Source organism: Phacochoerus africanus, chromosome 4 (genome assembly GCF_016906955.1).
Source record: "Phacochoerus africanus isolate WHEZ1 chromosome 4, ROS_Pafr_v1, whole genome shotgun sequence".
Taxonomy (NCBI): domain Eukaryota; kingdom Metazoa; phylum Chordata; class Mammalia; order Artiodactyla; family Suidae; genus Phacochoerus; species Phacochoerus africanus.
In genome coordinates, this window is record NC_062547.1 from 126,974,241 (window position 1) to 127,118,419 (window position 144,179).

A 144,179-nucleotide genomic window follows, 5' to 3' on the forward strand; every position below is an offset into this window, starting at 1 on the left:
TACCAAGGTTACCTGACAATTTTAATTTATAGGAGTTTCTAGGTCAAATTTTAATTAAAAAAATATCTTCGTTGAAGGGTTTGAAAACATAAACATTTATTCTTGTCCATATATAATTTAAAAATGTGATTTGATGGGAGTTTCCTTTGTGGCTCAGTGGGTTACAAACATGACTAGCATCTATGAGAGTACCAGTTTGATCCCTGGCCTCACTCGGTGGGTTAAGGATCTGGCGTTGCCATGAAATGAGATGTAGGTCATAGAGGCAGCTCAGATCCAGTGTTGCTGTGGCTGTGGTGTAGGCCAGCAGCTGCAGCTCTGACTTGACCCCTAGCCTGGGAACTTCCATATGCCACAGGTGTGGCCCTAAAAAGAAAAAAAAATGTGATTTGATGATCTATTTATATACTTGTATTCTTAAACATTTATCTGAACTTTGAGGAGTCAGTGGAGATGTTCTTGATCTAAATTGAGTTTTTTGAGGCAGAGAATGTAACATGGCTTGTTGTTTGTTGATGACAACACTTGGAGTTCCCTCTATGGCGTTTCTTCTCCATGTAGAGAGGCAGGGTTAACTTTGTTTCTTGTCTAGTATTGGGTTTTTGGATATATCAGAAATGTTGAGATGTAGTATTTATTAGCCAAATTATTCCCAAGTCTGGGCACGCATAAATCTTAGTTGCTTTTGAGTCTCTAACCATAGTGTCATAAACACATGAGTGCTCTTAATACCACTACTCCTCTTAAGATTGGTGATATCAGCCACTTCATAACCTCCAGTTTGAGAAAGCTTGTGAGGCAAAAAAAAAGGCAGTGTTGTACTATGTAAACAAAAACGGCATCTCTTCATACTAACTACCCTTCTGAAGATACACACTGACCTTATCACACCCATCTGGCTAAGGTAAAAAGGGCGAACAAGATGAAATCTCAATTACTTTAAAGTGCATTCATTTCATTGGAGCCTTTTGGGTTTTTCGCGTGTGAGAGGGAGAAATTGAGAGAGAGGGAGAGGACTTTTTTGATACAATGAGTGTATCAACATATCAAAACTTTTTTTTGTCTTTTTTGTTGTTGTTGCTATTTCTTGGGCTGCTCCCGCGGCATATGGAGGTTCCCAGGCTAGGGGTCTAATCGGAGCTGTAGCCACCGGCCTACGCCAGAGCCACAGCAACGCGGGATCCGAGCCGCGTCTGCAACCTACACCACAGCTCATGGCAGCGCCGGATCCTTAACCCACTGAGCAAGGGCAGGGACCGAACCCGAAACCTCATGGTTCCTAGTCGGATTCGTTAACCACTGCGCCACGACGGGAACTCCCCTCAAAACTTTTGATAAATTTTTAGCATAGCACGAGGTCGTGATTTTTCTTCATGCACGCCTTAATTTCTGACTCTTGAAAACCATTTATTCAACAATTTAAAAAAATTATAGTTCGAGTCCTCTACAATGCCTTCATGGTGGATAGATTTCAATTGACGTTTTCCACTGTAACATATCTTCATCCCAGATAACCAGAAGAGAAAGAATGTAAATCTGCAACTAGAGAGTGGAGTCAGAAGACATTTGTTCCAGTTTGTGTTTTACAACTTTGATGTCTTGAGTGATGTCTGGCATCTAGGAACTTCAGGAGGTTCATCAGAAAAATTGAGACAGTAAGTTCCACCTTACTATAAAGAGAGAGGATTGCCTAAGATCACAATGTTCTCTATAGACAGCAAATAGAATGCAAACGTGAGCTACAATTTCGATTTCAATTTCTGTTTACAGGCAGCTGAATCACTTATATACCATTGAGATATAAAAAAGCAGGGAAAATGTCAATCCAGGGATGTCGCTTCATCAAGCCAGGCCCTAAAATTCTTTGGCACCTGGAGGGCTGTGCTGGGCACACAATGGAAAACCTCAGCACCCTGACTTGGCACAATGGCGCCCTTAGGTTCTCCGCTCATTGGAGCAGTGGGGAACTTTTCATAGCTCATATAAACCATGCGAGCTTTTTCTTCCAATTTTCTCCAGAGACCTCGCCAAGCTTCTACCCGCAAGGCCTCACCCAGTAAAACAAACGCGTATCCACGACTACTCCACAAGCCCCCTACACGAAAGGCTCGTGCGGAGGTGGGGAGGGGGGCGTGGCTTGGCCTTATAGGCCTTGCCAGCCAATGAGCGCAATGTGTTTCTTCCGGTCGGCGAGCCGACCAATAGGAGCAAGTCGGTGTAACCTTCGGCTCTACTCGGCTCTTTTCGCTGATGCGGGCAGCTTTTAGGGCCGCTGCTGGTAGAGAGACGCTTGCTTTCCTTTTTAATTTTTTTCCCAAGCGTTCACTTCCGGGTCCGGCGCCGATCCGGATGCCTGAGGCAAAAGGATGTTTGACCTCCGGATAAGCGAGGCGCCGCTGTGCATTCATTCCCGGCTGCATCAGTGGCTACAGCAGCGGCCCAGGCGGCGACTCTCCGGCCAGAGGCGGCGGTAGGACGCACCGGCAGTAGTGCGGGAACCGAGTGCGAGCCGAGCTGCGTTCCCTCCCTCGCTTGTTCCTTCCCCCCTGCCTCCCTCGCTCCCTCCCTGCGTGGCTCGCTTTCCTCCTCTGGCCGCCGGCGGGTGCGATGTGCCGCCGCCGCTGCCCCCATCGCCGCTGACTGACTGACCGGGGGGCTCCGCCCGCGCCCGGGACAGACCTCGCTGCTCGCGGCCGCGCCTCTGAGGTAAAGCCCCCGCCGCGTTAGGGACCGGGCGGGCGGCCCCGGCCCGGCGGCCGCCTCGGCGTGATCGTGGCTCCCTCCTGCCCGGGTGGGGCTGGGCGGACTGGGGTCCCGGGCGGGGTAGGGTGGGGTGCGGCGGGGGCGGCGGCGCCGCCGCCGGCCGGGGCCTCGGGGAGAGGTGGGCGAGGACCTGAGCAGGCGGCGCCGAGGCGCGGGCGGGAGGGGGCCTCAGCTGGGGGGCGAGGGCGCAGAGGGCTTGCTGGGCAGGGAGGGGGCCGAGGGCGGCCGGACGGGCTGGCTGCAGAAGTTGCCCGAGTGGTGCGGCGGGAGTGGGGACAGGGGGGAGGTGGGCGAGCTTGGAAAAGGCTGGGGCTTTTGGGGGAGGGTCTGGAGGTCGCGAGCGCAGCCCTCGGGGCTCCTCAATAGTGTCCAGACAATTACCTTTGGAGTGGGGATTTTAGGCAGCAGGGAGGGAGCCATCGGTCGGCTGGAAGGAGGTGTCGGGGGCCGCATTCGTTTCAGGGGGAAACTTCCCGATGGGGTGTTTGTTTTACGGGGGGCAGGGATTTACCTATTTGATAGAGCTTTTGACTTAGCTCAAAACTTAACCGAGGCATTAGTCGGGGAAACCAAATTACTCCGATTGTTACTGTTAGGGTGCTCATTTGTTTGTTTATCCCACTTGCATGGGGAAGTGGCACAGAGAAGCGTTGGCTTAGTCCACAGCCCCCACTTTTCTTTTTTGTGGGGTAGTGATGGAAATGTGTGTTTGCTCCTGGGATGGGGGTGGTTAGGCCTCTGTTACGATCGTTCCATTTCTCCCAAGGAAGGAGGAAAAGTTAATGGGTGGGAGAGAGAGTCTGTGTGGGAGATGGCTACTGTTGCTACACTGTGCGAATTAGTTTTAACTCTGTCGTAATGAGTACCAAGGCTGGTCAGCAAGTGACCCCTTTCTAACCTTTGGTTTTTAGAACATTGATTTTAATTGGAAAATTAAACACCTACTGATTTTTAATAAGTTAAAATAAGTCAATACTTATTTCTTGTACGTTTGCAACTACTTCTTGTAATAGGAATGGCACTTGCCCACAGATAGTAAAAGAGGTTAAACTGTATCTAAGTTGGAAGACTTTTTAAAATTAAAAATATCGAATTAGTAAAGGATATTTGTTTTCCCTATAAAGAAACAGATTGTGAAAGAAAAATATCACAAAAGTTATAAGATGCGAGGCCAGTTTCAGAAAACATTTCCCACCAAAAATCAGGTTTGGTTTGTGACATTCTTAATATGTTTTTTGGGGGAGGGGGTTGGAGAGAGATGTGCTTAGTGTATTATATAATTACTCCTAAACTGTGCTCCAATTATATTCGGAGCTGAGATAAATTATCTGCATATTTTATATACATTAGCCTTTATAATTCCACAAAGGATGAAAATTGTATTTATGGGCATTGGAAGAAAGGTGTATAATAAATTGCATGGCTTTGGCATAGGTTCCCAGCAGAGTGTATAGACACTTGTGCATTCAGGGAGCTTGCATTTCTGGATATGCCTCAGGTATAAGTAATTCTTACCAGAATGGGGGACAGAAAGGTTAATTTTAATGTTGATACATGTAAGACTTGGGGAAATCTTGGAAAAAGATTATTTTTACTGATGATTTATTGTGCTCATTGACCTCTTCTGCCATTCATCAGCTTAAAAATTGATGCATTATGTAATTATTGACATTTTCATAAGTAAATTTGCAACATTAATTGTTGACACAGTCTTCAACATATGAAAATCATTTATTCCTTCAAAGAAAAGAAGTAGCATTAGAACAAAGGGGTGGTTTAGTTCAACCTGAACCTTTACGCAAGAAACTTACAGTACGTGTTAAGGAAAGAAGAGTGGGTAGAAACATGAAGAGGAATAAGACCCAGGAGCTACCTTGAAGGGAGAAGCAGACTTGCACAGAAATAATTGCAACACAGGACTCCTGTGGGATTTATTAGAGATGCATGGAAACATGGTGTGTGTGTATGTGTGTGTGAGAGAGAGAGAGATACTAATTTTTGACTGAGGAATTATGATTGAGTTTAGAGCTGTAATACGCCATTTGGGCCTTAAAATATTTTAATGGTCAACTTCGCTCTGGCTGTGTGGGAGTTAGTTCTGTAGGTGAAGGGAACAGCGTGAGCACAGGCATGTTGGTTGGGTATGATGAGGCTTGTTAGGCTGGATGTAAGGCTGCTGTGCCTGAAGGTATTTGTGGGAGATAAAGCTGTAAAATTCGGTGGAGAATGTCCACGGATGTCTAGAATGCCTTGTATTTAAAAATGTCAGTTTGAGGTGTGCACGTCCAAGTGTATTTATTGTGTGCCGATAGGGAGTAGGTAGTCAAATAAGGCTAGTAAGTTTAAAGGAAAAAAATTATAACACAATAGTGAATTTGTTATCATGCATGCTAATAGAGGAAAACAGAAGAGTTTATAATCTAAAACAGTTCATATGGGGCTTTATCGTATTTTTTTGTTTGCATTTGGATGTGAGTGTGTGGCGTTGTAATTGGTTTTATGTGAAATAAATCTAGACTATAAACACGTGATTCGAGAGGAAATGGGAAGCTTTCCATTTTCTTCTCTAAGTCCTCTCTGTAATCCCCTCCATGCTGAGAATAGACCATCATTCTCATGTATTTATTGATGCAGATTTTTTCAGAATAGAACAAGTGATTGTTTAGTAGTTTCCAAGGGCTTCCCAAAAGGATGTATCAAACTAAATAGAGGGAATACTGTAATATTAAATTACAAAATACAGGTCTCTGGATAGTGATATTATTGTTAATACATTTTGATGTGAAATTTGCTATGGATAAAGTGAAATGTGAAGTATCTACATGGGAAGAAAATTGACTGTAACAGTAAGATGACAACATGAGACTTCCATAGTTCCAGATAACTCTGTATAAGGTCTTTATTCCTCTTATGTATTGGTGAACCTAAAAAAAAAAAAAATTAACCCAGAACTTAATCATTATCAGACGAGTCTTTAGAGAAATATCACCCTTACAGCATGTGTACTACATGTTTCATCATGTAGTCCTGTTACAGGGAAGATTGTTTGGTAGCTTTTTACTGTTGTTTCTTAGAATTCAGTAAGGGCTTGTTATAACTAAATTTGTATCTTGAACCTTCCAATAAAAATCATACTTTGTTATAGCTGATTAAGTGTCTGCTTTGCCTACGGACCATAAATGATACTGTTAGGACAACTCAATGAGTTCGGTGGTATAACTCTTGCTTTTGACAGTAGGAAACAGAATCTTCTAGAATATAAGCAACCTGTTTAAGATATATACCTTGGAGTTCCTGTCGTGGCTCAGTGGAAACGAATCCAACTAGGAACCATGAGGTTGTGGGTTCGGTCCCTGGCCTTGCTGCTCAGTGGGTTAAGGATCTGGCGTTGCCATGAGCTGTGGTGTAGGGTGCAGATGCAGCTTGGATCTGGCATTGTTGTGGCTCTGGCATAGGCCGGCAGCAACAGCTCTGATTAGACCCCTAGCCTGGGAACCTCCATATGCCGCGGGTGTGGCCCTATAAAGACAAAAGACAAAAAACCCCCCAAAAAACCATATGCTGCCAGCGCGGCCCTAAAAAGACAAAAGACCAAAAAAAAAAAAAAAGATACCTTGGAAATCAGAGTGCATATTTAAATGTATTTTTCTGACGTCACATTAATCTTTGTCTTTTCTTACAGAGTTGGCACTTAGTAGTATTGATTGGTGTGGTTAATATGTGTTTGGGTATTGGTTCTCCAAGAGGTAATTTCTTTGGAAATGGTGGTTTTGGGGTATCTGTAAGATCTGTAATTGTAGAGAACTTCTAGGAGGAGATGATACTGTTCTAGCCATAGAACCATAAGCTACCTTGGAGTATCACTTTTGTGCTGATCTGTAGCAAAGAACCATTCTCAGGATCATTAATGTGTAGAAATCAAGTGTGTATTGTCTGTTAATGTGAAGTGACTTTGGAGAGCCTCTGAACTACTCAGAAAATGTGGAATGAGACAGATATGTAGGGGCGGATAAGTTTATAGACATAGTGGAGACTGCTGTTAGCCATGTTTTTTTCCAGCTTCCTTCTCAAAGCCGAGATTTAGGAACAATAAATATTTGGGTTTCCTCCTATTATGGGACCTAAGGAAGGTATGTAGTGATTTGCTCTTAAACTATATTAAGTGACTGATTATATTCTCTCCTTCCACTCTCTGTCATTTCAGTTCTGAGAAAGAATTTTTTTTTTTTTTTTTTTTAGGGCCATACTGGCGGCATATGGAGGTTCCATAAGACAGGGATCCAATCGGAGCTACAGCTGCCGGCCTACGCCACAGCCACAGCAATGCAGGATCCGAGCCGCATCTGCAACCTACACCACAGCTCAGGGCAGTACCGGATCCTTAACCCACTGAGTGAGGCCGGGGATCGAACTCGCAGCATCATGGTTCCCAGTTGCATTCGTTTCTGCTGTGCCACAGTGGGAACTCCTTGAGAATGAATTCTTAACAGTGAACATGAAGTGTTTATGTACCAGATAAGACACTAATCATTTTCTTTACTAATCATGTATCACATAGTTATAATTTAATGAAAATCTTTTTTTTTTTTGTCTTTTTGCTATTTCTTGGGCCGCTCCTGCGGCATATGGAGGTTCCCAGGCTGGGGGTCTAATCGGGGCTGTAGCCACCGGCCTACGCCAGAGCCACAGCAACGCAGGATCCGAGCCGCGTCTGCAACCTATACCACAGCTCACGGCAACGCCGGATTGTTTAACCCACTGAGCAAGGCCAGGGACCGAACCCGCAACCTCATGGTTCCTAGTCGGATTCGTTAACCACCGTGCCACGACGGGAACTCCTGAAAATCTATAGCTGAGTTAGGTCCACATGACTAAATCACATCCACTTTGATTTATGGCTTTTACTGTAATTGGGTAAAATCTCATGATAGATACTCTTTTTTCTTAAACACAAATTTCTAATGCTTTTTTATTTAGGAAGGTAATGTCAGACTTTTAGTTGTATTCAAATTTGTTACATGTTAGCAGACTCTGCGTTGAACTCCTTTCCTTAGCTGAATAGCTATATTTGAAAAAAAAAGGCAGGAGGGAGAGAGAGTTCATCTGCCATTGTGCTCTTCATCAATACTGAGAAAATTCACATAAAATGCCAAGATGCGAGGCATGGCATATAGTAGGCACTGTGTAAATCTTCTCTTACATTAAGAAGTTGCTGAGAGATGTGAGTTGTTAGAGGGTTGATTGGTGCATGGAATAAGTGAAGGACTTGAGGATAGCCTATTGACAGGAGACTCTGAACTCACCTGTCCTTAATCCACTCAAAAGCTTTAAGATTTACTCTTTAGTGACTGCTTGATGCCCCTGCCAAGTTTAAATGACAGTAGACTAACCTCTAGTTTGTTTTTGAACTTTTATTCCCACCGGTTATTGTATATTTACCAAAAATCATTCGTGTTTGTACCCAACAAATTGTTAATGGTAGTTAGTTGTACTTGATGTTGTAATTACACAGTTTAATGAAACAGTATTCAGTGAACTGTGAAGGCCGAAAGGTGTTTATATGAGAACCAGTGGTTACTTTGAAAACAGGTGAGTAGTTAAAATCAATTATAGTTGAAATAGGTATGGGTGAAATAACTTTAAATGATTAGGGGGAAAAACCCTAAAAATTTAAAAAGATTCTTTAGTAAAATTGCTTTTAAGTGTTTTAAGTCTTTCCATGTTGAAGAAACAAACAGGAAATCACAGGTGATGTACTATGGGTATGGTTTTTGCAAGAAAGATAAAATAGAATTACAGTTCATAGACTCAGGCCCTGCACTCAGAGACTGTCTTGTGAATGTACATTTTTATGTTTTAGTTGCATTAAAATGTTTAAGGCATGTAGTTTTTTTATGATTCCTCTTTTTAACTAACTTAGGAACTGTTGGTTTATCATAATTTATTAAAGGGGGTATTTACTTCTAAAACATCACCTGGTTTATACTCTCTCACAGAGGTTTATTTAACAGCATCCCCTTTTTTAAAAAGAAAGAAATACTGGTATTCCTGAACCTGTAGTCATTCATATTTTAGGGAGCATCGTTTAATTATCAAGTCAGATGATCAGTCTGTGATTCTAACATATTTCCTGATAGAGTCTCTTTGCTGATGTTATATGTTACTTTTCAGCTTTTACATAGCATCCCAGGGTTGGAGAGCAGCCTTCTTATAAATATTACCATCTCCTCAACCTGAGTAGAAACTGTGGGAGTGAATTGGTGGAGGAAGTTGTCCTTTGGAGGAGGAAATGCCATACCCTTGATGTATACCAGGAACACTCGAGCTTCGTGCAAAGCGCGTTGGTCCAACAGTCTGCAGCTTGCCTTTCTTGCCTAGTTCAGGCTAGGTGGAAAGGAGAACCATTAGGTGTACCCGAAGGAGGTCTAGTTTGGAGAAGGAAAGGTAGACGGGGTATACTTTTTATCTTGGTGTCGCCACATTACAGTGCCTGAAATGCAAACAGCTCCTGAAATGAAACACTGAAAGATGGAAGAAGAGCTCGTTTTGTTAGAGTTTTGGTTAGCCTCTGTGTAATTTGCTTGGCTCTGCTTTCCTCTCTGTGTAGAATTCATCTTTAGTCTAGTAGCAAGATCACATCTAGATTTGCCCTGACCAGGACATCTTTGGCCCAAGCCTGCTAGCATACTTGCCCTTCATGTTTTATTGACCAGAATTAGGTCACGTACATTTCCAAACCACTTATGACTAGGGGAACAGGGTGATAATGGTTCTTTTCTACTAATAAGGATATATCCTCTGCAGTTGGGGTCACATTTCCTGGAGTTACGTTGTGGAGGGAGGATAGTCTTAAAAAAAAAAAAATTGTGGGAAGGAATAATACAGTGGACATAGATGTTAGACAATCACTAGTGGCCACCACATCATGTATTTTCATGTGTGAATATATATAATGCATATAAAGGCACTTTGAACTTTAAAGTGTTGTGCAAAGGTAATATTTGAAAGATTAGAAAGCTGCTTCTATATTACTATCTTAAATATGCTCAGGTATGAATATTTTAGGAGCTGAAAAGGCTGCTAGTTTTCTTACTGACTTTGACTCAATAAAATCAGTTATCTAAGTTGTAAGATTATACTTTTTTTTGTGGAACTCATAAAACTATTTTAACTGTAAATTAAAATTTTGTACCTGTTAACTTAAATTTTTTTCTGGGTCGCTGCCCTCTTTCCTCGACAGTACTCGCCCACATCTTTATCTCATCAGATTTCTTTGTCACACCTAGAGGAGAATAAGTACATTGAGGAAATGGGAATTTGTTAGTCAGAGAAATGGTTTATTTTGAATCAGGGGAATCCCAGCGAGATAGGAGGATACATATCTTGAGTGCAGAAAAAAGAAAAAAATGGCAGGATGGGGAGGCGGGGGAGAGGTGGCCACAATCACAGACTTTTAGAATTGAACTGAATCATGGGAAGGTTGAGTGAAGTACTTAAATTATAGACCTGGTTGGTGGAACTCTCCTAGCCTCACCGATAGTGTGGTGCTCTTTCTGATCAAAAGGTGGGAGGCCATGAAAAGATATGTCTACTTGGCAGTTTTGCTCAGGACTGTGGGTTAGTTACGTGCAGCCATTTAGCCAACTGCTTTTAATGCAGATATTTGTGCTGTCAGGGTTTGGAAAATTGTAGCCAGAGTTGGTCTCTGTCTTTGTGTATGTGTGTTTAAGTAAAACCAGCAGACAAATCTTTTAATCTTTGCAAGGAGTTGACAACAAAGCACATATATATAAACACACCACACATATACACACTAACCTTCAGGTTGGACTTGCTGAAATGAAAATGCAGAAGCAGAATGAGTGCTTGGAATAATTTATGTACTTTTATTTTCAAGAAAGTTGTTTTCTTAAAGATTTGTTTTCAGTATACGTAAAAGAGTTTTTGTATGTGTATGTGTGTGTATATATATATATGGAGATATATATGGAGATACAGGTATGTATAAATACAGAGTTAATATACAGAATTAGTTGTAATTCTTGTATTTGTTACAGTTGTAAATATACAGAATAAATCATCCATTTTCTGGAATGATATTTGCATTAATGATAATTATTTATAAATAGAATGATTTTTATTTTTACACTTCATGCTTCTCTGTATTGTTCGGATTTTCACCTGTGATTATGCATTATTTTTACCATTGAAAAAAAATAGTAATTTTCTTTTTTGAGGGAAGAAAATAAAATCCTGGGATAGGATGTTTTCTGCCAACCTAGATTAACATATAATTCTGCTTTCATTGAACTGTACATTTTTTTCTTTTTTCTTTTTTTCTGTTGAGCCCTTGGCATGCAGAAGTTCCTGGGCCAGGGATCGAACCCACGCCCCAGCAATGACAATGCCAGATCCTTAACCTGCTGCACTGCAAAACTATTTTTTATTTCTTTGAATAGTGTGCCTTGAATGCACTGATACTTTGTAATAGTATTTATTTTTTAAATTGGGCTTGCTAAAATTATTCATCTTAAAATTTTAGGTTGCGGGGGGAGTTCCTGTCGTGGCTCAGTGGTTAACGAATCCAACTAGGAACCATGAGGTTTCAGGTTCGATCCCTGGCCTTGCTCAGTGAGTTAGGGATCCAGCCTTGCCATGAGCTGTGGTGTAGGTTGTAGACGTGGCTTGGATCCCACATTGCTGAGGCTGTGGCACAGGCTGGTGGCTATAACTCCAATTCGACCCCTAGCCTGGGAACCTCCATATGCTGCGGGAGCGGCTCCAGAAAAGGCAAACAGACAAAAATAATAATAATAATAAAAGAATTTTAGGTTGCAATTGGCCATATGATACCTTTCAATACGTGTGTGTGTGTGTGTGTGTATTTATATTTATTTATTTATTTAGTCTTTTTGCCATTTCTTGTGCTGCTCCCGCGGCATATGGAGGTTCCCAGGCTAGGGGTCTAATTGGAGCTGTAGCCGCAGGCCTTCGCCAGAGCCACAGCAACTCGGGATTGGAGCCGCGTCTGCAACCTACACCACAGCTCACGGCAAGGCCGGATCTTTAACACACTGAGCAAGGCCAGGGATCGAACCTGAAACCTCATGGTTCCTAGTCGGATTCGTTAACCGTTGAGCCGCTACAGCAACTCCTGAATACAAGTTTGTTTTATAACAGTAGTTGACTTCATGATATTTTGTAAATATTTTATTATCTTTTTTTAATTTCTTTGGTTGTAACCTCAGGTGGTATACTTGGTAGGGTATCAGAGTATGATATATTGGAGTCAGAGGTATAGTCAGAGTTTCTTTTAGTGAAAAGGGAAGTGAAAATGTTTTTTCCCTTATGGCTAGTCTGTGTCATGTATATTTTTTATTTAAGTGAGATATTTATATTCTAGCAGTGAATGCTTTAAAATACTAGGCAAATGTAGTAGGTAATGTTATAGGGAGAGAAGAGAAAAAAATTCCTAATGTTCCACTAGTCTTATGGTGTGCAAATACATGGCTGTAAGGCCTTTTAATAAAAACCCTAATTTGTCATGCAAAAATAGCTTTGTATTGTGTTGGAGGTGAAACTAGTAGGTATCAGTTGTTGGTGACATTGGAAAAAAAAACAAACCCTGGGGACTTCCCATTATGGCTCATTGGAAACAAATCCAACTAGTATCCATGAGGATATGGATTTGATCCCTGGCCTCCCTCAGTGTGTGGGGGATTGGTTATTGCCCTGAGCTGTGGGTAGAGGTTGAAGGCATGGCTCATATGGCAAGTTGCTGTGGCTGTGGTGTAGGCTGGCACCTGCAGCTCTGATTTGACCCCTAGCCTGGGAACCTCCATATGCCACAGGTGGGGCCCTAAAAAGTAAAAACAAAACAAAGCAAAAAAACAATACTGTGAAGTAGTAGGCAAATGTAGTAGGTAATGTTATAGGGAAAGAGGAGAAAAAAATTCCTAATGTTCCACTAATCTTATAGTGTGCAAATATAGGGCTGTAAGGTCTTTTAATAAAATCCTAATTTGGCATGCAAAAATAGCCTTGTATTGTTTTGGAGGTGAAACTAGTAGGTATCAGTTGTTGGTGACATTGAAAAAAAAAAAAACAAAACCCTGAGTTCCCATGTGGCCCAGTGGGTTAAGAACCTGACTGGTATTCACGAGGATTCACTTCGATCCCTGGCCTCCATCACTGAGGTTAAGAATCTGGTGTTGCAGCAGGCTGTGGCATAGGTCCCAGATGTAACTCGGATTTGGTGTTGCTGTGGTGTAGGCTGGCAGCTGCAGCTCCGATTCCACCCCTAGCTTGGGAACTTCCATATGACGCAGGTGTGGCCCCCCAAAAAAACAACCCCAAAGCACATAACCCCCGCATCCTGATATTTGTAGATGCATATTTGTATAAAACATTTTATTTTCTCCTTTTATTCCAGGGTTCTGAAAACATTATGACTCCCCTCCCCCCAAAGAGTAAATCTTGAAGATGTAGAATCTTGTAATGCCAGTTTTTATTTTAAAAAATGGTAGAGTGTTTACTGAGTTCTTTTTCTATCGTAAGACTGAGGACATATCGTGGCTAATATTTCTTTATATATTTGAGGTTCTGAAAATATTTGTAGTTAAAATGTCAAATGTAATCCACTCTTTAAACCTGTTCTTTTGAGTATTTTCTGATAATTCGTTGAATATTGACAACTGGAATGTGTGTTGTGTGTTTATTGTATGCTATTAATCTAAATACTAATGAAGGTTGTTTTCTGAAAACCGCCTGGAAGAATGAAATCCTGAGCATTGGGAATGAAAACATCAAATAAAATAAATGTTACTATATCCCCTTTAAAAAAGTCTTCCAACTGAAAATTGGTAAATTTTTCTCTGTGAGAGAGTAAATGAGAGAAGACAAATTGGACAATTTTAAAGACAGTGCTTTCAGTCCTGGCCGTAGGACTGGGTGTGCTAACACCTACTAGTAGATGAGAGACAAGGGTTTGTGGAGAAGGCAGCTTGTCTCCGTGGTTCTCAGCCCTGGCTTCTCATTAACATTTTCTGGGGAGGTTTAAAAAATGACAGATACTGTGATTCTGCCCATGCTAATTTGTGTTTGAACCAGAGCGTTGATTGATATTAGGATTTCTACAGGTGATTCCAGTGTGCCTCAAGGTCGAAAATGACTGATTTCTGCTTCTCTTTGTACACATCTCTTAGTTCTTGTTGAAAAAAGTACTCCCTTTTACTTTCAAGCCCCCTTCCCCCCTTTTTTGTTGTTGGCTGCGCCCAAGGCATGTGGAAGTTCCCAGCCTGGATCAAACCCGTGCTGCAGCAGAGACCTGAGCCACTGCAGTGAAAACACTGCCGTCTCCTTTCTTAACCTGCTTTGCCACAGGGGAATTCCTCAAGTTTTTTTTCCCTTCCTTTCTCTCTTTTTCTTTTTCTGGCTGCACCAATGGTAAATGGAAGTTTCCAGGTGGGGAGCAAACCAATGCTGGATTATTACCTGCTGCGCTACATCAGGAACTCCCTCAGGTTCTCTTTTTAATTGGGGATGGGGATATGTAAATGAGACCAGAAATGCATAGAAAATATGTGTAAGAGGACCAGGTTAATGAAGTGACTTCTCTTCATAGTTTCATACTCAGAATCCTTAGTGAGGCCACTATATTTATTGTTCATTAGCAGCTTTTTAAAACTGTAGCACTAAAATTAAAGGAGTTGTGAAGTTTGGAAGATTTGTTAAAGGGAAGCTTATCAAGAATAAATTAAGGCACCAGTTCAGATACCACCAGTTCACTTACTTCCTAAGAAATGTAAGTGATAAAAGCAGTCATATCTTTAAAGTTAGTATAAGTTGCTCATTGAAATTTGATTAGTTTTATCTTATATTTCTCTTAATTACAATATCATTGAGTTGTATTTTTCATGAAATGTAAGGATGGAAGGGGCCTTAATGGTTATTTAGTATAACTGGACTTTTACCATTCTTTTTTAGCATTGTTGATGAGGAATTGTCTCTGTTTCTCCCCTCAGTTGAAATAGTTTGGTATTTCACTTATAGTGTATTGTGTATATATTATATTGTTTGTATTGTATAGACTCAGTAAATGCATACATATGAATATACTATGATAACAGGGATTTATGGTTATTGTGTCTTGTCATTTATGGCTATTCAGGGTCCAAGGTGACTCATTTGCCAATACTTCCTAGGTCAGGAACACGCTTAGTCGTTACAGCATTTTTCTTGTGACACATTTTAAATGAGAGCAAGTGATTTTAAGATGAGTTCAATATACTAAATTCCATTCCATGAGCATTTTTTTTTTTTTTGCTTGGTGGCAAAATTTGATTTAGCATTTCTTTTATAAATTTCAAGGATTAGCTTTCTGTAAACTACCCTGGTAGAGTTTCTGGTAGAGAAATTTAAGGGTATATAGAGTGTAGAGGACATATTATGTGTGAACCTATGGAAGGCTTTTAGAATTATTTTGAGTTTATCAGAATACCACAACAAAAGCAGCACACAATGAAGAGGTTACCAGTTACATTTTGCATATATAATTTGTACGAGGATAATGGTACTATTCCATAGGACCATAATTCCTTATCAGCAATTCTGACATCCAAAATGCTCTGAAAACCAAAAGTTTTTTTCTTGTGTATTTGGCACAAAGTGATTTCCTTCATAAAACATGTTGTGAACAGTGTGTCTTTATTTCATTTATTTGTAGGTTTCACCACAGAAATAGTGTTTAATCACAGGGTGTTGTCTTAGACTCCTCTGTCCCATTCTAGCTTTCTCTATGGTTGTTATAAAATAAATATAAATGTATAAACTATATGGTATAGGAGTTCCCTTTGTGGCTCAGCGAAAACGAATCTGACCAGCATCCATGAGGACCCACGTTCGATCCCTGGCATTGCTCAGTGGGTTAAGTAAGGATCCAGCGTTGCTGTGAGTTTGGTGTGGGTCAGATCCTGTGTGGCTGTGGCTGTGGTGTAGGCTGGCAGCTGCAGCTCTGATTTGACCTCTAGCTTCTTGGGAACCTCCATGTGCTGCGGGTGTGCCCTAAAAGGACAAAAACAAAACAAAAACAAAAAACAAAAAACAAAAAAAACCCCCTGGTGTTCACACTATATCACCTGTCAGAAATGCTCTAAAATTCTGAATTCCAAACTTGTTTACTTACAAGAACTCTGGAAAAGGAACTGCGGAATTGCATTAATTTGCTTTTGCCATTTATTTCTTGATAGAAGTTACACAGCATTTTACTCCTCTGTGGTGGAGTTTGAGTAAGATGCCTATAAATTTCTTTTGCTTTTTACTCTTGTAAATATGTTTACACCAAGAGGCACTTTATTTTAATTTGTGTTTATTTCTTCAGTAGCTGTTGAAAGCTTTTCTGGTTTTTTTTTGACACTGAGTTTTTGACACCCCATAACTCTGGTCTAATGGGGTTCACAGTGGTCCCAGAAACGTTGTGTGATTAGGATGCTTGAGATGGAAAATGTTTCGAGTAACTTTGGCATAGCTGAGTATTCATCACACTCTCTCCAGTCCTGGGGGGTTATATAATTTTACCTCTGTACATTGTAACTTCATGTCAAAGCACCTGCAGACAGCCCTCTTTTTACATATCTTGGCTTCCTTTTTCATAACCGAAAGAAGAAGGGGTGCGGTTGCAGTGCCTCTATTTTAGTTTCTTTAAACTTCCTTAATTTGTTTTTAAAGAGTTCACTGCAAAAGCCTTTCTACCTCTCTGGCTTCTTTTCTCCCTTATCCTGTCTGTTTTTGTTTTTTCTTTTCTCTTCTTTATTATTTACCTGCCTCTCCGCACCCCACCCCTCACCTCGTGAAAGTAATATTCCTCAGCAAAGAGCAGTTCGTACTTACTGAATTCTATATCAGAAAAATGATGACCGAAAAAGTGAGAGAAGTAAATCTGCATATTGTAATAGTTTCCTAAAGAGAACTTGCCTATAGAGGAGTGATCATTGCACTCTTTGTGTAGGGACAGTGTCCTGTGTATATGATCTTTGCTTTCTTTCCATCCTTAAATAGTGAGGGGCAGTGAGGTGATAAGCATGTGTTTTTGTGTTTACCCAGATACCAGGCACTTTAAGGTATAGATCCTAATGGGAGATTTAGACCTTGCATTGTTAGCTTATGTGCACTTGCTTTGTGCTCTGAAAGCACTGTAATTCTCTTGTAGGGGCAGATTATGCCTCATATTATTGTTTGGTTAAGCTGTGTGATGTCAGGGACTGTGACGGTCTTATTTGCCATTTGTATTTCCTGTGTTTGGTACATAATAGGCCTCTAATGATCACTTATTTGTTGAGTGAATAGATTAATCATTTTCATCTTCTTTATCAGGGAGAATTTTTAACATGGGTAACCTTGATTAAATGCCTCCTGAGGCACCGTGCTCATCCCAAACCAATTAAGTTTGCATCATCGCAGTTATATGAGACAAATTTCAAACAAATAAATTGGGTCTAATTTAAATAAAATAATACACATAAGCCTCTGGCTTATTGACTCAAGCATAAATGTAGAGAAAGGCATTATAGAAAGATAATGCATTTTTTTACAGTGACAAGTTGAAACTAAATGTATTTCATGAACAAGTCAGAAAATTTAATTAAAGGAAATATTCTGGTTTTTTTGAGCATTTCAGTTAATTATTTTGTTGTAAGACTTTTTTTATGTGTTTGATAAAGTTCTGTCTTTTTAAAATTTTCACACAGCAGAATCGAGTCTCCCTCACAATAGAAATTCAAAACAATTTCGTCATCATCAAATATTGTCTCATGCTGCCCCTCCCCCCCCTTTCTTTTTTAGGGCCACACCCTCGGCATATGGAGGTTCCCTGTCTAGGGGTCACATTGGAGCTACAGCTGCTGGTCTGTGCCATAGCCACAGCAACGTGGGATCCAAGCCGAGTCTGCAACCTACACCATAGCTCTTGGCAATGCCGGATCCTTAACCCACTGAGTGAGGCCAGGTATTGAACCTGCATCCTCATGGATTCTAGTCAGGTTCGTTAAATGCTGAGCCATGAAGGGAACTCTCCTTATGCTGTCCCTTTGTTGTCAACCCCTTCTCCCACTTGTAGCCCCTAGCAAGCACTGCTCTATTCCTATAACTTTGCTAGGTATCATAAAAATTGAATCATGTGGTATGTAGCTTTTTGAATCCGTCTTCTTCTACGTTGCGGAATGTATTTGAGATTCATCCATGTTGTAGTGTGTATCAGTAGTTTCTTTTTGTTGCTGAGCAATATTCCATCTTATGGATGCTCCTAAGCGTGTTTGTGCACTGACCACTTGAAGTACTATTTCAGGTTTCTGTGATCGTGAATAAAGTTACCACAAGACTTTGTGTGCAGCTTTTTATTTGTTTGTTGTTTCTTTTTGTGAATCTGAGTTTTCATTTCTGTTGGGTAAATTTCTAGTGGAATTGTTAAGTCATATGTCCAGTGTATGTTTAACTTTATAGGAAGCTGTTTTCCAGAGCAGCTATATAATTTTGCATTCCCACCAGTAATGTAGAAGTGTTCCAGTAATAAGCCATTCAAAAATTTAAATTGGCTTCATTGAATTATTTTTTAGTAATTTGTCAGTTTGATTGTACAACAGACTATTTTGACAGTAACATTAATTCTGAACATGACGTTTTTATTGCTGTAGGTCTCTCGGACAGAGAGTGTGATTTAGGCGAGCCTGACTTTCCAGTGAGTGAATACGATTTTCAGTATGCTTTGGAACTATTCTTTCTTGCTAAGATAATGCAAGAAAAACTAGGACTTAACCCTTTTGCTCATACTGGGGACTAAGGTACCTTTGGATCAATTATGTGTCTCTACCTTCAGGCTGCAGCATTTACTTTGGGGATGGATTCTTTTGGTTTGAACTGGGCAGAGGGAAATCCTTTGGTTAAGTGGTTATACTTTCGGCTTGTTTCTGTCACCTGTTGATGTTTCATTCCACAGTTTTGTAGTTTTCAGCTAGGTTATTTATGATTTACTGTCAGTTATGCTATTAAGTCCTTTCTGTGATGAGAGCTGAAAGTATTAGCTTCATAATTGAATTTTTGAAATGCTAGTACCCTTGAATGACTTTCTATTTTTTAAAAATTTTATTGAATTATACTTGCAATGTTGTTAGTGTCAGGTATACAGCAAATCACTTAGATGTATATCCATTCTTTCTCAGATTCTTTTCCCATACAGGTTATTACAGAATGTTAAGTATAGTTCCCTGTGCTATACAGTCGGTACTTTTTAGTTATCTATTTTATATATGGTAGTGTGTATATATTAATCCCAAACTCCTCATTTATCCCTCCGCCTCATGTTGCCCCTTTGGTAACCATAAATTTGATTTTGAAATCTGTGAGTCTGTTTCTATTTTGCAAATAATTTCTTTTGTATCACTTTTTATTAGATTCCACATATAGGTAGGTCATATGATATTTGTCTTTTTCTATCTGATTTACTTCAGTTGGTATGATCATCTCTAGGTCTATCCATATTGCTACAAATGACATTATTTCATGCTTTTTAATGGCTGAGTAATATTCCATTATATAAATGTACCATATCTTCTTTATCCATTGAATGGTTAAAATCTGTGGCTTTTGCCTTACCCAGATTGTTGTTTATAATTGTATATTTTTATAAATTAGGAAGTAAGCACTGTAGTTAAGAGGAAAGAATGTAACTTTCTTAGGAGAAGCATGCATGCAATAGCTACTGACTTTCCTCAACTACTTTCTCATTTATTTGGCATTATTAGGGAATGACCTATTAGATAAATTAGAAAATTGAGTTCATGCTAAAATATTTTCTAATTTAAATTTGTTCGTACTGAAAATGATAAACTTTACATGGTAGTACGATTTTTACAGTGTTTTCTAAGCCCAGTCAGGTTTTTTTTCTTTCTGATTAGGGCTCTCTTTCTGAACATCAGTTATAAGGTATTGTTATGTGTAGATGTCTATGAACTTATTGGGGCATATGAGGTGTTTTCTTCCTGTTCTCTCTTGTTTTTATTGTCACCTCAAAGTTTCTACTTTAAGTTTGATTTGTGTAAACTTATTAGAATTAAATTGAAATTAAATTGGCATATAGGGGATCTTATTGTTTAATGAACAGAATATAAATTTTGTGACTTCCATTGGTGAATTTTTTTTTTTCTGATGCGTAGCTATGTTTTGGAAACCTGAAAAGTTTAAATGACCTTTGGTTTGTGAGGTGTTATTCCACTTGCTTGTAATATCTCTCAGAGCTGTAAATTGCCTGCCTACCCATAGCTTTTGCTTTCCTCCTTTATTTGGAAAGGGGATGATCATGTAATTATTTATTTGTTTGTTTATTCATTTATTGACCATACCTGTGGCATGTGGAAGTTGCTGGGCCAGGGATCAAACCTGAATCACAGAGGCCTGAGCTGCTTCAGTGACAATGCTGGATCCTTAACTCACTGCGCCGCAAGGGATCTCCAAAATTAACATTCTTAAACTTCTAAGACACAGCTCATTTGTTCATTCATTGCTCATTTCTTCAACAAACTTGTAACAAATGTCTGCCGTTTGTTATATATTATAATAGATAATAGGGAGACAAAGTCAAATGAATTATGATCCCTGCCCTTGAGGACATCAGATTAAAAAACGGACTATCTTAAAATTAAGGAGTAAAAAAGCATTGTCCTCTGTCTTTCCTGTAAATTGCTTGTGAGATGTAGAGATTTGATCAGATTCCATTTCATTCTTTCTTCCATTAGAAAGATCAAAGGTTGTTTTCTTTTTGTAATGTTAGTGAAAATTGATGATCCTTGCCTAGTCCCATTAATTCACTAGGAGTTGCATAATGATGATATTTGAATTTTATTGTGTTTTACTCACTTATTGTACTGGAATACCTTTAAAGAGAAAAATTTCCTTCATTAATTAGCATTGATCCTCATTATTCCCAGATTCCTTACTTGCAGATTTGTCTGCTTGCTAAAATTTATCTGTAGCCCCCAAATGAATATCTGTGGTGCTTTGCCGTTCATTAAAGGACGTGTGCTTGTGTAGAGTGGCAAAAATTTTGAGTCGCCCGAGGGGCATGTTCCCAGCTAAAGTCAAACTAGCTGCTCTGCCTTCTTGATTTGCTTTTTAAGGCCTATTTTTTGTTTTCAGGTTGATTTTACTGTTTAAATTTGCTCCCAGTTGTAGTGCTACAGTGCTGTCTAGCGTTCCTAAACTCAGAAAGGCTGTGACGTGCTTTATGGAGAAAATAACATTAGATAAGCGTAGTTTAGGCATGAATCACTGTGGTGTTGGCAGCGCGTTCAGTGTTAATGACTCAACAGTATAGTTGACCCTTGAACAATAGGGGTGTGAACCATATGAGTCCACTTATATTGGAATTTTTTTAGTAATAATACCTCAGTACTATGCAGTGTGTAGCTGGTTGAATCTGCAGATGGAGCACCATGGATCGGGTGAGGGAGGGACAGCGTATATGGAAGGCCACTCGTAAATGATATGTGAATTTTCAGCTGCGAGGTTTAGGCACTTCAACTCCTGCATTGTTCAAGGGTCACCTATGTTTTAAAAAAAGATGTCTTTAAATAGAAACACACATAAAACAAGTATATGTATTGATCAGTTGATGAAAATGTGACCAGGGGATTATAGGAACCTAACCACGTATTTTTTCTATGACAGTGCTTCAGTGTTTGCAACAACTTTAAAAACGTAACTCTTGTGGAGTTTCCGTTGTGGCTCACTGGAAACAAATTTGACTAGGATCCATGAGGATGCAGGTTTGATCCATAGACTTGCTCAGTGAGTTAAGGACCTAGTGTTGCTGTGAGCTGTGGTGTAGGTCGCAGATGTGGCTCGGACCTGGTGTTGCTGTTGCTGTGGCATAGGCCGGCAGCTACAGCTCCACTTCGACCCCAAGCCTGGGAACCTCCATATGCTGTGGGTGCTGCCCCCCCCACCCCCAAAAAAGCAAAAAATAAAATAAACATAGCTATTGTATATCAACTGTTTTTGGTTTTGCTGAGGTTCAGGAGAATATCCTTTTTAACTGATACACTACAGAAAGTAGGGAGTCATGAAAGTGGAGAGTCATTAAGAGCCTTGGTGAGACCTTTGCTGGGAAAATTGTTTCCTGGTTCATTTCTCTGCCTGGTACATGGTATATACTTAGTAAATATTTGTTGAATGAAAGTAAATGCCCCCAGATGGAACATGATTTTCCTTGATGGCTTGGAATTTAAATATAATATCATTCCTGTGATTGGGATTTGCCTTCAAGTATCTGCTTAGAGATAGTGAGATGACCTGGTCATAGAGATTGATGTTGGGAATATTTTATCAGTATAAATTTATTATAATGCCGGCTTGATTTTTGATTTCCATCATGATAGGAGATGAGGGTGATCTATGCTTCTTTGGGTGTATATGTAGTAAGTGCCTCGGGGGCTGGACATTTTCCAATTAAACAGTCCCTCCTAACTCTTAAATTGGAAATGTGAAATTGAAATGAGGAGGTGCAAAAAGACATCTTGAGGACCGATGAAATAGTTATATTCTAGTTACTAGAGAACAGTCAGACCTGGATAATTAGAAAATTAGAAAAAAATTAGTTAGACTTTAACTAATATTTGTGTATATTAAGAAAGTTTATATTATAATAAAATTTCACATTTAAAATTGACTTAGTTGTAACTAATTCAGTATAGTATATTTTGCTACTCCTTTGCTATTATATATTGTAAAATAGCTTTCAGACTTAGAAATACTTTGGACCACAACTCATAGAAATATATTTAGCACAGCTTAACACAAGTATATTTTACATTGTGACTTAGTGATACATATGTATTCATGTAAAGAACCAAAACAAAATCTTATTGAACAAAACTATTCTTATTGCATTTGTGCACCCCTTTTTCTTTCTTTCATTTTTTGATACTATTTTGTTTAAAAACTACTGCTTGAGATCCATTAAATTGGTTTATTCATGCAATGATGGATCATGATCCACAGTTTGGAGAACACTGCTCCCTAATAGAACTGGTAACAAGTTTTAAAGGCTTGAATTTTCTGGATCTTAATAGGAATATTCAAGGGGTATTATTGAAATCAGTTTTCAAAATGGGGAGTATTGCAGATGATAGTTACTAAACATTTGAGATAAAATAAGTTTCACTAGTATGTAATTAGAGAAATTGATCTCCATTTTTGACGTTACAGTTAGTGATTTAGCTTGTAAAAATAAGTGTTTAGTCTTTTCATAGACAACCACAGTTGAGCTCATGCCAGGGACCAGTAACTGGGACACTTGCTGCTAATAGAAGCATGTGATGTAACCGCCATCACATCACAAATATCCTTACTCATTTAAATTTTGGAGAAGCTTGGAGCCATGTATTGTAATTTTTATAGAGCCTGAATAAGGCATTTGAAACACTGAATGAAATGGCTCATTTCATATACTAAATAGGGACTTTTTCATTTAAGGTAACAAAACTGTGAGAAATCAGTGCTGTGACAAGTAACTTGTAAAAAAATTTAATTGTAAAATTTCTATTTCTTGTGATTCTGTATATGCAAAGGACATTGACTAAGGTGCTGAACATGAAAAGATACCTGTGTAAATGTAAAATTTTTTTTTGCCTTTTCTTTTTCTTTTTTGTCTTTTCAGGGCCACACCCACAGCACATGGAGGTTCCCAGGCTAGGGCTGGGTCTAATTGGAGCTGAGGCCGATGGCCTACACCACAGCCACAGCAATGCCAGATCCGAGCCACGTCTGTGACCTACACCACAGCTCATGGCAACACCGGATCCTTAACCCACTGAGTGAGGCCAGGGATTGAACCCACCATGTCATGGTTCCTAGTCAGATTCATTTCCGCTGTGCCACACGGGAACTCCATTTTTTAATATTTAATATCATTGGTACGTGCAAAAATTATATAGTGATTGCATCAATGTTTTGGAAGCTAGGTAGAGTACTAGTAATTATTTTAAAAAATTCGGAACTGTTCTTTAATGTTTCCTTGAAAGATTTAGCTGGCTCTGGGTGATTTTTCTTAGGAGGTAAAACATACTATACTCATGTGTTCTCAGATTACTTTGTTTATCTAGTTGTTTTATCTAGTTGCAACCTAAGGAGGTTAGTTGGCTTTGTAATGTTTAAATTATTGGGCTGTGCCGATTAGAGAATCTGATTTTCTATGCTTTATGTTTTGAAGATTCATTAGTGATCGTGAAATTAGAAGTATGCCTGTGGCCTACATTTCTACTCATATAATCAGATTATGTCTAATGGTTTCTGTATTTAGCAGCTCATTTTTATCTTTATTAGTGAATATTACTGTATCAAAATTGTAATTGTGTTTGAAAGCAAAGCTAATGATTATTCATCTATTCTTGAGGATAATTTGAAAATGTATCCTTTTAATAAATTCTGTCTTTTTAATATAGATATTTAAGTAAATCAGTGTGCTGAGAATTATGACAGAATTAAACAATTTTTAATATTCTGCTACCATTTGTGCATATTCGTGAAACTTTATGAGCATTATGTGCACGTCCATTCTTTTTAGTTGTATAATGTTTAAGGTTTCAGTTAAAAGAGTACTATATACTTAAGCCAAAGAGTACTATATCCTTAAGCCGTATAAATCACTACTTTGTGTTATAAGAAGTTGTCAGCCAGGCATATTTCTATGAAATTGTCTTCTTTCAATAGTTTTTATTATTATGGTTGTGTAAGTTTTAAGTTTCAAGCTGCATGGATGGAACTAGAGACTCTCATACTAAGTGAAATAAGTCAGAAAGAGAAAGACAAATACCACATGACATTACTTACATCTGGAGTCTCATATATGGCGCAAATGAACCTTTCCACAGAAAAGAAACTCATGAACTTGGAGAACAGGCTTGTGGTTGCCAAGGGGGAGAGGGAGAGGGAGGGGGATGGACTGGGAATTTGGGGTTAATAGATGGAAACTGTTGCCTTTGGAATGGATAAGCAACGAGATCCTGCATTGTAGCACTGGGAACTATATCTAGTCACTTATGATGGAGCATGATGGAGGATAATGTGAGAAAAAGAATGTATATATGTATGTGTGATTGTATATATGTATGTATGGGTCATCTTGCTGTACAGTAGAAAAATGAGAGAACACTGTAAACCAGCTATAATGGAAACAATACAAATTATTTAAAATAAAAAAGCCAAAAAAAAGTTTCACGCTGTATTTTTCCATTCTCTTCCTTGTAATTTTTTTTGGTCTTTTTAGGGCCTCACCTGCGGCATATGGAGGTTCCCAGGCTAGGGGTCAAACTGGAGCTGCAGATGCAAGCGTGCACCACAGGCACAGCAATGCCAGGTCCTAGCTGCATTCGTGACTTTGTGACGTACGCCGCAGTTTACGGCAACACCAGATCCTTTAACCCACTGAGCGAGGGCAGGGATCAAACTCACATCCTCGTGGATACTAGTCGGGTTCTTATCCTACTGAGCCACAACGGAAACTCTCCCTTGTAATTTTTGAATTTAAAAATTCTGAGAGAAATTTTCACTTATTACTATTGACTGCAACTGGAGGTATAATACAATACTAGGATTTTTGTGGGCTTTTTAGCAACTGGTGTAATTTTAATAGACACTCTGAATCTTATCTACTCATATTTCTGTTTTTGCTTATGTACTAGAAAGCAGAACAGTTTATTTATGGCTACTGAACTGTATGGTATTCTATTTTTTGTGTGTTGGTATTACACAGTTTTATCTCTAACATTATTTTCCTTCTCTCCTGATTTCCTTACTTAAAACCGTTCTCAGTCTTTTGGTATATATGTGTGTATTATAAACTGCCCTCAGTACTTGTCTATAACAAGGTTGGCTTTTAAATAAAGTATAGCTGTTTAATTTTAGGATAAATAGTTTCTAAGAATATATTTATAAATTAATTCAGTGAGCAAATAACCATATACTTTTCAGTGGCTCTTTTCTTTTTTAGCTTCATGTAATCTTTTGACAGTCTATTGGATTCTCTTTTAAGAAATGACTTAGGAGGGAGTTCCTGTCGTGGCTCAATGGTTAACGAATCCGACTAGGAACCAGGAGGTTGCCGGTTTGATCCCTGGCCTTGCTCAGTGGGTTAAGGATCCGGCATTGTAGGTTGCAGACATGGCTCAGATCCTATGTTGCTGTGGCTCTGGTGTAGACTGGCGGCTTGCAGCTCCGATTCCACCCCTAGCCTGGGAACCTCCATGTGCCATGGGAGCGGCCCTAGAAAAGGCAAAAAAAAAAAGGAAAAGACTTAGGAGGTTCAGGGATTTCAGGTCAAGAACTTTACAACTGTCTCCAGTATTGGTGAACTGGTGGATTCTATTATCATGTAAAGTAAAGTAAAGCAAGTCAAAACAAAAATGCTTATTTATAGAAGCACTTAATACTTTACTATTCAGTTATTTGACATACTCATGTGAAGTTTTGACAGTATATTTTAGTCATTTTGGGATGAAGGTTACCTCTTTTTTTACAGTAGAATTGATATTTTTATTAAGTTAATGCCCATATATGGTAAAATATTAAAATAATACAGCAGGATGTAGAAGTTGTCTCTTGCCCTATGTCTTTGAAATTTTTGAATTTTTCAATAGAAAAAACCATTTTTTTTCCCTTGAGGAAGGTATATGTAAAGTAAATTTAACAACATTTGAAAGATTATACCCCATGATCAAGTGGGATTTATCCGGTGTTGCAAAAATGATTCAGCGTAGACAAATCAATAAATATGATACATGACATTAACATAATGAAGGATAAAAGTTTATGATTGTCTTAATAGAAGCATTTGACAAAATTCAGTATCTCTTTATGAAAAACAACAAATTAGGTATAGGAGGAATGTATATCACCATAATAAACACCACATGTGACAAGATTATAGCTCATGTCTTACTTAGTGGGGAAAGATTGAAAACTTTTCCTCTAGGATCAAGGATAAGACAAAAATGTCCACTCTCAGCACTTAATACTGGGGGTCCTAGCCAGTGCAGTTAGGCAAGAAAAAGAAAAAAAAGGTACTCAAATTAGAACGGAAAAAGTAAAATTATCTTTGCAGATGCATTATCTTTAATTGACTACTGAATGAGAGTTTGGCTCACATACTCCCACTTCCCTTTGTGCCTTTAAATTTTGCACAGTTATTACGTGTACTTCATCTGTTGCTTACCTTTGACACTTATATTTTAACATCTCTGTTTTCTAGCAAATTTTACATTATCTTTTTTTTTTTGGTCTTTTTGCCTTTTCTAGGACTGCTCCCACAGCACATGGAGATTCCCAGGCTAGGGGTTGAATCGGAGCTGCAGCCGCTGGCCTACGCCAGAGCCACAGCAATGCGGGATCCGAGCCGAGACTTCGACCTACACCACAGCTCACGGCAACGGTGGATCCTTAACCCACTGAGCAAGGCCAGCGATCGAACCCGAAACCTTATGGTTCCTAGTCAGATTTGTTAACCACTGCGCCACGACGGGAACCCCTGCATTATCTTTTTGACTCTGTTAAGCGCAGATGTTCATAGCCCTACCCTTCGCTCTACCTCTTCTACTCCTCTTAAGAGCTGAGCATCTGTCAATTGTGTTACTTTAACACTGTTAAGACTGAAAAAGTTTTTTTCTTCTTCTATAACATTTATCTTGTGTTGGGGGAGGGGAATAAGATTGATTCTAAGCGCTGAAAATCAATTAACTCTAAATGTTTATGCTTTTAGAACTTGGACTAGCCAGGGTTACTTTTCTTTCTTGAGTACTCTGGGCCCTTTTTTGCTTTAGCTCAGGAAAAATTTCTTTTTCTTAATTTCCTCTGTCTGTCATAATAATTTCTATTATTAGTTGGAAGTTGGAGTTATTGAATTGCTTCTTTCTCTTTTCCTTTATTTTTTGTTTCTTAATATTTTTGTCTCACAGAATAAGATTCTCTTACTTTGTCTTTGATTTTCCCAGGTAATATAGATTATCTTAATTCGTGTATATATTATTGTCCTTCTCAAAAGCCTCTGAGACTAATTGGTTTTTCTTTTTAATTTTTTGTTCTTATTCTTAAATTTTCTGCAGTTTTTTGCATAATCTGCCTCCCCATTTTTTTCCCCTCTTTTTGGTCACCCTGTAGCATATGGAGTTCCCAGGCCAGGGATCAGATCCAAGCCGCATTGCACTTGCTACCTATACACAGCAGTGGCCACGTGGGATCCCTAACCCTGGGCTGGGATTGAACCTGCATCCCAGTGCTCCAGAGATGCTGCTGATTACATTGTACCACAATGGGATCTCCCCCCCCGTTTTTAAAAATTTGCTTTTTTAGGGGTGTTTTTCTTTCTTGTTACTTTTCTTTTAGAATGTAGTAATTCTTGATTGTCACTTCCTATTTGTGAAAGAGGTTTGGGTTTTTTTTTTGCTGTTCTTTTTGCTTTGCTATTGTTTATTAGTCTCCTGGAACCCTGTGTATACAGATGAGGCTTACTGACCATCACATTCCACATGGGCTGTGCACTCAGGGAATTAGTCTTTAGCTAAGGAGTTCTTTAAAATGAAAGACGGGGACAGATTTTTTTTTTTTTAAGCTGTGATGCCAGCAGATACTCCCTCTTCCTCCCTTCTTTGGAACTTCGTTTGGTTTCTTTAGAGATTTATTTTTGTTTTGTTTTGTTCTTGTACGTAGGAGATAGTAACTGTAGTTAGTAGCAGTTCTCCATCTCCTCTATCTTGTCCTTGCCTCCCTTCCCTTTTTCACTCCTCTTACCTTTTCCCCTAACTTCCTTAGGGAGCCTTGTCTGGCAGATCCGCTCCTTCCTTTGCTTTTTCTGTGGTCTTCTCCAGCACTTAGTTTTGGGCGTTAGCTTCCTTCATTGCCTCATCTGTTAACATGTACTTCTTTTCTTTCCATTTTCCAAAAGTTTATTAATATTTCTTGTCTCCCTTTAAGCTTCTTTACTGACATGGACATATGCAATTACAGTTGCTAACTCTTAAAAAAAATCTAATATTAAGAAAATACATTGTAGTTTTGTGGGTTAGTGTTCCTTTGCTGTTGTGTATGTGTTTTGTCTTTGCGTCATGAATGTCTCAGAGCCTTGTATACATGCACCGGACCTGCTGACTGGTGTGTACCCCCTCCTACCCGCCTCGGTAGCACAAATTAGGATCTGGCAGCATTGAAGTATTGTAGAGACATGTAGGCTGGCCAGAAGGAACAGACTGTCCCTGCTTATCCAGATAGAAAGGCACAGTTCTGACTTTGGGAGATCAGAGAATTAGCAAGAAGAACACCAGAGATAAAGCGGATAAGAATATGAGCTCAGGAATCTGACTCTTGGTAATCATATTCTCACTATAACCCTTACTAACTTTGTGATGCTCATCAAGTTATGTAATTTCTCTAAAATTTTGTTTCCTTATTTGTAAAAATAGGGATTGAAATAGTATCTTACACTTGTGCAAATTGATGAGTTCATCTGTTTAAAATACTTAGCATAGAGAGTGCTCGACAATTTGGCAACTAGGGAAATTTTATGTAAATGCCATGTTTCTGGACTTTCTTAAAAAATTTGAAACATCTGGTATTCCTGAAAGGCATGGTTGTTTATAGCCGAGTGGTAGCTGCCTCTTTAGAGGTATTTGCTTTCCAGTTTGCCCAGCCCCTAGTACTCCTTATTGTCTCACACTCTGTTTGATGTACTATATTGAGGTTACCTCCCTTGCCTCTTCGGGCACTTGGATTTGTGATTCTTGACAAACTGGTGTTTGCCGCTGCAAAAAGAGTATCTGCAGTTTTCATTACTGCTTTTTCTTTGGTGTTAGGATGAAACAGTACAGACGGCACGAAGATAGACCATATTAGAAGGGTAATTGAGGCAAAGGGATGCTGTCTCATACAGGAAGTTTTTGGGAATGCTTGTAGCACACTGGCTGGTGAGGTTCAGTGATGTGCTTCAAGTGAGTGAAGAGACTGATGTCAGGGGGCGTGGTGACATGTAATGAGGAGAGCTCTAGGTAGGAATCATACAGCTAAAACCTAGGGATGTTTAGAGATAGAAAGAACTCATTTATTAATCTGTAATATCTCTTGACTGTTATAGGTGCCTGACAGTGTGTTAGGTAAGGAGATCACCAAGTTACATGTAATAAAAGTCTTTACATCAAATACAATAGGCATTTTATAATACTGTGCATAATATAAAAATATCCTTAGAAATCTCCTAGACTAATCCTCCTATTTTATGATTCTTTTTTTTTTTTTCTTCCACCGATGGCATATGGAAGTTCCCAAGCTAGGGGTCAAATCAGAACTGTAGCTGTTGGCCTACACCACAGCCACAGCATCGCAGGATCCAAGCCTCGTCTGCAACCTACACCACAGCTCATGGCAATGCTGAATCCTTAACCTACTAAGCAAGACCAGGGATTGAACCTGCGTCCTCATGGATGCTAGTCAGATTCGTTAACTGCTGAGCCACAATAGGAACTCCTATTTTATAATTCTTAAAATAAGCTTAGGCAGATTAAACCTTGCCTAAGGCTTCACAACTAGTTGGGACTCTCTGACTTCTATTTTCTAATCCAGTGCTCTTTCTACCACAGAGTCAGGCAGACAGCATCAAAGAAGTTTAGAAGCAGACAGCAGGGATTCAAAGGCCTGGAAGAATTGGTGTATTGGAGCAGGGTACAAATATTGGGAGTTAGATATGAGAGGAGGTTATCTTGCCTTATTTAAGACTTATTCTTAAAAGATTGGCGCTGGAGATTCTTCTTCTTAGGAGCATGGAGAGGTAAGTGGTCATGTCAGAGAAGTCCACATGGCAAGGAACTCTAGGCAAACTTCTAGGAACTGTAGACACCCTGTAGGCCTTGAGGGTGGCCTCCTTCTGAGAGCCAGCAAGAAGCTGAGGCTCTTGCTTATCCACTGCAAGGGTATCCACCACCCCAACCCCACTCTGTTCTGGGATTTTTTTTTTCCAGTGGTGTCTTGTCTGTGGATAATTGCTAGTTGGTCTTCTTTTGAGGGGAACTGAAGTTGGGAATGATATATGTTGTCATCTTGATGAAGTTATCCTATAAGACTTTCTGGAGTTCCTGTCATGGTGGAGTGGTTAATGAATCCGACTAGGAACCATGAGGTTGTGGGTTCAATCCCTGGCCTTGCTCAGTGGGTTAATGATCCAGCGTTGCTGTGACCTGTGGTGAAGGTTGCAGACGCAGCTCAGATCCTACGATGCTGTGGCTCTGGTGTAGGCCGGCAGCTGCAGCTCTGATTCGACCCCTAGCCTGGGAATCTCCATATGCTGTGGGAGCGGCCCAAGAAATGGCAAAAAGACCAAAAAAAAAAAAAAAAAAGATTTTCTGCTCACACAATCATGATGTCTCTGAATAACAACAGATTAGCCTTTTCCTCTCAATTTTCATGCCTTTTGAATCTTTTCTTGCCTTATTCTACAGGTTGGTTCTTCTGTATGGAGTTGAATAGAAGGTGTGAGAGCAGACATTTGTATGCGTTTTCCTAGTCTTGGTGGAGAATTGTGTTTTGCCATTAAGTATATACTAGCTGTAGGTTTTTTTTTTTTTGGTGTGTGTATGTGTGTGTAAATACCTTTTATTAGGTTCAAGAGGTTTTATTCTCTTTCTGGATTACTGAGAGGTTTTAATCATTGATGGTTTGAATTTTGTCAAATGAGTTTTCCTGTCGAGATATTTTCTTTTTTCTTTTTTTCTATTTGATGAATTCATTTCCAATATTAAACCCTGCATTTCTAGTATTAAACCCTGTTTGATTCTTAGTTATTAAACATTTTACATATTTGTGAAGATTTTTATATCTATTCTTATGAAGAATGCTGTTCTAATTTTCTTTTTTTTATTTGCAAGATATTTATTAGAACTTGAGCCATTACTTTAAAAAGAATTTTGCTGCAAGGAAAAATACAAATTATCTGCCATTGCTTCAAACAAGATTTGGGAATGGGAAAAAATACATGAATCCAGAAGCTTTAATTACCTGCAGAAATATGAGATACTGGAGTTCCCGTCGTGGCGCAGTGGTTAACGAATCCGACTAGGAACCATGAGGTTGTGGGTTCGGTCCCTGGCCTTGCTCAGTGGGTTAACGATCCGGTGTTGCCGTGAGCTGTGGTGTAGGCTGCAGACGCGGCTCGGATCCCGCGTTGCTGTGGCTCTGGCGTAGGCTGGTGGCTACAGCTCCAATTTGACTCCTAGCCTGGGAACCTCCATATGCCGCGAGAGCTGCCCAAAGAAATAGCAAAAAAAGACCAAAAAAAAAAAGAAATATGAGATACTTATGTATACTTATTTATTTTTATTGTTATTTCCCCAATACAAATTTTTTTTCAACTGTACAACATAGTGACATGTGTACATCTTTTTTCTCCTATTATCATCCGACGTCATAAGTGATTAGACATAGTTCTCAGTGCTAGACAGCAGGATCTCATTGCTAATCCATTCCAAAAGCAATATTTTGCATCCATTAACCCCAAGTTCCCAGTCCATCCCACTCCCTCCCCTTCCCCCAGGCAACCACAAGTCTATTCTCCAAGTCCATGATTTTCTTTTCTGTGGAAAGGTTCATTTGTGCTGTATAGTACATTCTAGATATAAGTGATATCATATGGTATTTGTCTTTCTCTTTCTGACTTATTTCACTCAGTACGAGAGACCATGGTTCCATCCATGTTGCTGCAAATGGCATTATTTTGTTCTTTTTTGTGGCTGCGTAGTATTCTGTTATGTATAAATGCCACATCTTCTTTGCTTCATGTGTTTTAGTCAGGCTTTCATGTCAGAGTTCTATTCATCGCACAGAGTAAATTGACAAGTATTCCTTATTCCTATGTTTCTGAAAGAATTTTTGTAACAGTATTTTTATTTTTTTCCTTAAATATTTGATTCACCAATGACGGTATCTTTGTGGGGAGATTTTTTTTTTTTTAAAGAAATTCAATTTAAATTCAGAACCATTGATATTTTCTGTTGGATCTTATATCCATGTGTTGGGTTTTTAAAGAATTTGTCATTTTCATCTAAGTTATTAAATTTACTGTCATAAAATTGCTCATAGTAGTCCTTTATTCTTATAATATTTATAAGATCTTTAGTGATATCCCTTCTTTCATTCTTGTTATTGGTTATTTGTATATTTTCTTTTTTTATTCTTGATCATTTTGCTAGGCATTACCAATTTTATTGACCGTTTTCATGGAGTCAGCTTTTGAGTTTATTTTCTCTGTTGTTTATCCTTTTCTGTATTGATTTTGCTCTTTGGATAATTTCTTTGGATCTCTTTTCAGGTTCATTGACACCTTCTGCTTTATCCAATCTACTATAGGTGTATCCAATGAAGTTTTTCATTTCAGATAAGATCCTTTTTATTCTAGGGTCTCTGGGTTTTTTATTTGTCTTGTTTGTTTCTTTGATATTTTCCCATTTATCTGCTGTTTTCACTCTTTATGTTTTCATATAAGCCTATGAAGTATTAACAATAGCTCTATTAAATTACTTCCTCAACTTGTGTCTGATTTGTTCTTTTCTAACATTTTAAGGAGAAAATCTAGATCATTGTATAAAAAGTTATTTTCTAATATAGGCACTTAAAGAATTTTCTTCTAAGCATTGCTTTAGCTGTAACTACAAAATATAATGTGCTATATTTCCTTATTATTTTGTGAAAATTGTTCCTAGTTTCCCATCCGATTTGTTTTTCAACTCATGAATTGTTTAAAAGTCTGTTTAATTTGTCAGCTATTTTGGAATTTTCTAGATATCCTATAATTATTGATTCCTTGTTTAGTTCTATTTCGATCAAAGAGTATATGTATACTCTCTAATGTTTCAGTTATTTGAGATTTAAATAATGACACAGCATATGAGCTTTCTTTCTCTCTCTTTTTAATGGGAGGTACGGCATACAGAAGTTCCTGGGCTAGTGGTCAAATTGCAGCTACAGCTTCTGTCCTATGCCACAGCCTGTGTTAGGGCAGCTTAGGATCTGAGCTACATCTGTGACCTACACTGCATCGTGCCACAACACTGGATCCTTAGCCCTTTAAGCAAGGCCAGGGGTCAAACCTGCATCCTCATGGGCATTATTTTGGCTTCTTAACCTGCTGAGCTCCAGTAGAAACTCCCATGTGTTTCTTGCTTGATGAACATTGAAAACAAATATAATTCTACAGTTTTGGGATATAGTATTTTATAAATGTCTATTAGTTAGGGTAGTTGATGGTTTTTAGGTATTTAGATCTTCTATATCAGTTTACAAATTGATGTTTTCTACTTTATCAATTATTGAAATTTTTCCCTTTAGTTTTTTTAAGTTTTTGCCTCATTTTGCTCATTTTTGACTTTTTTATGGCTTTTATGTCTTTCTATTGAATTGATATTTTTGTCGTTATGAAATATACCTCTGTATTTTTTGGTAATATTCCCTTCTTTTGATGTTTACTTTGTATGATAATATTATAGCCTTTCAAGCTTGTAGTACTTGCTGTTTGCTTTCTGTTCTTGCACTTTCAATTTATCTGTGTCTCTGAATTTAAAGTTGTTTCTTAGAGACAGCATATAGTTGAATCTTGGTTTTTTTAAAATATAGTCTGACAAATTTGGCCTTTTATGTGGAGAATATGGTCCATTTTCTTTACGTGTGTTTTTAAGTATACTTTCTTGCTGTTTTCCTTTTTGTCTCATATGACTTGTTCTTTCTTTTGTTTTAATCATATTCTACTTTATTTCTTGTATTAACTTTTAAGCTATTTCTTTTGCAATTAATTTTTTGTGGTTTGGTCTGGGTATTAGAATATACATTTTAACTTGTCATTGGCTACTTAAAATTAATATTAAACCACATTATTCTATCAAATATGTGAATTTTGAAAGGGTATAATTAATTTACTACCTGCCCCTCCCATTTGTGTTGTCATATCTTTTACCTCCACAGATGTTTTAAATGATACTAAAAAATTATTTGTAGTTTAGAGAGCAATAAGGAAATGAATCCTCATGCATTTCCAATTTCTCATGTTCTTCCTTCTTGAAATTTCTCTTGTGTCATGTGATTTAAGTAAACCTAGTGGACTATTTAAAAATAATTTCTTGTTGTGCAGATGTGCTCTTGACTAACCTTAGCTTTCCTTCATCTAAAAATGGCTTTCTTTCACTTTTAGTTTTAAAGAACAATTTTACTGGATGTCAGGTTCTGGGCTGAGTTTTCTTTCTCCTTCCATGACTTTGAACATATTCTCCCATTTTCTTTTGGACCTCCATTGTTTCTGGAAAGAAGTAGTTTTTCTCTCCTTTCAAAATTTCCCTTTATTTTTGTGGTTTTTTTTTTTTTTTTTGCACTTTGGCTGTGATGTACCTAGGTATAATTTTCTTTGTATCTATCACTTATGGGATTTCTGAGTTTCCTCATCTTGTAGGTTAATGTTTTTCAGTGAATTTGGGAACTTTTCAACCATTATTTCTTCAAATATTTTTTTCTGCCCCATTCTCATTCTTTAATATAATAGGACTTAAACACCTATTTAGTGGTTTTGAAGTCTTATCTCCTGATTTCAATATCAAGGTCATCTTGGAGTCTGTTTTCTTTGAAGACTTTGTTTCCTTGCTCAGGTCACATTTTTTGCTTGTTATTTTCATGTCTGGTTATTTTTAACTCTATGCTGGACGTTATGCATTCAACATTGTTGAAAGTCCTTTTTTTTTTTTTTTTTTTTGTCCTTGTAAGTATGTTGAGTTTCATTCTGGAATGCAGTTCCTTTTGTTGGAGGTATTCTAGGCTTGGTTTTAGGCTTTAGATGGGCCAGTCTAGAGTAGTCCTTACTCTAGGATATGGTCCTTACTCTTTTTTTTTTTTTTTGTCTTTTTGCCATTTCTTGGGCCGCTCCCGTGGCATAGGGGGTTCCCACGCTAGGGGTCTAATCGGAGCTGTGGCTGCCAGCCTACACCAGAGCCACAGCAACGCAGGATCCGAGCTGCATCTGCAACCTACACCACAGCTCACCACTGAGCAAGGGCAGGGACCGAACCCACAACCTCATGGTTCCTAGTCAGATTCGTTAACCACTGCGTCATGATGGGAACTCCCGGTCCTTACTCTTAAGTCTTGGTCTTTCTGATGTCTTGGCTGAATTCCTGGAATATTAATGAGATTCTTCCACCATGACTAGATGGGAACTTTAAGGTCTTCTACCATTGTACAGCCTTTGGTATCTCCAGTCTTCATTTAACCCCATAGTAGCCTTTGTCTCCTAGCCTAGCTTCTGCCCTATCACCCCCTACCCCTAACAGTGTACACCTGACTCACCTTCAGTACTTTCCTGCAAATTCCACTAGCTTCAATAGCCCCAAACTCTGATCTATGATCACTGTGTACTGCCTGAGCCTCTACTTCCTTGTGGTGTGGTCAGAAAATTGTCCATAGCTGCAGATCTTGGGTGAAGGTGAGCTTCATCTTATGTGGTTCTCTTTTCTCAAAGATCACTTTGCATTGCCTATTATCCGATGCCTGAAAACAAATGCTTCATACATTTTTTCCAGTTTTATAGTTATTTACAGCAAGAGGGCAATTTCAGTATTAGTACTCTATTATGGCTGGAAAGAGGGCAAACAGTATATGTAAAACTTGTTCAGTTTTGTGTATATCAAACAGATGCTTATGGTTTCATCTTCAAAATTGAGCATGGCAAGTACAGTAAGAAACTTTATAAATAGACTGGATGTTAAGAATAATTGTATATTTGGTGGGTTGCTGAAAATTAATCAAAAATACTATTTGTTTCAACTCTTGTTATGATTGCTCCATTCCTGTATATATTTATGGGTAATATATACTTAATGGGTAATACATTTTTGAATAAATGAATATCAAATGAGAATGTATATTTGAAAATACTGAAGATTATTAAATGTATGAACATGTAGAAATATTTTTATTAAGATCTTTTGCTGATTTGCAAAATGTCTCTTTTTTTTTGCTTTTAAATTGAAAATCTTTAAATTTAAATGTTGGCATATTGGAATTCTTTTAAGTTTTTTTTTTTTTTTTTTCCTGCACTCACAGCATGTGGAAGTTCATGGGCTGGGGATTGAACCTGTACCATAGCAGCAATCCAAGCCGCTGTAGTGACAATGCTGGATCCTTAACCCACTGAGCTATAGGAAAAGTCCAAGTATTGTTTTTTTAATTGAAATGATCCTAAGTCATGAATGTATATTGGCTTATGAAACAATCAATATGATTATGCATCTACTGAGGTTTGATTTCAGTGGGCATCAGCAAATAGTAATAGTTTAATTGCCTAATCTTTTGTTATGTTATTAATTTCCCAAACATGTTTTTTAATAGTCTAAGTTGACTAATTTTCTTTTCTTAATATTCTAGCTCTCTATCGGTATCAGCTCGCATCACTGAAAAGACAATTTTGAAGACATGTTTTGCTGAACAGACAACTGAGAAAATTATTACGAATGGGATGAACACGCTCCAGTTAGTTGACTACCTACTGCAATTTGAATGTTAACATTACCCACCTGGTACAGTTACCTAGTGATGTACCTGTTCTCACAGCACCCTCTTTCAGTGTGTTTGTCTTGATTAAAGAATTCAAAGTGGAGTACCGCAAACTTGATATGGATAATAAAAAGAAAGACAAGGACAAATCAGATGATAGAATGGCACGACCTAGTGGTCGGTCGGGACACAACACTCGAGGAACTGGTTCTTCATCCTCTGGAGTTTTAATGGTTGGACCTAACTTTAGAGTTGGAAAAAAAATTGGATGTGGGAATTTTGGAGAACTACGATTAGGTAAGACTTTTATTTTTTCAATTATGTGGGGAGCACTTTTTTAAATGTAAAAATATTTTCTAATGAAAATATTCAGTTATTTGTTTAGTTGTTTAATTGCTGTGGTAATTTTAAAGGATATAGATGTAAGCAATTTCTTGTATACATGTATTTCATTTGTAAGTGAATCCCTAGTATAGCAATGTCTGTTTACTTGAGATTAACCATCCAGAATATGAGAAAAAAGTAGATTAAAAAGCCCCAGGAGGCTGAAATAAATACTAGGGAAACCTTTGCATTGCTTTCTTTTTTTGGCCGTACCTGGGGCATGCAGAAGTTCTAGGGCCAGGGATGGATCCTGCACCACAGCAGTGACAATGCTGGATCCTTAACTCCTAGGCCACCAGGGAACTCCTGCAGTGTATTATTTAGGAATGATATTTAGGCTGCCTTTTCTGATTTGAAAACATTTAGTAATTGGTCACTTTAGGAGGATGTGTTTGGCTTAAAGTCAGGGTAATGTACTGAAACTGCATTTTAAAAAAAAAACAGTGAAATTTACATTTTCATAATCTATTCTCTTCCCCCAAGTAAATCCAGGGTGGTTTGGGAATCTATATTCTTAACAAGGGACACAACAGAGTAACTCAGTTTATTCTTGTGATCAGGCAGGTTTTGGAAACAGTCTGATTCAACCTCCAAACTCTACATTTAAGTCATTTGAAACTCGTTGAGGGAAGGTTATTTACTAAATGTCACACAGCAGTTTAATGATGGACTCAAAATCCAAATCTACATTTTTAACTCCTAGTACAATAAAGATGTAGCCATTGTCATTAAAGCGAAACAAGATGGAAGGCATCACAGTTCTGTGGAAGTCAGTATTGAGGTGTCTCGAGGGCTCTCTGGTCAATATTACCACCAAGAGTGTAAACTTTGGAAATAAATAGAAAAAACTTGGCTTTACAATTTTCATTAGATTCAAAGCCGATGTTAGAAATGTGTGCAATTGAATGTTCATCTACTCAACTACTCCTTTTCATCTTGCAAAACATTCTAATTTGTAGTTACTCCTTCGTTTTATTACTATTTTATGTAGTTAATATACATTAAATTTTTGAATGAAGCAAGCTGTTTATAAAAGGCAGTGACATACTTTGTACATAGAAAATAGCTATAATATGATGTGTCTGACAGACTTGAGCATTGTAGTAGGGACTCTGAAAGGTTGAGTGTTTTACATTTTATTTTTGAAGGATATTATATTAGATACTTTGAAATTCTTACTCTGTTTCTGATTTGGGTGTCAGAAAAAAACAATTATTTATTTGCCTAACCTTGAGCTACAATCTGTCCATTCATCCAAAACTTCATGCGTGTCAGGAGTTCCTATTGTGGCTCGGCAGAAACTAACCCAACTAGTATCCATGAAGATGCGGTTTTGATCCCTGGCCTTGCTCAGTGGTTTAAGGATCTGGCTTTGCTGTGAGCTGTGGTGTAGGTTGCAGATGTGGCTTGGATCTGTGTAGCTATGGCTGTGGTATAGGCTGGCAGCTGTAGCTTGATTTGAGCCCTAGCCTGGAAACTTCTGTATCCTGCCTTAAAAAGCAAAAAAGCAAAAAAAAAAATTTATTGCATGCCTATTATGTATGAGGCAGAGGCATGATTAGGCACCGATGATACACTAGAAAAATATAAATATTGTCTCTCCCATTTTGGTACACATAAGGCATTTTAACCATGTGATGCTTCAAATCACTCAACTTGAAAATGGGATTATTTCCATTTCCTAAATTATTGTGAAGATTAGATTTAGATAATGGTGTAAAGGGAGCAGCATTATACCTGCAAGTTTTAGGAGAACAATGATTGTTCTGTTCCTTTAAAAGATGGTATCAAGATATTTGTTCTTAATTAAAATTGTAGCATATTGTATATATATATCTATAGCTATAATTATCATATATAAATTTGTACTTTGTCTCTTTATGTATGTTACTGCTTTGGCCTTTTACATTCAAAATTTGTTTCATATAATTTATTTCAAGTTAACTACATACATACACATCTATGTGCATGCATGTATATATGTAAGTGTGTATAGGTGCATGTATACACACAGAACAGTCTAGTGGAACATTTTAACCAGGGTAATACAGAAGCTGTATGTACTCAGATATACTGAAACTATGTCCTGAAAAAACAGCAAAGTATTCCCCTCACTTTTTTTGCAGTCTATATCAAATTTGTGGGTGCATATTGTATTTTATATACATTTATTTAAATGTATTATCTGTATCATCTATTTTATGTATATTTATAATATATATGTACATATACACTTGCTCAACTAATTTAATCTTATTTTCCTTTTCTGTTAGACTACTACATAAAGGGACCTTTTTTTAAAGGTCCCAAGTGATTTCTCTGTACAAAAAAAGTTGTTGTAATTGTCACTTTTTCTACACCTGGATAAACATGCTATTGTTAAAATTTGGTTCGGATTCTTAAAGTGCCTTTTTTTTTTTTTTTCCTTTGTCTTTTCTAAGGCCACTCCCACGGCATATGGAGGTTCCTAGGCTAGGGGTCTAATTGGAGCTGTAGCCACCGGCCTGTGCCACAGCACAGCAGCGCCAGATCTGAGCGGTGTCTGCGGCCTACACCACAGCTCATGGCAACGCCGGATCCTTGACTCACTGAGCAAGGCCAGGGCTCGAACCTGTGTCCTCATGGATGCTACTCAGATTTATTTCTGTTGCGCCTCGATGGGAACTCCATAAAGTGCTTTTTTTTTTGAACCATGTTGATAGACACATCTTGAACATTTGATTTCTGGTACTGAAATTTTTGTGATTTGCACTGGGTAAGAAAGAATATAAGGTATACATGTTACAGTTGTGATTTGTATTGGGTAAGAAAGAATATAAGGTATACATGTTATAGATAAGTGATTTTCAACAAAGATGCTACTGACATCTTGGGCTGGACAGATTTTTTTTTTTTTTTTTGTATCGGACTGTCCTATACACTGCGTGGTGTTTCGAACTTGAGACATCTTGTGCGCTAAGCAGGAGTTACATCTCCACATGTCACCCTAGATGCCCTCTCCCCAATCCCCACTGCCATTTCCAAGGAGAGATCTATTACCCTCTTGTAGAAACTATTCTTACAGATAGTTATTAAAAAATAAAGTTGGACATAGAAAACTTGACCTTGAGATTTAAGAAAATGGAAACATTTAAAATAATTACTTTTAAATGTATTTACTATGATTTTTGTGTTTTTAATTGTTAAATGATGAACTGATATATTTTTGGTTTTATCTTTGTATTGATGGTCAGGCTTGCATTCTACATGTTAGCAGATGTGTTTCTGGCTTAGGCAATCAACCAAAACCCCTAGAAATGTTTGTAACAGGCACTGAATGAGATAAAACAGCTTGCTAAAATATGGAGTTATATTTTATATATTTTTTATTTTCCTGTATATTATGATGCTTTAACATCTTAAACATTTCTGGTCAACTATATTTCAATTAAAAAAAAGAATTAATACCTGAGGTAGACCTCTAACTGCAGATATATTCCAAAGTGTATGGCATCCCTTTCTGCTTTGCAATCCAGGTAATATAACATTGCTTTAATCATAAAATCAAAAACAAGGAAAAACCCTCAAAACCTTTCTAGCTGGGAAGAGACTGCTCCTCTAAGGGCTAGTCAGTTCTTAGGGATAGCAAAGGACTCAGGTGGGAACATGCCCTTTTTTTTTTAGGTTTTTATTTTTTCTGTTATAGTTGATTTACATTGTTCTCTCAATTTCTGCTGTACAGCTAAGTGACCCAGTTATACATATGTGTATATATGTACATTCTTCTCACATTTTCTCCATCACATTCCATCACATATGACTCAATATAGTTCCCTTTGCTATACAGCAGGATCTCATTGCTTATCTACTCCAAATGCAATAGTGTACATGGTAGCATGCCTTTAATCTGCAAGCTAACCAGTTCCTCTGCTCTCTGGCCCATACACTCCAGGAGGTAATCTTCCTCTTCCTTAAATCATTCCATGGCCAGGTACCAGACAACTAGAGACTGCCTGTCAAAGGGTAACAGAATTATTTGAATTAGCCAGTCCTAAGCTGTTTACTCTGACCTACCTTGCCTTTCCTGCAGAAACACCAATAAAGGCCTTTGCCTAAGCTTTTCTCTTGCTCCTGTCTCTTACCACTTGACCAAAATAAGATGCTCCTTCTGTGACCCCCTCTCTTGGGCCTGGGAGTATAATAAAACTTTGTTTTCCTGAGCTGCTTCTGTGTCCCCTCTTGTGGCTACATCTAATTGACCATAACGTAAAAGAACGCAGAACTTTTATTATATATTACTTTCTGAACTACCATATCTGAGATAAGATATTGTAAACTTTTACATAATTAAGTAGACCACAGGAGTTTTTATAATTTATTTTTGTTTCTTCTCTTTTTTTCCTGTATAGCTCAGAATTCCCAATTTATTATTTATATTTAGGAATTGTTTTGTTGAAAATTCTGCAGGCCTTGCAGTATATATCAAGTAAATACACAGATTTGAGTGGATTCATCATTTTTCTGTTTATTGATTTTTCTTTTTGGTCTTTTTTTTGCCATTTCTTGATCCGCTCCCGAGGCGTATGGAGATTCCCAGGCTAGGGGTTGAATTGAAGCTGTAGCCGCCGGCCTATGCCACAGCCACAGCAACGCTGGATCTGAGCTGCGTCTGCAACCTACACCACAGCTCGCGGCAACGCCGGATCCTTAACCCACTGAGCAAGGCCAGGGATCGAACCTGCAACACCATGGTTTCTAGTCGGATTCATTAACCACCGAGCCATGACGGTAACTCCTGTTTATTGATTTTTCTGCTTTTACTTAACTGAAGCTTAAAACTTACCTGAAAGAACTAATAATAGGAAAAATTATGTATACATGTATGTGTAACTTGGTCCCCATGCTGTACAGTTGATAAATAAGTAAATAAATAAATAAATGTAATTACAAAAAAAAAAGAAAGAAGTAGACTGATGGTATAACAAAGAAGTCCTAGAATGTAATGGTGTTAGGCAAAACAGTTTCATTTTCTTTCACATGGCGCAGACTGGAAGGACAGCACCCCAGGCTGTTAAGGTACCTCTGCATCGTCAACACATGGCTCAGTCTTTGTGTGTAAAGTGATGAGTCCAGTTTTTGCCATCTCCTAGCCACCCAGCAAGAAGAGGAGAAAGGGCCCGAAGAGCACACCTTCATTCTTGGAAGTGAAGAGTGACGATACTTCACATCCATTCCCATCTAGAACCTAATCACCTGGCCACATCAAGCTGAAAGAGGCTAGAAATGTCGGCTAGCTGGACAGCTATTTAAAAACTCTCATTTTGTTATTACAGAAGGGGAACATGTATATTTTGGGTAATGAGGTAGTTTCTCTAGAACATTTTATTTTTAAAATAACCATTACTCACATACCACAAAATTGGTAAAACCATTTTTTTAAGTTCAGTACGGCACAAAGCTCTATTGGAAATGTCTTTTGAAAATGGATTAAAACATTGGTTAACTGGAACCAGTCTACTTGGGCCTTCTCTTAACTGGATTCCGTCTATACCCACACTCCTTTGCTCTTACTTGTACTGTACTCACAAACACATACTTTGTGCATACATATAGCAAATATTGATTAAAAGCCAATTATTCGAGGCTGTGCCTGTGTAAAGTAACAAAAATGCATTGGTAGTATTCTTCAGTCATTGTTCATCTTTGTAAATACAACCCTCAAAGTTCAGTAAAATTTCTAATGTTTAAAAATGAAACTTTTAAAGATATAGTACTTTCTGCTATGACTTAAAAACAGACATTTGATCATGTAAATACAAACAAAAACAGTGCTTTCAGAAGCATTTGGTTTATTTTGATTCTGTGGAATCTGTGTTTAACCTAACTTGTTGTCTTATGAATATTTTCCCTATTGCTTGTGAATAAATATATATGAAATAGTTATGAAAAGATGATAATGTTTTGAGGGAATTTAAATTCCATCTTTGAACTTAAAACTCAACTGTTTTGTTAGACACCATTTCCTCAAGATAAAGTTTTTCATTGTACCATTAAATTATTCACTATATGGAGTTGCCATGTAATTATTCATTATATAGAGTGGTTCAGCAGAAACGAATCTGACTGTCATCCATGAGTACACAGGTTTGATCCCTGGCCTCACTCAGTGGGTTAAGGATCCGGTGTTGCCGTGAGCTTTGGTGTAGTTTGCAGATGTGGCTCAGATTCTGCATTGTTGTGGCTGTAGTGTAGACTGGTGGCTACAGCTCACATTCGACGTCTAGCTTGGAACCTCCATATGCCAAGCGTGCGGCCCTAAAAAAAAAAGATAATAAAAAAAGATGAATTATTCACTATAAACTTACTCGAGGAAGCCTACAATTTTATAGGTTTCTTGAAATGTATTCTTGAAGCACATGTAAGTGCTGAACTAATCGGCTAAAAATATGGCATGTTTTCTGTGCCTTTTTTTTATATCCATGATTATCTGTGTACCCACTTTGGGTACTCCTGTTGAGGGCCATCTTTGTGATAAGAACAATGGGTTTATGAGACCTATGCTATTTAACATTATAATGAATACTTTTTTCTTTTTTTTAACCCTCCCCCCACCCTCCCCCCACCCTCAACTCAGTTTTTATAAAATAAGGACAAAATTCAGAAAAGCATTACCAATATTTGTATGACAAACTATTGATATACATTGTTGGGCACGGTTCTAGGTATTTTCTCCATAGCAGTCTTTGCCAGAAGCAGTTTTGCTATTTGACCATACAAATAATTGGCTGTTAGGCAATTTGGCCATAAAGGGTAAAATAACTGATGGACAGTTTGGTTTGACAGCATGGTTTCAACTAGTTGACATTTTGGTTTCATTTCTCCACTGATGCAGTGCTTTCATTTTTATATTATATAAACCTTAGGTCTCATAATGGTCTAAATAGTGACGAGTTGACTAAAGATAGTGAATGATAAACAACTATGTATATTGACTTGATAGGAAAACTAACTGGAGGTGTGAAATAAGAGAGTGGAAAGCCAGATTGCCTATGACACTAGAAAATGATAACATCACTTTGCCAATCCTTCTGACACGTATCTTACCAAGCTATGGCAGATAAGAAGTAGTGAGAATTACCAAACAGTCCTTCAGAGCATTAATTACCGATTCTTTGGCTAATTTAGATACAGCATCATGTTCTCTACTGCCATCTTTATCAAATTTAGCATGCAGTGTTAGAAGTTGGAGCCAAAAGAACAGTCAAGCTCCTGTCTCCCAAAAGGAAATGGTTATGTGATTCCTGATGCATGTAAGTTTCTTGAAAATGGTGAAAATTTTTGCTGTTTGATAGTGGAGAATGTGATGGAGACATTATTTTCATACTTGGCACAGAATCTGGCTTAAATGATTTGATGAAATATTAAGGACTGGGCATGTGATGGAGCATTTAAATGTAGTCCAGAGATTTACCACCAATTACGTGTATCTATAAAAAATAGGAAGATCCCTCAATTATTTTAATTCCATGGAAATCTGGAGGGACTTAGAGTAAATTTTTTTTTATATTGTAGAGAATTTAGGTCCAACATGAGATCCTGAATCCTTAATGATCATTTTTGAGAAAAGAATTATAATGTATTCACATATTTTCGACTTTAATTTTTCGGAATAAAATCTTTAAAAAATTTGTTAATCAATTTTCATGTGTCATTTTGTCTTTTTAATGTCCCTCTTTGCTTTCATTGTTCTATCTTTTATGGCAAAATTGTTTATGGGCAATTAGTTGTGCTTCCAAACTGATTATGGCAAAGATTCTTACGGTGAAAATAACTATTCACGATGGCACTATATATGAGACTGAAATTTTGCCTAGAGATTTTACTGCCATCCATCAGCTGTTGCATAAAATGAAATTAGGAGTATTATGCTGGAAAAATCACGTGTGAAAGTTGATTTGCTTATTTTGTGTTCAGTAGTTGGTATGATCAGGGCTAATTATTATCACAGTTAAAAACAACTACATTATTGTGGTTTTTTTACTATAAAAATAATGCATGTTTATTGAAAGAATACTGGAAATTCAGAAATCACTTTCTTTTTTTTAATTCTTTTTATCGTATTTGTAAAGAAGCACATTATATATCAATTTCTCTTTTCTCCATAGCATTTTACTTGAACTACAAATGCTGACCCTGTGGAATTTTCCTAGATTATTTTCACTTTGCTGGTTCCAATGATTACTGTAATTGATTGAAATTCTTTACATATTAATTATATTAAATATTTATTCAGATTTGTCTTTTATCTGTTCTTCGTATATAGAATATTTTTTTATTTACAGAAATTTTAAAATATTTTATGCTATCAAATCTGTATAAAATCTTTGGATCGTTTTATCTTTTTCCATTTTTTTTTAATGCTCAAAAAGACTTCTATATACTAGCCTGATACATATTTTTTTCTTGTTTTATGGCATATACTTAACTCTTAAGATATTTGGAATTTAATTTGGTTACAAGGTTGCTAATAACCCTCTTCCACTAAAATGGTTAACTGGTTTGTCAGAACCAATTATTGAATAATACTTAAAAATTTTTATTTTTAATATATTTCAGATTTTTCCTATATATTTGATGTATTTACAAGATTGTGTATGAGCCCTATTAAGATCACATTCCATAGAAATGAAGGGTTTAAAATGAGGTAGTGATTGAGAAAGGAATTTTGTATTCCTGTTTTTATTTAGGGGTTCTGGTTTTGAAGTTTAGAGTAGCATGTATTTATTGATTACTTTCTGACTTGTATACACTATTCCAACAAAATAAAAATATTTCTCTTTTTGTAAATGGGCTAAAGTATTTGTTAGTATCACTTTCTACTCTGAATTCAAGTGAAATACTAAATTTGTCATTGAGTTGATCATAATTTACATATCTCATTATTGATGTTTTAGCTAAACAGTTGGAAAGAAAATATATGTTTCATTTAAATATGTGCGGAGTTCCCGTCGTGGCTCATTGGTTAATGAATCCGACTAGGAACCATGAGGTTGCGGGTTGGATCCCTGCCCTTGCTCAGTGGGTTAACGATCCGGCGTTGCCGCGAGCTGTGGTGTAGGTTGCAGATGAGGCTCGGATCCTGCGTTGCTGTGGCTCTGGCGTAGGCCGGCGGCTACAGCTGAGATTAGACCTCCAGCCTGGGAACCTCCATGTGCCACAGGAACGGCCGTAGAAAAGGCAAAAAGACCAATAAATAAATAAATATGTTCTGTGCTTTCCCCCTGCACTTCTCAGACTACAGTTTTACATGATATATCTTCAAAAGTTCATTTCTGGTAGAATCTGACATTTTTCTTTCTTTTTCAAGGGAAAAATTTATATACAAATGAATATGTGGCAATTAAACTGGTAAGTTCTTGTTTCTTATTTTTCTTTAATTATTTTCTTGTTATTTCTTTAATGATTAAGGTGCATTTTAATTACTTTTTTCCATATCACTTATGACTTTATTGGGAAAGTGATAAGCTTAACTGATCTTTTGTTATTAAACTTCTAGCATCACCATGCCCTTCAAGTATATAACAGTCTATATATAAGATGTCTGTGTCTTTCTAGGTCATGAAAGCTTAATTCCTTTACTTTGGCAGCATTATGAGAATCGATAAGAAGCTGACATATTGGAATTTTTAATTAGATAAAAATTACAATGCAAGATTTTTCTTCCTGATTCAAGCCGATGGACAAATATCCTTAGTATTCAGCATTTTTAAATACATTTTTTTAAAATGTATTTTCAGAATTTTTAAATACTTTTTTTAAAATGTATTTTCAGGTAGCTTCCAAAAATCTCTTTTTCTATCGATGTTTTATATTTGGTAAAGCTGGCCATATTGCTTGACCTTTAGGAAAACCGAAATGCCTGATGTGGGTGGAGGATAGCAGGGCACACAAACTGCCATTGGATGGTTTTGAAGTCCTAAGTATGCCTGGTGTGACAGCTATAGGGCAGCTCTTTTTTTGGATAGTTAGGATCTGGGAATTTTTATAAGACATAAGTTTCTCTTGCTTAACTTTTCTATTTAGTTTGACAGACAGCGAGATTTCCCTGAGGTTGAGCATGACATGGTTTTACCAGCCTGCCTGCTAGTCTCAGTCTCCTTTCTGCCAGTGTAGCCACTGTTAAAGTAATGTGACATTAATATAGAAGAGGGCACTACTCAAGGGAGAGGCAAGTGGGAGATAGAAAACTTCTGGGTGAGATAGAAAATGTGTTGCATTTCACTGCAACAAATGCTGTTTATTTTTACTGGGAAATAAAAGTGCAGAGTAGGGTTGTGGTGCCACCAGGAGAGATGGACTGGATAACAGGTGGGTTGGGACTGGCATTATCTGGATGAGTTCACCTGGTTTATGGTCTGGTCCTTGACTTTGTGACAGAAAATGTGGTTGAGTGGTCTCATTAAGATTATCTTTGTTGGGAGTTCCCATCATGGCTCAGTGGAAACAAATCTGACTAGCATCCAAGAGGACGTAGGTTTGATCCCTGGCCTTACTCAGTGGGTTAAAGGATCCAGCGTTGCTGTGAGCTGTGGTGTAGGTTGCATACATGGCTTAGATCTCATGTTGCTGTGGCTGTGGCGTAGGACAGTGGCTACAGCTCCAATTTGACACCTAGCCTGGGAACCTCCATATGCTGAGGGTGTGGCCCTAAAAATAAAATTTAAAATTTAAAGATTTTAAAAAGATAAAATAAAATTTAAAAAGATTGTTATTGTTAAGCAGAAGGGGATTCACAGTATTAAATAATCCATGCAATCAGTCAAGCTCTCAAAGGTGTAAATTTTAGGAAGAGTTAATTTCTTATTTATAGTGAGATATTTTACTATTATAGGCCAGGAGTGCCCAAATCACTGTAAATAATATGTTTTCTTTCAGTAGGCTGATCTACATAGAATGCTAAGTTAAAGTTATGAGGTTCCCAGAGTTCCTTCTGTGGTGCAGGGTGTTAAGCACCTGTCAACAGCAGCTTGTGCCACTGCGCAGGTGCAGGTTCAGTCCTCGGCCCTGTGCCATGGGTTAAAGGATCTGGCATTGTTGCAGCTGCAGTGAGGGTCTCAGCTGGAGCTTGGGTTCAGGCGCTGGCCCGGGAACTTCCATATGCCTTAGATGAGACCATTAAAAAAAATACATATTATGTCTGTATACCTTCAGTGGTATCTGATTTTTGTATGTTGGTAAAAATAAAGACATTATTTGATAACAGTGGTGTTTAGAGAGCAGACTTCACTGACCACTTCTTGCTCTGTTATCTCTTAAAGGTTTTCACATTTATTTAATGTTACTGTAGTTCATATTGATAGTTTGTTTCAGGGTAATTTGTTAATTTGACCTCAGCCACCACCCTTATATCTTGTTGTTTGTGGTTATATAATAACCTATTGTTCATGAATAATGAAAAATTCATCCTGTGCTGAGGTGACTTTTGTTATATGGTGACACAGTAAAATTTTTCTGCTAGTAAAGTATTGGAATCAAGTTGAACTGACCTAACTTATTTATTTTTAATTACTCAATGAATTTTATTACATTTGTAGTTGTGCAACAGTCATCACAATCAAATTTTATAGCATTTCCATCCCAAACCCTCAGTGCATCCCCCCACTCCCCAACCTGTCTCATTTGGAAACCATAAGTTTTTCAAAGTCTGTGACGTCTTTCTTAGATCTGGGTTTCTGTTTTTACCTAGGGAATATTAGTGATTAAATAAGTTAGGTATTTAATTTTTCTTGTGATTGCCTAAGTGGGCATCTTTTATCATATCCTGTGATTATGTACTTCTTTAGAATTAACTGAGGAATTATAAGGGTAATATAGCACTGTGTGGAAGGAACTATTGTAAGTCATTTGTATGTGTATATAAGTAAAAGGAGAAAGAACATTTTATCCCTCTTTTGTAATGAGGGAACTGAAAAGCACAAAAAGATTAAGTAACTTGCCAGAGTCTACACAGCTAGTAACTAGTGAATTTAGTCTTCAAACCCAGTAGAAATTTCATTTCAGTGCCTGTGCCTTTAACTACTCTATTATCTTGCCTCTCAAGAGCTAATAAGCTGATTGTTTTCTCTTATAGTAATCCTATGATTATAATTATTCCACTGGGGTTTTACCAGTTCCTTTTCTGAAGCCTTTGTGTGTCATTCGTTGTTTCATCACAATGTGTCTTAGTATAAATTCTTTTTAGTTACTCTGTGATTGACATTCCTCTTGAATCTCTGGCTTATCTTTCATCAGTTCTTGTATTTGTTTCTTCAGTTATTGCCTCTGTTCACTTTTCTCTCTCCTTTCCTCCTGAGTCACTTATGAAATGTGTGTTAGCCTCTCTCATTGTGTTGTCCAGATCTCTAATCTTTTTTTCTGTATATTCTATTTTTCTTCCTTCATAATGCATTTTATAAAATTTGTATAGATGCGTTCTACAAGATTTTCTTATTCTGTAGATGCTTTTCTTTCTACCACTTTCCAAATTCTCTTTCTTATTGTGTTAATGTGTTGGCAGATTACTTTTAAATTTTGTCTATTGTAGCTTTTTGAGTGTTTCTTTTTTTTCTTTTTTCTTTTCTTTGATCTTTTTAGGGCTGCTTCTGCAGGAAATGGAAGTTCCCAGGCTAGGGGTTTAATAGGAGCTATGTCACAGCCCCACAATCTGGAATCCAAGCTGCATCTGTGACCTGCATCACAGCTTGCGACAACGTCAGATCCTTGATCCACGGAGTGAGGCCAGGGATCGGACCTGCATTCTCGTGGATACTAGTTTGGTTCTTAACCCACTGAGCCACAATGGGAACTCCAGTTTTTTTGGTATTTCTTCAGGTTTTGTTGGTTTTATTTAAATTCGTTACTATGTTATACTTTCCTGTTGGATCTTGTTCAGTTTCCCAGTGTTATTATCTTATTATAGTTTTGTTTCCTGCAAATGTTTTTATGCATTTGTTATTTATTTTTTATATCTGTTTTGCTTCTGTTTATGTTCTGTGTATGTGCAAATCTCAAAAACATTATGGTGAATGAGAAGAGGCAGATACATACACATAAAATGTACATTGTATAATGTCATTTGAATGAAATCCAGCAACAGACAAAATAAATCCAAAGGTGATAGAAGTCCAAAGTGAGTACTTTGAGAAAACGGTGATGGAAATGTTCTAAATGTTTATTGAGCTGGTCGTTGCAGGGATATATACAGTTAATACAATTCATGGACCTAATACTTAGGAACTGTGGTTTTATTGTAAGCCACATCCAATCTAAATTTTTTAAAAAAGTATTCTTGCTACTATCAAAATTTTCTTATCTCCATTGTTGTTCTTTCTTACATTTCTAAAATTTTGCTTTCACCTAGAACCTTTCAGATATAAAGTCAGAGGTGAATTCCTGGGGACAGGAGAAATAGAATAAGGGCCAAGATCCCCTTAGTCATGACTCTTCACAGTATAACTTTTCTTCCTGGTGAAAGAGTCAAACAGACTTCCCTAATGCTTGATCTAATAGCTACTTAACCTTCTGTATATTTATAGCATCAGTTTAGTTTACATGGCACTAAACATGCCTAACAGAGTATTATTATAAGAGTTGACACCAAGATTTATAACATTTGAAATTGAGGCCCAGTATAACTTAAATATTTTTTGTTGTTGCCTTTTTTTTTTTTTTTTAAATAGGAGCCCATGAAATCCAGAGCACCACAGCTACATTTGGAATACAGATTCTACAAGCAATTAGGATCTGGAGGTAAAGTCTTGTACTAATTTTTAAATTCGTAATAAAATGGATTGTCATCATAGTAACTCTGTTGTTTCAAAGAATAGTATTTTAAATTTGGTAAAAATGAATCACTCTTTAAGGCTTTGTTTAGTAGACATTTTCTTACTAGAGTCTTCCCTTTTTATTTCAAATATGACATTTTGGGAGCATTTTTGGTACTAATGTAAGTAGAGAACATTGAGAAAAAAATTTAATTTGAGAATATAAGGTGTATGTAACTTGCATGTTCTTAGCCTTTTTAGTGCTATTATAGTTATTGAAATGACTTACAACATGGTGGTAGACTGAAAAAGGGCCCCATATAAGATATCTGTATCATAATCTCTGGAACCAATCAATATTACTTTATAGCAAAGACTTTGTAGATATGATTAAGTTAAGGATATTGAGGGGAGAAATTATTCTGGGTTATCTGAATGGCCCAGAAATGCAGTCAGAAATGTCCTTGTTGGATTTCCCATCTTTGGCTCATTCATGAGGATGTAGGTTACATTCCTTTCTTTGCTCAGTGGATTAAGGATCTGGCATTGCCATGAGCTGTGGTGTAGGTCATAGATGCGGCTCAGATCCTGTGTTGCTGTGGCTATGGACTAGGCCAGCAGCTGCAGCTCCTATTCAACCCCTAGCCTGGGAACTTCCATATGCTTCGGGTGTGGCCCTAAAAAGACCAAAAAAAAAAAAAGAAGAGAGCAAGTGAGAGAGAAATTCCCTTGTAAAAGAAAGGCAGAGGAATGATTTAAATACAGAGGAGCAGGCAAAGTGGCCAAGATTAGAGTGATTGAGCCATTAGCCAAGGAATGCTGGTAGCGAGAGACTGGTGTAGGATTCTCTTGTAGAACCTCCAGAGGGAACATGTCCCTACCCACACCTTGATTCAGCCTTTTGAAACTGATTTCAAATTTCTGGCCTGCAGAACTGTGAGAAAATTAATTTCTGTTATTTTAAGCCTCAAGTGTGTAGTAGTTACAGTGCCTATAGGAAACTAATACAGATATATTTTTAAATAAATTCCAAATCTAAGTGAAAATGAATATTTTGTGCCATTGGAAAAAACTAGTGAGAAGATTTTTGTATTTTATGTTACATTTACTTTATGTTGAAATTTCTCTCAGCTCCACTTTTTCTGTTCACTCCTATTCTACCAACTGTAGTGATTTTATATGAACAGTTTCTTCCCCTAGGGATACTTTGTTTCTCCAGATTTAATAAAATGGAATTTTTTCATGAGTCTTTTTGTAAGCACATGTTTACATTCTAGTTAGTAGAGCTGTTCATTTCTTAATAATTATCAGTTTTGCAACTTTTTTTCCTAAAAGCTTACTTTCCAGATGAGTAGTCATTGTGGGGACAATAATTAGTTGACATTTTGTATTAATGTGTTTATTAATTTAAACATGTATGTATACCTTGTGTTTAAGTCTGATATAGACAGGCCTCTAGGACTTATCAAAATTGTCACTGACAACTGAGATTTAAATGGTAAGTCATACAAGTCATTATATTAGGACTAGCAAATGACAGAAAGCCTTAAGAAGCTAAGTGAAGAAAAAGGAGTTCATTGACTCATGTACTGTATTTCAGAGAAAGGACCTATCTTTAAGACATTGCTGTATCTGGAACTTCAAATACTGTCATCATGGACATTCTTGAATTTGTTTCGATGCTCTGCTTTTGTGTGTGTGTCAGCTTTGTTCTCTGGTTGGTCCTTCTTATGAGATGGCAGAGGTGGTTACCAACAGCCTAGCTTAGCAGTTATAAAAGTATTTCTTAATTAAAAATTTCACCATAAGTTCTAGGACTGAATCTTACTGTCTTATTTTGTGTCTCATTATTTAATCCCTGTGAATCTGATTGTCCAGACTTACATCTTATGCTCATCTCAGGTACTGCCTGAAATTCAGGGACTGAGGATGAGGAGAGGTCATTGCCTAATAGGAAATTGAGGTGTTACCAGAAGGAAGATTGGGTGCTGGGGTTATAAAGACAAGAGACATATCTCCTTAAGTAGTAAAGCTATCATTTGGAAAAGCAGGATTGGATACTTTTTTTTTTTTTGCTTTTCAGGGCCACACCCATGGCACATGGAGGATCCCAGGCTAGGGTCAATTTGGAGCTACAGCTGCCCGCTTATGCCACAGCCATGGCAATGCAGGATCTGAGCCATGTCTGCAACCTACGTCACAGCTCATGCCAACGTGGGATATCTGACCCACTGAGCGAGACCAGGGACTGAACCTGCATCCTCCTGGATACTAGCTGGATATGTTTCCACTGTGCCACAACGGGAACTCCTCGATGCTTTAATTGGATAAGAATGAATAAGTTAGTTTAGGCAGTCATTGAATTGAATACCATGGTATACTACTACTTACTTTTATTATATTCTTTGCCTTTTTAAATTTTAAAAATTATGTCAGAGATAGTAATAAAAATAAAGCATAGATCTTTTAGCATTTAAATGCAAAAGGGTTGCAGTGTTGAATAATTCCAGGGCCCACCATTTACAAGGTAGACTTATACAAGGGTGCTGTGCTCATGACATAACATTTACATCAATTGAAATAGAAATGTTATTGCCAGAAGGTGTGTGTTGCGGTAGCTCTGAAACGCTAACCACTGTTGAGTGTTTTTCAGTGTTTTATGTGGATGTGAATTTTAGTTATTTGTTAGAATTTTTATCATGAATTTTAAACACATTTTTGAGTACCCGTGTGAGCTTTTTGGAATAACAAGAGTGATTAATTCTTTGGGGGAGGAACTGATGACTTTAAAATAATTTGATTTTTAGAATTAATGCTTGAAAGGATTATGTTTTTAGACTGCTCTTATTCATAAGTGGGCCATTGATAGTAATTTAAGCTACACTTTTATGGTATTTTAGGTTTCATTTAAATAGCAACTTGCTTGTTAGTATTCTCTTTAAAAATAGGTCCATTTAATCAATATTTGGAATATATAAAGAACTAAAATGCAAGAGCAAAAATGCAGACAATCCAATTTTAAAATGGGCAAAGGACTTGAATAGACATTTCTCTGAAGAGGATAGATAGACAAGTGGCCACTAAGTACATGAAAAGAAAAGATTCTGAATATCACCAATCACTAGGGAAATGTAATCAAAATCACAAAGACTTCACACCTGTTAGAGTGGCTATTATTAAGCAAAGGAAAAACTAACCAAAAACCAGTAAACAACTAGTGTTTGTGTGAATGTGGAGAGGTTGGAATCTTTGTGCATTGCTGGTGGTAATGTGAAATGCTGCAGCCGCTGTGGAAAACGGTATGACTCTTCCTCAAAAAATTAAACATACAATGACCATTTGATCCATCAGTTCCTCTTCTAATTATATGCATTAAAGAATTGAAGGAGTGTTCTTCTGGTGTAGCAGGTTAAGGGTCCGGTGTTCTTACTGCAGCGGCCCAGGTCACTGCTATGGCACGGATTAAAAAAAAGAATTGAAAGCAGGGACTTAGATAGTGTACACCCGTGTTCATAGCAGAATGTTTTGCAGTAGCCAAAAAGTGGAAACAATCCAAATATCCATTGATGGATGAGTGGGTATATAAAATGTGGTCTCTACATAGAGTGCAATATTACTTAGTCCTAAACAAAGGAAGACAGTTCTGACGCATGCTACATACAGTATAGAGTAACCTTGAGGATTTTATGCTAAATGAAGAAGCTAGTCGCAAAAGGGCAAATACTATGTGATTATACTTTTTGAGGTGCCTAGAGAAGTCAGATTCATAGAGACAGAATGCAGAATGGTGGTTGCCAGGGCTGAGGGGAGAGGGGAATGGGAAAATATTGTTTAATGGGCACAGAGTTTCTACATGGGATGATGAGAAAGTTCTGGAGGTGGTAATGGTGGTGGTTGCACAACCATGTGACTATACCTCATGCCACTGAACTGTACTTGTTTTTTGGTTTATTTATTTTTCTTTAGGGCCACACTCATGGCATATGGAAGGTCCCAGGCTGGGGTTTGAATTGGAGCTGCAGCTGCTGGCCTATAACCACAGCCACAGCAACGATAGATTCTAGCAGTGTCTGCAACCTTCACCACAGCTCACGGCCATGTTGGATCCTTAACCCACTGAGCAAGGCCAGGAATTGAACCCATGTCCTCATGGATACTAGTCAGGTTCGTTACCGCTGAGCTGCGATGGGAACTCCCTAGGTTTTAATTATTAGAATTAATTGTTTTTTATTTAGTTGAAAAATAGTTTAGTTGAATTATTGATATTTCATGAGAATGTATGGGACATATTTTGAAATTTATGGGGAAAATTTTTGAAGATCTGTGATTTTGAATAATTCTTTATATTAAATTATTTCCTTGACATCACATGGTTTATATAGGCTATATTGGGGGAAATTTTTCAATCATTTTTTACTTGAAATTCCTTTATCACCTGATATCTTCATCACAGAAAGTCAAATAATTTTTTTTCTATCATAAAATACTGCTCTTAGAAGATCTCTAAATATGGAAATATAAACATACCATTTGAGTATATATTAAATGTATTGTAAAACAGAAAGAATAGTCCTTTCTGTGGTAAGAGCTAAAGCTAGTAAGTTAAAACCTTCATTATTCTTTGTTCTCAACCTTCTTTCTGAGGCTCTCTCTTCTTTTTTGCTCTCTTTTCCCTCACTTCTCCCACTCTCAAAACCCTCTTCCTTGTGGTCTTTCCTGGCATATTTATATTGCTGTGGTTGTTCTGTTTTGTTTCATGTTTGCTTAGGGTACTCTTCAGGCTCTGTTTGTGAGTGACAACTTTTTTTACCTCATAACAGTTTAATTTTTTGCGCAGTTGTAGAAAACTGCCCAGACTTGTCCTAGGAAGTGGAATTTTAGTTGGATCTTCACAGTGTTTGCTTTATATTCTTGATTAAAAAACTGCATATGTAAAACTCTTCATTCTGTACTTCAAAGACGTAAAATTTGTGCTGAAATTCATTATTATGTATGATATAGTTATGTAAGAAATTTTTGAATTCATTGACTCATAAAACACTATGTATCCCAAAGAGTCATTTAGAGTTAAATCATCTTTTTTTCCCACTAAATATCTATGCTGAGTCATATTTTAAAATTATGTTGAGTGATAAAGCTGAGGTATTTTTATTCAAATTGGAGACTAAATGTCTGTTTAATTTACTTAGTGGAATGTAACGCTGTTTATGGAATTAAGCTATCTTGGATAAGGTGGAGATAAATATTTTTGGGACATTGTGTAACCATTAAAGAAAGGAACTTTTGAGAAAATTGAAGCAGTTTCCATTTGTCCCTTTAGTGATCTTTTTCTCCATGTTATTTTAGAAAGCCAAAGGTATATTATGCGTGTAGCTTGATTAACTCTACATGTTAGGAACACAGTAATTCTCCTCTCAACAAAAAGCTGGGTTTTATGACTATAGCAGAGCAGATTTACTTGCATACCTCTCCTCAACTCTGAGAAATTCTGTGTGAATAATTATGAATTTTGATTCATACTTAATATAACAGGTCTGAAAAGAGAAGACTTGAAGGTTGGGCATAGAGAAAAGTTGGCAATTTGGATAGCAGAAGTAGGGTAGTAAGCTTTGAATTGCAGCCTTAGAAAAGCTCAAACATGAGGCAGAGTAAATGTGGGTCTTAAAATGGATCCATCTCATTTGCTATGGAGGTATGCTGGGAAGGAGGCAGCAGCCAAATTATATTAAAGGGCAGCAGAGTCTTAATAGTTCACAGTGACCCTTGAACAATGTGAGACTTGCGTAGGTCCACTCAGATGTGATTTTTTTTTTCAATAGTAGGTACTGTAGTACTGCATGATCTAAGGTTGGTTGAATCTGAGGGTGTGGAACCACAGATACAGAGGAACTGAAACAGTATAGTATATATAGAGCGCCAACTATAAGTTGTATGTCGATTATTGACTGTGTAGAGGGTCAGTGCCCCTAACACCTGCGTTCCTCAAGGGCCAGCTCAACTTAATTCCAAGAAGCTCTAAAATGAAGTTAATAGTTAATGAGTAAAAGTAAGGCTATGTAACTTTGAATATTGGCGAGAGTGCATGAGAAATACTTGCTCAGTTACACTTAATACGTGGATTACATAAATGTGGTTTAAATCTTTCTCCAATTCAAGCTTTTTTTTTGAAGTCCTCTAAAAGTATGTTTTAGCTGTGTACAGCATTACAATTTCAGGTATACATCATCTGTACAGTCACATCGCCCCTTTTTTTCTTATTGTTCTTAGACTAACTGTGCTTCACAGTTGTTTTTTTTTTTTTTTTTTTTGAAGCAAATTGAAAGTAGCAACCCTTCAGTGAGCAAGTCTGATGACGCTTTTCCAACAGCTCACTTCATGTCTCTTTGTCACATTTTGCTAATTCTCATCGTATTTCATATTTTCCCATCATTGTTTATTATAATGATCTGTGATGAGTGATCTTTGGTGTTACTACTATGACTTGCTAAAGGGTCAGATGATGGTTAGCATTTTTGAGCAGTAAAGTATTTTTAAATTAAAAAATATATAGTATTTTTAAACATACTATTATTGCACGCTTAATAGACTACAATATAGTATAAATAACTTTTGTATGCACCAGTAAACCAAAAAACTCATGTGACTTGCTGTATTTCAATATTCCCTTTATTGCCCTGGTCTAGAACTGAACCCGAAATATCTCCAAAATGTGCCTGTACATACTACAAAGTGATCATCGCCACAATTATAGTTATCATCTATCATCTTACAGCTGACCCCGCCTCCCCCTTTACCCATTTCACCAGTTCCCCCCAGCTCTTTCCCTCTGGGTAACCACTGATCTGATCTCTATATCTATGAGTTTGTTTTTGTTTTATTTAGTTTGTTCTTTTTTTTTTTTTTTTTAGATTCTACAGATGAGTGAAATTTTATAGCATTTGTCTTTCTTTGTCTGACTTAACTTCACTCAGCATAAAATTTTCAGGGTCCATCCATGTTGCTGAAGATAACAGGATTTCATTCTTTTTTAGTGGTGGGATAGTGTTCCATGATGTACATGTACCTCATCTTCTTTATCCATTCATACTTCCACGAATGCTTAGGTTATTTCTGTATGTTGGCTACTGTAAAGGATAGGGGTTCATGTATTCTTTTCAAAATACTGTGTTTGTGTTTCTGTGATACCCAGAAGTGGAATAGCTGGGTTGTAAGGTAGTGCTGTTCTTAATTTTTTTGAGGAATCAACATTTTTCCAAAGTGGGTGCCTCAGTTTGCAATCCCACCAGTGGTATACAAGGGTTTACTTTTCTTCTCATTCTCTCCAATACTTATTTTTTCTCTCTTTTTTTTTTGTCTTTTGTTGTTGTTGTTGCTATTTCTTGGGCCGCACCCGCGGCATATGGAGGTTCCCAGGCTAGGGGTTGAATCGGAGCTGTAGCCACCAGCCTATGCCAGAGCCACAGCAACGCGGGATCCGAGCCGCGTCTGCAACCTCCACCACAGCTCACGGCAACGCCGGATCCTTAACCCACTGAGCAAGGCCAGGGACCGAACCCACAACCTCATGGTTCCTAGTCAGATTCGTTAACCACTGCGCCACAACGGGAACTCCTATTTTTTCTCTTTTTGATACTACTTGATAACATTCTGATGGGTGTGCAGTGATTTCTTCTTGTGGTTTTGATTTGCATTTCCCTCATTAGTGATGTTGAACATCTTTTCACTGGCTTTTGGCATCTGTATGTCTTCTTTAGAAAAATGTCTTTTCGGATCCTCTTCTCATTTTTAATCAGGTTTTTTTTTTATATTTTTGAATTGTAAGAGTTACTTGTATATTTTGGATCTAAATCCCTTATTGGATATATGATTTGCAAATAACTTTTCCCATTCAGTAGGTTGCCTTTTCATTTTGATGATGGTTTCTTTCACTTTGCAGAAGCTTTTTAGTTTTATACAGTCGCGTTTGTTTATATTTGCTTTCGTTTCCCTTGCTTTTGGAATTAGATCCACAAAAATATCTCTAACACATGTGGGTGAAGCTACCTCCCATGTTTTTGTTTAGAAGTTTTATGGCTTCTGGTTTTACGTTCACGTCTTAAATCCATTTTGAGTTAATTTTTGTGTGTGGTGTCAGATAGTGGTCTAGCGTGATTCTTTGGCTTATAGCTGTCCTTTTTTTTTTTTTTTTTTTTGCCACCCTCTGACATATGGAATTCCCAGGCCATGGATCAGATCTGAGCCATAGCTGTAACTTAACTTGCAGCTGTGGCAACTCCAGATCCTTAACCCACTGTGCCAGGCCGGGAATCCAACCTTTGTCCCAGTGCTCCCAAGACACTGCCAATCCCATTGTGCCACAATAGGAGCTCCTGTAGCTTTCTAGTTTTCCCCAACACCATTTATGGAAGAGACCATCCTTTCTCTGTCATATGCTCTTTGCCTCTCTGTTGTCATTTAATTGTCCATATATGTGTGGGTTTATTTCTGGACTCTCAGTTCTGTTCCATTGATCTGTGTGTCTGTTTTTGCTCCAGTTCCATACTGTTTTGTTTAGTATAGGTTTGTAGTATACATTTGAGCCTTGAACACTGTGATGATTAGGGTTGCCACCCTCTGTGGCAAAGTTGAAAAGTCAGATATAACCAAGTGTAACTTTTAGCTGACCCTTGGTATACACAGTTCTTCTGTATTCATGGTTCTGCATCTTCAGATTCAATCACCCTCACATTGTGTAGTACTCTATTATTTACTATTGAAAAAAATCTGCATGTAAATACAGTTCAGATCTATGTTGTTTAAAGGTTTGCTGTAGCTTGAAATTAGGGAGCATGACAACTTCCAGTTTTGCTCTTTCTCAAGATTGTTTTGACTGTTTGGTGTCTTTTGTAGTTCCATACAAATTTTAGATTGTTTGTTCTAGTCATGTGAACTATATCATTGAAATTTTGATAGGGATTGCATTGAATTTGTGGATTGTTCTGGGTAGTATAGATATTTTAACAATATAAATTAATCCATTCCGTAAGTATGAAATATATTTCCATTTATTTGTGTCTTCTTCAATTTCTTTCATCAGTGTCTTAAAATTTTTAGTGTATAGCTCTTTCACTTCCTTGATTAAATTTATTGCTAGATACTTTTTTTTATGCAGTGGTAGATGGGATCTTCTTAATTTCTCTTTCTGATAGTTTATTTTTAGTGTATAGAAAGATTGCCATATATTGATTTTTTTTTAATCTTGAATTCATTTATTGGTTTGAACAGATATTATTTGTGGCATTATTAGGACTTTTAATATATAGTATCATGTCATCTGCAAATAATGACACTTTTACTTCTTTCTTTCTGATTTGGATCACTTTTATTATTTTTTATTGCCTAATTGCTGTGGCTAGTATTTCCAGTACTGTATGAATAGAAGTGGTGAGAGTGGATGTCCTTGTCTTGCTCCTGCCTAATCTTAGAGGAAAAGCTTTTAGGTTTTCATCATTGAGTATGATGTTACTTTTGGACTTGTCATATATTGCCTTTGTTAGGTTAAGATATGTTCACGCTCTACCCCTATGAATTTTGTCAAATGCTTTTTCTGCATTTATTGAGATGATCATGTGATCATTATCCTTCATTTTATTAATGTGATTATCATATTGATTGATTTGCATATGTTGAACATTCTTGCATCTTTGGGATAATTCCCACTTGGTCATGGTGTTTGATTCTTTTAATGTATTGCTGAATTTGGTTTGCTAATATTTTGTTGAAGATTTTTGCGTCTTTGTTCATTAAAGATATTGGCCTGTAATTTTCTTTTACAGCATTCCTGTAGTTTTGGTATTAGAGTAATGCTGGCATCATAAGATGTGTTTGGAAAGTTTTCTTCCTCTTCAGTTTTTTCGAAGAGTTTCAGAAGGACTGATGTGAAATGTTCTTCAAATTAATTTGCCAGTGAAGCCATTTGATACTAGATTTTTGTTTGTTGTGAGCTTTTTGATTACTATTTCAGCCTCCTTACTAGTAATTGTTCTATTCAGATGTTCTATTTCTTCATGATTTTGTCTTGGGAGATTGTATATTTCTGGGAATTTTCCATCTCTTATAGGTTGTCTAATCTGTGGGTGTATAATTTTTCATAGTAGTCCTTTGTAATTTTTTGTATTTCCGTGGTGTCAATTGTAGTTTCTCCTCTTTTATTTCTGATTTTATTTGAGTTCCCTCTTTTTTTCCCCCATGGTTAGTTGAGCTAAAGATTTGTCAGTTTTATCTTTTCAAATAGCAACCTCTTAGTTTCATTGATCTTTACTGTTTTTTAAATGTCTATTTTATTTATTTCCACTCTGGTCTTTATTATTTTCTTCCTTCTAATATTGAGCTTCATTTACTCTTTTTATATTTCCTTTAGATGTAAAGTTAGATTATTTATTTTGGATTTCTCTTATTTCTTGAGGTAGGCCTGTATTGCTATGGACTTTCTTCTTTGAACTGCTTTTGCTGCATCACATGGATTTTGGTATGTTGTATCTCTGTTCTCATTTGTCTTTAGGTACTTTCTGATTTCTTTGTTGACCTTTTGGTTTTTTTGGTAGCATGTTGTTTAATTTCCATATTTTTGTGGTTTTTAATGTTTTTTGCTTTTTCTTTAGGTTCTTGTTTTTTCTATTATAGTTGATTTACTTTCTATTATGGTTGATTTGCTCTTTTTTTCTAGTGATTGATACTTAGTTTCATAGCATTGTGGCAGAAGAATATGCTTGATATAATTTCAGCCTTTCTGAATTTATATTGAGAGTTTTTTATGACCTATTATATGATCTTTGTCAGAGAACATTTCAGGTGCACTTGAGAAAAAGGTATATTTTGATGCTTTTAGATGGAATGTTCTATATATATATCTATTAAGTCTGTGTGATCTAATGTGTGATCTAAATTTGATGCTTTCTTTTTGATTTTTTTATCTGGATGATCTATCCATTGATATAAGTAGGGTGTTATATTTACCCTGTTAATATTTTCATTTTATCTTATTGTTCCTCTACTGGATGCATATGCATTTATAAATGTTATATCGTCTTGCTTGATTGACACCTTTGTCATTATGTATGCCTTTGTCTTTTATTATAGTGTTTATTTTAAAGTCTATTCTGTCTGAAATGAGTATAGCCACTCCAGCTTTCTTTTCATTTACATTTGCTTGGAAATTTTTTTCATTCCTTAACTTTCAGCCTGTGAGTATTTTTTCTCCTGATGTGGATCTCAGGTAGGCAGCATATAGATGGATCTGTTTTTTAAAAGGCTCCTTATTGTCTTCTAATCCAGCTGTTTTAGTCCATTTACACTTAAAGTTATTACTGATAAGTATGTACTTATTGTCATTTTGTTAGTTTTCTGGCTATCTTATAGTTCCTCTCTGTTCTTCTCCTCTTTCCCTCTTCCCTTGTGTTTTGATGGTGTTCTTCAGTGTTATATTTAGATTTCTTTCCATTTTGTGTTTTTACTATAAGTTTTTTTTCCCCTTTGTTTACTGTGAGGTTCTCATTTAACATTTTATGTAAGTCTTGGCCTGTTTTAAGCAGGTAGCAACTTAAATATGAACACATTTCAAAGATTTATCTTTTTACTTTTCCATTCTCTCCCCCTGTTGTCTAATACTTTTGATGACACGTTTTGACTTTTTATTTTATGCATCCCTTAAATTACTATTATAATTTAAATTTACTATTTTTTTTTGTCTTTTATCAGTCATGTTTGCTGTATAAGTGATTGATCCACTAGTTTTATTATATTTTTACCTTTTCCAGTGAGGTTTTTACTTTTATGTGTTTTCTTATTAATTAGTACTTTTTCTTTTCATCTTAGGAAATCTATTAAATATTTCTTGTAGGGCCAGTTTATGCTGATGAACCCCTTTAGCTCTTGTTTATCTGGGAAACTCTTGATCTTTCCCTCAATTCTGAATGATAATCTTGCTAGGTAGAGAATTCTTGGTTGGAAGTTTTTTCCCTTTAGCCCTTTGAATAGGTTATGCTATTACTCCTGGCCTGTAAAGTTTTGGCTGAAAAATCTGCTCTTAGTCTTCTGGGGGGGTATACATCATTGTATGTAACATTTTTTTTTTCTCTTGTTCTTTTTAGGATGCTCTCTTTATCCTTAACTTATTCCATTTTAATTATAATATGTCTTGGTGTCTGTCTGTTTGGGTTAGTGTTTATGGAACTCTTTGGGATTCTTAGTCCTGGATGTCTGTTTCCTTTCCCAAATTAGAGGAATTTTTTGCACATATTTCTTTACATAATTTTTCTGGCACCTTTTTTCTCTCCCTTGTCCTGGGACCCTTATAATGCAATTATTCTGCTTGATGCTCTCTCAAAGGTTTATTAAGTTAATTTCACTTTAAAAAATTCTTTTCATTTTGCTTCTCTGATGAGTTTAATTGTTTTGCCTTGCAGTTCACTGATTCACCCTTTCACCTCATTCTGTCTACTGTTGAACCCATCTAGTGTATTTTTCAATTGACCAGCTGATTTGGTACTTTCCTATATTTCTCTCTCTGTTGAAATTCTCACTGTGTTCATCCTTTCTTCTTCTGAGTTTCATGAACATCTTTATGACCAGAAGCAGTAAATTAAAGAGTGGAAATGGGTTATTAGAGATTACTAAATTAAGAGCATAGAAGTTAGTACTTGCAATGGCATAGAAGGGGAAAAAGCAGTAAAAATTAAGTAGCTGAGAGTTGTGGATAAGTCTTAATTGCATTTCTAGGCTCACAATGTATATAGAGTTGTGAAAGCAGTATTTCAGAGTTGGAGTAAATGTGAGTCTCTAATTCACTATTTCCAAGCCTTTTATCTGCTTTTACATATTATGGGGTTAGATATGACTTAAATATGATAGGAGTGACTCTAGTAAGAGTGGCTCATGTTAAGATGATGATTCTAAGTGGCAGGGGGAAATTTTGTGTGTGTGTGTGAGACAGAGAGAAAGGAAGGGAGAAGAAGAGAGATGTGTGGGTGCAGGGTGGTTATGTGTACACATGGAAGTATGTGAGAATCTCTATTTTGGGGGAGGGGACCATGCATGTAATTTGAACGTGTCTTTTTCCCCTACCCTATCATGATTATATCGTCTTACTTCCTATCTTCAGCTGTTCTGTTCCTCCCTCATATTTACATTTCAGAAAAACAGGTCTTATCTAAACTACTAATATTATAGATAAATGGAGATCTACTTGTGAATAATTAATATTAAGCTGAAGTAAGAACCTAGTTATCCTGGCTTCTAGTTTAGTGTTTTGTTTTGCTCATGCAATAATCGTTATGCAAAATGACAGTTATAATAAACAACAAGAATGAAATTATGTTCCCAATACTCTTTATTTTAAAAAGATAGGAAGGTTTTTTGTATTTTAGAAAGTTTTTCCTTTCTAAAATTATTAAACAAAACAAAAAACATTTGTAAGTAAAAATGAGACATTTAAGATGGAAGAAGTTCATTTCTTCGTAACAGATAGACAAATGCAATATCAAGATAAAACGACCACCTCTTGTGTGCTAGTTTATTGGTAGTCTGTTCTAAAAATAAAATCCAGATGATTTCTGCGCATTTAGATTTTATATTTGAAGTTTGTGTTATTTTTCACTGCATAATGAATTATTTAGTAATTAGTGGCATAGAATAACAGTCTTTTATTATGTCTCAATTTCTATGGGTCATGAGTTCAGGCATGGATTAGCTTTGGCCTTTGTTGAGGGCCTTTCTAGGCTGAAATCAAGATGTAAGCCTTGACTGCAGTCTTTTCTGAGGCTCAGAGCCCTATTCTAAGCTCACTCACTATTTTGAGAATTCAGTTCCTCATGGCTATAAGATGAGGCTCTCAGTTCATAGAGCCTGCCCACCATTCTCTGGCATGTGGGCCTCTTCCACAACATGGTAGTTTGTGCCCCAGAGGATGGGACTCTTGGGGCTTGAACTATGTCTACCACAGGGTTATTAAAGAGTGAGGTGACTGCTTTGTTCTGTAAAAATAAAATCTTTCCTGTGTGGCAAGCATTTCTCCAGGCCATGGAAATGTAAATCTCAATGCAGTTTCTTTCTATGGTGGGGTGGTGGAGCCCAACAAGGAAGCACTGTTTATCATGTTGTTCAGTAATAGAGGAGAGGTGTAACTGAGCTACACTGTGAAAATCAAGGAGGGGAATAGGGAGGGAGAAGGTGGGGCCAGGAAAAGTTTGTGTTTTGTATGGAAAAAGTAAAAATAGTGATGTAGTTCTTGAAACTACGAAATTATTTTAAAAATCATTTATCGATTTTTCTACGAAGCAAAATTTGATATTTAAATGAAGAAGCTATTAAAATCCTTTGTCTTTTCCCGCAGATGGTATACCTCAAGTTTACTATTTTGGCCCTTGTGGTAAATACAATGCTATGGTGCTGGAACTGCTGGGACCTAGTTTGGAAGATTTGTTTGATTTGTGTGATAGAACATTTTCTCTTAAAACAGTTCTCATGATAGCTATCCAACTGGTAAGTAAGCAGGATGTTTTGAAATTGCTTGAACAATTGTATGGTCTGGTTACTAATTTACATTAAAAGTTGAAAGTTTTGCAACATTATCTTACACAGCATTGGACTTAATAAAAATATACATGTTTTACTTTTTACTTTTGTTTTGTCTTTTTTTTAGGGCCACACCTGAGGCATGTGGAACGTTCCCAGGCTAGGGGTGAATCAGAGCTGTAGCTGCTGGCGTATGCCACAGTCATAGCAATGCCAGATCCAAGCCTCGTCTTTGACCCTACACCACAGCTCATGGCACTGCCAGATCCTTAACTCACTAAGTGAGGCCAGGGGTAGAACCTGCATCCTCATGGATACTAGTCAGGTTCGTTACCACTTAGTCACAACGGGAACTCGTATGTTTGCTTTTAATGTCATTATCTTTTTAGGATGAATATAATTTAAAATAACTGCATCATTTGTGTTTTATGTATATAAAGGAATTAATATCTTATTGCTTTAAGGTCAGAATGCTCAGGAACATGGATTTTTTAATCTTAGTAATAAATTAAAATGGCCTAGAAAAAGAAGAAACAAACTAATGAGAGAATCTTAGAAACCATTTGAACTCCAGGGAGCCTATAGGGAAACAACTTAGAGGATGATTTTAATGCAGTTTTGAAACAAATGCCAGTTGGTATATGCTGAAGTCTTTAAATTGCTTTTATCCATTGACTTGTTACTTTTACTTCTACAGATTTGTCCTATGGATATATTCAGATATACTTAAAGGTTTTTGTGCAAAGATGTTTATAGTAAAGTGGGAAACAACCAAAACTGCACAGAAATTACAGTGTTAGTTGAAATCATTAATAACCATGAAATAATATGCAGCCATTAAAAAGTATATGTTAAAAGAATGTTTCATCACCTGGAAAATGCTGATAATATATTGTTAATGAAAAGTATAGATAATAGAATACTTGATGTTATATGACCAAAATTTGTTAACAAATGAACAAAAATGGCCTGAGTGACTATGTATTTACTTCCATTGTGTTGTAAACCATGATTATCACTAAATCAAGCACTTTTATTTGCTTATTTGTAGTATTCTATTTTGTGAGAGTTTATACAATGAACATTATTTGAAATGTGTAAAGCAATTAATAAAAATGTATTATTATTATTAGAGTTGTATTCCACAGTTTTCTAGTCTTAAGATTTTTTTAAATGTTTAATACCTAAGTGCAAAAGTAAAGAAAACAGTTAAGAGAAGAAAAAGGTACAAAGGTGCTCTGTTAATTGTTTTTAACAGTTTAGACTCTTTAAACTTCTTTAGTATAATAGTAAGTTTCACTATTACTGACCTGATAAGGAAGAATAAATTGCAGCTTTATGAATATGTGATTGTATTTGATGACTTTTTAAAACTGTTTGATGAAGTAAACAAAGCTTTTTGATTCTATTAGGTAGCATGATCTGAAAATGTTGATTGAATCAGGCTTAGTAATATGAAGGAATTTGTAAAATTCAAGTACTTTCATTTATAAGTGACCATAATAATAAAAAGCAAAGATTTTTAATCATTATTGGACATATATTTGAGAAACTAGAGACTGCTGTCATGTTACTCTTAAAGAGTTGAAAGAATTTCTGATTTTTTCTTCTTTATGTATTTTCATTGTGAAAATTATCTTGCCTTTATCATACTACCTTATGCTAGACAAAGCCTAAAATAAAATTTATCTTCTCTTTTTTGAATCAAGATTTCTCGCATGGAATATGTACATTCAAAGAACTTGATATACAGAGATGTAAAACCTGAGAACTTCTTAATAGGACGACCAGGAAACAAAACCCAGCAAGTCATTCATATTATAGATTTTGGTTTGGCAAAGGAATATATTGACCCAGAGACAAAGAAACACATACCATACAGAGAACACAAGAGCCTTACAGGAACAGCTAGATATATGAGCATAAACACACATTTAGGAAAAGGTATGTGTACCTTTTATAAGTATGAAAGTTTAAACTCATTAAACTAACAGTGTATTTTTATTTGTTATTCTGGTTCTGTTTTTGCAGGTTATAATTGCTTCTATTGTATTTTTAATTTATCCTGTCTAACTAAAGTTTATTTTTATTTATATTTAATAAAATTCTTTTAAAGTAAGTTGCTTTAGGATAAATGAATGACGAATATCCTCACATTTACAGTATCTTTTTTTATAGAACTTGGAATGTTCAATTTTGATTCACTTAGGTTGATCCATTTGATTATTTCTGTTAAAGAATATGAGAGAATATTTTCATTTCAACTGAATTTAACATGTGTAAAGATTTTTGATTGAAACAATCTTTCTGATACAGCTAGCCAGGGAGATACCCACTTGCTCAATACATTGAATGGTGAGAGTACATACCTTAAAGGTGCTGTGGATTCTGCACTGGCTATTATTTAACCTTTTAAAAGGGGTTCCTTATTTGTAAAAATGGTAAAATAGTATCAACTGTACAGGGTTTCTTAGAGGTGCCCCCCTCCCGGCAGTTCAGGATCCAGTCCAGGTTCACATTTCACCTATTTGTCGTATCTCTTTAGTCTCTTTTCGTCCGGGACAATGCTTTGCCTTTCTTTATGGTATAACTTTAATGTTTTTGTGGAATACAGGCTATTTTGTATAATGTTCTCAGTTTGAGTTTCTGATATTTCTTCATGATTATCTTTAGGTATGCAGTTTTAGCACAAGTGTCACAGAAGTGATGCTCAGTGTATCATGTCAGAAATGTCAGAAAGGACCTGATTTCACTTGGTTCCAAGTAGCCCTTTTTTTTTTTTTTTTTGGTCTTTATAAGGCTGCACCCATGATACATCGAAGTTCCCAGGTTAAGGGTTGAATCAGAGCTGTAGCTACCTACCTACGCCGCAGTTCATGGCAATGCCAGATCCTTAACCCACTGATCAAGGCCAGGGATGGAACCCCCGTCCTCGTGGATACTACTTGGGTTCGTTACAATTGAGCCATGGTGGGAACTCTGGTTCCAAGTAGTTTTGGTCACTTGCTTAGGTTAGTATTTGCCAAGTTTCTCCTCTTGAAAGTTTATTTTCCCTTTGTAATTAAAAAATATTTTCTAAGTAAGTTTTTGGAATTATGTAATATGTTGTTTCTTAGCAAATTTTTGCTCCCTAGATTTAATATCAGTTGATTTTTTTTAGCTCCACCATTCTTTGTATATATATACTAGTTTACGTTCTAATGTAGGCAAAAGGTTTCCCTTCTTCTCTTATTTATTGACTTATATCTGTATAGACTCATGGATTCTTATCTAATTGAATTTGTTATAGTCCATTACTATTATTATTTATAGTCCATTACTATCATTATTTATTACTATTATTATTTATAGTCCATTACTGTCATTATTTATTACTATTATTATTTATAGTCCATTACTATTATTATTTATAGTCCATTACTATCATTATTTATTTTGATGCTCAAATTATCCTAGTTTTGGCTAGGATTGCTCTATCAAGTTGGCTTCACTGTACCTTTGGCATGTTCTCATGAGTCTTTGGGAACTTCTTTACTTTCTTATGCAACAAGTTGTTCCAGCCTCATTTTTTAGCTTCTTGGCTATAGCCCAGATACATTTTTCTCAAAAGCCCTGGTTCCTTTTATTGGATAATGGTATATAGAAATCAAGATTTGAAGTACAGTCATTGCTACTGGTATGTTAGAGCTTCTAGGCCCCTTCTGTAGCAGAACTTAGCAATGTGTGTATGTTTGTGTGAATATACACATACGTACTGACTTGTGTGTATCTACGTATACCCATATATGTACACATACAAACATGCCTACACATATGTATGCATGTATACACATATATTAATATCTATGTGTTAAAAACCATGAGTTTATTCTGATACTGAAAATTTCAGTCTAATGGCACAAAGTGGTATCTCCCCTTTTCATATATGTAATTCCTTTCCCTTTTCTATGTTTATATCTTTCGTTGCCTACAATGAGATATCTGGCTACCACTATTTGGGATATTTACTTATTTTTAGAAGCCTAGGATACTCAGAATGTAGTTTCAGAATTGGTAACTGTTAACCCTTTGTAAAGTAAGCTTACTAGAATTGTGATATTTGTTTCTTATTTTATTGAAGAGTCCTTTTTAAAATTGAAGTGAAATGTACCCCGAGTGAAGTACACAACATTTGAGTGTATAATTTGGGAGTTCTGACAAATCTATACACCCGTATCGCACACAACTATACCAAGATTACCATACTTTTCACCACCTCTTAGACTTCCTTCTTGCTCTTCCTCAGTCACTCTCCAAAAGCAACTGCTGGGAGTTCCCATTGTGGCGCAGCAGAAACAAATCTGACTAGTATCCATGAGGATGCGATTTCAATCCCTGGCTGCTCTCAGTGAGTTGGGGATCCAGTGTTGCTGTGGCTGTGGCTGTGGTGTAGGCTGGCAGCTATAGCTCCTGTTGGATCCCAAGCCTGGGAACTTCCATATGCCGTGGGTGCGGCCTTAAACAAAAAGAGCAGAAAAAAAAAAAAAGCAACTGCTGATCTGATTTCTGTCGCTGTAGGTTAGTCTTGCTGATTCTATTACTCATATAAAAGGAATGATATGATTTCTTTTGCGCAGTCCAATATGTCTGAGATTCATCTGTGTTGACAGTAGTTTGTTCCTATGCAGTAGAGTAGTATTCCATTGCATAAATATACCACAAGTTGTTTATTCCTTCTAATGTTGATGAACATTTTGAGTATCAACATTTTTTTGCTGTTATGATTAAAACTATAGTGGCATCCTTGTAAATCATTATCCTAAGATCGGAATTATTTTGTCGTCTTGTAGGTATTATCTGGATAGGAAACTGCCAACCAGTTCACCAAAGCATTCATACCATTTTCTATTTCTACCAGCAATGACTGAGAGTTCTCTTTGTTTCACATTTTTGACAGTATTTGGTGTTGTGATGCTTCTTCGTTGTGGCCACCCCAGTGAATGTGTGTAGTGGTATTTTATTTTATTGTCTCATGATTATGAGCACTGCTCTGTGTGCTCATTGACCATTCGTAGATCTTCTTTTGTGTTGTGCACATTGTTTAACTGTAGTCTGGATATAAGTCCTTTGGCAAATATATGTTCTCTGAATATTTTCTTCCAGTCTGTGGCTTGTCTAGTCATTTTCTTAATATTGCCAATTGATGAGTAAAAGTCGTGAATGTTCATGAAGTCTAATTTATCAATTTTTCTTTTATGATTAGTTTTTAAATCCTAAGAAATCTGTATCCTTTGTAATGAGAACGTTCTATGTTTTATTTTACCATCTAGAATTCGTTTTTTTGTGTGCGATGTGAGATAGGGATTGAGATAGTCTTTTTATAGCATATTCTTTCCCATTGAATTACTTTTGTGCCTTTCTAAAAAATCAGCTCTAGGTTGTGTTTGCAATAGTTAAGAATATTCTTAAGTTTTAAGGCACAGTCAGTTTTCATATCACAGGAAGTCTGACATAATTTTCTGCTTTTAGATTCTATATCTAGCATCTCACACAGAAGGGAGAATAGATAGAAACAAAAACTAATCAGTACTTATCCAAAAACTAATCAGTACTTTTCACTGTCCAAATGTACCTTACAGTACAATCACAATTTATCCAGGACCTTAAAAGTCATCTAATCAAACCTCTAACTCCTGATCTTCGCTGCTTCTCTAACTGATGTATTTCCCTGCTTCTGCCTCTCAGCCAGAACCAGAAAGCACCTGGCATCCTCCCTGAGAGCCTACCTGATAGTAGGCTCATGGTATTTTTTCAGTGTTTGAAGTGCCTGAAAAATGTAAATTTGCCTTTCTTTAAGAAAAGTCAGTAGTATTTATATTTCTGGCAGTATTTGGGGTGAGTGCCTTTCAATAGCAAACTTGCCTTATAGATTTCCGGTATGATTGGGTAGGTATACAGTTTTCAGGACTGTGTCTTCTGTTTAGAAACACACATGATTGTGTTTGCACAAACAGTGTCTATGCGAAATTTTCATTTCATGGTGGTTAAGACTATTTTATAACAACTAACAAAGATTCACCACTACTGCGTTGTGAGGCATGAAGTCACAACTTCCTTCTGGCTTAGTGTTCTTCATGGTAACAATGGTAAATGTAACAGCATTCTGTTTGTTGAAATAGCAAAGTGAGTCTGATATGTTTGTCCTTGTTAGGAAAAGCCTTCAGAACGTGGGAAATGACATTTAACTGTTGTAATAGTCTCTTTTTACTTTTCTTTCAGGAAGAAAACAAAAAATTATTTCTTTGGCAAGTACTGTGAAGAACAAAAGTGTTAAATACTTAGTTTTTCCCATTTGTAAAAGTCTCTTCTCAGTTCTGATGTAGAATTCAGGAATAGATGGGTAAAAACAGATTTGTTTGGCAGATTACACGGATTCTTTTTTTTTTTTTTTTTAAATTAAAGTAGAGTGAGTGCTGCAGAGTTAATTGCATTCTATAAGTTTGGGATGGCTGTGAGCATGGAATATTTAGTGGCGTTTTGAGTTTAGAGCACTTGACTTTGGGAGGAGTCAGGAAGAGATAAAGAAGAAAGAACAGTGAAAACATGGCGTTTTGATGGTGATTTTAATTTGTGTATATATAATTTCTTCCTTTCTTTCTTTGCCTGGACTTTGGTTGTTACTTTTAAAACCTTCGTATTTATTCATTTACTCTTGTGCATTCAAGGACTTCCTATTCACATGAACTTTTCAAAATAGAGAATTTGGTTAGAGGGACATTTGTGCAGGTTTCCGTGTATCTTTCCTTTATGGAGGTGGAAACTGTATCAGATTTAAAAAGAAAAATTGTCCCTTAATAAAAAGAATACAGAAGAATAAAATCACATTGTGAAACTAGCATCTTGGTTCCTATGGTGTATATCTATTGCTCTTAATTAGGTTCAGAAGGCAGATGCAGTGATTCATATGTATGCTTTTTTATAACTGGTTAAGTCACCATTCAAGATGAAATTTCAATAAAGCTGCATGTGACAGATGTGAATTCCCTTGGTCTGCTTTAATGGAAGCATTCTTTAGTACAGTCATGTTGAATTGTTATTTTTAATTGTGTCTCGTCAAGTGTCTTCTTTTTAATATCTTTTTAAAGACTTTTTTGGTCAACTACTTGAACCTCATTTTTAATCTTCCTTTCGATTACTTTTTTTCATTTATGTCCTCTTGTTGAAGTTATTTGAAGTAAATATTTCTTTTTAGTATCTTGAGATAAAATTTCTTTTATTGTTAAATTATTAAAATTTTTAAATTATTATTGAGTATTCATGAATATAAAGACTAGGATTTGCGGAGTAAGTTGCCAGTTGCTTCCTAAGTGTTAAGAAAAATCTGTGTTTCGTAGCAGAATGATATTTCAAGCCCCTAAGTGGTTAGCTCTCAGAATAGGAGGGAAGTAATCACAAAATTATGTTGTTACAAAAATACCTTCTTTCAGTGCTCTCATTCTATGATTTGGTTCATTTAATATAATTTCTAGTTAATTGCCCCAATCCTGAGGCCTACTCTTTAAGCCTTCCGAATGGCTTTTAAAAACACATATTTACATTTTATAATTATATTTTAACAGTTTAAAAATGCACTGCATAATTCCTTGCTTTCTGAGATAAAATACGATTCTAACTGATGATTTCCTGATATTTCAGGGTCATAATTTTTGTTTGATTACTGTTATATAGTAATCACACCCTCAAGGTCAGTTGGAGAGTGTTTGGGTGTATTCCTTTATCTAAATAAGTTTAGAGAAAATGCATTTAAACAGTAGCGTATTTTCTGAAGTAACCTTCCTTTTTTTTTTTTTTTTTTTAAGTAACCTTACTTTTTAAAACACTTTTTAAATTCACAGCAAGATTGGGCAGAAGATAAAGAGATCTCCCTCCCCCACCCCGCAGCTCCCCCACCCCGCAGCTTGCATACTGTCAAATTATTAGCAAGTCCCACCAGATTGATACATTTGTTACAACCTACACTGACACATCATTATCACCTAGAATCTATAGTGTACCTTAGGGTTCACTCTTGGTGTTGTATGTTCCTTAGGTTTGAACAAATTTATAGTGACATGTATCTACCATTATAGTATCATACAGAGTAGTTACACTTTCCTAAGCATCCCCTGTGCTTTACCTAATCATCTCTCCCTCTCTCCAACCCTTGGCAACTGTTGGGTTTTTTTTTTAACTGTCTCCATAGTTCCATCTTTTCCCGATGCCATATAGTTGAAATCATACAATATGTAGCCTTTTCAGACTGTCTTTTCACCTAGTAATATACATTTCAGGTTCCTCCATGTTTTTTCATGGCTTGATAGCTTTTTTTTTTTTTTTTTTTAAGTGTTGGATAATATTCCATTGTCTGGAGATACCACTGATTATTTATCCATTCACCCACTGATAGACCTCTTCATTGCTTGGCAGCTCATGGGCAATTATGACTAAAGTTGCTATAAACATTCTTGTGTGGTTTTTGTATAAACATACATTTTCAACTCCTTTGTGTAAATACCAAGGAGCTCAATTGCCGAATCTTGTAGTATGAGTATGTTTAGTTTTGTAGGCAACTCCCAAACTGTCTTCCAAAGTGGCTGTGTCATTTTGCATTCCTGCCACCAATGAATGAAAATTCTTGTTGCTCCACATCCTCACCAGCATTTGGTATTGTTAGTGTTTTGGTTTTATACCATTCTAATAAATGTCTAGTGTTATCTCATTTTAATAGGCATTTCATGATGCCATATGATATGGAACATTTTTTCACTGTGCTTATTTGTCACCTATATGTCCTCTTTGGTGAGGCATCTGTTAAGGTCTTTGGACCATTTTAATCAAGTTGTTTGTTTTCTTATTGTTGAATTTTAAAGGTGCTTTGTATAGTTTCTATAATAGTTTTTTTTTATGAGGAGTGTGTTTTGCAAATATTTTCTCCCAATCTGCGGCTCTTTTGATGGTTTCTTTCACAGAGCCAAAGTTTTAATTATAATGAAGTCCATCTCATTAGCTATTTCTTTCGTGTGTTGTGCCTGTAGTTTTAAAAACTCAGGGTCCTCTAGATTTCTCCTATGTTATAGTCCAGGAATTTTATAATTCTGTGTTTTAAATTTAAGTCTCATCCATTTTGGTTAATTTTTGTGAGCAGTATAAGGTCTGTGTCTAGATTCACTGTTTTATATATGGATGTTCAGTTGTTCTTGCATTATTTGTTGAAAAGATTTAGCTTTTCTCCATTATATTATTGCCCTTACTATGTTGTCTGAAATCAGTTGACTGTATTTACATGGATCTGTTTCTGGGCTCTCTATTCTGTTCATTGATCTATTTGTCTATTCTTTTGCCAATACTGTACTATCTTGATTGCTGTAGCTTCACTCTAAATCTTGAAGTACTGTATTTCTTAATACATTTTTTCTCTTCAATTGTATTTTTGCTTTTTATTATATGTATGACTTCTACTACTGGCAACACTTTGCTTTTTTCTTGTATTCATTTGCTTCTTCAAGGAGTCAGGAGAACTTTTTTAGGAATCAAACTAATACATGTTCTAGGTTCTGCTGCTCAGAAAACTTTTTTCTTCCTCAGTTCATGATATTGCTATATTAGGTATCTGGATTAGTGAGTTATTGCTGCAGATTGTCTTGCATAATTGTGCTTTTCCTCTTTTCTTTTAGGTTTGTGTTTTCACTTCTAAAAACTCATCTTAATTATGTGATTTTGAAAAATGTAAGTGAGCCCAGTGAATCTTGAGGAAGAGGTTTTTTTTTTTTTCTTTTTTCTTTTGTGGGGTGCCAAGGAAACACTTTTAACACTTTAGAAGAAAATAGAAAGTAAAACTTGTATTTACTTGTGGTAATGTTTATTTTTATTTTTTGGTTTATGTATAAAGAATGGTTTAAATTTTCTTCAGTGAGAATTTTTGTTGTTCAGGTTCTCTTGTCATGCTTGTATTTAATTTAACTTGCATGTCTTCCGCCTTGTTTTATATCTTGCAGGGAAATACACTAATACGTTTATTCTTGTAAGTATCCATGTTCATATTAGAAAGTTTCCTTCTTCTAAATAAGGCTTTTGATTTTTTTTTTTTTTGGACAGAGGTAAATTTTAGTTAATTTGAAAGGAAAATTTTACAATTGTTGGAAGTTGAATAACAGTTTATTTGAAATAGAAATGTTGCTAGGCAAGTGAGGAATAAAATCAGCTTTAAAAAGAGAAAAATAATTTGAGATGTAGGAGTAGAATTTTTTTTTTGACCACACCCATGATATGTGCAGGTTCCCTGGCAAGGGATCCAAACTGTGCTATAGCTGCAGCCTGTGCCATAGCTGTCGCAATACGGGATCCTTAACCTGCTGTTCCACAAGGGGACTTGATAGAATTTTTATTTTTTAAATTTTTCATTTGAAATTTTTTTTTTCTTTTTCAGCTGCTTCGTGGCATATGGAGTTCCTGGGACAGGGATCCGATATGAGCCGCAGTTGCAGCGTACACTGCAGCTCTGGCAATGCTGGATCCTTTAACCCCCTGTGCTAGGCCGGGATTGAACCTGTGTCCTGGCACTGAGAGACACCACTGATCCTATTGTGTCATAACAGGAGCTCCTAGAATTTTAAAATAGAAAAGCATTGCAGAGGTTTTCAGTAAACATTTTATTAACTGCTTAGTTCTACCTAGCTTTTTGAAGTGAAATAAGTATAGACATGTGGTTTAGAATCCTGCCTTCCCTTTTTTAGGTGCATAGGTTTTTTGTTTCCTTTTTAATTTAAATTATAGTTGATTTACAATGTTCTGTCAATTTCTGCTGAACAAAGTGACCCAATTATACATATATATATTCTTTTTCTCATATTATCTTCTATCATTTCCTGTCACAAGTGATTGGATATAGTTCCCTCTGCTATACAGCAGGACGTCATTGCTTATTCATTCTAAATGTAATGATTTCCATCTACTAAGCCCAAACTCCCAGTCCATCCCCGTCTCTCCCTTTCCTGCGTGGCAACCGCAAGTCTGTTCTCTGTGTCCATAAGTTTATTTCTTTTCTGCTCATCTGTGCCATATTTTAGGTTTCCTCATATAAGTGATATCATATGTTATTTATCTTTCTCTTTCTGGCTTACTTCAGTTAGTGTGAGAATCTCTAGTTCCATCCATGTTGCTGAAAATGGCATTATTTTGTTGTTTTTTATGGCTGAGTAATATTCCATTGTGTATATATACCGCATTCTTAATCCGTTCATCTGTGGATGGACATTTAGGTTGTTTCCATGTCTTGGCTATTGTGGATAGTGCTGTAGTAAACATAGGAGTGCATGTATCTTTTTCAGTGAAAGTTTTGTCTGGGAGTTCCTATTGTGGCTCAGTGGAAACGAATCTGGCTAGCTTCCATGAGGATACAGATTTGATCCCTGGCCTCACTCAGTGGGTTAAGGATCCAGCATTGCTGTGAGCTGTGGTGTAGTTCACAGATGCAGCTCAGATCTGATGTGGCTGTGGTGTAGGCCAGCAGCTACAGCTCTGATTCAATCCCTAGCCTGGGAACCTCCGTATGCCGTGGGTGCAGCCCTAAAAAGACAAAAAAAAGTTTTGTCCAGATAGATGCCAAGGAGTGGGATTGCTGGATCATATGGTAGTTCTGTATGATCCAAAAAACTAAACTGTATTTAGTTTTCTGAGGTACCTTCATACTGTTTTCCATAGTGGTTGTACCAATTTACATTCCCATCAAGAGTGTAGGAGGCTTCCCTTTTCTTCACACCCTCTCCAGCCTGTTGTTTGTATACTTATTAATGATAGCCATTCTGATCAGTGTGTGGCGTACCCCACTGTAGTTTTGATTTCCATTTCTCTAATAATTAATGCTGATGAACATTTTTTTCATGTAGCTGTTGGCCTAGAGGAGAACATAGGCAAAATATTATCTGACATTAACAGTAAATGTTTCCTTAGGTCAGTCTCCCAAAGCAATAGAAATAAAAACAAAAATAAACAAATGGGACCTAATCAAACTCACAAGCTTTTGCATAGCAAAGGAAACCATTAAAAAAAAAAAAGATGAAAAGACAACCTGCAGAATGGGAAGAAAATAGTTGAAACGATGCAACTGACAAGGACTTAATCTCCAAAATATACAAACAACTCATATAGTTCCATAGCCAAAAACCAAACAACCCAATTGAAAAATGGGCAGAAGACCTAAATAGACATTTCTCCAAAGAAGACATATGGATGGCCAATAGGTTCATAGTTTTAGCTAATCACAACTATTCTGAGCCTTAGTTTCTTTTTTTGCTTTTAGGGCCTCACCTGTGGTATATGGAGGTTCCCAAGCTAGGGGTCGAATCAACTGCTGGCCTACACCACAGCCATAGCAACACAGGATCCGAGCTGCATCTGCGACCTACACCACATCTGAGCCTTAGTTTCTTAATGTGTGATTACTGATACTTTGAGTGTAGCTGTAATTTTAAAAGATCATCTTGATGAAGCACTGACATATACTAGGCTCATAATATAATGTTGCTTGTGTTTATTTAATGTGATACATGTATTACTGAAGAGCAAAATTTTAATTGACTATTTACATAACTTTTAAATTTATTGGAGAACTTATTTAAAAGAATCCTCAATGGTATCTACTATAAGGAAAATTGTCACTTTTTAATTTCTTAGTTGCTCATAGCAAGCATTCCTATAAGAAGGATTCATGGCTTTGAGAAAAACATCCATTTTCAAACAAGTCTTTGTAGTTAAGTGCTTTAAAAATGTGAACAGGGTTTAAGAAGAGCACAGTTAGCTTTGGAAGATTTTTTTTTCATCTAATACAACCTTTAAAAAACAGAGGTAGTATTCCGTAGTTACTGTGATTGAAAGAGAAAGCTTTCCCCATGACTTCTCTTACTTACTACATGGTGAACTTTACTTCCAAATTTGTCAGTTGGTGATAGAACACAAAGAAAAGAATTATGAGGGTAAGGAGCATTTCAGACTGAGTTTTAGTAGTAGGTTTATTTTACCAGATTGTATTTATGGCTTGAAGTTTTAAATACTTTGTAGGTTATGAGACTAATACTGTTCTCTGAGACAGGCATATATACAAGGTTACCTTATGATTGCGCTTGTTGTCACCATGATAAATAAATCATCTCCTTCCATCCCTGCCAGCTTGTATTGAATTCAAAGGAGAACTGCCTTTATGATGAGTTCCTTTCCTTACAAAGAATCCTACTGTAGGGATATTTGCCCTTTGGTATCCAGGAATTGATTCCAGGACCCCTGCGGATGCCAAAATCCCGGAATGCTCAAGCCCTTTAAATAAAATTGTGTAGTATTTTCACATAACTTACATTCTCACATATACTTTAAATCATCTCTAGTTTACTTGTAATAACTAATATAATGTAAATGCTATGTAAATAGTTGTCAGCCCACAATAAATTCAAGTTTAGTTTTAAATTAATTTTCCAGTTGTTCAAAGCTGGGATAGAAATAAAATTGATTTTTGTAGATTACTTAGGATTTTCTACATATGCAATCATATTGTCTGCAGAGAAAAATAATTTCACTTATTCATTTACAATCTGAGTATCTTTTAATTTTTGCTTTCTTTTTTTGTACGGACTAAAACTTCCACTACGTCATGAAATGGAAAATGTGAAAGTGAACACCCTTGCTTTTTTCCTGATATTAGGGATGCCTTTCACCATGTAGGAATTATGTCATTTGTAGGTTTTTCATAGAAGTCCTTTGTCAGAATGAAGAAATATCCTTCTGTTTCTCCTTTAATGAGAGTTTTTAAAATCTTAAACGCATGTTAGATACTCTCAAGTGCTTTCTCTGTATCTGCTGAGATGATCTTATGCTTTATATCTTTTCTTCTGTTAATATGGAGAATTGCATTGATTGATTTTTGAAAACTAAACCAACCTCAAATTGATAGAATGAACTTTCCTTAATTGTGGTGTACTATCTTTTTAAGGATTTTGAATCTGTGTTGATGAGACATATTTCCTGTAGTGTTCTTTGGTTGTAATGCCTTTGTCTGGTTTTGGTAACAGGGTAATGAATTGAGTTGGGAAGGGTTTCCTTCTTTTCTGTTTCCTGAAAGAATTTGTGTAGAAATGGTATTGTTCCTTAACTCTTTAATAGAATTTACCAGTGATGGCATCTGGGCTCTGGATTATATTTTGGGAAGATTTTAAATTAGAAATTAAATTTGTTTCATTGGTATTGAGCTATTCACTTGTTTTTTGGAGGCAATTTTGGTAATTTATAGTTTTCAAGATATTTGTTCATTTTATCTGATTTGTAGAATTATTGTTATAAGATTAGTTCATAATATTCCTTTATCTTCCTTCTAGGTCTATAGGGTCTGTCCTGATGCCCCCTTGTTGCCCTTTATATTAGTAATTTGTGTTTTCTTTCCTTTATCCTAATGAGCTGATTAATTTCATTGAACTTTTCAGATAATCGGTTTTTGATCCCAATGTTTTTCTCTATTGGTTGTCTGTTTTTCATTTATCATTACTTTTTTTTTTCCTTCTTATTTTGGGTTGTCTTGGCATAGACATAGGTAAGCAAATCTTAATACAGAGTCCTGGAATAGATCTATATATAAGTGCTCAATTTTTCTTTTCTTTTCTTTTTTTCACTGCACCTGTGGCATATGGAAGTTCCCAGGCTAGGGGTCAAATTGAAGCTGCAGCTGCAGGCCTACGTCACAGCCATGGCAATGTAGACCTGAGCTGCCTCTGTGACCTATGTCTCGGCTTGTGGCAATACTGAATCCTTAACCCACTGAGCAAGGCCAGGGATTGAATCAATGTCCTCAAGGATACTAGTCGGGTTCTTAACTCACTGAGCCACAGTAGTAACTCTGGTGCTCAGTTGATTTTTGAAGATGGTGCAAAAGTATTTCAAGGGGGTAAAGGTGACCTTGTCAAGAAGCTGTGGGAGTTCCTTTTGTGGCGCAGTGGTTAACGAATCCGACTAAGAACCATGAGGTTGCAGGTTCGATCCCTGCCCTTGCTCAGTGGGTTAACGATCCGGTGTTGCCATGAGCTGTGGTGTAGGTTGCAGACGTGGCTCGGATCTTGCATTGCTGTGGCTCTGGCCTAGACTGGCAGCTACAGCTCCGATTAGACCCCTAGCCTGGGAACCTCCACATGCTGTGGGAGCAGCCCAAGAAATGGCAAAAAAAAAAAAAAAAAAAAAAGTTGTATGAGAATAACTAGGTATCAGTATTGAAAAAAAGGAATCTAAACTCTTAGCCTATGATAAAAGCAAAAAGAAAGAAAAAATTCAAACGAATCACAGATTTATATGTTAGAACCAGAACTATAGAATTTTTTGAAGGAAAAATAGGGTAAAATCATTGTGACCTTAGGGTAGTCAAAGTTTTTCTAATGAAAACATTAATAAGTAACAAACAATAAAATAACAACAAAAATACCAATAAATTGAATTTCATCTAAATGTAAACTTCTCTTCTTTGAAAGATACCGTTGAGACTATGAAAACAGGAAGCTATCGTATGAACGTGTTTGTGGGATTTATATATGAAAATGATTTGTATCCAAGATATGCAAACAGTTGTTACAGCTTTAGAAGACAAATAGTACAATTAAAAATGGGTAAAATATATGGACGTGTCACAAAAAGATATATGAATGACCATTAAAACACATAAAACAATGTTCAAAACGTCAGTCACCAGTAAAATTCAAATTAAATCATAATGAGCAAATACTTCATGGCCATTAGCATGGCTAAATTTGAAAGACTGACCATACTAAATATTGGACCGGCTTTGAAGCAACTGGAAGTCTCATGCATTGCTGGTGGAAATAAAATGGCACAACCCTTTTGGAAAACAGTGTAGAAATTTCTTAGGAAGTTACATGTAGACTTTCCATATGACACAGTAATCCCACTCCCGGATATTTACCCAAGATAGATAAAAACATATGTTCATACAAAGACTTGTAGAAGAACATTCATAACAACTTTATTCACAGTAACTCAAAACTGAAAGTCAGAGGTCCATCAGTAGGTAAATGGATAAATATATTGTGGCAATAAAAAGTAATGAGGTATTAATGCACAAAGAACATGAATGAATCTTAAAAACACTATGCTGAGGGAAAGAATCTGGATACAGGAGTCTGTACTATATGATCCTATTCATGTGAAACTCTATAAAAAAAATCAGATTTACTATAGAGTGACAGAAAACAAATAAATGGTTGAAGCCAGTGGAGGAAGAGACTGCAAGGGTTCAAGGGAATCTTTTGGAGTGTTGGAAACTTTAAAAAATTTTTTTTATTGTTATTTCCCCAATACAGTTTTTTTTTTCTGCTGTACAGCATGGTGACCCAGTTAGACATACATGTGTACATTCTTTTTTCTCCCATTATCATGCTCCATCATAAGTGACTAGACATAGTTCCCAGTGCTACACAGCAGGATCTGATTGCTAATCCATTCCAAAAGCAATAGTTTGCATCTATTAATCGCATGCTCCCAATCCATCCCACTCCTTCCTCCTCCCCCTTGGCAACCACAAGTCTATTCTCCAAGTCCATGATTTTCTAGGAAACATTTCTTGATTGTGGTGGTACTTGATTGTGTATTGTCAAATTTATCAAACTGTACCCTTTAGTAAGTGTATTTTATTGTATGCGAAATTATACTCAAGTAAAATAGTTTCTTTTTTTAGTGCTGATCAAATCTGGCTATATTTCAAAATCATCTGCTAAGCTTTATAAAATATATATTCTTTTATCCTATGTCATACTCAAGGAATCAATGCCCAACTTCAAGCCTGCCTATTTGAGGTTCTTAAAGAGTTTCAGAGTTGGTAATGATTCTTACAGGGACTTAAGATTTTTTTTTTTTTTTTTTGCTTTGCTTGACTTTTCATTCTTAAGTCTCCCAGAACCTAATAAAGTGAAATTTTAGTTATAAAAGGCATTACTGATCTTTTCCCTGTTACTCACATCCCTCTTTCATTAACATCTTTAAAAGAACTTCAGGTCTATTTTACTTATTTGAAAAATATGTTATTTTTAACAGCATGTGCATACATTATTAAGATATAACATATAAGAAAAATTCTGGTTATATCACATTTTTGAGTATATGAAATGAGCAGTTGAAGTGTCCTGTCTAGTCCTCCAGTTTCATATGCTTGATTACTAATGATTTGATGTGTATTCTTCTAGCTATTTCCCTATGCTTATAGAAAAGAGACGTAATCAGTTAATATAGGGACAAATCTAATATTCCAGGTTTTTAAGTCATCATTTGTGTATTTAAATGGGTAAAATATTTAAGTAGTATGTGTTGAGTGGCTGCTCCCTGGCAGCTGTTAGAGTAAATCCTGAGGCTCTTGAGCCAAAGAGACATCTGTACTTCTGTGATATTGTCAGGTGGGAGGATAGATATTAATGAAATAAAAATACAAACATATTAAAACTGTAGCAAGTGTTAGGGAAGACAGTTACAGAGTGTTGTAAGATTACATAGTAAAAATTAAAACCCTTTTGAGCCTTTTACCCTCGTTCAGATCCATGCTTTACAAAGTCTGCTTTTTTGATAGCATTTAGTACTGCTTGGATAGAATTGAGTATTCATTTGGATGAAACATTTTGGATTTGAACAGCTTCTTTTTTTTAACTTTTTTTTTTTTATTACTCAAATGAATTTATCACATCTGTGGTTATATAATGATCATAACAATCCCAGAGTTCCCGTCGTGGCGCAGTGGTTAACGAATCCGACTAGGAACCATGAGGTTGCGGGTTCGGTCCCTGCCCTTGCTCAGTGGGTTAACGATCCGGCGTTGCCGTGAGCTGTGGTGTAGGTTGCAGACGCGGCTCGGATCCCGCGTTGCTGTGGCTCTGGCGTAGGCTGGTGGCTGCAGCTCCGATTCAACCCCTAGCCTGGGAACCTCCATATGCCGCGGGAGCGGCCCAAGAAATAGCAACAACAACAACAACAACAAGACGAAAAAAAAAAAAAAATCCAATTTCACAGGATTTCCATCCCATAACCCAAGCGCATCCCCCCACCCTCCAAACTGTCTCTTCCGGAGACCATAAGATTTTCAAAGAGTCTTCTTAAAGTATTATTTTTTCCTTATTGTTAGTCTGCAGGTTTGTATTATTTTACGATACTAAGTAAGAAGAAATTGAAAATAATTCACTCAGCAAATATTTATAAGTACCTCCCTGAGTCTTGGTCTGTGATTACCACTCAGTTATATGTTAAACAATGCTTTTTTACTAGAACAATGGCAACTCGAAAAAATGGCAATTTGTTCTGGCAGAATATTCTTGGTGATGTCAGAGGGGTTATTGCTGTTGGAATGTGTCAAACACAAGTGCCTTAAAAACATATTACACGAAATACTAATTGTATTCAATATTAATGGAGAATGTGTGGAATGGAATTTTTGTTTAGGAAATGAAGGGCTAAATTAAGTTAAACATTTTTAGCTCTAGGTATTTTCAGAACTTTTAATATGTTACCTTTTGAATAATTTAAGATGGAGCTATAGTACATAGTGACTCTTTTTGATCATGGACCCCTTTCCCTCTTGCCTTATATTTCTATGAACAGATATTTAAGGAAAGAAATTTCCAATAAAAGCTAAAAAAATCACAGTGATATATTTTAAAGATGTATGATAGTTTTAATGTTAAAAACATTACTATTTAGACATGGTTTTTGTCTAAGTACCAGATCTGCATTTTATAGTTATATGCTGAACTTTGGGGAATTAATTTGTATATAAGGAAAGAATCATTTCTCCATTTTTGCATCCTTAACTGGGAGAGAAAAATGAAATTTATGTTTCGTTTCTATTTCAGAACAAAGTAGAAGAGATGACTTAGAAGCTTTAGGTCATATGTTCATGTATTTTCTGAGAGGCAGTCTTCCTTGGCAAGGTTTAAAGGTAATTATTTTTGTGCTTCCTTATTAAATTCCATAAATTGTTAGTATCCTCTCTTCTAAGTGTTTAATTTTAAAATTACTTCTCAGGATTTTTTTTCCTTCTGTTATAGGCAGACACATTAAAAGAGAGGTATCAGAAAATTGGAGATACAAAACGAGCCACACCAATAGAAGTGTTATGTGAAAATTTTCCAGGTAATGAATAATGTACATCGATACATGTGCTCATATACAGAAAACTAGAACTCTTAATTTCATTGCTTAAGTTTATAAATACTTTTTTCAGTGCTTAAAAAATATGAATTAAAAGATGTTAGTATTTGATACATAGATCACAGAAGCAATTTTCATATTTGCTTTGTAAGATGGTGTTGATAGAAGAAAATGCATCTTTTAATACTGTTGACCAGTACCAGCTAAGGTAATATTTTCTTCAGGGACAGACTTTTAATAAGTTAAAATATTTGCTGAGAAATACCATTTATAAAGAGTTGGTGTATAATATTAGTCATTTCAGTCTCAGTGTCAAGTTCAAAGGAGGTGTGTGATGTATGATTTAGTTTAGTTTTCCAAATACAGTAAAATTGTACCAACCTTATGACTTTTAGGCTAATTTTATATTGGGGAGTCTAATGGAGATAGTTTTACTCTCATATAGATTTTTGGCAACTCACACAAACCAGCAAAATACCTGCTGTGATTTATGGAATGACATTAAGTTAAAAGAGACCCAAACTTGGAGATAGATGATGGAGTTTCTATCCCACTTCAGTATTTACAGGTTCTCCCATACGATACTATCATTAATACTATCAGCAGCATAATCTCAGATAGCCCTTTCTCAAGTTTGCTTATATTCATTGACAGCAAGTTTAATTCTATATTTTTCTTTTTTGTTGTAACATCTAGAACTGGAACATTAAAAAAAAAGTATCTTGGTTAATGTTACAAACACTTTAGGTGTAGGCAGATTGGCTGTATTTCATTAAGAAGAGTATATGAATTTCTGCAGGAAAAATGGGGGTGTCAAGGTAAATTAGCCAGGTGATGAGCTTGAAAGTAGAATGGTGGGAGATTCACCACATGACTGGATCACTGGGTGAATCCACTTTCATGCCTCTTGGGCTGTGCATAATCCTCTTCTTCTGGCTGCCATAATAAATTGAATTAAAAAGCAGCTAGGGGAGTTCCCTTTGTGTTGTTCAGTGGGTTACAAACCGGACTAGCATCCATAGGTTGCTGGTTTGATCCCTGGCCTTGCTCAGTGGGTTAAGGATCCAGCATTGCCATGAATTGGAAGGTAGGTCACAGGTACAGCTCGGATCCCACGTTGCTGTGGTGATAGTGTAGACTGACAGCTGCAGCTCCCCTAGCCTAGAAACTTCCATATGCTGCAGGTGCAGCCCTAAAAAGAAAAAAGAAAAAAGCAGCTAGATGTAACCTACCATCTCTTATTACAATGCTTGCATGGGGAAATACTGTTTTACTAACGACCATTTTACTTATTAAATTTTACGGCTTTTTCTTTCTTTTTATTTCTGGAAAATATGACCTTTTAAAAAAATGCATATCTCTAATACATTTGGGAATTTAACAGTATGCAAAGGTTTATGTATTACCAAATAATTGTTAATTTTATGACCAGAAATTTAGTGGAGAATTAAACGGCTCTTGTATTAAGTTTCCGAGATATGCTTTAGCTTTATGTTGCTCTGTCACTTGGTGACCATACTGTTCATAGCCAAGGTTAGGAATTGAAATCCTCTATTGGTCAGTTAGTATGTGTTACTCATTCTAAGAACATCCAGCAAGCTAGCACAAATGTTTTCATATATAAATTAATTTCCACCAATATTTAAAATAATTTTTAAAAAGTATGAGCCAGGTATGGTGTTTTGTGGTTAAATAATGATGCATATTAAGTTGCTGTTTCAACCTCTAATGCTATCCTAAGTTTCTATTAAGAATAATATATAAAATAAGCATTTTAGTTTTTCCTAATAAAATGAAGCAAAAATAATGTTTGTTTAATCTCTCATTTCACTTTTGTTCCTATTTCCTTTTCTCCTTTCTTTCTGCCCTTTTTTTTCATTGTAATTAAGTTCATAATACTTAAATTTTAGTAGATTTTGCTACTTTTTCGTGTTTTTATACTATGTGCTTCTAGATATTTATACTTATAGTATTAATGGGTATATAGGAAAGTTTAATCAGAATAGTTTTAAATTCCTTTCTAGAAGAAATGGCAACATATCTTCGTTATGTAAGAAGGCTAGATTTTTTTGAAAAACCAGACTATGACTACCTAAGAAAGCTTTTTACTGACTTATTTGATCGAAAAGGATATATGTTTGATTATGAATATGACTGGATTGGTAAACAGTTGGTGAGTATTCTATGCTGTATAATAAAAATTAAGAATTATTTGTTGTACTTACTTTCTTTTTCACAGTATAGTTTCTTCACTTGAAAAGGGTTAAGAACAAATATTTTTATTTTGAAATACATCTGAGTTACAATATTACATTAGTTTTAGGTGTATAATCTAGTGATTCAATATTTTATAGATTATACTCCCTTTAAATTTATTATAAAATAATAGGTATATTTTTCTGTGCTATGTAGTATATCCTTGTTGCTCATTTTTATACGTAATAGCTTGTGTCTCTTAATCGCATACCCCTATCTTGCCCTTATCCCCTTCCTTCTCCTCACTGGTAACCAGTGGTTTGTTATCTATATCTGTGAGTCTCTTTGTTTTTTGTTATATTCACTATATATAAGGGTTTTTTTCCTTTTGTTTTTTTCAGATTCCACATATCAGAGATAACATAGAATATTTATCTTTCTTTGACTTATTTCACTAAGGATGATACTCTCTAGGTCCATCCACCTTGTTGCAAATGGCAGAATTTCATTCTTTTTCATAGGTGAATAATCTGTGGTGTGTGTGTGTGTGTGTGTGTGTGTGTGTGTGTGTACAGCACATCTTTATCCATTCATCTGTTCATGGGCACTTAGGTTGCTTCGATATCTTGACTGTTGTAAGTAATGCTGTTATGAACATTGGGGCGCCTGTATCTTTTCAAATTAATGTTTTTGTTTTCTTTGGGTGTATACCCTGCTATTGAATTGCTGGATCATGTGAGAGTTCTGTTTTAGGTTTTTTGAGGGATCTCCATTCTCTTGCCATAGTGGCTGTACCAATTTAAATTCCTCCTAACAGAGCACAAGGTTCCTTTTTCTCTACATCCTTCCTAACACTTGTTATTTCTTTTCTTTTCAATAATGGCCGTTTTGACAGATGTGAGGTGATATCTCTTTATAGTTTTGATTTGCACTTCTCTGATAATAAGCAATGTTGAGCATTTTTTGGTATCCCTGTTGACCTTCTGTATATCTTTGGGAAAATGTTAGTGAGGTTTCCTGCCCATTTTAAAATTGGGCTTTTTGTGTTTTCTAGTATTGAGTTATATGAGCCATTTATAAATTGTGGATATTAACTTCTTGTCAGTCAGATCATCTGCAGGTTTTTCCTCCCATTCATTAGGTTGTCTCTTCATTTGGTCAGTGGTTTTCTTTGCTTACAAAAGGTTTTAAGTTTAATTAGGTCCCATTTGTTTATTTTTGTTTTTGCTTCTTAGGCCTTTGGAGATAGTTCCAAAAACATTGCTATAATTTATGTCAATGAGTGTTCTGCCTGTGTTCTCTTCTAGGAGTTTTATGGTTCCAGGTCTTACATTTAGATCTTTAATTCATTTGGAGTTTATTTTTGTATACAATGTGAGGAAATGTTCTAATCTCATTCTTTTACATGTAGCTGCCAGTTTTCCTATCACCACTTGCTAAAGAGACTGTCTTTTCTCCATTTATATATTCTTGCCTCCTCTGTCAGGTTAATTGACTGACCTTAGGTGTGCTTTCTATTCTGTTTCATTGATCTGTGTGTCTGTTTTTGTGTCAGTACCATGCTGTTTTGATTAGTATAGCTTCATAATATAGTCTGAAGCCAGGGAGTGTGATACCTCCAGCTTCGTTTTTTCTCAAGATTGCATTGGTGTTTTGGAGTCTTTTATGGTTCCATATAAATGTTAGGCTTATTTGAGAATAAATAATTTTTAAAGGGTTCATTTTATTTTTTTAATGGAAATTTCAGGTAGCACAGTATAAAAATTACTCTTTGAGTTTTGTAAAAGCCCTACATTGGGGAATTTGCTTTTTAGAATGATAAGTTATTTTGAACTTTTTACTTCTGATTTAGTTCTTAATGTCAAATATACTTTTAAAAATATAATATTTTAGTGATTAAAAGATCACCTAGGTTTTTTTTTTCAGTTTACTTAAGCCATCTTTTGAAACAATTTGTAATTTTAAGATAGCCAATTTTTATCCATATTTGAAACTACTGAAGTCTCAGATTGAAGTATTTTTGAACAATTGACTTGAGCATTTAATCTATATTTTTCTTAAATCCAAAGTGATTTGAATATATATAGTATCTAAAATATAAATATGAGTAAACTTTGATTAATATATTTGTATGCAGTTTTGAATTTTATTTGAAAATTTAGTTTTTATAAGCCTCTTCTGAGTTAAAATATTGATAGGAAGCGATTTTATTAGCTTTTTTAAAGAATTTATTAGCTTTTTTAAAGAATTATTTTTATGTTCTTAAAAATGTTTTTGTTTTTACATTAGCTTTGAAAACAAGAGACATTAGAAAGTCTTTTGTTGAAATTAAATACTTGAAAAAGTATTTAAATAATTTGAAAACACTTTAAAAAGTAGCTATTTTCTCTTTGCTTTAATTTGTTACCTTTAACAATATATTTTAGGAAAGATATCTTAAGGCGTTACTTTTTTTAACAGTGCCTTTTATTTTTCTTTGATTATTTTAAATGGCTAGTAATTTAAAATAAGACTTCTAAAATGGAATGCATTGATGCTAATTGTTATTGTCTTATAGCCTACTCCAGTGGGTGCAGTTCAGCAAGATCCTGCTCTGTCATCAAACAGAGAAGCACATCAACATAGAGATAAGATGCAACAATCCAAAAATCAGGTTTGCTAACCTTTTAGATATAAATAATTTAATTTGCTTCTATATTGCCTTCTGACAGTTTCTGAATATTTTTGATATTTTTCCATATCCCAAATGACAGCTTTATATGTTATCCATTTGTGCATGTGTGTGTATGTGCTTGTGCGTGTGTGCGTACATACATGTGTATACATATGGAAGGATTGAAGTACATAAAACAGATTATATACACACATATTAAGGATTGAAAGAACATATATTTTCAATAGATAAACTATTTCCCTTCATGTTCACATTAAAAATGTTTAATCATAAAATTCCTAATTAGTAGTATAAACTAGTTTAAACTTTGAGCAATGTTTGGTATTCCGTTAGAATGAAAGTATGGATACCCTGTTGGAATGAATTGTAATAGCAATCAGTCTTTCTAACTATGGTCTAGTTTAGTGCAGTAAATTATTTACTGAGTTTCTGCTGTTCGAAAGCTACTATTCTCCATGTTGCAGAAATGCAGAAGTAAGGAAAACATGCTGTGGCTGAGAGGTCACTCAGTCTCTGGAATCCGTCATACCTGGATATAGCTTGATTCTGGGCAGATGATTCATTCGCTCAAAGCCTCAGTTCTCAACTATAAAGTAGAAATAATGAATGTTAATTCCTAGCATATAGTAAGCTTTCAAAAGGTCTCAACTCTTGTGGCTGGTGTTACTTAGCATTACTACAGTAAATTCACAAACGACTGCATTACAATCCAGAATAAACGCTACCACAGAAATGTGTTAATGAAGTGCCATGGAGGATCTTTGTAATATATGAGATCTATAAAGATTTTATGGCAAAAGTGGTTTTTGAGATGAGTCTGAAGAAGGGATGGAATTTTTAAAGGCAGGCCAAGGAATAAGAGTATTTTGGGGAGAGTGAACAGTAAAAAATATAAATCAGAGATTTAAAAATGTAGACTTTGAAGAGAATAAGTAGTTGACTTGGAGCAGAGAATAGGTTCAAGACAGGCAGAGATGATTCATTGAAGAGTTTGTATTTCCTGGGTAAGGTAAATTGAAAGCTGTTGACTTTTTTTTTGTCTTTCGTCTTTTTTTAGGGCCACGCCCACAGCATACAGAGGTGTTCCCAGGCTAGGGGTTGAATCAGAGCTGCAACTGCCGGCCTCCACCACAGCCACAGCAATGCAGCATCCGAGCCACGTCTGCCACCTACACCACAGCTCATGGCAGCACCAGATCCTTAACCCACTGAGTGGGGCCATGTCCTCATAGACACCAGTTGGGTTTGTTAACCACTGAGCCATGACGGGAACTCCTCTTGACATTTTTTGAGCAGTATTTTCACTTTTGTCTTTTTTGTGTAGAGGAGCTTTATTGAATCCATTTTTGACATAAAAATTTTTGCTATCACCCTGAATTAATAAATAGGGCCTTTAGAGTTTTCATTTATAACCCTATTTGGAGAAGGACAATATGTTACTTGTATCTCATCAGGGTTCAGGTGAGGATTAAGCAAGCAATGGAATGAAAGGAAAGTACACAATTTATTAAAAATTACAGTGAAATAAAATGCTACCTTTAGCTTTAACAGTAATATGGTTTAACATTCAGATAGTTAAAAAGATTCATTTTAGAATTTTGCCTAAGAGAAACTGGGACAAGAAAGGGTCTTTTTTTTTTTTTAAATATTTTTTTCTAATCTTTTTAGGCTCACACCTGCAGCACATGGAAGTTCCTAGGCTAGGGGTCAGATCAGAGCTGTAGCTACCAGCCTACACCACAGCCACAACAATGCCAGATATGAGCCATGTCTGTGACCTACACCACAGCTCATGGCAGTGCTGGATCCTTAACCTACTGAATGAGGCCAGGGTTCGAACCTGCATCCTCATGGATACTAGTGGGTTCGTTACCACTGAGCCACAATGGGAACTCCAAGACATGGTCTTATATATAAATTAATTCCTATATAAATTACAAGTAGTCGATAGCTTGAATACTCTAAGATGCTGTATATAGAAAGAAATGGGAAAAGTCAGAACATGGAGATTATGTTTTATAAATCAGTTAATTTCTTAAATGCAGTGGAAAAAGATTAATAATTCATGTTCTCTGAAGATATCCACTTGAGCTAGTAGGTATTGTGATAGATGAAAGTTGTCTTTTATTGTTAAATTATTGTTGAAGTAAATTTAAATATTTTAAAATATAACTTCTTACATTTTTAGCTATTTCTTACTAGCTTGATTGTGAGCTCACTGAGGGTGGCAACCATATTTTGTTCATGTAATCCCTATTATACTAAATGTAGGAAGTCAAATTTTTTTTTTTTTTCAGAAAATTCTTTAGGGTAGGTTATATATTGAATTTGTAGCCTGGATATGCAAATTATTATCATGATAGAAACATTCAATTTCTAGAAAAATTTTCTTAAGTATCTGTGATGCAGTAAATGGCTTAAGTTATGTGAGAAATCCATAGTTCATAATCCCAAATGAAGAAAAGTTAATTCTTTAAATGACTGAAATCTTTGTAATGTTCCCAGATAAAAATTTTAACTTAGAGTCAATGGTTGAAGTTCAAGGGATCCTGAAATTTTACAGAAAATGTTGGGTGCATGCAAATGTTTATTCTGAGGAGAGGTCACTTAGCTTTTATTGTCTTCTTAAAGAGGTTTATTATCTCCAAATGTTGCCTGCTATCTTAGGCAACGCATAGATGTTTGTCTCCATTTTAACATTATTTTTAATTCTTTCACCTTGTCAAGATTTGATCTCGTAATTTATTTCACTTGAACCTACAAATCACCTAAATTCTGGTGATAAATTTGGAGGGTTTCATGAAGAGACATTATAGGATTATCCCCAATTTTTTTTTCGATGTCTTACTTCATGCCACAGAGTATATAGTTTTTCATTGTACAGTTTAATTTAGGGAACTTGGTGCCACAATACTCATTCTTTGTGACTACTTGATTTAACATCTCTTCTGCCTCAAGGTTGCTCTGGGCTCTCATATGCTTATTAGGCTCCATATAGCTGAGCATACTTGGCACTTGTGGCAAGATTTTCCTTAATGTAGTTGAAAAAGAAAGAAAAGAGCCCCAGAGGCTTTAGAACATAATGTACTTGTGGTTAGGAGCTAGGTAGTATTACTGAAGGAGCAGTAGTAGGCTCTGAGTTTGAATCCCTGGTATGCTCTTTCACCTTAGAGAAGTGTTTAATGTCTTACTATCTCGATCAGTAAAATGAGGTTGGTATTGTGTATCTCAAAAAAGAGGTAACACATATAAAGAAGTTAATACAGAACCAAATATGTAATAGGAACTTAAATATATTCTTTCCCCCTCTTTTTATTAGTACTGTCCACATTTTCTGGCAACAGAGAAGTTGACCTCTGTTAGGCAATTACTCCTAATTCTGTTAATAGATCATGATTAGTTTTGTGGTTATTGCTATACATGTTTGCCAACGCATCTAAAAGCTCCAAGAATTCTCAGCCACAGAGTTCCCCGTCGTGGTGCAGTAGAAGTGAATCCGACTTGGAACCATGAGGTTGCGGGTTTGATCCCTGGCCTCCCTTAGTGGGTTAAGGATCCGACATTGCCTTGAGCTGTGGTGTAGGTCACAGATGGGGCTTGGATCCCACATTGCTGTGGCTGTGGCATAGGCTGGTAGCTGTAGCTCCGATTCGACCCCTAGCCTGGGAATGTCCATAAGCTGAGGGTGTGGCCCTAAAAAGTAAAACAAAAACAAAAACAAAAATTCTCAGCCTGTTTCATGGAAATGGGATTCTTAATTTGAATGAGATAAAAAGACATCAAGGAAACAAAAGGATTCATATATGTACGATTGTCGCTTGAAAAATTGTTTGTCATACCCTCGTTATACTCTATATAGCACTTACTGCTTTTCAGAGGACTTTTGTCTCCCTCCTGTTATCCTCACAGAAACAGGGTTCTAAGCAAGCAGAGGAAATTTTTCTATGACCTTAAGTATGGCTCTTTGAGGGGTATCTTTTTTTTTCTTAAACCTTGTCTGGAAGTAGTTCCTTATCAGAAAACCAGTGGGAACCTCTACTGAAAGAAAATACAGTAGATAGTTCTTCAGTACATTCTGTGATTTATTTGGAATGCTTTCTTGACCACATCGATTTAACCTCTCTAGTTCTTTAAAACTTCATTTATAAAGTTAGCCAGTAGAAACTATAAAGTCCCTTCACTTCTAAGGTTTTATGGTTCTATATTACTTTTATGGTTGATCATTACATAATTGTAGCATTTTAGCAGAAATCTCTCTACATTCAGTATGTAAAGAGAACTGCATCTGTGACTCAGAAGAGTAAGGGTATTTTAAATTTCCTTTTATACATTTGTTTTCTATATTATAAGGATGAGATGTTTAACATTTTGGGTTTCTCTTCTTCCATGCATGCCACATGCATTAAATAAATGGCAGTCGGCAGACCACAGGGCAGCTTGGGACTCCCAGCAGGCAAATCCCCATCATTTGAGAGCTCACCTTGCAGCAGACAGACATGGTGGCTCGGTACAGGTATTTTCTGATTTTTGCATGAGTGATTATTTCCCAAATTTATACAACTAACCCTTTTTGGAACTCATGGCATGATTTCATATCCTAATGAAAAACTTATTGCTGAAACTCTCCATAATTCTATTCCTTTGTATTTAACCAAAAAGCAAAATTAACATGTTCTAGAAGGACCACCAGGGATGCTAAGATTTTGCATTTGTACAGTTTTGCAAGTATATGCAACAATATTTAAGTCATATAACAGGTTAGACAAACCAAATGTATTACTAGAAATATGTGTGAAACTTGATTTTCCAGGAATAAGCTCAGTCTTTTTTAGTGCTTTAATAGGACATTTTTGTTTTTTTTTCCTTTTCATTAATTTTTGCTTCCTTCAAACTTAAGTCACTTAAGTAGATATCTGACTTTTTAATCCTTAGTCCTTAGAATGTACTTTCTGATTAATTGGTCAAATAAACACAACCCTAATTTTTATACTGGTTTATTTCATTTGTACTTGCAGAATATTTCCCTCAATTTTCTGGATATTTATAAAAATTTATTTATTTATTTATTTTTGGTCTCTTTAGTCTTTTTAGGGCTGCACTGGTGGCATATGGAGGTTCCCAGGCTAGGGGTCGAATCGGAGCCGCAGCCACCAGCCTACACCACAGTGACAGCAATGCGGGATCCAAGCTGTGTCTGTGACCTATGCCACAGCTCACCACAACGCCAGATCCCCAACCCACTGAGTGAGGCCAGGGAACGAACCTGCATTCTCATGGATGATAGTCGGTTTCATTAACTGCAGAGGCATGACGGAACTCCTGTTTATAAAAATTTAAAGCTGTCCCTTATTTGTTATTTCTTGATATATTCCTTTTTTCCCCCTTTTCTGTGTACTTAGAGATAGCTACTATATTCTGCCCTCAAATGCCCATTAAATTTTAATCTTTTATATGTATTATAGAAATAGAGAAAGATAACTGAGTCTCTTTATTTCATTGAGAATGTCAGTTTAAGGTAATCTGAATGCTGATTTAAAGTAATGGAGATGATAATTGTTATCTCATTCCACTTCACTTTAAATTTTGATTTTTTTCCTCTGTATTTTCCATTATGTTTTACCAAATTTGCATTTTTCTTAGTGTTTATGTATGTATATAATCTCAATCTGAGGATTTTATTCTTTCTTGATTAGAATTTTAAAAATCATTTCTTAATTAGATCTTACAAGTTAAGTTTTTCCCACCATTAAATTTTTTTAGAGAGATAATTTATATAATCAAATATTTTTATAAAACCCTATAGTCTATGGAACTTTTAGTCGTGTGTAACAAGTATTTGAGTAGGGCTATGAAAGTCTAGAATGAGGGATTCAGAGGCAAAGGTACCTGAATGCCTGAACTGTAGAATTTTTTGTGACCCAAATTCATATCATTGGAAAAGTTATTTGAGAAAATTATGTTTAATTTGCATTAATACAAACCAGATTGTGTATGTACTTGTATACGTTTACATGTTTCTAAGTGTTGTATGTTATAATAACAAGTGTTTTGCTCAGTGTTTAGGGAAATATGCAACAATTAAGATGCTTTTGGAAGCTTTCCTACTACTTCTGTACCGTTATTGTAAATTTTTTGTTTTTTTTTACTCTGTGGGATTCCCACAGGTGGTGGTTCATGGGATCTCTTTGGACTATCAAAGGGTGAATGAGTTTTCTTATTGCCTCATCACTGTAGTACCATATTATGTTCTATTATTTTTTCACGTTTTCAAAGATATGTTTGAGCTCTGCTCATTTCTCATCATTTCTTTAAAACTTTTCTGCCTTGTGGAGACTCTATCTAGCTTTACTAATATTCAATAAGTGATCAATTTTACTTACTAGAATTCTGGTAACACATAAGTAAAACTAAAAATTTTACACTATTTTTCATTGACTTCCTGAATATATTTTATAGTGTTAAATAACCTGATATGATGAACACTAAAGTAGTTTGACTGTCATGAAAATTTGCCAGTGCCTAATTAAGATCATGCCTGAATCTTGCCCCACCCTGAAATGTTGAATTTATTATTTTTATCCTACCCACTTTCAAAATTTGAAAAGTTAAAATATGACACGTATAATTGGGCTAATGAAATTGTAGTTTAAAAATTAATAATAGAGGAAAGACAAGTATCTTAAATCTAAGCTAATGTGATTATTATAATAATTGAATACTGTGTTTGACTTTGAAAGAAGAAAGGAAAACAATGTGTTTTGTCATTCCCATTGTCTGATAAAGGGAAGAGATAAAGATAATTTTTACTGATCAGTTTTTTTACTAATACAGAATTATGAGAAGAATTTACCTTGAGGTTCTTTGCTCCATTGTTGTTAAACCACCTGTTGGACAGAGTTTCAAGTATTGGCTTTGCAAGAGATGGAAAGACTTTATAATGGCAATTTAAAAAATTATCCTCAATGAATACTAAGGGCATATCATCAAATAGTTTCTTAGGAAAGACATTTCCATAATAAATAGATTACTATCTGGTAATAAAATGTGATACCAACATGTCTTGCCTTTTTGACCTATTAAAAGATCCTCACATACTCATTATTTCAGTTGTGGTTTTTTGTTTTTGTTTTTTGCCTTTTTAGGGCCACACCTGTGGCATATGGCGGTTCCCAGGCTAGGGATCAAGTCGGAGCTGCAGCCACCAGCCACAGCCACAGCTACGCCAGATCCAAGCGGCTTCTGGGATGTACACCACAGCTCATGGCAATGCCAGATCCTCTATCCACTGAGCGAGGTCAGGGATCTAGCCTGTGTCACAGCTCATGGCAATACCAGATCCTCTACCCACTGAGCAAGGTCAGGGATCTAGCCTGTGTCCTCATAGATCCTGGTCAGATTTGTTTCCGCTGAGCCACAACAGGAACTCCCAGATGTGCTTTTAATAGGAACTGAATATTGGGTTATAAAGTTTAGCTCCTTGTCTTTTTAGAATTATTAAATATCTTACAGGTCAGACAAATAAGTTACCAGGTTTTCATTTTGGTTAGCAGCACCAACCCTAGAGTCAGATTTGAGCTCAAATTCTGTGCCTTTAGAACACTTATCAGTAAAATGGAGACACTAATAATAGCTCTACCTCCTGCTTTTGTTGTGAGAATTTTTTTTTAAGTATTTAGCATAGAGGCTGGGATTGAGGAAGTACTAAATAGTAGAATAATCTGTTGCTTTTGCAAATTAAGAAACATAACTAGTATTTTTATCCATCTCTGAGAAGTGAAATGTAGAGATAGAGCCAAAAGAATGCATTGTCAAATGAGATTTATCTAATTTTATTCCCTCTCTTCAGTGGAATCGTGTTAATTTACTAACCAGAAGGATACAGCTATGCATTTGATAAACCTTTCCCACTTAATCAACTAAGAATAATATTCAGATACCCAAGGACTTTATTTGAGTCTGTTTTTTGTCTTGTATGTGTTTTCGAAAAAGCTCATAGGGGAATCAGGTGTGCCCCTTCCTGCTCCCCTTAGAATCACTGGTAATAAATATGGCTGGGAAGCTTAGACCTATCATTTTTAGTTTCTTGGCAATTCATTATTCAGTAAATATTTATAAATGACTACTCGGTGCTTGGCACTGTACTAGGTTCTTAGAATAAAAGGGAGAATAACAGAGATTACGGTGCCTTTCCCCGTGGTGCTTTGGGTCAGTGGGAAAAGCCAGTAAACAGTATGATAAGTGGAGAAAGTACAAGATGCCATGAGAATATATAGGAGAAGCATCTAACCTGGATTTGGTGGGTTAAGGTTTCCTGGAAAAAATGATATCTATTTATATTTTGGGTTTTTTTTCCTATGTTTTCAAAGTGAAAAACCAGTAGGAGTTAGCAATTGAAAAAGGGAGAAGTCAAGAGAGGGAGTGTCTCAGGTATTGGAAGAGAGACAGGTTGAGGAACTGAATGCAGTTAGGTCAAGCTGGTGTGCATTGAGCAGTGAGACCGAGAGGTGGGCAGGAGGCAAACTATGAAGGACCTAATGGGTCTTGTCATTAAACTTGGACTTTTGTCTGAGGGTTTTGAGTAGTCATAAAGAGAATTAGATCAGAAACTAACTTGATTAGATTAGCAATCTCTAAAGATTGCTTTTGCTAGAGGCTAGATTAAGGCAAGGATATAACTCTCAAAAGTCCACAGTTGAGAAATGACGGGTAGTGAAGATGAAGAGAAGTAAAGGGACTTGAAAGATAATTAGAAGATAGAATTTAGTCAGATATAGGGGCTGAGGGAAAAGGAGGGTTCAGTTATCACTTTTTGATATGTTTCTACCTGGCATTACACATTTATTTTGATATTCTTTCACAGTAACATTTACAGTAATATCTCAAAAGATTAGAATACTCAAAGAAAACAGTACTCTCCTTAATTCTGTAAGTGAACATTAACTTGGGGAATCTATTTTGGCTTCTCTTGGTTGAAAGTCGAGAATGTCACTGTGCCTTTTGGGTCGTCAGTTGGAGTATCAAAAATATTAACTATAATTTGATAGCTTTTAGAATATGTTAGAAAATGTTTCATATGGTACATGTGAACTCTAGAACAGGTTTAGTAAACTCTTTGGAAATTATTCTTTTAACTATATTTTATTTACTAGTATTCTTTATTATAGATGACTTTTAGTGAAAAGCTGTAAGTAAAAATATATAATCTTGTAATATTTCTGGTGTATTTATTGAATAGCTGAAGATCTGGTTAACTAACATATTGTGCCTCTATTGAGCACTTGGCAACATGCTTACAAGAATTCAAATAGAAATTAGGAAGATGGTAGTATAACTAATTTGAATTCTTTATCTTGGGAATCTATATTGTTCTTTTAACATCACTGATTACAAAGATACCATGTCTTATTTTTGACTGTACTCAAGTCTGTGAGAATGACTTCTTTTGGAATTAGACTGGGCAGGTAGCCATTAGATGAACCATTATTTTTCTTCCACACTTAGCTACAGGCTCTTTGCCCACCACCTCCTCAACTCTGATTTAGTGAGAGTAAAACTATAGCCTAGTTGACTTTGTTTTTAACCTCTTAAAGTAAGAATTACTCAAAGTTTCTTGTCAAAGTGGAAATAACATAGAAAATTTCTTTAGGAACAAGAACAGCAATGATAAAAACCCTGTATACCACCTGAATTTTCTTTTGAAAGGTCAAACCTCAAAGCATCTGTGATTTTTAGATATACTTTGATTTATGAAATTAACCTGATGAACACTAGTGTTTCATAGATTATTATGCTCTAGTTTGAGTAATAATTCTAGAGATGTCACCTAAATGGAATTACTCTAAACAGTTTGGCTTACAAAATAATTTGTATGTATTTGTTTGATTGATTGATTGCTTTTGGTTTCCAAGAAAAGTTTTGACACATTATTTATAATATTGTGTCTTTGTTTCTTCTTGTAAAATCCGTTTGCAAAAAGACTACTAATTTTCTTAACTACAAACAGTCTTAATGCCATGATATTCTCTCAAATCATCACATTGATTCCATTCTGACCTGGGATATTGGCCTTTGTGCAGAGGATTAAGGATTCTGGAAAGCCTGGGAAAAATTGCATTAAAAAATTACATAAAGTCAAATGTTAATTCCTTCTGATCTGGTTCTGATCAACCAGGGAGAAAGGAAATTGAAACATTTCATTGAAATAAAGTTTATTAAACTCAGGTATGACTTTGTGTGAAGTAAATTAGAATACATAATTATAGTGCATACATAGTTACTGTTGCTGGGAATTTAGAGTACTTGAGTTTCAGATTTCCATTTGTGTTGCTTTAAGTACGGGAAGACACATTAGAGTAGTCTGTAAGTTTGAGGGGGAGTCACCTCCAAGTATGTAGGACTTTTGAACAAAAGGGGGAAAAGAAACTTGTTGAATATTATGTTAAGGAAAGAACAATGGAAATTTTTCAGTGAATTGTCTTGATTATCCACTGCGTGCAAGGCACTCTGCTAGTTAAAAGTCGTGGAGAATACAGAAGTAGAGGTTAAGAATTCTGCCTCCTAGATTTTTCCAGTTCATTGTAGGGGCTCTGACATAAACATTAAGAATAAAGAACCCAATTATACTCAGCAATTAGGACAAATAAGTATTTTTTAAACATTTTCTGAAGGAGGGAGAATTTATGAGAAAAAAATTGACACAGACGCACAGAGCTCAATAGAATGACAGAAAGTAGGAAACAGGTGCCCCAGAAGCAGAGAGGGTGACTTAGATGTAAGAGTGTTCTTTCCTCCCTGGATTGCCTCTAAAGATGGTCTAGGCAGTTTTGTGTTTTCAGTTATAGCTACAAATGCAGTGGTCATTTCAAGTACTTGTTCGGTATAGGATATAGGATTTAATCTAGATGTATTGGTTGATTTAGGATTTAATCTAGATGTATTGGTTGATTTCTAATTATATTCCTTCAGTTGAGGGAAGAGATCCTGTTTCTCCGCACTCAACTATAAAGTAGACGAGGGCAGGGATGTTTGTCTCTCCTGCTTGCTGTGACATGCTAAGTTCCTAGAACAGTGCCTGGCACATTGTAACCTCTTGGGACTTTTGGATTAATTAAGTTTTGTAAATATGAGCCTCTGTAAATGGTAGGTTTAAGTCCAGTGGTCAGTTGTCAACTCTGATGCCTAGGCCTTTGGTACCTTATAAAAGGATTAGATAAGGAGCACATCAAAAAGATTCTTAGATTTGGAACCTGGAGGTCTGGGAAGAGGGTAGGGCTTTAATAGAAATATGAACAAAAGGAAGGCAACACATTTCAGAGGAAATATGATAAAGTTTGTTTTGGAAATAGTGAGGTGTAAAACTTGGTCTAGCTAACTGACCATGTGGTTGGGTGGTTAGGCTCAGGGAATCCTTTACATAGAGGTGATAGTTGAAGCCATATTTTAGGTCAAACTGACAGTAATAATGGTGGCCACCATTTGTTGAACTCTTACTATATGCCCGTCACTGTGCTTTACTATTGATTTCCTTTCATCTTCATATCAACCTTGTTAAATAGATACTTCTGTCTCCCATTTCATAGTTGAGAACACTGAGGTTTAGCAAGGCAAGGTGTCTTTCCCAGAGTCACATAGCTGGTAAGTAGTAGAACTGGGTTTTGAATCTAGACCTGTCTTACTCCAAAGTCATCAGCTAGTGCCATGTAATATAGATATGTACAGGAAAATGAAGAGTAAACAAAGACTGCTAACATTTTCTATGGATTATTGGTAACCCTCCAAAACTCTGAAGTTCTGATGCAGGGATGGAGTATAGATTGGGAGGAGTTAAGGAATAAATGAAAGGAGAATTTTATAAAAATGGAAGTCATAAGTTAAGATGCTGTTTTCAAGAAGTTTAGGAGAAAGAAAGAGATAAGGCAGTAAGGTGACTTTGTAAGACCAAGGAAATTTATGAGAATTAGCGTTTTTTGTTACGGTTTTGATCTTGCTTTAAAATTTAATACATGCATGCATGCATTCACTTATTTCAACAAGTATTTATTGAATGCCTATTCTGTGCCAGGTAGAGGGGGGAGATCTATTGGAAAATAGCATCACAAAGTGTTTGCTGTTAAGGAGCTTAATTTTAGCGGAGGTGGGGTAGTTATCAAGAGACAAATCAATCATCAGAAAAACATCAATAGGGATAAATGCTATACAGAGAACTACAAATGAAATATGTGTAAGAGTGTGTCTGTATGGAAATTCTAGCTTGTATGTTTGAAAAGTCCTGTTTTAGAGATGCTCTCCGAGAATCTGAAAGACAGCCAATAAGCAGGAAGAGAATTCTAGGGAGTGAGAATTGATAATGCCAAAGCCTTAAGGTGAAAATAAGCTTGACATTGGATGGAGGCTAGTGAGCAAAGGAGGAGGTGCTATGAAATCAGAGGGGCAGGATTCAGATCTATGGGGCTCTGTAAATTGGAGTAAGGAGTATGCATCTTTTTTCTAAATGAAACCAGGAAGTCGACATTGAAAGATTTTAAGTCGAGAATTATGCATTATCTAATTTATATCTTAAAAGGAGCACCTTGGTTGTTGTGTGGACAATGAGAGGTAGATACAAGTAACAGTGAGCGGTGAATAGGTTTTTACTCTTCTTCATTCAAAAGATGATGGGGGTCTGAACTGAAGTTACCTTATGGTAGTCATAGAGTGGGCAGGACTGATAAAGTTTGGGGTGCGTGTCAGAGGAGAATTTAACAGGGTCTGCTGGTGGTTTAAATCGGAGAAGGATCATGGTGACTTCTGGATTTGGGGCTTGAACAGCTGAGTGAATGAATGGGCAACATGACAGGGAGACCTGAGCATGACTACAATTTGAAACGAAGTATCCATTAGAAGGAGCAGTGTTGAAATTTGCAAAGGAAGTAACTCATAATGTAGCAAAGTATACCAGGTAAAGGAGATGGGCACACAAGAGAGAACTGATTGAGTTAGCCTTAAAAACCAGAGGACAGGAGGCAGAAGAAATTTTAAGCTGAAAAGGAAGTAAGTTGAAAAGCAAATATTGGATGACCTTCTCTTTAATAAAATATTGACCCATTAGTATATTCAGTTATGTGCAACTACATACTAATTATTTTGTGTTCCTCACATTAACTTTTAATTTAAATACTTTAATTATGTTTATCATTGTATGACCTATTACTTTGTGGGTATATATCTTTTTTTTTTTCTTTCTTTTTTTCTTTTTGCAGGTTGTAAGTTCTACAAATGGAGAGTTAAACACAGATGACCCTACTGCAGGACGTTCAAACGCTCCCATCACGGCCCCTACAGAAGTGGAAGTGATGGATGAAACCAAGTATGTATTGGTTTTGCTTGATTTAGTAACTTTTTTTTTCTTAAACTTTGCATGTTTGAGGTTTATAGTCATGTACAGCTATTTCAGGAAATTTCTTTCAAGGAATAGGTGCATGCAAAACAAGTGGTATGTTTAATTTTTTTAATCATAATGTTTAAAATAGTGCCATTTCAATAAATGTTTTAATAATATACAAATAATTATTTAAGAACTATTCTCAAATTCTTAGAGTTAACAGCATATTTTTAGTTTTTTATTTTTAGAAATATTGATGCATGAAAGTTACTGCTACACTCTAGAGGCTCATTTTTTTCTGTTAGCATAAGAATACATACAATTTTGCTGCATGTATTAATATTAGTTTTAAATTCTTTTTTTTGTGAATGTAAATTATAATAATTCTGCTTGGAAAAAAATTAAGCATGAAAGACAATGTGATAATTTCAATTTGGGCAGTTTCTGATGATCTCTCTCTCTCTTTCTTTTTCCTTCTTTTTTTTTTATGTTTAGCTGCCAGAAAGTGTTGAACATGTGGTGAGTTCTCAAGTGTAGGCAGGCAGAAATAGCTCCGTTGACTATAATTTCAAAGATTTTAGCACGATTTTGTGTTTTTTAAAAACAAACTTTTCTTCATAGAAATTATAATTGGTAAAAGTTGTCCAAAAGTATTTGATGTCATTTACATTAGCTCTGCAAAGTAAGAAATAATTGTTTGAGGAGCTCTTTTGCCTGCTGCAACTTTTTTGCTTCAAGTGAAATAGATTTGGGGGCATTTTTTTTTTATTGAGTAGATGATAAACCAGCCCTGCTTGTGCTTTTGCATTTGTTTTGTAACCCAAGGCTTTATTTGCTACTTTACATAGGAAGACAAGATTTTGAGTTAAGTTTTCATTTTTCTTGTTTGTAATTGTTAAATACACATAGCACACCTCCTTCCACCCCAATAATACCACTAAACCAGCATTTCACTTACTAATTATATTGCCATTGCATATACATGGTATAACACTGATAAATTTCATGCTAAACTATAGTGAGATATTGTTATGAGAAATCCTCATCTAAATAGTTCCTGTTAATTACAGATATTATGAAAAATTACATTTTTTGTTTGTTTTTGTCTTTTTAGGGCTGCACTCATGGCGCATGGAGGTTCCCCGGTTATGGGTTGAATTGGAACTGTAGCTGCCGGCCTATGCCACAGCCACAGCAACGCCAGATCCAAGCCGTGTCTGCAACCTACACCACAGTTTACGGCAGCGCTGGATCCTTAACCACTGAGCAAGGCCAGGGATCGAACCCATGTCCTCATGGATACTAGGCGGGTTTGTTAATTGCTGAGCCATGACGGGAAAGCTGAAAAATTATCTTCTTGTCTGTTGAAATAATGTTGAATTTAAACTACTTTCTGACATTTGCCTTTAGTTGGAATGCTTATGTTTAAAATGCTTCTCTCAATTTCAGGACAAATTTTGAGTCAGTCTTAGAGTGAATAAAGTTTAGATCGGTAAATTTTGGAATATTCTACTCAATATCCAAAGGGAACCTTACATAATTTCCAAAATTATGCTCATTTGCTGGCTGCAAGATGAGGATACATCTTTTTAAAGAGTAATGGTCAAGTGTCCATCTTAATCACTTTGTGGAATTCGTTCATAGTCAGTATGATTTTGGTGGATTTCAGGATATAATTAGTCAGTTTCATACTTGTGTATTTTTACATAGAAAGTAAAAACAACAGTTTATGTGTGCTTGTGCAGTCCTAAGCACGGTTATAAATGTGGGTGGCATGAGGCAGATAACGCACATGACTTTTGCACTTAAACTCAGGGAGTAGAATCTTACTTCTGCCACTATTCATTACCTTGTATAAGCTTGTTTCTTTTTCTGTAAAATGAGTCTAATAATATCTATCTCCTAGGTTGTTGTGAAAATTAAATGTGATAAAGCATGGGTATTTTGTCTGGCACATGGCAGGTACTCAGTTACTCTTGTCACCCCTGTTTCTCCACATCCAGTTGCTAGTGACTTCTCTCATCTACAGGCTTCCCAGGCTTGTACTTCTTCCGTCAGTGTGCATATTTTCACATCCATACCCACACTTCTCACTGAAACTGTTTGTATCTTCCTAGAGACCTACTTTCCACCAAATCTATTACATTTTCCCATGTGTTCATTCAACAAGTACACTGCTTGGATTTCAGAAATAGCTGATACTGTCCTTACCCTTAAGTAGATCACATACCAGCAGGGGTAACTGTGGTTGTTTTGGGATTTATTGATGTATGATAAATACTATGAAAAAGCTATGAAAAACCCATTAGAGAGCTTGTGAAGAAGAGGCTGCTTATGGACAGGATGATCAGAGAAGGCTTTTTGAGGTGGCTTTGAAGAATGGCATTGTAATTTATTTAGTTGAGATGGGTGTATGTATGTTCATGGTTTGGATTTTCTAGCTGTAGGTGTTAGAAGTTGAGAAAAAAGGAAGGGGTGGGAAGGCTTTTCGTGAAGGGAAGTTCCTTTTGTATAGTGCATCAAGTCCAGATCACCTGGCGTGGCACCAGGCCCTTCATGCCTTTCATCGTCTGGCCCTGCCTTTCTTGCCCAGATTCATTTTCCATTCTGACTTCTGTATTCCCTCAGCTCCTTAAGTCTGCCACTGATATGTTATGCTCTTTATCTGTTTCCCACTTCCTGAAGCTTCTTGGATTTCTTAAAAACAAGCCCTTTTTTTTTTATCTTGGGATCCCCAGGCCTCAATAAATTATTAGTAAGTAATTGACTAAATAATATGGTATATCTGTACAATGGCTTATCAGTTGATAATATAAAAAAATGAATTGAAAACATTACGCTAACTGAAAGAAGCCAGACATAAAAGGCCACAAATTATAAGACTCCATTTATATGAAAAGTTCAGAATAAGCAAATATGTACAGACAGAAACTAGACGGTGATTGCCTAGGGCGAGAGGAGGATGGGCACGACTGCCAGTATTATAATATGGTTTCTTGATGGAGTGAAGAAAATGTTTTGAAAAGTTAGTGGTGAGGACTGCAAAACTCTTTGAATATATCAAAACCCATTGAATTGTACACTTTAAAGGGATGAATTTAATGGTATGTGAGTTATATTTTAATAAAGCAGTTTTTTAGAAAAATGAATATCTGTGATTTCAGGGGAGCTTTGTTCAGATGAGTTACAGAAATCCTCAGAACTTCTCTAACTCTTCAATCATTAAAAACTCTTTTTGAACGTACAACATTTTGTCTTTTCTTTAATCGGGGCTATTCTGACACTATTACAGGTTTATCTTTGCATTCCTTAAATCCTCTTAGTCTGTGATTAAGAAACATGAGCATGTTTCCCCTTCTAAATTGTATCTAATGCCTCTCTTCTTTCTTCTACCATTTTGTAGGGAGCTGGGGTCCTGCTTAGAATTGTTTTTCAGAATTTGCTGCTTCTTTATTTTCTTCTTACCTATGACTGGCAGAGATCCCTCTCACCCCATCTCATTAATTAGAATGCATTCTACACTGGGTATTTTAGAGTCTTAAGTGTCCTAGAATAGTGCTTATTCTGGTGTTCCTAGAATACTACCTCATGGGTAAGTCTGTAATTTCCAAATGATGGAAAATAGTCTCTTCCCCTAAGATAAAGTGGCTCCTTCTTTATTAATGAGATTTTTGCCTTACTTTTTTTTTCTTTCACTGTAGTGGAGAATTTTTTTCCGGGCAGATAATGCAAATGATGGTAATAACCTCATCATTCCTTCCAGGAATGTAGGAGAACAAGCCTTCCTTTAAGTTTAGTTATTAAGTTTTTAAGTAGTATAAAATCATCTTTGTTTCTCCTTTTTTTCCCGCATTCCATCATTTACTAAACAGTTACTGTGTGTTTGGTAACATGACGGTCATGAAGATAAGTCAAGGCCCTTTTGTTCCATTAGAGTAGATAGTAAGCACACCAGTGACTTTTCCATAGGAGTTCTCAACCATGGTTTCATAGCACAGTCATCTGCAGAGTTTTAAAAATATGCCGATACTTAGGCTTCACTTTGTGAGTGATGGGGTCTGGTTACCAATATTTTTAAAATGCCTTAAAGCTGATTCTGAGGAGCAGCCAAGATTAAGAATCACTGATCTAAAACAAGGTATTATAGGATGAACACTATGGAGTCTGGAGACTGGAGTTTGTACTTTGAGCTGAAGATTAGGGGAGTCTTCACGGGTAAGGATATGTTTGTGTTGATTCTCAAAGATGAGTATGATTTGGCAAGGGAGATGGAGATCAGAGGGAAGAGGTTGAGCAATAGTGTGGAGCAGGGAAAGAATGGGCAGGTTTAAGTAGTGACCCATGCAGATAGGGAATGTGAATACATTAATGGGAAGTGCTAGGCTAAGTGCCTGATTTCAAATGGCCTTCAGTAGCAAGCAAGGTAAAAAAAAAAAAAAAAAAATTGGACCTTATCTTTCTTAGCGCACGAGAATGCGCTGTGGATTTAAGCCAAGAAATGGTATAATCGGATTGAACCTTAAGAAAATTAATTTGATCGTAGTTTTGAGGCTTATGTCACCTCCTAGGATTCATCAGATTGCAGAAAATCTCCCTTCCTTCCTTTGATAGTACAGGCTGCCTGGAGAGGAAGCCTAATGGAGGGTAAGACTGCGAGGAGAGTAGAAATAGGTTGGAAGCACATTTTAAGAGTTGTGTGGACTTAATGCCTTAGACAGTGGAGAACCATTGCTGAGATTTCAGAGGAAAAGCACATGGCCATATTTATGATAGGGGAAGTTTGCATGCCTTAAACTGGAGGTCAGTTAAAAAGGCTTTTACCAATGATGGAGGCAAGAAGTTAGGAATTATGCCAGCATGAGAGGGTGGGGAAATTTTAAAAGTCACTTCAGACTTGGGGAACTAATTGCATGTGGATGGAGAGTAAGAAATTGAAAGTGGGGATGGGTCTGCAAGTTCCTAGTTAGATAGTTACCTGGATGGTCCTGCTCTGTGATCTAAACTCTACCTGCTTAACTAAGTGAACGGCTCCTCATTTTTATAACTGATAGCTCTAGAGAAATGAAATTACATTTAAGTATAAGTTTTAAGGGGATAAATCCTTTGACAGTGAATTAAAGATGAGTTGCCATGAAAGGTGTTTTCTGTATACTCATCAACCAGATGAGGAGAGGCTGGGTTCTGGAATAAATGGCTAAGGTCTGACAGGTACCGCAGTCCCTCAGCCGGAGGATGAACCATTAAGTCAACATAAGGAGAGCTAAGAACTTCAGATGCAGACAGAAGAACATGCTTCAGTTTCTGGGTAGACTTTTGAGAAGAAAGTATATGGCATAATCCAGGAAAACAAGCCATATTTTAAAAGAAGGAAAAGGCAGTCAGTAATGGGGAAATGATGGTGTGAGTCAATAGCAAAACCATGTGTTGTCTACAGAGTTTAGGACTTTGACCCATTATGATTTCTTGTTTTCTCCCTAAACAGTGTTTTCAGCCATAGCCTTAGTGTTAATCAGAAGCAGATCTTAACATTTATTCCCAAAGGATGTAAGAGTAGAAATGTGACTTCAAAGCTTCTAGGCTAGCCATTCAGTGGTAAGGTCAGAGGCATGATCCTGATGTGAGAGTATATTGGCTTACTGGAACCACATGAGGAATAATCCAGAAAGAGCCAAGAAGCATCGTTGACAAGAACATGATTCTGACGTCTGGTCAGCTTAATCTTTCCCTAAGGTACTTGTCAGTAGTCTAGATCTGAGGAGACCCCACTTGAGGTATGAACTAAGGAATAAGAAAATGTAGTCACTGAGCAGCAAGGAGAGAAAATATCCTTAAAAATTTCAAAGGTGTGAGTTACTTTCTAACCAGATGATTGAATTTGTTGATAAAAATGACTTGCTCATATCATCTGTGAAAACTTCTGTATGTTCTGATTCCTGGAATCTCTGCTATAAACTCTATTATTGTCAGTCATTGTTTCCAGTAACTTCTCCCCCCTTTTCAACTGTACTAATTTACAGTTATATGGTTTATTTTTATGCATTTGTCTGCTCTCCTGTAAATTTCTGACATAATGTCCACTAAGCATTTCCACTGTCACCTCATTGCATTCAGGATGAGGCCTCACTGGAAATAGAGAAGGAGGAAGGTGACCTGGCAGTTGTATCTAGAAAGCCATGCTTTTTGCCACTTAGACTTCTTTAATAATTTGGTGCAAACAATTTTTCTCCAGAAAACCTTCAACAGGCACTAAACTCTGTGTTTTATAGGGTTTCAGTGGTTAAGAACTTTAGCTTTAGAACAGGCTTAAGAATTTTAGAATTTAGAATTTCAACTAGGTCCCTTTTTTTTTTTTTTCTTTTAATAGGGCCGCACTTGTGGCATATGGAAGTTCCCAGACTAGGGATTAGGAGTGAAGTTGGAGCTATAGTTGCAGCCCTACACCACAGCCTCAGCAACACGGGATCCGAGCCACGTCTGCGACCGTATGCCACAGCTCATGGCAATACCAGATCCTTAACCCACTGAGCGAGGCCAGGGATTGAACCTACATCCTCGTAGATACTAGTTAGGTTTGTTACTGCTGAGTCATGATGGGAACTCCTTAACTAGGCTCCCACTCTAGGAGTTGCGTTTATGAAACAAATCATTCATTTATTCAGTAAAATGAACACAAACTTTGTGCCCATTTGTGAGATGTGTCTGTAAGACCTTATGAAACTTACATTCTAAGTGAAGGTAGGTAATAAGTAAATAAATTAAATAAATTCAGATTAGTATTAGGTACTGAGAGGAAAATAAAACAGTCATGTGTCAGAGTGGCCACGAGGAAGAAGTAGTATTTTAGACTGAGATGCGACCTAATTTCTGAATCATAAAGACTATAAATTAGCTGTTTTGTTAATGACTTTGAAGAAATCAGCCACAAGATTAATATCCATTTCCTTCTTAAATTCTGTTAGTGTATAATACTTTGAGAACACTGTTCTCTCTTTGGAGTTGGATACCTTCATATAGCATAAAGAGTGCTGTCCTCTGGTGGTAGTTAGTTTAATAGCATACCAGCTCTACCTATGCAAATCTCTTTCAAGGGTGTACTCTATTGAGTGGGACTTATTTCTTAAAAATAGATGTCTTTTTAGATTGCTTTTGAATTTAAAAGGTCTCTGTGATTATAATGTATTTGAAGACCTTATCTATAGTCTTAAATAAATGCTTGGAGTGGTTTTGTGTTTAATAATACTTATACAATGGAGGGAAAGATTACCTTAGAAATGAGACAAACTCAGCTCTCAGAACTGAAAGGAGATTAATGGTAAAAAATAAATCAGACAAGGTGAATTTCTAATACAAGTGTGGAAAATCTGAGACTTGAACTTGTTCATTGAACATCTGTTACATTAAATTCCCCAGTCTAAAAGGCTTATGTGTACCTTACAACACTTTTTTCATAGGAAACTTTTAAAAGAATTTATTTTGGAGTTTGAAAAGACAAATGACATTATTTAAGGACAGTGAACATTGTTAATAAACTTTATATTAGACAATAAATTTCCACTGAAATATGACCGTATTCTTAAATTTAATATTCTAAATATTCTATTTGTTTTTTTTAAATACCAGCTTTTAAACTTTTTGTTTTTTATAATATGGACATTTTCTTACTCTTTTATAAGTCTTTAATTAGGGTTTTTTTTTTGGAATAATGATTTTTATCTCCTAGTAATTTTTTGTTTTACTTTTTTATTTTAGAAAATATATATAACAGATTTGAGAAATTATTAAATAGCTGACAGGAAAACTTGACTGACTTTTCTAAACCTAGGAAAAATGTCTTGTGCCTAGAGTTTCCTTTTCGGCGATGTCTCTTTTTAAAGGCCCTTGGCTGGATAATTTCTTTCTATTCTTTCCGGTAGTTACTTGAATAAGAGTGAAACTTGTAAGGATTGATGAATGCACACATTTCTAATTGAATCTTTGTCAGCTGATATATACAAGTTTGAATTATTCACATTCCATTTTCTTGTCATTGTGTGCTATTTGAATGCAATTAAAAAAAAATTCAGTTGTGTAATTTGGTTTTGAATGGCCCATAGTGATTTTATAATGATGGCATTAATCACAGCAAACAGTCTAAAATTCTTTTGGCTAAAGATAATATGAGTGGAGAGAATGTAATTTAACTGGACAGTGGATTTTTGTTTACATTTACTTCACAGAAAGATATAAAAGATATCTAGCCATTCTTTCATCTTCCATGATCTTTTGCTGGATAGGACATTTGAAGCTACATCATCTCTTTTATGCTTAGCTTGAAAATGTTGAGTTAGTGTCCTTTTATGAAAGTGGGCTGGTAAGAATTTAAGGAACATCTTTGCAGGACTTTGGTGGAGGGGAAAAGGAGCCTCTATATATGTGGTACCTGTCATCCTGATACTCTGATAGATTGACTTTCTTTTAGGTATAGAAGGGGGAAAAAAGCCAGACCTTTATTTGAAGGAATGCCAGACTTTTAGAATATATGTGTGTGTATGTGTATTTGTTTTGTTAGTTGCTGATCAGCGATTCTCACTCAACTTCCAGTTCACACCAGCCTTAGCATTCCCCTGCAGGTGTTGCATCTTCTCCTTGGAGAATTGACTGTGAGAAAAGCTAGTTCTTTCAGGGATCATAACTAGATTTTTTTCACCTGGGAATAAGAACCATATATTTCCTTAAAAGACTACAAAAACGGAGTCAATTTTCAGTTACAAAACTGAATCACCTTGATTATGCTATTTTAAATGTTAAGCATAATTTTTGCCTTAATTAAAATAACTTATGATAAGCTTGACCTTCTTTAACCTCTAAAGAATTCAAGGTGCCAGTCTTAGCATTCTTATTCTACTTAATGTATTTCCTCTCTCCCACTTTGTAAATATGATGGAAAACTATTTGTTAAATAATGTTTTGGGGATTTCTCTTTTAATTTTCGGAGTCTAATTCTCAGTGAAAATGAAATCCCTAATATAGGGTTATATTACTGCCTCTCTAACAATGGTTTCAACAATCATATATAAATATCAGGAAAAAGGGGAAAGAATACATAAGATGAGCTTTTTATAACAGCATGCTGTTGCCAGAAATTGAGTATCTAAAAAAGAATGTGGCGGGTTAGTTGGGGTTTAGAACTTTTTCACTTAGTCTTGGTGCGAAGCCTTTTCAGTTTAGTGGCTCTTTTTAAGGATGTTGCATAGAATGTCTTGCTGTTCTTAAAAGGCACATTAACGAGACGATAGTAGTAAATCTGTCATAATTTGACTAATACCTATGCTTCATTGTTGTGTTCATTGTTTATGTTGTACTAGCCTGTGGCTTTTCATGACCATTTAAGTTAATACGATATATTCAACCTTACTTAGCAACATTTCTGTATTTTTGTAGTAAAAAAGCATGTTTCCCTCCACTTGCAGGTGCTGCTGTTTTTTCAAACGAAGGAAAAGGAAAACCATCCAGCGCCACAAGTGACTCTGGACACAGACAGATCATGGGGAGTTACTTACGTGTTCATCTGCTGTCTTGTGATTAAAATCATCTCTGTAGTGACCACATATGTTTTTAAGGACTCACTCTTAGAAACAAAAATGTCATACTTTCATACTTCATTTCGTGGTTGTCTTACATTCGTATTTTTTTCTAATTTAACTTTTACGGAAGCTTTAAAGTTTTGTCAAAACATGAGTGCTTTGCCCATCATTGAATGGAATGGACCAATGAGGTGGTATTGATGAATTCAGTTCTCCAGGACATTTTCCAGAAGCTCTCCTCCTGTTGTAGAAAGCAGTACAGTATCGTAAATGTCAGCCAGTTCTATACGCAACCTGGTTTTTTTTATAACTTCTATAGGAACATAATCAAACAGGAATTCTCTCCCCAGTGGATAATGCAACAGGCAAAACAGAGCTGCCCACATATGTAAAAGAAGTAATCCTTTGAGAAGTTCATGATCTGTGTGACATCTGCATTGATCTCACTGTTACTGATGGTACTGCTGTTCATGAGTCGTGTTAACATTCTCTCTGTGAAATCATGGTACAGTCGCTGCCCAGAGGTACTGAGGAGAAAGCTGTATGGTTTGCCAGATGGTAGTGGTAAAATGAATCACAAGTAGTGTGGTAAATATGAGCTCTGCTTTTGTTGCACCACTCTGTGAAGTCCAGTGTTGCCGAAGTGGCAAAAGCGCTTATTTTTTAAAAACGCAAAATATTTGTACAATGTAACTTTATGCTTCCAGATAATAATGTATATTAGACAGCAAGAAATGAATACTTGGAGAAATGAGATATGTTGTAGTTTTTTGGAAAATACACTAAGGAGAAGGAATAAATGTGAATCTCACTGCGTTGTATGAGGTTGAAGTCTAAGGAGATCCCACTGCAACCTGCTGCTGAATGATTACATTCTCCTTAAGCAGAAATCGTTGGATGTGCCACGCAATGATGTCTGTTTATGAGTTATTTGCTCTTTGATAAAAAAAAGACCCCCAGCAATAAAAACGGGGTCTCTCTCTTGCCCTCTGTGCACATTAGTCTCTTGTATTCAACTTTGCTGGTTCTCTGGAATTTTCCTACTTTTTAGCATAATTTTGATGATTGAAAACTATTTTGGAGAGGATGGGTCAGGTGCTTTGTCCCCATTGTCTTTTGAAGTGCCTGCATATGAACAAGAAACAGTTCTGTAAAAAAGGACACCCATTCCACTTTTCAAGTGTGCTTTGTTTTAAGCCATAAAGACAGAGGTATACTTTTGTCACATTCTACTAGCCAGAATTTTTGAGGCGAGTTAAGACACAAAGATCGGCTAGAAAGATAATTATGTTGTTCAAATCTCGTATTCATCTTTCATTTCTGAAATTGTTACTTACTTATTCCTTCCATGCTACTCCCTCTTTTTGTCTTTAAGTGTGTGCCTCTGGGCATGCTTATTTATTTTTATTGTCTCAAGGTAACATTTAAAATGTGTAATTAAAGTAAATAAATCTACATTTTTGACTTCATTATTGCATCTACAGGAATTTAATTGTACTTTGTAATTTATTTTTCTTACTAGCCAAAAGTTCAGCGCATTGTTTTTGATGAATTAGGCACCCATATGAATACCGCAAATCAGGAGGTTGTTTATCATTGTTGCTCTGAATCCTATGATCTTTATAAGTTCTTGATTTTAAAGACCTACCCTCAGCCTGAGAAACACTTGCTGTATAATTTGGTCAATAGTTTCCATTTTCTCTATTTGTATATTGTCATGATGTCTTTAACTACAGGAGTTATATACTGAGTTTTTATTTTTGTTTGCTTTGAGCAAGGTAGATGGATGTTTTGGCCATTATAATGTGAAACCACTTCTTTCTTTACAGTATTTGACCAAATTTGTGTGTCTATGATATTTGTAAATACATGCGATATCTGTATTTCTTATCATAAGCCTGTTTAGTTTTATTCTCAGTAGGATTTTTGGACTGTACAGTGTTTATATGATCTGAACTCCTTATACATAAGAAGGTGTGTATATTAATCCAATTATGGACTTAAAATATTTTAAAAGTATAAATACCCTTATTTGCTGCAAAGACCAGTGTGTAGACATTTGCTTTTTAGCAATATTTTTAAGTGCTCCATTTTAATGCCAAGAAATAAGTCTTTTGGCAACACAAACTGGTCAATAATAGGTAATGCAGGTATGTTCAGGTTAAGCCAACAATGTTTTGCATTTTTATGCTTCTTTTCTGTCAACACTAATGAAGTCAACATTGCCTGAATGTCTGAATAATGAAACACATCCCTGTTTAAAAGTATGTAACTGAAAAAGAAATAAAAAAATAAAGGTAGTTTTTTTAAACTTGCTCTTTCCCCTTTCCTCTAATCATGGGTAAAATAATGCCACTCACTAACTGAAGATAGGGATTTAAAAAATTCAGTTCATTTACTTTAGTATATTCAAAAAGCAGAGCTAAAGGAATATGGTTTTGTGTTTTTGACTTTGTTTTGCTTTGTTGGACCCCATGGTAAAGCGTACATATCTGAAAGTATCTAAGCTTTCTTGAATGAAAGTTTACAACAAATTTTATACTTCTGTAAACTCCTTAACAGAGCAGTTAATTAGAACTAATGCCACTAAGAAACCAAGGGAAGAAACACTGGAATCATTTTCATTCTTTTTAAAAAATGAAGTCATACTGTTAAATGTTCACAGAAATGAAATATTAATCCAATTTTAAGTAAATGATTTTAACGCCATTGCAGATGAAGAACGTATATCCGTGACAGTATCTGTTTGTCATCCTGCAAGATGTTTTAAGGGCTTGTACAAAATGGTGCTCTGCTTACTGAAAGATGCCAAAGGTAAGATAGTCAAAGCAGCACACACTAAGCCCATGTGTGTCCACTAAGCACCACCACTCAGAAACAATAAGATCTGGATATGAAACCTAACATAGGTGAAGCATGGATTAGCAGACCTTGTCTAGAAGCATCTGATTTAAGATTGGGGTTCAATCTGAATGATTTTATAATTGTGTTAGCATCCTTTGATTTGCAAGTAATAGAAACTTGACTTCAGCAATAGGCATGCACATGATTGCATTTAAGTGAAAAGTCCAGTGATAGGAGTGGTTTCAGACATGCTTGATCCTGGTGCAAAGTTCAGGATTCTGTCTTTATATTTCTCAGTTTTGCTTCCTGCCCTGCTGTTTTCATTGTCAGGGAGATTTTTCATAGCTGATGGTAAAGGGGCCACCCAGCAGCTTCAGACTTCTGCCATCTTAGTAACCTCAGCCAGAACAAAGAACAGTTTCTCTCAACAATTCCAGCAAAATCCCAAGACTGACATTTGTTTCTTCTTGGTTCACCTGCCAATTACTATGGCCCAGAGAATGTTCTCCCATCTTCAGAGGACACATTGGACTAAGAAATAAGGTAGAAGGGGTATTACCCAAAAGGAAATGAGGGCGTTGTTATCAGAAGGAGTGTGAATGATTTTTTTGAGGGCAAAATTTAGATATCTGCTGACACGGTGACAAAGACAGACTGTAAAGGAAAGCCTCATTGTTTTAAATTAGAAAACATTGTGACCATTGTTACTGAGACTTTTCCTAATTTGAATATATTTGGAAATCACTAACAGTGAAAGAGAACCTTTGAAAAATGTTTTGGACTCAGGTAAAAATGGAGGCCGTAAGTACTCTATGTGCTTTTGTTTACTTTTAAATGTTTTTGTGGTAGAATTGGCTTAGTAGAGTTAAAAGCTAATCTTTCTACAAGAATAGAAATAAATAGAATTATAAAACTTTGCTGATGTTCAAGATAACTAGTTTTTTTTTCTGCCCAACTCTAATATAGACCCACATATTGTTTTCTTAGGAAATTTACTTCATAAGAATACACGGATCATACCCAAAGAAAGGACTACATGTAGAAGTGTTACCAGGTAATACTACTGGGATATGAAAACGGTTGTAGAAAGTACCATTGTGCACAGGAATGTTTAGTCCACTGTCATTTTACTTAAATGGAGAAACCCTCCTGCACTGCTCTAGACAAGTGGTTGGCAAAATTTTTTGTAGTTTATTGACTTGGTGGGCCAAAAGGTAAAACAGGCGCTTGTATACTTGTGTAATGGGAAAGAAAGAAAATTTCCACTGATTTTTTATTGATGAAATCTATGTATGTCTATCTATATATGAATACTTGCATACAAATTTTTTGTAATGCAAGTCTAATGATGAGAATTGAGTTATTTTGAGGGGCTATTTTACATAATTGGGATTTGAAATTGATTGCAAGTGTGCACCATAATCTTATATTACCTATTTCATCTTTGAAAATGTCTTCTTACAGATAGATACTACCAAATACTGTTATCAGTCCTCAAGTGTATGATTTTAATTGAGCATGTTCATCATTTGGAAGGTGTTTATAGAATTCCATTAGATTCTGCTTTTGATATTTGCCTTTTGGCCTATCATTATGTTGTGGATTAATCACTTCCTATTGAAGGTTAGGTAGATGCCCCTCATTTGTACAGTTAAGTGGATTTTGAAAGATGGAAATTTCCTGTGCACTTGGATTGAGTTCTAAAAGTGTAGCTGGAGCTGTAGTTGAGTTTGGAAAACATATCCACTGCAAATTGGTGTGGGAATAGATATCTTGCTGCTCATTTTCACCTGACAGCATGGGAGGTGTATAAAGCAGCTTGACACTCTTTGTGATTAAACAGCCTTAGTTCTTCGCATAATGACTGTGGTGTAATTTTACCTTGTAATTTTTAAGTTGAAAAGAAACATCATCAAACCTGCAGTAAAAGCTGGTTTCCTGAGCCATTCGGTGTTTGTTAATGGTAGGTGAGGGTGATTCTCATTCATAAAAAATTCAGTGTTGGTTCTTAGCTCAAAAAGTTGCAATAAAACTTTACCACTGCTATCAAACTGCTATGTAGTTGGGCAAGTCAGGATATTCAGTTTCTGTTTCTAACCAAACTAACACCATTACTTTTACTAGCTCAATAACATGACAGATTCAAATAGTTATCACAGAATATGTGCTAATAAATAATATAAAACATAAACATTGACTTTAAACATTTTATATTTTCACAAACTATGTGTATTTGCCCTGTGAAGCTTTCACTGCTCCACATGTCTTTATCACCATTAAGGTATAACACATCTTAGTTGATTCTACTTCAATTTGCACTGGTTCTTTAACAATACTTTTTCTTGTAGTTGTTTCATGGAGACTATTCACAGAGGCTAATTCTTGAGTCCCTTCAAACTCAATAATCCATAGCTTGGCAGTATTGGTAACATCTCTTGACTTATCAGAAGTCAATAGCTTGGCAGTATTGGTAACATCTATTGACTTATCAGAAGCCAAATCATTTGCCTTTTTTTTTTTGCTTTTTTTAAGGCAGCACCTGTGGTATATGGAGGTTCCCAGGCTAAGGGTCAAAAATCAGAGCTACAGCTGCCTATCTACACCACAGCCACAGCAACGCCAGCTCTGAGCCACATCTGTGACCTACATGACAGCTCATGACATTGCCAGATCTTTAACCCACTGAGTGAGGCCAGGGATCGAACCCGCAATCTTATAGTTACTAGTCGGATTCATTTCCACTGCGCCACCATGGGAACTCCTCATTGGCCTTATTTTTTAGTCGACAATTGATTATTTTCAAACAACTTCCCTTGCTAAAAATGTAGTAGTCTTCAATGGGTTTCTTTTCTCTAGACATACTTTTTAGGTGCTGCAATCAGAGACAATTTAATTAAGTTTAATTTGCCATCGGTAGCTTTCTTTGCTTGGCTAATAAGTGAACCACTTGGAAAGTAATTCTGGTTGTACCCTCGTTCTTATTTTTGTGTGTTTGAATAAATTATATTATGATGAGATACTCTCTTTGAATGTTTTCTATTTGTTCTTAGTCTTGCTTTCCTGTGAGTTGTGGATGTTGTGATGAGTGCTTAGGCTGGTAATACGAATATAAATTGTATTCTTTTAGCACAGCTAAAGTGTCATAGAGTAATCAACATGATGCTTTGCCATGTAAGTGTATAACAAAATAATCCACATTCCACGTGCCTTGAAAGTGCAACCCTAAAGTTCACTTTTCTTTGCCTTTTTAAATGATTAATATGCATTAGTAATAAAAATAATAAAATATCTGTGTGACAGTATGTGTGACACTTGAAATGCTGTCAAGTTATAACTGCATCAACTGAGACTTAAAGTGTGTTCAACAGTGGTGTAAAGCAATGAGAGTACCACATACTCAGCTCTGCCTTTGTAGCATGAAAGCAGCCATAGACAATATATAAGTGAGTGAGCATGGCTGTGTTCCAATAAAATTTTATTTATAGACGCTGAAATTTGCATTTCATATAGTTTTTATGTGTCATGAACTATTCTTTTGATTTTTTTCAACCACTTAAAAATGTGAATACCATTTTTAGCTCATGGACCAAATAAAGACAGTAAGGGGGCTGGATTTGACTTGAAGACCATAGTTTGCCAGCCTCTTTTCTAGACCACACTGGAAAGACTTGGATGTTTAAAGTTAAATTTATTTTTTAGCCTACTTCAGTGACCCTACTTATCAAAAGATAAGCTTACTTCACTTTATAAAAGGAATGGTCATTTTGAAGTAGCATCAAGAATTATGATAATGTTAGAGAAAATGCACCACAGCACCTATGGGAGTTAGAAGTCAAACAAAGGAGGTAATTCTGGCTTCCATGTGAACTTAGATTTTGAAGCAGTGTATGGTCTTGGAAAAAGCATGAATTTGGGATCAAAATATTTGATTCTGAACTTCTTCACTTACCTTATGAGAACTGTGGCAAGTTTTTTGACTTCTTAGCATCAGTGGCCTTACCTCAGATTGGAGTAAGACTTCTTTGCAGCGTGGCTCCGAAGGTTATAACGTTTACAATAGCTCTCAATGCAGGTGCCATTTACAATTACTCTCCTGATAAAATACAGTGGAAAACGCCAACACCTTGATTTCTCCTGCAGAATGTATGCGTCTGCTCTTTGAGACAAGAATAAGGTCTGGTATTTATTAAACTTTGTCTTAGATTGAAGCCATCGTTCTTATTTGTTTCAAAGTGTTTGCACCCTAATTCTGTCGCATTGCACAATGAACTCAATTAGTGGCATTGATAAATTCAAAATCATTAATTCTATACTTTTACTGATAAAAATAACAAACAGCAGAGGGTAGGGACAAAGCCCTATGTCAAGTCACAGTAATCCTGCCTTAAGGTCAGTGTCAATCCAGTGAACCCGTAATATAATGCCTAAGTGGTTTCTCTAAAGTATGATAATTCTTCTGCACTTGACTACCATTAGCTATTTATGTTTTTCTGGAATCCAGGTGAATCATTTAGTCCATTTCTTTGCCCTTCCATTCTCATTATTCCATCTAAGAAAGGAACTGAATTTAGTTTGTAATATCTTTTCGTAGTAAGTCCATGTTCATTCCTAAAGATCACCATTTCTCCCTCTCTCCCTCCCTGTCACACCTGAGGTATATGGAAGTTCAAGGGCCAGAGATCAAATCCAAGCCACAGCTGTGGCCATGCCGGATTCTTACCTCAATGGACCACAGCAGGAACTCTCACCATTTCTATTTCTAATATTGTAAATTGCCTTTTAACTAATTTACTCATCTTCTTAAAAATTTTTTATTAATCTTTTTAAGGCCACCCATGGCATATAGAGGTTCCCAGGCTTAGGGTCGAATTGGAGCTGTAGCCACCAGCCTACACCACAGCCACAACAACACAGGATCCGAGGCACGTCTGTGACCTACACCATAGCTCAAAGCAACGCTGGATCCTTAACCCACTGAGTGAGGCCAGGGATCAAACCTGCGCCCTCATGGGTGCCAGTCAGATTCCTTTCCGCTGAGCCATGAAGGGAACTCCAAATTCACTCAAATCTTACTTGAAGTCAACATTGTTACCAACCTGTGGCTGTATAATCCACCTTATTTCTCTTTTTAAGTAGGAATTCCATTTCTACCTAGTCTTTTTGCCTTGTTCCACTAACCACCTGCAAGGTCTCTCTCCACTAACCATCTGCAAGATGACTTCTGTCCATGTCTGGAGACTTAGTTGTTCTTTTAAAATATTTGTGCCTATGATGGGCTTCTTTTCCTTCTTGCTTTTCCCCATCCTACCCCACTTAGCTTAGCTTTCTAGGCTGAAGATTATTCTCCATAAATTGAAGACAAAGAAAAAAAAATTTTTAAAGAAGTGGAATCTTACATTCTCTTTGTCATTTCTCAACCCTTTCCTTGTATCTGGCTCTGCACATGGTTTATAAGGCCCTTTTTTTTGTTAACTCTGACTTTTTTAAAGAAATCATCAGCTAATTGGGAGGGGGGTTAAATATTTTATTATTCCTTATGTTCATTTGCTGTGTGCACTCTATTTCTGGACTTTTAAAAGCCAAGCTTGTCAGAAGAGATGTTTTTTTGCAAGCCTACTCCCCTCCCCCTTTTTTTCCTTATCAGTACCTTTTTAAATATCAGAACTGGAACCACAGTCTTATGTTCCCTTCACTAAGTATCACCAGTCTTAAGATGAAGAGATCACATTTTCTTTCAAGTTTCCTGACCCTTCCATAGTATCAATCAGTTCCTTTTTGCTGATCATTTTTGTGGTCCAGAGTAGTAGCTTTAATTTTTGCTTTCTCTGTTTTCTGAAAGATTTTTTTTTTTTTTTTTTGGCATATAAAGAAATTGTCCCATGTTCTGGTTTTGGTAAAATAAGAGTTAGAGATGTTGTTTGGACAGTTGGAGCTCTCTATCATGACTAAAGTTTGTTTTCTCATTTTTGTGCTTCTTAAAGTTTATATATTCAGCTTTTATTTTTCTCTTTCTTTCTTTCTTTTTCTTTTTCTTTTTTTAGCACCTTGTTCCGGGCAATGGGCTGTATGCTTAAATCTGATTTTCTTTCTCTGGCATGTATTCTGTAATGTCTCTTCATAATTGTATCCCCATTTTTCCAATTTTATTTTCCCAGATATTTTCCATAGGTCATTTTACCTTGACTTTCCTGAATTTTATTGCAGGTATTATCATTCCAGTTTGATAATGGTACCTCCCCATACCTCTCTTCTCATTTGTGTGTATTCCAGTCACGAATCTCATCATACCCAGTGTCAGTAACTCCTGGGTTGTATCTACTGTACTTTGTTTATACCTAAGTGTTCTTGCTTATAGCTCTGGTATGCATGCTAATGTGAGGATTGCTGGGGCTTGTTTTCAAACTTCTTGCTTCTCTTCTTGAGTGAATTTCTTGGCCATCTCTAACCTGACAGTGTGTAGAATAGCTCCTTTCCTAGTTTTTATCTGATCTTTTCACCTCTTCCTCATTCAGTTTAAAAATTGCTTTAAGAAGTCAAATATGCTGTAACCAATGTCACATAAGATAACATTCTACCCATCTTAAATTGTGCCTTGGAGGTGAAAATCTCATTTTAAGACATGTGGACAAGAACTTCATTTCCTTCCTTCTTGTATTTTGTATTTTGTCCTGAATCCCATATTGACTTTGTCTGGATGCCCTAAATATTCTGTAGTCATCTTTTTTCAAAGTTTGATATTACACAATATGTATAAATTTATATATAATCAATTATAAAAAGTTGGCAGAGTTATTTTTCCTGCGCAGTAATTGGTGCTTGAGTCACTTAAATGGCAACACCAGCTGAAAATCAAACCTCTCTCTACAAATTAACATCTGGACAATCCCTTATGGTCTCTTCTATAGATTTCACTGAGAGAAGAACAAAGGGAGGAGTAAGAATTGAAAGACCTTATTTTTCATATCCAAGTCAGGCCAAGACTATTCTTTAGCCAAAGTCCCAAACTCTGTAAAAGTAACCATGGTTAATTCAAGCTAACTTCCAGTTCACAAGCTCTGGAAATCAATGACAGCATCATTCCAGTGGCCATGCTTCTGAAAGTGAGCAAGTCAATAGCTGCCTCATTCTAGCCTTTCTTAGAGTGAGCAAATCAGTGACAACCTGCTTTTGTAGATAGCTGCAGATCAGAAGAGCCTCACTCCAGTGTCCACACTCCTGGAAGTCAGCGGGTCAACAGCAGCCCTTCCTCTAGTGACCACCCCCGAGGTATTTTATCAATCTCTTGTGAATTCCCAAAACTGTGCTACGCCGCTCTAAATAGTTCATTTACTGTGCTGTTGTCTGTTACCTCTTTGTGTCATCTCTCCTTCTGTGAGGCTGACGGACACACTGAGGTACTACGAAAAATTTTTTTAATAATAGTCTCTAATTCAATGAAGATGTTTGAAAGTACTGTCCTAAATCATAGAGGAATATTATATTTATTCCTTACATGGCACTTAGGAAAACAGAAAACTCTATATTTTATGTAGTATATATTAATAGTTTATAGAAAGATTTCTATCCTAACGTGTTAAACAAGTTCTGACACCTAGATCAACAAAGCTTTCATGGTCAAGACTGTCTACTTGTCCTGGGTCCTTATTTCTCAAGAGCGCCTGTCTGACAAAGTACATTAAGCCTTCTTTGCCCACATTTTGAAAGAGAAACAGCAAGAGTTTTAAGTCTCTCTCAGACTGATTAACTATGGTCATTGTTGTTAGGCAGCTAGAGCATCAGCTACTGTGGGGATATGGACCCTGAAGGAGACGGGATGGGGGGCGCTGGGCACCATTAGCGCACAGAGTGGTGGAGGGTTTGGGCTTGATGGTTGGATAAATCTGCGTTTATGTTGTTCTGACACTTGATGGCTGTATGACCTTGGGGTAAACTGCTTAACTTCTCTAAGCCTCAGTTGCCTCCCAAGAAGGAAATTAGCACTGATTTCACTGAGTTTTGGTCGGTAAGCTGTATTAAGATATTTCATTGTAGGCAAGTTTTGCTCATAGTAGGTACTCAATGAAGGGTAGCTGTTACTGGCTGTTGTTTAAGCAGTACAAGAGCGTAGAACTACCATGGAAAAGATGACATGATAGAAACCTCGATTGTATATTTAGCTTGACAGGCCTATGTTTGTTGTAATTTCAAATATCTGTGAGTAAGGTGTTTGTGTCAAGGAACAGATTAATGGGGAAATTAAATTTATTTTGGAGATAACAGAAAAAAAAAAAAACTCTACTAAGAGCAGTGGTACTGATGCCCGTGACTAAATGAGTGTCATTTGTTCCCTCTCTGTTTTCTCGTCTTCTCTTTCACTGCAGCAAGGACACAGTGGCTTCATAGAAAGAAGACTGAAGTAGGAAATGAGAAATGTGTCCTGTTCAGCGGTTAGCCACTAGCTAGCTGTGTTGCTCAGTCTTTCTGGGCCTCTACTTCATCTCCAAGGGAAGTGTTAAGACTGAATGTATCCCCTCAAAATTCGTGTGTAGAAACCCTAGCACCTGGTGTGATGGTTTTAGGAGGTGGGCTTTTAGGAAGTAATTAGGTTTAGATGAGGTCATGAGGGTGGGGCCCCCATTGCAGGATCGACATCCTTATAAGAAGAGGAAGAAAGACATGAGGTCTTTCTCTGCCATATAAGGGCAGCAAGAAGGTAGCCATCAGTAAGCAAGGCAGAAGATTCACCAGGCACCAAATCTGCTAGCACCTAGATCCTGGACTCCCCAGTCTCCAGAACTGTTGTTGAAGCCACCCAGTTTATGGTATTTTGTTATGTCAGCTTAAGCAGATGAATATAAAATTTTGGTACCAAAAAAATGGAATCTTGTTGTAACAAATGCCTAAAACTGTGAAAGTGGTTTTAGAACTGGGTAATGTGTGGAATTTGAAGGCATTTTGAGGTGCATGATAGAAAAAACAGATTGTCATGAAGGGTTTTTTTTTTTTTTTTTTCTTTTTTAGGGCCATATCTATGGCATATGAAAGTTCCCAGGCTAGGGGTTGAATTGGAGCTGGCCTGTACCACAGCCACAGCAACACTAGATCTGAGCCACGTCTTCCACCTACACCGCAGCTCACAGCAGCGCCAAATCCCCGACCCACTGAGCGGGGCCAGGGATTGAACTCGCATCCTCATGATTACTAGTTGGATTTGTTTCTGCCGAGTCACAGTGGGAACTCCATGAAGGGATTATTAAAGGTGATTCTAGCGAGGACTCAGAAAGGAAACAAGGGGGGTATAGAGAAAGCCTCCATTTCCTTTGAGAATAAGAATACAGGAGTTCCCGTTGTGGCTAGGTGGGTAACAAACCCGAACGGTATCCATGAGGTTTCAGGTTTGATCCCTGGCCTTGCTCAGTGGGTTAAGGATCTGGTGTTGCTGTGAGCTATGGTGGAGGCCACAGATGCAGCTCAGAGAAAGAATACATAAATATTGTTGGTTAAGAAAATGTTGGTAGAATTATGGATAGTAAAGATTGTTCTGGTAAGGTTTCAGACTGATATGAGGCATAGGCTATTGGATAATGGAGAACAGATGATCCATGTTATAAAGTAGCAATAAACTTGACTCAACTCCACCCCCACCCCCACCCCCGCCCCTGCCACTGTCCTACAGCATATGGAGCTCCTGGGCCAGGGATCAGATCCGAGGCTGCCTAGGGCACAGCAGGAGCCTTTAACCCACTGTGCTGGGCCAGGTTCAGAACCTGCTTCCTGGCACTGCAAAGAAAATGCTGATCCTGTTGCTCCATAGTGGGAACTCCAGGCTGAACTGTCTTAAATTGTTTTGTAGAGTGTAGGACTTGTGAGTGATGAAATTGGATATTTAGCTGAGGAGATTTCTAAGCAAAATGTTGAAGGAGGAGCTTGGTTCCTCTTGACTGCTTATAGTAAAATGTGAGAGGAGAGAGATGAATTGAAGAAGGAATTGCTAAGTAAAATGGAAATAGCCCTTAAAGATTTGGAAAATTCTCAGCCTCTTCATATTACAAAAAATGAGGGAGGCAAACATTAAGAGTGTGGCCAAAGAACCATTTGATAAGGAGATTAATATGTGCGTGAACCAGAGACCAAATCAACTACCCCACTGCCACTTTGAAGTGAAGGGGACAGACATGGGATGAAATGGAAGACAGCCATCTAGATCCCATCTGGATCATAGAGCTGTCTAATTGTGAACAGGCTGTTTTCTTCAAGACAAGGGAAGACTGATCCAGAAAGCAATTCACAGACCATCAGGGCTGCTTGTATGTTTTCAGAGGTTGGGCCATCACCTCAGTTTCACCAGTCCAGAGATTAACTGCCTGGAGCCCTAGGCATGGGGTTGCCCAGAGCCTAAGGATTGTGACTCATCTGGCAGAGCTGCAGAGGTAAGTCTGCTGCCCCAGTGGTCCTTAAGGCAGAGCACTGAAGCAAAGAGGATCGTTCCTGAGGTTCAAGATCTAATCGTATTCGCCTTGCTAGGCTTTGGACTTACTTGGGATCCCTCACTCCTTTTTTCCTTCCTGTTTCCCTTTTGTAATAGGAATGTCTTTCCTGGTGTCACAGGTTCATAGCTGTAGGGGGATTTTGCCTCTGGATGAATCATACCTGAAGTCTCACCATATGTGATTTCGATGATGTTTTGCTGAGATTGGATTTTAGACTTTAGAACTGATGTTGGAATGATGAAAGACTTTGGGGATTGTTAGGATGGGATGGATATATTTTGCCTATAAGAGTGGTATGAGGAGTTCCTGTTGTGGCTTAGCGGATTAAGAACCCAACTAGTATCCATGAGGATGAAGATTTGATCCCTGGCCTTGTTCAGTGGGTTAAGGATCCAGCATTGCTCTGAGCTTCAGTAGGTAGGTCACAGACGTGGCTTGGATCCTGTGTTGCTATGGCTTAGGCTGGCAGCTGTAGCTCCAATTGGACCCCTAGCTTGGGAAATTCCATATGCTGCAGGTGCAGCCCTTAAAAAAAAAAAAGAATGGCATGAGTTTGGGGGCACCTGGGGTAAAATGTTGTAGATTAATCATGTGCATCCCCCTGGAATTCATATGTTGAAGCCTCTAACCTCCAAAGTGATGATATTTGGAACTGGGGCCTTTGGCAGATAGTCAAGAGTTCGATGAAATTATGAGGGGTCCCCATGATGAGATTCGTGTCCTTATAAGAAGAGGAAAGGTGAGGTGTGGTGAGGTGGAGCTATTTGCAAGCCAGAAGGAGAGTTCTCACCAGGGACTGAAAGTGCTGGTACCTTGATCTGGGATGTCCTAGCTTCCAGAACTGTGAGAAGTAAATGTCTGTTGTTTAAGCCACCCAGCCCATGGTAGTTTGTGATAGCAGCCTGAGCTGACTAATACAGGAACTAATCAAGAAAACTAACTCAGCGTTTCTATGAAGATGATTCTATTAGCCTTTGATATCATCACCAGGACATGGCAATCAAATGAAATAGTGGATTTGGAAAATACTGTGCTCTCTAGAGCGGAGATTTTCACACTTACTTGGGTGTCAGAACCACTTAAAGATAGTGATTTTTTTTTTTTTTTAAGAAAATTCTTGGGCCCTCCTCTCAGGGATTCTAATGGAGGTGAAGAGGAGCTATTCTTAAAGAACTCCTCTAATAATTCTCATCTGTCACCGGTTTGGGATGCATTACTGTGAAACAGCCTCACTAAGTTGTCCTTGAAGGGGATGACTTAAATTAGATAAGCTCCTGAGAGTTGCCTGCTCGGATGTCCCTTTAAAAGCCCTTTTCCTTGGTGTGGTGCTCTTAGTGCTATTCTTAAAGTATTTCTGGTTCTCCCCTCCTTAATCAATGAGAGAGTTGTGCCTCCTGCTCATTTGTGATTGGTGAGGCCATGTGACTCATGGTCTAGACCATTGTTTTCTGACTCCACTCAGTATTTTAGCTCCTGACTGGCTTCCCTCCACAGACCTGGGCCAACATTTGCCCAGTTTCCTGATAGATTCTCATTTGAGTAAACAAACACAGTCAACCCTTCCAACCCCAGAGATTCAAGCAAAAGACTCTCCATTGGGCATTTTGTGCTTCCCCATCCATTTATTCTATTATTTTCTTTTTTCTCAGCCAAACTCCTTGAAAGTTGTGATATTGCAATACTGTCTCTCCTATTCCAGGGCCTGAATCAGTATGTAACATGACCACTGCTTGACCCTCCCAGGCCTAGCCTCTATGTGCTCTGCTCTGAAGTCCAGGACTGTGATAGTAAAAGCTGTAGGATGTACGTCATGTGAAATACAATTTCTTTTGTTTTGTTTTGTGTTTTGTGAGCTTGTATAGATAAGTATGTATAGATGTAAGGAAAAATGAAGAATTCTTAAATGTCAGATGGTGTGATGTTTAGGGGGATTATTGGCTAAAAACTCTTCTGACCAAGTCCCAAGTTAATTAATAGGTTCTTTTTATGAGACAGTGAGTGAAAGGTTCAGAACACCAAGGGACAGATTCAGTCGGAAAAGCTCTTCAGCAAAGACCCTTTTATTTTCCACTTAATATAAATTGATTATTAGATACTATCCCCACTAGTTCTCTGGTGAAGTAACTTCTTTCCTTAAATTATTTTAAGAGCCTAAGAGTGGAAATAGCCAATTAAGAGGTCTTTGTGTTTAAGCTCCATGATGTAATTTGGTCTTTGTTCCCTTTTTTATACATCAAAGAACATTAATAATGATGACATTTAAATCCAACTTTATCTTTCACAGGATACTGTAAAGTAGATTTCCTCTATTCTCTAATAGAAATATTCAGAGATGAAAATATGTGAAAGTTCTCATGCCATAGAAAAAGATAAAATGATTTAAAATGATTGCTTAGCTAACCCCCCCCCAAAAAAAGAGTTCCCTGGTGGCCTAACAGTTAAGGATCTGGCGTTGTCATTGATGTGTCATGTTGTTCCCTGGCCCAGGAACTTCTGCATGCTGCAGGTATGGCCAAAAATAAAAAAATTGCTTGGGGCTGTTTCATCCCCTGGTCATAAGCCGTATAAATGACTCCTGGGTAACAAAAGTACATGTTTTATGTTGCACTGCTGTCCAAGACATGGCTCATTTTTATTCCAGAGGAAGGAAAGATGGCCATTTGGCCAGAGATCAAAAAACCCTGGCAGAGTTTCCTAGGAGCCCCCTGACAAAGATAGGCCTGGATGAAGGGGATAAACATTCATTTATTCATTTAAGTAATTTTTCTAAAAGTGGTGAGATTGTGAGTGAATTTTATGTTTAAGATTTTTTTCAGTATTTTGCAAATGAAAATTTTTTTCTTTAAAATTTTTTTATTGTAGTTGATTTATAGTGTTCTGTCAATTTCTGCTGTACAGCATAGTGATCCAGTTATACATTTATAGAAACTTTTTTTTTTTTCACACACTGTTGGAAGACCTAGTCACAGCAATCAGACAGTCAGACAAATGAAAATTTAAAGCCAATGAAGTGAGAAGTGAGTGAGAACATGAGGAAACAGAAACTTTGGATACAGGCTCTTCTTTCAGGAAGCTTGGCTGATGGAAAGGGGGAAAGAGAGGAATAACTGGATGTAGAAACAGGATCACAGAGGAGGGTGTTTTGTTTGTATTTTTATGATTGGAGGAGCTTGAATGTGTTTGTTTACTGGGGGAAGAGTCTCTATTAGTGAAGATGAAGTCAAAGCTATTGGAGAGGGAGAATGATGTAGAGGAAAGGACCTCTACAGGGAATGAGCTAAGATTCCAAAGAAAGCGGAGAAATGACAGAAGGGGCTAGTTGGGCTTTGTGGAGATGATATGCACGAGACAGGTACAAAAGTTGTTCAAAGATGCTGTAGCATCTTTGTTGAATTAATAGATAAGTGAACCCAAGAGGTGGCTCCCCATGGGTTGCTTTTTATCTGGAAGAACACTGAAACCCTGAAGAGATTGGAGTTGGTTCTGGAAAAAGTTCAAGAGCAAGCACAATTATTTCAAACTTCATTTTGTTATAACATTTGCTACCCACGACCTTCAGTTTTTCTTTAGACAATGTATAGTTAATGAGATAAAAATTATTGGATAATAATAATGTAGTTAAAAGTGAAAGAAATCTTTCACCTGCTGCTATGATAATCATCTACTTTTTTTTTTTTTTTTCTTTTTACCATTTCTTAAGCCGCTACCGCGGCATATGGAGGTTCCCAGGCTAGGGGTTGAATTGGAGCTGCAGCCACCGGCCTACGCCAGAGCCACAGCAACGCAGGATCCGAGCCGCATCTGCAACCTACACCACGGCTCACGGCAATGTTAACCCACTGAGCAAGGGCAGGGATCGAACCCGCAACCTCATGGTTCCTAGTCAGATTTGTTAACCACTGCGCCACAACAGGAACTCCATAATCATCTACTTTTAACTAGACCTTTGATATAAGAAGTGTTCAACAAGCAATTTACTCTTTTAAAGAGTCCTTGGTAATATAAGTTGTATTATGCATTAAGGTGACATTTTATATGTTTTTAATATGAAACATTTTGATGTTTCATATTAATTATACTACATTATTTTGGTATAGATATCTAGTTAGCTCAAGAGCTAAAAATTCAGTGCTAATGTACCTCAGCATTTTACTTTGAGATAATATATAGACCAAAGTCAGATGTTAACCAAAATGCACACAAGGGAAATACAAAAACTTCTGTTGTATCTGACTTTGTTAATGGAAAAATAATGAAAAATAATTAAGTAGAACAGGAAAATAACTTTAGGTTCCTCTGTTTACTCTTTATTATTGGTTAAAAATAAGAATTTAATATTTTATTTTGGAACAAAACAGTGCCTTAGCCAGCTAAAGTTTTATTTATGCTGATTTAGACACGAATAGATTAAGTTCTATTTGCACATATGTCTATATACCAATACACTTAGAAAATGTCTTCCTCTAGTGGAAGAAATTAGCTTTTACTTATCTCTTTCTATCCTTTGTGCTTTCACAGTATATCTGCAGTGAATATCTTGTATGGTGCTAAATAAAGGTAATACTTTTGGGGGCCAAAGAGAAAATGAATGCAGATTAGCAACATTCTCAATTGCTAATCTCAAAAGGTTCTTCTAAGTAGTCATTTTATAATTGGAAATATATTATTCTCTAAGTTTTAAAAAATCCTTAAAATATGAACTCTTGTGGGTTTTCTCTACATGAAAGTATAGATGTAGAATTCTTTCTGTGTATGTATGTATGTATGCATCTATGTGTGTACCTATCTATAATCTATCACTGGGTCAAATTCACATAAAAATTTACTCTTTTAACTATTTCATTGTGTACAATTCAGAGGCATTATATACATTGTGCAGCCAATAGCATTATCTCATTCCAGAAAGTTCTTATCACCCTTAAAAGAAACCCCATACCCATTAAGCAGTCACTTCCCATCACCCCTCAACACCTCAGCCTCTGGCAACCTCTCATCTTCTTTCAGTCTCTGTTGCTTCGACTATACAATATTTCATTTAAATGAAATTACACAATATGTGACCTTTTGAAACTGGCTTCTCTATTTAGCCTAAATGTTTTTTTAAGGTTTACCCAAGTTGTGTCATGTAAGAGTACTTCTTTACTTTTTTTGGCTGAATAATATTCCATTGTATGTGTCTACAATTTTTGCTTATCCATTCATCAATTAAGGAACATTTGGATTGTTTCTACCTTTTGTCTATTATGAATAGTGATGCTATTAACATTTGTGCACAAATTTTTATGTAGACTTAGACTCTCAAATTTCTAAGGTAGAATTTCAGGACCACGTGGTAACTCTATGTTAAAATTTTATGAAACTGTCAAATTTTCCACAATGATTGTACTACCAGCAGTAACATATGAAGATTTCCAGTTTCTCCACATCCTTGTCAATACTTACTAATTTTCATTTTTCAGAATAATTTTTTAAAGTATAAGCATTCTCTTGGGTATAACATGGTATCTCAGTGTGATTTTGGTTTGAATTTTCCTAATGACTGATGGTATTGAGCATCTTTTTATGTGTTTATTAACCATCTGTTTATATATTAGAGAAACGTATATGAGTTCTTTGCTCATTTTTTAATTGTGTCATCTGTATTTTTATTGTTGAGTTGTAGGAATTATATATATATGTATATATATGTGTATATATATATATGTGTATATATATATTCTGGATACTAGGCTTTTATCAGTTATAATTTCTCCTATTCTGGGTTGTATTTTACTTTATTTATAATGTCCTTTAATGCACAACACAAAAGTTTTAAATTTTGATGAAGTTTAAATTTTTCTTTTGTTCCTTGTGCTTTTGCTAAATCATTGCCTAACTCAAAGTTGAGAAGATTTTCATCTGTGTTTCTAATAAACATTTTACAGTTTATTAGGTCTTGATGCATTTTGATTTAATTTTTGTTTGTGGTGTGAAGGTCCAAATAAATTTTACATGCAAATCTCTAATCGTTGAAATTTGTTTATGTCTTATGACTGCCTAGTCTTCTTAAGATGGCCAGGCAGGAGGACATTTTTCCCCTAGGTGCTGACCTAAGGCAAATAGACCATCAGTTATTTCTTCAACAAAAACAGATTTATCAGGATCAGCAGAGAATTGAATTTGGGATCTGTGGTCATGGTGAACCACATGCTGGTTCCCACATAGCAAGGGAAAGAGAGCACTTTTATAGAGGGGAGAAGGAAGTTGAGTGGCTATAGTAAACAAAAGATTCATGGTTCATTGGCTGACTCCTTGCCAGGAAAGACGAGGAATCTCTTCTTCATTGGTCTCTACTATTGTTGCAAAGCATGAGAGCTTCGCCTCTGGCTCCTGACTCTATTTGAATGAGGTGTCTGTTTATTGATTTCTTTACATTTCCCCTTTTTGATCAAGATCTTTCCCTGAAAGCATCATGATTAAGAGTCAGATTTTCCAGTATTAGAGGCTTTTTGTCCCTTGTTGCCTGGGTATATCATATGGAAGGGTAAGTGCTTAGACTGGAAAACTACTGAGGTCACGTTCAAGTAATAAGGAGGAGTAAGAGGGAAAACTCTCAGATACTTTTTATGTAAAGTTCACATAGTATCAAGATCATAGACATTGGAGGTCATCTGAAGTGTTACGTCATGATCAGAGTTTTGGGAACAAACAGCCATCAGGCCCGGTCCAAATATTTTGGGAAAACCATCTCATCAGTTATTGTCTGCTATGATTCCAAGAAATCTTTACTTTTAGGTCACCAGATGATGTGCAGATAGTCTAGTTTAGTGCTTACTTTAGGTATGTTACATGAATCCAAGAGTCTACTCCATGGAGTTTGGTGGCACCAGGGTTGATTAGCAATACCTGATAAGGGCCTTTCCAGGAATTCCCACGTGGCTCAGCAAGTTAAGGATCCAGCATTGTCACTGCAGTGGTTTGGGTTGCTGCTGTGGCGCTGGTTCTATACCTGGCCTGGGAACTTCCGTATGCTGTGGGTGTGGCAAAAAAAAAAAGAGAAAAGAATAAGAGCCTTTGTAGTGATGTTAAGAGGAGTTTCTCTGGAGGTATCTTTTCTAATAGAGGAAATGTCTAGGTTGTAAGGTGTGATGGATGCTTAAGTCTCTTATCTCCCAAGAGTGCACTGTGAAAAGATTGCTCTACCAAAACATTATTATTTTTAATAGAAACAATAGGTCTTTGCAATGTTGGATTATCTCTCCTTTTATCAATTGTGAATCAAAAGAGGCAGGAGCCAAGTGCAGTGGACGTCCTGTGACTATCTCAAGCGTGGAGAGATTATGAAATCCAAAAGAGATGGATCTAAGATTTAGAAAGGTCAGTGGCAAGGCTTTTGGTCAAGGTGTTTAGAAGGCCTCTACAAATTTTGCCAGTTGAGTCTTAATAATGCCGTTAGTGCATTCTACTAAACTAGAGGATTGAGGGTGATAAATGAGGTGAAAGTGTTGTCAAACAAGCCAAACAACATAGACTTGTACCTAACAAGTAAAATGAGTTCCTCAATCACTAGGAAATTTGAGAGGAGTTACCCAGGTAGCAGTAATCTTTTTCAAAAGGATTTTAGCCACAGAAGAGGCAGTAACCTGTCTGCAAGGGAAGGCTTCTGTCCAGTGTGTAAACATACAGACCATGACTAAAATATATTTTATTCATTAGCGGATGAATTGGTATGAAATCTATTTGCCAGGCCTCAAATGGTTCATTAGGTAGTATAAAATGTCCAGGAGCAGTATAAACAGACTTCCCTGTGTTGTAATGCAGATAAGTTGGGTAGGAACTTTTTGTTCATGTTTTCCCCACCAATATTGATTAATGACTGCAGTCATTTTGTCAGTAGACCAGTGATTTAATGCATGTACAGTGGTGCGAGTCTCTAGTAGGACTGGGTTGTTGTTTGGTCCAAACCAGAGCTTTTTCTTTTTATTAGACTAACAATTTTTGCATTTTCAATCTTGTTTTTCCTTTTCTAAGGCCAATTGTTGGGGTTCTCTAGCCAGTTTTTCTAAGTTATCATTTGGTGAAATATCCCCTTGGACCATGACAGAAATTTGGCTGCTTGTGGTTCCTTTAAAGGCATGATTCCTTGCAGAAATGTTTGCAAAGTAAATTCCCTTGGTTTACAGACAGTCAAGTTTAGAATGCCCCAGAATCTCAATAATAGCTAACATTGCAGGTAAATGTGTATTGCATCTGGCAATTCCTAAATATAGAGGCCATTTAAAATTTTATTTATGCTAGAAATAAGGAAGCCACATTGCTTCAGCAACATTCCAAAATCAGGAGCTGCTCCAAAAGCCTATTTACTATCAATATAAATATTGGCAGTTTTGACCTCGGCTGAAGTGCAAGCCCATCTAAAAGCATATAATTCAGGAGTTCACGTCATGGCTCAGTGGTTAACGAATCCAACCAGGAACCACGAGGTTGCAGGTTCAGTCCCTGGCCTTCAGTCCGGCGCCCCGTGAGCCGTGGTGTAGGTCATAGACATGGCTTGGATCCCGCGTTGCTGTGGCTGTGGTGTAGGCCTGTGGCCACAGGTCCAATTAGACCCCTAGCCTGGGAACCTCCATATGCTGCAGGTGCGGCCCTAGAAAAGACAATGAATAAATAAATAAATAAATAAAAATAAAAGCATATAATTCAGCCTGCTGGACCCAAATATTCATAGGTCCTCAACAACATCAAAAGGAGTTACAATAGCATATCCAACACAGTATTTGCCGTTGTTGTCTTTTAAATAACCATTAGTGAACCATGAGAAGTTAGAGTTACTCAAGGGAATTTCCTGCAGATCATCACAAGGAGTCAGGAGGTTATCCATCAGCATTAAGCAGTCTTGAGGGACTTCGTTAATGATGGGATAAGAGTAGCAGGCTTAAGGTTATTATAATGTACAAGAGTTATTTGAGGAGCATTTAACAAAAGGATTTCATAGAAGGTGAAGGGGCTGACTGAGAAATGTTGAGTGTGATGAGAATTCAGGAGGGCTTATACTACATGAGGTACAAAAATTGTTAAAGGGAGTCCCATGGTGATTTTCCTGATGACCTTAAACAAAAGGGTAGTGGCAGTGATGGCCGTAATGCAAAGGGCACATCCCCACAACACAGGGTCCAGTTGATGGGCATAATACCCTGTAGGTTGTAATCCAACTGTGTTTGGGTGAGCACTTCAAGGACGTTCCTTTCCTTTTCATAAACAAAAGGGAAAATGGAATCTGATAATTGGTATTCCCAAGGGCAGATGGGTTTATCAAACTGTGCTGTCCATTTCTTCCCATAAAATTGAGTTGGGGTTGTTTTTCTTTGGTAAAACATACAGAGGTTTGGCCATAAGGGAGAAATTGGAGTCCGATTTTGGCATTAACTAACTTGCTACAGAAAACTTTGCAGCTGGTGCTTAGTTTTGGATTTTGGGAAATCTAGGGCACCATGAAGCCTATCTGGATCTAGGTGTTGCCCTTCTTCTGATATCAGGGGCCATAAGTATCAAACCTGAGTTTGCTCAAACTGTAATTTTTCTTTGGTGCCCTCTAAGGTAAAAGCTTTAGCAATTGGATCTTGTCTTCCTGTCAGGAGGTTTGCAAAGGAGAGCAAAGAAGCAAATCATTTATATCTCACAACAGAGTAGAACCCCTGGGGGACTTTTTATCATTCCAGATCAGCCTTTAGGATTTGTGAGAAATAGGAAGGCCCTTCACTAAAACCCTGAGGCATTACTGTGTAAGTGAATTGTTTTTCTTACCAAGTGATTGCAAAAGGGTGTTGGCTAGATTCATCAACTGGAACAATAAAAGATGCATGTAATAAATCAATTACAGTAAAGAATTTGCTTCTGGGGGGGAACGGATGTTAGTTAAAGTATGAAACAATAGGGTGTTAGGGATAACAATGTTATTTATTACTTGGAAACCCTGGACAAACCTCCACCCATGGCCCTTAATTTTCCTCATTGGTAAACTGAATTATTACAGGGACTAGTACAAGGGATTATAAAGCCTTGAGCTTTGTATATTAATATATTAAGGACTTTATGCCTTGAAAGGCTTGAAGGGGTTCTTTACTTCTAGGACATTGATTAATCCTGGGAAGATGATTTAAAGATCTTTTTGCATCTGGATGGAGGGTGTGCTGTGAATTTTGCCAACAATTGTTGGAGATTTTGCCCATAAGAAGGATGGTGGCTGATGCAATAGGGGCAAATGACCAGTGTCATTTTAGTACCATCAGGGATGAAACAAATAAAGGATGTCCAAATGTCACTTAATTCACTTGATTGGTTACTTGATTACTACTGTCAAATTCTAGAGTTATTTCTTCCTTTTGGGAGAAAGAAATTCTAATATGATACTTCTAACAAGTCTTGGCCTAAAAAATGGATAGGGGTGGAGGAAAGAAGGAGGAAAGGGTGGGTATCTATGCAAGGACCTAAACAAAGGGAATAGGTTTAGAGACAGGAATCTCTTGAGGCTCATTATAGATCTCCACTATCTGAAATGTTTTAGTATTCTGAGGCAGGGGTCTGTTTTATACTAGTAGGGTTGAACACGAGGATCATGGCTTTGTCGTCAGGGCTGGAAAATATTTGTTCAATCTGGAGAAATATTTGTTCAAACTGACTAAGAGGAAGGATTGGGAAACGTCTTTCTTGTTCCTGGAGTTCTGTCATTAAGAATTGGGGGAATGTTGGAAAGGCTGGTTAGAGGGCTGAAGACACCTGAAGTTCTTAAACTTGCAACCATCTCTTTTCCAGTATCCTGGCTTTTTGCAGTAGAAACCAGGGGAGTTTGGGTTTTGTTTAGGAGACTTCATTTGCTGGAGTTGAAGATTAAGAATTTTGTCCATCTTCCTTGAAGGAGGCTCATCTAGAGTGTGAGAGAGCTAGTTTGCCAGATTAACTAGGTCTGGCATGCACATAGTTTCCCATTCCATACTGGTTCTTTTTACTAGAAGAGAAAGGTTCCATTCAGCCCAGGAATAGAGTTAAAAGCTACCCAGGTGGAATCCGTATCTAAAGGAAGACTGGATTTTTCTTTAAAAGCAATCTGAAGTCAGTTGTGACAGTCATGAACAGGTTCATCAGGTTTTTGTGTGCAAACCTGATTTGGGTTCCAGTGAACAGGTTTTGGAAAAGCCCTAGGAGTTGCCCTATGAAGTTTCCTAGTGATTGCCTATCTTAGGAGGATGGTCTTGGTTTTTCAATTTTAGAAACCTTTCAGGATTTTTCCCATTTATCAGTTTTCATTCACTGTTGGACCAGGCCTTCGCCAACAAGCATGTGAACTAGCTGTTATAAGTCACAGAAACCAGGTTGATACATTTGAATGACTGTATTAAATTCCTCAGCAAATCTGAGAGGGACTTCTGTTACTTTGGGAAAATCTTTGACTATGGCTGGCAGTTCCTCTTTGTCCAGAGAGTATAAGAAATTGAGAGTTTAGGAGTTCCCATTCGTGGTGCATTGGAAATGAATCTAACTAGGAACCATGAGGTTGCAGGTTTGATCCCTGGCCTCGCTCAGCAGGACAAGGATCCAGCATTACTGTGAGCTGTGGTCTAGGTTGCAGATGTAGCTCGGATCTGGCATTGCTGTGGCTCTGGCATAGGCTGGCAGCAACAGCTCCAATTAAACCCCTAGCCTGGGAACCTCCATATGCCACAGTTGTGGCCCTAAAAAAGACGAGAGACCAAAAAAAAAAAAAAAGAAAAAAAAAGAAATTAAGAGTTTAACCTCTGGAACCTGAGAAGGCTTAATTTTGGAGGGATAGTTCTGATAAATTCAGAGGAAAGGGGAGTGGGGAGAGTTTCATAGGAAAGGGAGAATGGGCATCGGGCAGATGAGGGTATAGAGGAAGTGTAAGTGGTACAGAAGAGAAGGAGGAAGGTGATGCTGGAGAAGGAATCTGAACCTGAGAAGCTGAGGGAGAGAGACAAATTGGTGCTGGAGGCTGAGCCTGAGACAAAGACTCCAAGGAAGAGTAGCCTGAAGCTTTGGGAGCCATTTTATCTTTCTTTAATCATTTATTTGCCTCAGTTAATCTTAAACTCTTTTTTGCAGAGGGACAATTTTAGGCTCCTTATAACATTTGGAAGCCTCAAAATACCAATCAAAACAGACATTCCATTCTCTTCTGGAAATTTCTGAGCTACTCTTAAAGTCCAATTTTTATTTTATTTTGAAATTTTTGAGCTATTCTTAAAGTCCAATTTTACTTTAAGAAAATTTAAGTTTGGGGGTTTCAGAAATTCCCTGTAATGGCTATTGATATTCTAAACTGCCTTTGGTCAGGTCAATCTATTTAGTTAAAAACCTGCATGAGAAAGGACCACAGTTTACAAATACAAAATCAGTTGTAGTCCCTATAGAGAGGGTACCTTCAAAATATTTAGATAACTGGGATCCCACTTCTCAGAAATTTTTATGTAGAGTAAAAGAATAATTTTAAACAGCTCAAACAGCTTGGATTTCAAACACCTTCAACAGTTCACATAACTCAACTTACAGGCTTAATACCAGCCAGTTCTAAGGAAACAGCTTGGTCCCAGAGGAGCCAGGCTGAAGGCTTCTCAGTCAGTTCCCTGAGAATAGCCCCTATTCCAAAGAAATGGGTTGAAGGCTGAAAAGAGTGCAGTTTTATTGAAACACCCTTTGTTTCTGAAGGAATGGACTGAAGACCTCTTGGCTAGTTTCAGTTGAAACAGTCTGATCTCAAAATCAGACTGAAGTACCACATGAACACTCACATACAGAATAAGTCCATAACCAGAAAGAACAAAGCCTTAAGATGGATCCTGGATAAAGCCTGGAGAGCTTCAAATGCAAAGAGGGTATAATTTCAGATCCAGGAGAAAGATATACCTTCATATTCCAGGGTTGGCAAGAAAAGCCTTTTAAATAAGTGACAATAGGCTCACTTGTGGCCATTGCATCTGTATGCTCATTAGCCCTGGAGCCCACGAGAGTCCTCTCTGGTCCCCATAAAGGCCACCAAAATGTTGACCTAAAACAAATAGACCATCAGTTATTTAAGATCAGCAGGGAATTGCAGTTTGTGGTCGGTTACCATGGCTAGCCACCTGCAAGTCCCAACAGGGCAAGGGAAGGAGAATACTCTTGTGGAGGGAAAAGAAAGTTGGGAGAATTATAGTAACCAAAGTGTCTATAGCTTTTCATTGGCTGAGTTCTTGCTAGAAAGGGAGGCTCCTTCCTGTTGGGGTCTGCTATTGCTGCAAGGTGTGAAAGCTCTTTCTTCTGGTCTCCTGACTCTTAAATTGAGGTTTCTGTTTATTAGGGTTTTGTTTACCTAGGGAATTCTTTCTTATTGTCATGTGAGTGTCTTCTATCTGAGATTAACATCTATTGAAAAGATTTCATCTCTCCCATTGAATGGTACTTGCCTACTCCTAATGTTCTATGTTTGATGGTAAGAGAGGAGACAACTCTTCTTTATATTAACTTATAAACCATCTCCCTGTTTTTAATTCATGTCTCAGCCATGGCTCCTCTTTTCCTGGTATCTCCAAAACCACAGCTTCTTAATTGTTTTGCAGAATAAAATACTTCTCATACTGTCTCTATCTCTCTATTTGGTTACCTGAGGCTAAGGGCCACTCTGGTAAATCTACATGGTTGATTTTTCCTGTTCTACCAGTGCATGTATGTGTTTTAATTCCACCTGTACCATATCAGTGAATCTACTAGGTGCCTAAGTGCTCAGATGGCAAAAACCCTCTGAACAGGGTTCAGAGATGGGTTTTTCCATAGTCATCAGAGGCCTTGAGGCTATTCAGAAAGATGTTTATGTCTTACAGAGTATAGACAAATAACTAGTACTCAGTAAATAATTGTTATTTGGTTTTATTGTTGAAGCCTAATGAAAAACAAGTGTTCTAATCTATGTAGGGCACGAAATGGGACTTTATCAGGCAAGGTGAGGAAGAAAAATATTGATTTGACAGAAGTCTGTTAACTAGAAAATATATTTTTTGCATCAACAATAAGGTTGAGACAAATTAGTAAAAATTAGATAGTTATTAGTCTAATATATTACTTTAATCTGTTCCTCTTATAATTATGATGTACTTATAGTCTCTATTGAATAACTACAATTACAATAAATTTATTTTAAAATACTATTTTATAATAGACCTAGTACTATTTAGTGAAATGCTTTGTCATTTCTCTTGATTTTATAGTATCCAAGCCCTAGAATCTCTATTCTAAATACATTTCTGAAGCTATTGACTCTTCTCTCCATTTTGCAAGGATAGAAACTGAAACCTGTAGTCCAGTTAGGAAATGACAGATCATTAACCTTTAGGTTTTCAGGAGCCTGTTTTTTTTTTTTTTTGCTTTTTAGGGCTGCATTTGCGGCATATGGAAGTTCCCAGGCTAGGGTCGAATCAGAGCTACAGCTGCTGGCCCACACCACAGCTACAGCAATAGCTCTGAGCTGAGTCTGTAACCTATACCACAGCTCATGACAACGCAGGATCCTTAACTCACTGAGCAAGGCCAGGGATGGGACCTGAATCCTCATGGATCTTAGTCAGGTTCCTTAACCACCGAGCCACAAAGGGAACTCCATTTTCACTGTTTATTCTAATTATGCCTTGAAGTCAAAGTATATCCCCTCAAGAAAAGGAGACTAGATTTGATATCGAAGTAATTTACATAATTTCTTAAATCATATTTTGTTTTTCTAAAACTAATGGTTTCCAGAGGAGACAGTTCGGGGAGTGGGGGGATGCACTGGGGTTGTGGGATGGAAATCCCATAAAATTGGATTGTGATGATCATTGTACAACTATAAATGTAATAAATTCACTGAGTAATTAAAAAATATTTTGTTTTTCTAGAGTATATGTAAGGAACATAACTTTTCTATCTTCGCAATCTATTATTAAGATATTAGGCCAATGATTCTAGAATTAACTCTTGGAATAAATGATATACTACAGCAAGGTAACATTCTGAGTCCATGCATCTTTTATAATTAATCAAATATTTTATAACCTACAGCAATATTGCCTATAACTTGTGCAGTTAGTCTATTATTGGGTTGCCAAAGTCCTGGGAAGCTCTTCCGTGTCCAGCTTCTCTGACTACCCCTGCAATCTGGAGCTCCAAAGAGCAATATATGCCAGTGATAGAAATCCAGATAATATAGATGGTTATACAAGGAAAGGAAAGTCCCCTTCTGGTGCCAGAAATGCAATTCACCAGTCCCTCCTCCCCAGAGGCAACCATTGTTTCTTGCATATATTGTTTAGAAATGTTCTGTGAATGTGTAAACTTCTTACATATCTGAGATAGAAATATTTATATGTAAATGCTAAATTTATATATAAAGCATGTATATATATAGTATGTATATGAATAAACACATGTACACAAATGTATATCATACAGTTTAACTCTGTGTAAGTACAAACATTCTGTACATACTGTTTTGTAACTTGCTTCTTTATTTGAAAACAGATCTTAGAAATTATTCCACATTAACCCTAGTATTACTTATTAGCAAATATGTAAGTTGGACATATCCCTAGAATTGGAATTGCTTGATCAAAGAGCATGTGTATTTACAACTTTTAAAAACTTTTGATGTGCTTGGAATTTACTTTGTTTTGAGTAAGTAGGAATCTAGCTTGATCCATTTCCAGATGGCTGCTAGTAATTTTCCCCAACACTGTTTCTTGACCATTTCTCTCCACTACCCCCAAATATATAGTTTTTTATCATACTAAATTCCATATATATGGAATTCCATGTATATATTATGTGCATTTCATATGTGTGTGTATATATATATATATATATATACCTTATTCTGTACCTTGTCAATCAACTAATCTATTCATATATATATATATATGAATATTTGTGTGTGTGTCTTTTTGCCTTTTTGCCTTTTTATAGGGATGCTTCCAGTGGCATGTGGAGGTTCCCAGGCCAGGGGTCTAATCGGAGCTGTAGACGCTAGCCTACGCCAGAGCCATAGCAGTGTGGGATCCGAGCTGCATCTGTAACCTACGCGACAGCTCACGGTAATGCTGGATCCTTAACCCACTGAACGAGGTTAGGGATCGAACCCTCAACCTCATGGTTCCTAGTTGGATTCATTAACCACTGCGCCACGAGAGGAACTCCTAATCTATTCATATTTTAAATAATCATTGCTTTTACATCCATATTGGAATAGGCTGGTTACCTATATGTGCATGTTTGCTTTTTAACCTAATCCTTAAAATCCTTTTTTTTTTTTTTTTTCAGTTTAGAAAGAAATCCTGCAGCAATTCTTTTTCCCCCTTCTCTGGGCCCACACTTAATTTACAGATTGATTTATGCAGATTTAAAATTATTAAATGTCTTCTTATGTAATAATGGGTTATACATATTTTTTAATTTATATGGTGGTACTATTATTTGTATATCTTTAAGTCTTTCCATTTATTTTTTATTTATTTATTTATTTATTTTGTCTTTTTGCTGTTTCTTGGGCTGCTCCCGCGGTATATGGAGGTTCCCAGGCTAGGGGTCCAATCGGAGCTGTAGTCTCCGGCCTACGCCAGAGCCACAGCAACGTGAGATCCGAGCCGCGTCTGCAACCTACACCACAGCTTGTGGCAACGCCGGATCTTTAACCCACTGAGCAAGCTCAGGGACGGAACCCGCAACCTCATGGTTCCTAGTCGGATTCGTTAACCACTGCGCCACGACGGGAACTCCAGTCTTTCCATTTATATTCTAAAATAATATCAACTCCAGAGTTCCCTTATGGCCTAGTAGGTTAAGTATCCTATGTTGTCACTGCTGTGGCCAAGGCCACTGCTATGGCACATGTTTGATAGCTGGCCAGGGAACTTGCACTTGCTGTGGTCATGGCCAGGAAAAAAAAAAAAAAAGATCGTCTCCATTGTTTGATTTAAACACTAGTGACAATCTGCCTTGAAAAATTAAAAAAGCAATGTGCTTATATTCCTTGCACCATATTCTTTCCTTTATTCTTCCTCTAATATTTATTAATTAGCTGTTTTTTGACATTTTATTATTTATAATATTTTATTGTATTTTTTTCACCAAATCCTAGTCTTTTGTAATTTTCATGGCTTTTATATTCAAGTACAATCAATTTACTCCACTTCTTTAACCATTATTTTTCCAGTTATCCTAGAGTTCTCTCATGTTTGAGATGTTATTTGCCTTTATTTGTGAAAAATGCCTGGCTGGAAATGAAAGTTCTCATGGAAAATGAACTCAGTTTCTTATGCACCACATCCCACACCCCCATAGATGACGTGATTTTTTTGACTTGAGTGCTCATAGTATCTTTTAAGTCCATCTTTGAAATTTTGGGGTTGATTATTTTAGATCAGTTTTGGAGGGAGAAATTTACCTTTTCAATCTTTTACTGCAGGATAGTTTTTTTCTATTATATCTTTTAGCAAACTTCTGCCTCATTTGTTTCCTTTTTCAGCAACATCTATTATGCCTATTTTGGAACGCTTTTGTCTATCATATTCTTTCATTTTCTGTCTTCTATTTGTGAAATATTTTTCTCTTCTTCATTTTATTTTGCTTGATCTTATCAGTGTTGTTCTTCAATATTCATGGCCTTGTTTTCACAGTGCCCTTTTTGATGCTTCTAATATTTCATTCATTTAAATCATGATTTTATTTTCCTATTTAATTGATTTTATGTAAAATATCCTTATTACCTTCATCTGCTTTCTTTATATGCTTTGTGGTATAGTTTTTCTG

General features: G+C 36.5%; 1 protein-coding gene across 8 annotated transcripts; it reads left to right on the forward strand.

Moving 5' to 3' along the window:
- Window positions 1-2,246: 2,246 nt before the first annotated feature.
- Window positions 2,247-115,375, forward strand: CSNK1G3 (casein kinase 1 gamma 3). 8 transcript variants are annotated; one of them, XM_047778512.1, is made up of 14 exons: window positions 2,247-2,706; window positions 37,240-37,665; window positions 47,099-47,139; window positions 51,450-51,519; window positions 65,902-66,050; window positions 67,793-68,027; window positions 84,974-85,059; window positions 85,169-85,253; window positions 87,296-87,444; window positions 90,025-90,120; window positions 94,559-94,654; window positions 103,380-103,486; window positions 103,997-104,020; window positions 112,951-115,375. In XM_047778512.1, the coding sequence occupies exons 2-14, from the start codon at window positions 37,488-37,490 to the stop codon at window positions 113,003-113,005; spliced, it is 1,371 nt and encodes a 456-aa protein (XP_047634468.1). In that variant the 5' UTR covers window positions 2,247-2,706; window positions 37,240-37,487; the 3' UTR covers window positions 113,006-115,375. The 8 variants fall into 8 exon arrangements, with proteins under 8 accessions (XP_047634468.1, XP_047634469.1, XP_047634470.1 ...); XM_047778513.1 differs by having other exon boundaries at window positions 87,299-87,444; XM_047778514.1 differs by lacking the exon at window positions 103,997-104,020.
- The last annotated feature ends 28,804 nt before the right edge of the window (window positions 115,376-144,179 follow it).

Coding starts and splice junctions, on each gene's coding strand:
- CSNK1G3 (XM_047778512.1), top strand. CDS start 37,488: ATGGATAATAAAAAGAAAGACAAGGACAAATCAGATGATAGAATGGCA. Junction 66,051..67,792: donor TCATGATAGCTATCCAACTG/GTAAGTAAGCAG, acceptor TTTTGAATCAAG/ATTTCTCGCATGGAATATGT. Junction 85,254..87,295: donor GTTATGTGAAAATTTTCCAG/GTAATGAATAAT, acceptor ATTCCTTTCTAG/AAGAAATGGCAACATATCTT.